We start from the raw sequence: 144179 nt of genomic DNA on the forward strand, positions 1-144179 counted from the left end.
CAATGGTGGCTTGGGCTAGGGCCATGGAAATGGGGAGAGGAGTTTCAATAGTGGATAGATTTGAGAAGCACTATGGAGGTGAAATGAATAGCAGCTCATGACTAGTAGAAGAAAGGGTTTGAAGGAGAAGTCAGACACAAGGATTATAGACCAGGAACCCTGGTAGATGGAGATAATGTTAATCAAGATTAGGTGGGATGTCAAGAGCCTAGAATTTGGAGTCAGTGCTGGAATGTTCATCACTTAACAGCTGTGAGGTTTGGGACAAGGCTTTTCACCCTGGAAACTCAGTGTACTCACAGTAGAAGCAAAAATAGCTATGACTTACCTCACATATCTATTGTAGGAGTTAATTAAAGTCATGTTTGAAAATATGCTTTATACGCTGGAAGGTACCATATACAAATGTTAATTGTTCTTCCGTTGACTTGAAAACTCACATTTCTTGAATCCAACAAAACTAAATCATGACCTTTTCCCTTAGAACCAGTTACTGACACTGTGTCTCTCATAATGAAAGAAAGTGTTGCTTGTTCAGGACAGGTAGGCAGAAGGGATTATTCAAGTCATAATGACAAGTCAATCACCCACACTCTCCAGCACCCCCGCTTCCTTATGCTGCCAAGCAGGAAATGGCTGTCAGGGGTTATTATGCAGGTGACAGTTAACAGCCATACTTTTAACATTCCATCAAACCTAGTGCTTTGGTCTGCTTTTAGTCACATAGGTAAGGACTCTTTGTTTATTTCCTAAAAAAGCAACAGTTGTAACTTGGTGATTTGAGATTTGTTTATGCCAGCTAATCAGCGGATTTGGAACAAGAAAAATGTCCTCAGGCCCAAGGAGGACACAAACACAAATGTTATTTTCTCTGAACTGTCAATTAACAGTCTACATAAATAATAATAAACATGACCTTTCAGTTGGTCATCAGTGATGTCTTGCCCTCAAACTCCTATCTTGGAAAGGAGCTGCACCTTCATTCTCTTCCTCTAAATTGTGTTTGTGAGGGAAACTACATCTTGTTTTTACAGGTTGACCAGACATCTTACACAGTTTCTCGGTGAATAAGTAATGTTGGCTTCTGCTTCCAACTTTGTTACATCTGCTGACCTTCTACACTGTTCTGAGTTCTCATGGTACTAATTCAGTTGTCAACTCTACACATTTGATTAGACCTCATCTTTTTAAAGTATAGCTTTCAGGTCTCTGTTGGAACATAGGGACCCTTCTGTCTTCATGTATTTCTTGGGCTTATTTCTTATGTTATTTTAATCAGGTTTATTTCTTTCTAGCATCAAAGACATTTTCTAGAGTTTTTATTTTGAGGTGGCATAAATCCATCTCCACTAAAAGTAGCCTTCCAACTGAGAATATATTATATATACTGGGAATAAGCAACCTTAAATTTTTATTTATATAGTAATAGCTTACATTTCTTGATCACTTAGTATGTCTCAGAAATTCCACTAAGTGCTTTGCACGAACTATCCCATTTAATTCTCAAGACAACCCTGTATAGTAGGTACTATTATTACCTTCAAAGATCAGCAAATCGAGGCTCAGAATGATTAGGAAACTTGCCTAAGACCACAACTATAGTTCTAGAACTTTCTATAGTTCTAGAAAGTGGCAGAACTATAATTTGAACCCAAGTCTGTCTGATACCAGAACTTGGTTTCTTAACCATTATTGGATGCTGTTAATATAATACTATTTCATGTATTCTTATTACTGCTGGCCTAAAGCCAAATGGGGATGTAAGAGAAGCTTGTCTTACAGCACTGTTCCACTTCTCTCTTCTAGGACCATTCCTACTTCACCCCTATGTGTCCCATCCTGTGCCTTTATAGTGTCCTCGTGATCTAAATCTGTCCTTTGGGAATATGAACCTTTGCCTCTACTATCTTCCCATCAAAATATACCAGTCAGGTGTCTTCCTTAAGACGCCTCTTTTAATTAAGTGTTAGTGGAAGGGATCTGATAAATTAATTCATACCTGGGTGCTAATGACTGAGAACAATTTATCACTTCTCTCAGAGATATTTGCATGTTAACAATGGATTCTTACCTTAACCCAGAGTAAATAAGAGGAAACCTGAAAATTTCAGGTCAGGGTCTTCTCAGTGCTACCATATAGGTAGTTTGTATGTCATGGGTACATAGGTTGAGTCTGATGCTCATCCCAGCTTCACACCTCTGTGAATGAGGAAGCTAATATGATATGTACAGTATTTTGGTATTCATTTAAGCGAGAATGCAGAAATTAATAAGTGGAATTGTTACAGGATTTATGTGAAGCTACATTAATAATTGTTACCTGAGTCATCAGTAGAGATGAAACTAGCATTTAGACAGGAAGTGTATAATTAGGAAACTACTGTTGGAATGAGATATTTATGGAGCATTCTTTAAGGGTCCTCAAAGTACTATTTGGGAAAATCATACTGTCTCTTCGTCTAGATGGTTATTACTAAAATTTCTTTGTATAACTGCATATACAAAAATCTATATAACCCTGAGGAGTTACCATTATATTTGAGTTTTCAAGTAACAGGGATGGAGTCATGCTGTAGAGTTATCCATATTCTGTTACCCATGTTCCATTGGGACCTGCAATTGTGAAATAGCTGGCTGAGGTTAGGGTTACAGACTATGTCCATGAAACTGAATGAGACTAACTTAAACAAATGGGAATTGAACCACCAACTTTGACCTCAGTAATTGCATGCTCTAAACAACTGAGATTTGCCAGCATCCGAATAAGATTTAACAAATTCATTCTCTGGAACTGAAACTTTGACTTTTCTTTAAGAGTACCTAATCTACTCACTTAGCCAAATAGATCCAGTACATATTTAATTTTTAATATATCCACTGCATACTGTGGACCATTCACTAAATATAAAAGTTATACTCTCTCCTCAAATATAGAGATAAAACGATACTAAAGTCATAGGATTAATTTTCAAAAATTATGTAGTAGTTGTGAAAACACTCTAAAGCACAATACATGGTAGATCAATATTATTGTCCTAATTGGAAGAGTCTATCTTCTAGAAACCCAGAATCATATGTATATAATAACAATCAGATACACATATGGGAATGAAAATGTTAAGAAGAGGAGTAACAGGATCAGACCTATGTTTTAGAAAGATTACTTTGGCGGAAGTGTGGAGAATGGATTGGCAGGGGATGAGGGGCATGGGAGAGTAGGACCAGGGGAGAAAGAGACACTGGCCACAGGGAGACCAGTTATTAGGATACTATCGCAAATAGCTCAGGCAGGAGATGATGGATTCAAGAGACATTATGGAGAATAGAATTAATAAGTTTTGGCAGGCTTCCCTGGTGGCGCAGTGGTTGAGAGTCTGCCTGCCGATGCAGGGGGCAGGTTCGTGCCCCGGTCCGGGAGGATCCCACATGCCGTGGAGCAGCTGGGCCCGTGAGCCATGGCCACTGAGCCTGCGCGTCCGGAGCCTGTGCTCCGCAACCGGAGAGGCCGCAACAGTAAGAGGCCCGCGTAATGCAATGGATAGAGAAGATGTGGCACATATATACAATGGAATATTACTCAGCCATAAAAAGAAACGAAATTGAGCTATTTGTAATGAGGTGGATGGACCTAGAGTCTGTCATACAGAGTGAAGTCTGTCATACAGAAAGAGAGAGACAAATACCGTATGCTAACACATATATACGGAATTTAAGAAAAAAAATGTCATGAAGAACCTAGGGGTAAAACAGGAATAAAGACACAGACCTACTAGAGAATGGACTTGAGGATATGGGGAGGGGGAAGGGTAAGCTGTGACAAAGTGAGAGAGAGGCATGGACATATATACACTAACAAACGAAAGGTAGATAGCTAGTGGGAAGTAGCCGCATAGCACAGGGAGATCAGCTCGGTGCTTTGTGACCGCCTGGAGGGGTGGGATAGGGAGGGTGGGAGGGAGGGAGACGCAAGAGGGAAGAGATATGGGAACGTATGTATATATATAACTGATTCATTTTGTTGTAAAGCAGAAACTAACACACCACTGTAAAGCAATTATACTCCAATAAAGATGTTAAAAAAAAAAGACATCCCATGCTCATGAATTGGGAGACTTAATATTGTTAGGATGCCAATACTACCCAAAATGATCTACAGATTCAGTGCAATCCCTATCAAAATCTCAATGGTGTTCTTTGCACAAACAGAAAAATCTATCCTCAAATTCATATGGAATCTCAAGGAATCCCAAACAGCAAAAACAATCTTGAAAGAGAACTAAGTTGGAGGACTCATTCTTCCTGATTTCAAAACTTACTACAAAGCTACAGTAATCAAAACAATGTGATATTGGCATAAGGACAGACATACAGACCAATGGGACAGAATACAGAGTCTAGAAACAAACCCTTGCATATATGGTTAAATGATTTTCAACAGCGGTACAAAGAAAAAAGAAAAGTTTTGGCGATCAATCAATGGGTGGGCTGTTGGGGGGAGGTGAGTATGAAGAAAGGGAAAAAATAGTAATTCTTCACAACTAAGAATTCAGAACTACTAAACAGTACATACTATAAACCATCATTTTTCTTCCTTATGTACATAATAGAGAAACTCAGTTAACTCTTCTGTACCTAGTGATTGGGCAATCAAATTCTTTCCATTTGTTTTCTGTTCCTTCTGAGAGCAGTATCAAGGCGTCACAAATCTCTCAAATCTGAGTTCTGTTCCCAGGATGTGGTGTATGGGGCAGGGGTACCTCTCATGGGGACCTGGATAAAAGTCCCAGGGAATGGGTTGGTCCCCATGCGGCACTCATACATCGATGCCAACAGAAGTCTAGTCAAGTGGGGAATCTGATTACTGGCCAAAGAGGACTGCAAAAAGGTTCAAGTTGGAGAAGTACACCAAGTGCCAGGTCCTAGGGTGAGGTAAGGCGGTAAGAGGAAAAATGAGTCACGAGATCAGACATTAGAGCAGACTGAGGAAGAGGTAGGAATGAGTGTGAGATAAGCTGGGGTGAATGGCTCAGGACAGAAGCCATGAATTCTGAAAGAATGAGCAAGGCCTGTTTTCATGTAATATGGGTAGGTTGGTACAGGCAAATACCTGATAGCTGAAGGCACTGAACAGGCCCAGACACCGTATATGGAATCCCTAGTCCAAAGTATCTCTGTGTCAAGAGCTGAAGAAACTTACATTCTTAGAATTATAGCAGAGGTTCCTATTCGTGTTTCATTTTCCTAAGATTTGCAGTAGAAATATATATATTCTCAATATGTAAGAGCACAAGTTCTTTCACCTTCTGGAAATACATGGGACACATTTCTAATCCAGAAGTCTAAATCCAAGGCTATCTATCTTTCTCATTCTATTAGGTTACTATTTTCAAAGACAAATCCTCTAATTTATAAATACAGACTGCTTCATTAACTGTCTTTAACAGGTAGCAGAGGCTTTGTTACTGACAGCTGCCAGGTGGTGACTTGGAACACAGCCTTTGGTTTTCAAATTTGCCGTAACATGATACAGAGCACATAGCACGTACTTTACTTCAAGAGACATGTCTAATTTTGTTAAACTTTTTGCTCTGGCTGCCATAATCTGTGCGTGCTGCTCTAGGCTCTCCAAGTTCACATTAGCCTTGTGGTTGACAAAGAATAAAACAAGGGAGTAGGAAAAGTGCATAAAGAAAATACAGTGAATCTTTCTCCCATTACCCCCAATACAGTTGTAGTTACAAAAGGGATAAAAAGCTTAGGCAAGAAAAAGCTTGTGAAGGAAATCCAAGCTGGGAAGGGCTCAGTCATCACAGCTGTCTCTGATTCTTTCTCATCTGAGTTTTGACCTTTATTCTGCTGTAAGACTTCTCCCCATCCTCTAACTGGGGCAGTCATTGCCACTACCATTCCTGGTTTCCAGCAGTCCTCTAATTGCCTAAGCTCCCCTGGACCAGTTATGGGCAATTCCCTTTGTTCTACCAGAACCAGGTTGGCATTTTTCAGGTGAATTTTTATTAAGATAGAAAGAGGAGACAAAAGCAAGGAGACTCTGATGCCTAGAACTGGACAGGATTCTTTATTCTGTGACAATGATTCTCAAAGTGGGCTCCCAAGATCAGGGAACTCATTATAAATGCAGATTCTCAGGCCCCATCCTCAACTTCTGAATCAGACACTCTGGGAGTAAGGCCCAGCCATCTGTCATTTAATGAGCCCTGTAATTCTAGTACAGGTTCAAGTTTGGGAACCACTGTTCTAAGGAAACTGCAACCTAGTCCTAGGTAGCCTTGACCAGTCTCCTTTTTCTTTCCTTGTGCCAACCATGTTTGGTTCTGTTTACTGACGGCCTGCTTACTAGTGGCTAACTCTACCTTTGGGCCAGTGGACTTCATGTTCTGGGCTAGCACACTCACCAAGTATTACTACCACTAATGATTCCAGAAGCTTCCAGATGTTTTGCATGTTTCTCATGTGCCTTGCACTGTACTAAGTACATTACACTCAGCGTTTCACCTTATCCTCACAACAGGTCCATAAGGGAAGCATTATTATCTGCATCTTCCAAATGAGGAAATGTAGACTCAGAGAAGGTGACCTGCCCAAGGGATGCCAGGTAAAATGAGGCAGGGCCAGGATTCATACCTAGGTGTCTGTGACTCCAAAGTCCATACATACACCCTTGATTCCATACTGCCTCCGCACAGCTACGTGGCTCCTGCACTAGGCATCACCAACTTCATCATCGCATATCAACTCACTGTCTTGGCTAGCTGACTTCTCTCCTCCCGCACTAGCCCTTTCACATATTATTCCAGGACAGGCTACTTAACCTCACTGAGCTTCAGTTCCCTTGTCTGTAAGATGGAGAAATAATCCTTACCTCACAGGGTGGCTTTGAGGACCAAACAGGTCAATGTGTGTCAGAGTGTTGTCAATTGTAATAGAAAGGAAGGGTATTATTAGCTCCATTCTACATATGAGGAAACGTAAGGTCACTGTGGTTACCTGATTTAGACAAAAACTGTTGGCTTTCCACCAGATATTTGAGGGTGTCAGGAGGCCTCTGCTCCCAAAATATCTCTGCTTGCAACTAGAAGTAAAGAGAGAGCTGCATTTAATAAGTATTCTCTATGAAGCTGAAAATGTTCTCAAGCTAGGGTAACAAAATGGGCAGAACACAGATTCATTTTGACCAAGAGAGGTGAGAGTGGCCTAGCACTGGGGCACTGCCTGGGGAAGTACTGGCTTAGCCGCTAGCTGTCGAAGTGAGCTTTGGGCAGCCAGAGCACACAGGGTCAGGGTGAGGGGAGTGAGGAGAGCACAGAGCCTCTGCTATGAGAAGTAGAATAGCTCAAGGGGTTGGTCAGCTTCGCCATTTTGCTTATGGCCCAATTATCCATGTTACCATTTAGATCCACATTTAGTCCTATCTCTCTTTTAAACAATTTTTTAAAGAAATTTTTAATTTTTATTATTTTTGTTGTTGGCTGCACTGCATGGCTTGCAGGATCTCAGTTTCCCAACCAGGGGTTGAACCTGGGCGACAACAGTGAAAGCCTGGAATCCTAACCATTAGGCAACCAGGGAACTCCCCAAACAATTTTTAATTGTATAATATACTTCAGAACAATGCTATCTTTTCATTTGTCCCTTTCACCTTCCTCTGTTTCTCAGCTTTCCAATATTTTTTCATTTTTCTTTTCATACTTCCTTCCCACAGATAAGGTTAGTTCTCTGTGAACTACACATTCACTCCTAGACTTTCTTCTCTGTTTCTTTTTCATGGTATGCCCGGCACACACACAGTGTTTCAAAAAGGTAGAGGTCACCAAGCCAAGGGAGAACGTTGGTGTAGTCTGTGGAGTCTAGCAGTGTTATACCAACAAGACCGAAGAAGCCCTCAGCAACACTGGATGGGTCTGTGCTTGAGTTTCATGAGGACTGATGTGACAGAGAAGGTACTATGTAAGTTTTCATGGGAGGGTTTTTACAGAGGGATATTCTTTTCAGCTATTTTTTTTGTTTTTCCTTGTATGCAATGTATTTTCTCTGAAATGTAATATCTTTAAGATATATGGGCATGAAATAACCCAAAATAAACACTGACTAGAGGGTGGATATTAAAGCAAAAACCCTCTACCTGCTCCTGTGTGGCAATTCACTCTTCTGCACGTAATTTTTTGAAAAAGATCCATTTCTACAGGGCAAAGCTTTGCTTAAAATAGGATTATGTGTAGTTTAAGTTATCAATGAAAACATTCAAGTACAGTATAAATTACAACCATCTTGAAATACCCACAGGGAATTCATGTACCATTCCCCTACTTACATCATAATTAAAAGGAAAAGCCACACTTGGCCAAATTTCTGGCCCATCCAGCCCAGAATTTGTACAGGGGGATTCAGACACACGTTGGCAGTAGGAGAGAGGGTGTGGCTGTCCTCATTTATGACAACCTCAAAGGTTAAGGACATTTCACAAGATTCTCTTCATAAGCTATTTTGGTTTTATCTTCTATAAATATAGTCTAAATCCTTCTTGGAATCTCTTTTCAGCTCAACTTGTACTGTTGCTTTAGGTGGTGAGTTCCCTAGGTTTTACTGCCCACTGTGTAAAGTCTCACTTCCTTTTGCTTGTCTTGGATTTGACTCTTTTGAGGTTTAAGGTCTGTGCTGAGCTCTAGCCAGTGAATAGCTTTGATCACTATTTACTCTGTACATATCCTTCATGATGCTTTTATAATGAGGATAATGGTGGGACCTATGTTATAGGGTTAATAGGTATTGAATGATTCAGTAAACGTCAAGTGCTAAGACCTGTGCCAGGCACATAGTGAGTACTAAATAAGCACTATTAGTGAACTTTGGCCGTTGCCTCTATCTTCATCCTTTTGGGTTAAAAAATCCTAACACTGAGTCTGTCTCAGTACAGCTCCTTCTCACTCCTTCATTCTTGCTGCCCATCTCTATACCACCTTGAGGTACATTTTGCCTTTCTTAAATTAAAACCCCCAGAATTAAATATTCTGCTCCAGATGTGGCTGTAGAAGGTTTAAATTTTTTTTTCAAAAATAGGATAATGTCTTATTCTGTTTCTAGTCTGTTTTCTATTGACGCACAGCATTTTGTTGACCTTTCCAGCCAAAATGGCACAGTCAGCTGAAATTGTTCTAGAAATATCTACAACTCCTGGGTCTCTTTCCAGAGCCACAAGTAACAACAGATCTTATTATTCGTATTGTATAGTTAGGAATTTTTTTCTGTAAATGCTTTACCTTGCTGAAGTAATCTATTGTTTCTTTTTCTTACTCCCCCAATTTTGAGACATCTTCCTGCAATTTATCCTATGTTGGCTTACCACTTCACTACTGAGAAGAGCTTAGCGCCAGCTACAAACACAGAAATACCACTGTGTACACCTTATTTTACACGACTTATAACATTTAAATAAGCCTGGGACCATGGGAATCTTAATGCTGACGCTTCTCCATCCAGAGAAGCACCCACTTTTTCCTATTCTCCATTTCATTCTGTAAGTTAGCTCACCTTCCATGGCAAAATGTTTCCCCAAGTCCCATAGGGACTCATTTAACAGCAACAAAAATGTCAACAGTATGGAAGCCTGTCAAAAGATTTTTAAAAAGTCTGTGTAGATCCTATCCCCTGGTTTCTCCTTGTCCATAACGTTATTTACTCTCTTGAGTGCTAATAGATTAATCAGACATGATTTTCTCTCATAGAAACCCTGCTGCCTTTCTTCTGAAAGGTGATGTTTAACTGTGACTCTAGATTTATTATTTGTCTATAAAACAGTGGCTTGGAGATTTCCAGATTGTGCTTTTTAAGAAATTTTTTAAATATAATCATTAAATGTCAGTGCTGGAAAGAACCTTAGAGATGGACCAATTGTCTTCATTTTACAATGAGGACACTGAGGCCCGAAAAGGCTTCTGCCAAACTCGTTTTTCATTTATTAATCTTTTAACAATTTGAATAAAAATCTTATTCTGGATTGTGTTAAAATGTTTGGGCAAATGTTCTCTCTGATGTCTCAAATGGAATGTATTTTTCTTACCATGGAATACACAATAGATATAATTTATAGAAACAAAATGTTTTCCAGAACTCTAATATTTTTTAAAGAAGCTTGTTATATTTAACTTTGTCATTTCCTTTAGCTCACAAGTTTGCTTTTGATTTCCTTATTCCTATTAAGAATTCTACCCCCAAAACATACCTTCTTTCTTGTTATGGTTAAAATCACTTTGGAAAGCTTATATTGTGTTTACTATGTGCCAGGCACTGTTCTAAGCACATCACATAGATCCTCATTTAAAGTTCAAAGGTAGAAAATATGAATCCACAAGGTTTGAAGACACGGAGATGGACACATTGGGGCTGGAGGAGGTATTGACTGGATGAGGGCATCAAGAAGACTTCTGGGGTGTGGGTAGCGTTCTGTTTCTTGATCTGGGTGACAGATACATGAGTGTGTTAATTTTGTGGAATTTCATTGAGCTGTTCAGCACATGATCTGTGCAACTTTCTGTATGTATGGCATACTTCAATAAATGTTTAAAGGAAAAATAGCACATATTTAAGGTCTTAAGTAAACTCGATTAGATAGGTATTTTTATTACCCACATTTGACAGATGAGGAGACTGAGGTACAGAAAACTAAACACCTTGCTGAAGATCACAGAGCTAGTACGTAAACAAGACTGGGATTTGAACCTCAGTAGTCTGGCTCCACAGTCCATGTTCTTACTTAGTACACTGTATAGCACCTTCCCGAATTGATTTTTTTTCAATATTATAATGACTTTGTATTTGACCATAACTGCATCTGATTTTATTATAGTAACTTTTGTATTTTCCCTCATCACACATCACCACCTTGTGCTTCAACACACATGCGTGTACACATGTATACACAGGAAAATGCTTTAATGACATCATTTCCCTGCTCTTGCCATTTCTTTTTGTGCCTCTCTGTGTCCCTCAGAGATGTCCATGGTGACTTTCCCCATGAAACTGAAGTATATAAACCCCACTCTGAAACTCTAAGAACATTCTCAATGTAGGGGGGAAAAAGAGCACCTCCAAAATCCTCACAATGGATTTCTAAGAGCAGAAATCACACTGCAGTCTTCTGTTCTAAACTAAACATTTTAGGGATTCAAACAAATCACAAAAAGAAGAAAAACATTTTACGCACTCTGGATTCCACCTGACTCTACCCCTGCTTGCTATGTAACCTCTGGGCAAGTCAAAATGCTTTCATAAATAAGCAGAAGATTTTCAAAGATTCATGAGGGTTGCTGACAGTAGTGGAGGCTCAGGGGAAGAGGCAGAGGTACAGGGGAAAGGAACTACCACTATCTGTAAAGTGTCAATTCTGTATCAGATACCACATTAGAGCGGTGTATGTTCATTATCTCATTTAAGCCTCATCATCACCACTTGAAAGAGGCATTAATAATCCCCGTTTCCTAGATGAGGAAAATGAGGCTCAGACATCAAGTTTGCACAGCCAATAAGGTCTGTCTGGCTCCAAAGCCCAGGTTTTTTCCATTAAATTGCATTACCCTGCAAAAAGTTGATGCCCCTTTATCTATTCTAGAGTAAAAATATCAAAAGAAGAGAGAAGAAAATGGTGTGAGTAAATATATCACATATTTTTCTTTTAAAAAGCTCTTACTCTTTATAAACAACACGAAGCTGCTTTCTGAAGGAAGAGTAAGGTGTTTGGAATAACAGTACTGATCAGTTAATTCCACACATCACACTGAATCACACTTTTTCTTTAGTCTCTCTCCTTGGAGAGCACTGAAGAAAAAATTAGTTCAAAAATGTTATAGGTCTTATTAGTTTTAGAACAAAAAGTCTCACTATAAATACTGTGCCCAAATAATAGTAACAATTAGAGTAAATTGAAATAAATTCAAACTTATAAATCTATGATCCTGCCCGTGAGGTATTCATGAGTCATGATATTTTTCAATATTCCTCATATAGATAATAAAGCACTCTACCCTGCATTCCTTATAACCAGTAAAAGCATAGTGGTTAAGAGCATGAATTCTGATGTCACACTCCCTGGGTTCAAATTCTGGCTCCACTCCTTAATAACTATATGACCTTGGCTGGTAGGGTTGTCAAATTTAGCAAATAAAAAAGCAGGACAGCCAGTTGAATTCGAATTTCAGAAAATAATACTTTTTAAGTACATGTCTCATGTAGAATTATTCGTCGCTTATTAAAATTAAAATTTAACTGGGCATCCTGTACTTTATCTGCCAGCCCTACCTTGGATGAGTTACTTAATCTCTCTGTGCCTCAGTTTCATCAACTGTAAAATGGGAACGACATTATGATAGTAGTACCTAGCTCATGGAGTCATGCTGAGGATTACGTGGGTGTATATATAATTTGCAACCATGCCTGACACTATATAAATAATAGTAAGCACTATATAAATAATAGCTTTAATTCCTCAATTTACATTAATATGACTTTGGCTTGAGCTTCTTGCTTTAAAAAGGACAATGAAAGAACTACTTTATACCTAATTTACTATGTGCAGAGCCAAAGTAGAAGAGTGATATTGAAGTGTATTGTTATGCATTCTCACATTGATTACCTTACTTTTTTTTTTTTTCTAGTAGGAAACATATTCAACAACCCAGCATTTTACAACCCGGACACAGTTTCTTTTGTCATTGTTCATACAAGTGACCTTTCCATACAGCAATAACCTTTTTATGCTTTGAGAGTCTGGCAAAAAAAGAAGAAAATAATCTCTTTATAGTATATGTTTCATGAACTAAATCCATCCTTCACAACTTAGTAAGCACTCATTTCTCTATATTTGCATAGCAGGAATCTGTATATTGTCAGATGCAAAAGTTACTTTAAAATTTAAGAGCTGGTATATTTCAGTTTCTTGTAACACCTGAGAAAAACCCAAACACATAATAAAATGCATTGTACAAAACATTTAAAATATACTCTGTTTGTGTCTGCTTTCATGATCTCAGATTGTAAATGTCTACCACTATTTTCACAATTTATATGAAAAGCATGATTTATCTATGTGAATTTCAAGTTGGCATTTAGCCACTTGAATGCCTACCTTCACATATGGTAAACTACAGGGATGTGTGAAGTTTCATAAAAGGTCAATAGCACAGAAAGAATGGAAGAACCAGAATGGCATGAATGATTCTGAAAAATTGAAGCAGTATTAACTAAGGTTGCTGTGCACTTTCACAGCAGGCAAACATCATGACTTTGCCAGTAATCTGTGCTTTAGATTGCAATAAATTGTTCCTGTTTTTCTTTCTATTGTAGAAGACACTGACTTGGCCTCATGAAACCAGGCATGCATGTCATCTCCCACCTCATTTTCTTTTGAGTGTAGGAGGGGAAATATAATACAAACCGTTCTGGCACACAATAATCTATTTTACAGTTGCATGCAAGAAAACCATCCCAGAAAACCTGGCAACATAGCATTCAGATCTCTTCACATCATTTCTGTCCTTTGCTCCATTCCTTTCTTTACTGTCATTATCATGCATTCAAAAGGCAATCTACGCATGCAGGGACACAGCAGAAATATTTAGTAATATCATCTTATAGACATGAGATTAACAATCATTACTCTGAAGAAAATAGTATACTTTTTGAGATAGATATAATGTCAGTAGGCACAGGCAGCATTTAACCAGACCAAAACATAGAAAAATTATTCAAGAAGTGATTTCCTAAATAGGAGGTGAATGGGTCCAACTTGATTTCTATTTTTTATGCCCTCTATTGACACCTCGCCATGAGGTTACAAAGCATTTCTCTTTGCAATTCTCAGATGTGTATTTGCAATCTGACCTCTTGTTACTTTCAACTGCCTTCTAGACATCTCCACTTAAATGTCATACAGGCACCTCAAACTCAGTGTATCCAAACTAAACTCCTTATCTTTCCCCAAAACCTGGTCCTCCTTCTGTATGCCCTGGCTCAGTTCCAGGCATCAACGCTTACCCAGTTCTCTAAGCTAGATGTCTCTGGCATTTTAAACCTCTCCCTCTGGTCCTGTCCACATCCAATCAACTGAATGCTGTTTATTTCACCTCCAAATTATTTCTGGAATCTATCCCTTCCTCTTCATTCTCACAGCCATTAATTAATTAATTAATTAATTTATTTTAAAAATTTAATTGTATCAATGTTTAATTAAGTTATTGATTTGTACATCATAATAATATAATACAGAATATGATAAAACTGTTGTTGATCACATGTGCTTCTCTTTTTCTCCCCATAATTCTTATTTTTATTTTTGAATTTCAGAGTTGTTTAAATTACAAAAGATGACTCTTTTATTAACAACTTTGTCCTTAGCCAGAATTCCTTTCATACAATTTTTTTTAACATCTTTATTGGAGTATAATTGCTTTACGATGGTGTGTTAGTTTCTGCTGTATAACAAAGTGAATCAGCTATACGTACACATATATCCCCATATCCCCTCCCTCTTGCGTCTCCCTCCCACCCACACTCCCTATCCCACCCCTCTAGGTGGACACAAAGCACCGAGCTGATCTCCCTGTGCTATGCAGCTGCTTCCCACTAGCTATCTATTTTACGTTTGGTAGTGTATATATGTCCATGCTACTCTCTCACTTTGTCCCAGCTTACCCATCCCCCTCCCCGTGTCCTCAAGTCCATTTGCTACATCTGCATGTTTATTCCTGTCCTGCCCCAGGCTCATCAGAATCTTTTTTTGTTTGTTTGTTTTCAGACTCCATATACATGTGTCAACATATGGTATTTGTTTTTCTCTTTCTGACTTACTTCACTCTGCATGACAGACTCTAGGTCCATCCACTTCACTACAAGTAACTCAATTTCGTTTCTTTTCATGGCTGAGTAATATTCCATTGTATATATGTGCCACATCTTCTTTATCCATTCATCTGTTGATGGACACTTAGGCTGCTTCCATGTCCTGGCTATTGTAAATAGTGCTGCAATGAACATTCTGGTACATGGCTTTTTTTTTTTTTGCGGTACGCGGGCCTCTCACTGTTGTGGCCTCTCCCGTTGTGGAGCATAGGCTCCGGATGTGCAGGTTCAGCAGCCATGGCTCACGGGCCTGGCCGCTCCGCGGCATGTGGGATCCTCCCAGATCGGGGCATGAACCCGTGTCCCCTGCATTGGCAGGCGGACTCTCAACCACTGTGCCACCAGGGAAGCCCCATGGCTCTTTTTGAATTATGGTTTTCTCAGGGTATATGCCCAGTAGTGGGATTGCTGGGTCATATGATAGTTCTATTTTTAGTTTTTTAAGGAACCTGCATACTTTTCTCCATAGTGGCTGTATCAATTTACACTCCCACCAACAGTGCAAGAGGGTTCCCTTTTCTCCACACCCGCTCCAGCATTTACTGTTTGTAGATTTTTTGATGATGGCCATTCTGACTGGTGTGAGGTGATACCTAATTGTAGTTTTGATTTGAATTTCTCTAATGATTAGTGATGTTGAGCATCCTTTCACGTGTTTGTTGGCAATCTGTATATCTTCTTTGTAGAAATGTCTATTTAGATCTTCTGCCCATGTTTGGATTGGGTTGTTTGTTTCTTTGATATTGAGCTGTAAGAGCTGCTTGTATATTTTGGAGATTAATCCTTTGTCAGTTGCTTCGTTTGCAACTATTTTCTCCCATTCTGAGGGTTGTCTTTTGATCTTGTTTATGGTTTCCTTTGCTGTGCAAAAGCTTTTAAGTTTCATTAGGTCCCATTTGCTTATTTTTGTTTTTATTTCCATTTCTCTAGGAGGTGGGTCAAAAAGGATTTTTCTGTGATTTATGTCATAGAGTGTTCTGCCTATGTTTTCCTCTAAGGGTTTGATAGTTTCTGGCCTTACATTTATGTCTTTAATCCATTTTGAGTGTATTTTTGTGTATGGTGTTAGGAAGTGTTCCAATTTAATTCTTTTACATGTAGCTGTCCAGTTTTCCCAGCACCACTTACTGAAGAGACTGTCTTTTCTCCATTGTATACCCTTGCCTCCTTTGTCATAGATTAGTTGACCATAAGTGCATGGGTTTATCTCTGGCCTTTCTATCCTGTTCCATTGATCTATATTTCTGTTTTTGTGCCAGTACCACACTGTCTTGATTACTGTAGCTTTGTAGTATAGTCTGAAGTCTGGGAGCCTTATTCCTCCAGCTCCGTTTTTCTTTCTCAAGATTGCTTTGGCTATTCGTGGTCTTTTGTGTTTCCATACAAATTGTGAAATTTTTTGTTCTAGTTCTGTGAAAAATGTCATTTGTAATTTGACTGGGATTGCATTGAATCTGTAGATTGCTTTGGGTAGTATAGTCATTTTCACAATGTTGATTCTTCCAATCCAAGAATATGGTATATCTCTCCATCTGTTTGTATCATCTTTAATTTCTTTCAGTGTCTTATAGTTTTCTCCATACAGGTCTTTTGTCTCCTTAGGTAGGTTTATTCCTAGGTATTTTATTCTACAGCCATTAATTTAGTTCAATTCTTCTCTTGTACTTTTACAATGGCCTCCTAATAGCATCTTAATAGGTCCCTCTGCTTCCAGTCTCTCCCATATCCAATCTGTCTTTTATGTACTAAATAGAGAGTTTTTTAAAAAAATACAAATCTGGAGCAAATTCCTCTCTTCCTTAAAACCACTCAGTACTCCTGGGAGCCTATGGGATCAAGTCCAAAGTCTTTAGCATGGCAGACAAGCCTCACAGTCTGTCCCCCATTCCTCCTTCCAACTTCATTGCTGGGAATGCCTCATGTAACAGGCCTCTGCCTGTTAGACCAAACTACCAGCTCGTCCTCAAAGAAAGCTTGTCATTCCTCTAAGTTAGTGGTTCATAACCAAGAGGACGCATCATAATCACCTGGGGAGTGTTTTTTTTTTTTTAAATAAAATACAAATGCCCTTTCTTCATCTGAAACCTTCAAAATCAGAATCTGTCCAAATGGAGCACAGGATCTGTATTTTAACCAGGTCATCAGGTGATGGGAATACACATGCCTCGCTTAGGCATTTGCTCATGCTGTTCCTTCTATGTGGAATCCCCTTTCTTCTCCACTCCCTTTTCCCAATTCTCTACCCATTTTTCAAGGCGTAGCTCAAATATCACCTTCTTTGTGAAGCCTTCCAGGATCTACGCAGGTAAAATGAACTGCTCTCTGGTGCCAGTTGCTGTAACAGTTTTAAAAATTCTATTGCTACTATCATTATACATCACTTTGAGTGCTCCTTGTTTTTTATTTATTTTTTTAAATTTTATACAATTTTTAAAGGTTACTGAGTGATTCTTGTTTTTGTATTGTATTTTTTGCAAGAAAGCAAACTCCTTGCATTTCTTTGTATTCCCAGCACTTAAGCACAGTTCCTGGTACTGTGCTCGAGAAATATGTGAGAAAGCAAAGAAGGGAAGAGAAACTAAAGGAAAAAGGGTAAGGTGGTGTGGCCTAGCCTGGCTCTGGGGCCCAAGTAAAAGTATAAGAAAACGTTCTGCCTTCGATTTCTCAGCAAAAATCCCCTGTTGCAGTCTATAGTTGGACCCTTCTAGTGGGCCTCACGGTGGAACATACTGAATTTTAACTAATCTTAAAATATCTATTTGGCACAGAAAAAAAAATGAGTAGAGAGGGAGCTCTGCTTGTCTACAATGTTGAGTTTCTGCCCCAGAAACTTCTGGTAGTCCCTGATAACAGTCCTGCAAGGGCTGCCTGCTATTCTCCAGTTCTGTTCATGTTCTCTTGAGTACAGATGTAACAAAACTATGGGAGCTTTTACCACAGGGTGACAGAACCTCAGCAAGCAAGTTGAAGGGTAATTTTACACAACTGCCTTTCTTAGAGGTCCTGGCAACAACTTCCTTTTCCTCAGTGTGAGCTGATGGCATAGTCACTTCCTATTCGGTCTCAACTGCCAGTTTGTTTTTCCTGTTTTTAACTGCCACCTTAGACTAGAACTGTTTCTTGAGAAACGTACAAATTAAAGAACAAGTGGTCAATTCAATACATGTAAAAAAGTTAATTCTGAGGGGAAAAGTATCACCCAAATTGGTTGTCTAGCATCATTTCATGGTAACACATGAATGGTTCTCCTGTGACTAAAAACTGCACTCTGGAGAATACAAAGAAGTTACCTGACTTCATTACAAGGAGCCTAGTCTCCCAAAGAATCTCTCCTAAGAAACTCCCCAGTCTCCTCATGTACCCCTATGGCAACACAAACCTCAATTATAGGACGAATGGTACAGCAAGCAGTGGTCTGTCATCATTGAGGAGACTGTGAGTGAGTGCCGGCAGGCTTCTGAGGGCCTTCACCTTGGGTCTAAGCCATCTAAAGATCAACAGTGCAATTGTGTGAGAGTTAAGGCAGGCAGCAAAACTAGAACCAGGAAGTTATTTCTTATCGTGCTATCTTTCGACTCCTACCTCTACATGTGAATGAAATTGTTCGGGCCACATCTGCCTCTCAGTACTGTAACCAATTGGTGAAGGCAAGAAGTAATGAGCTCAATTCTTTTCATACTTAAATGCAAATATTGCAAAGTGAGTAAGCGTACATGTAAAGAAATGTTCTAAGCAGGAAACCGCTTAAGCAGCATTTGCTTCCACCCACCTCCTCCGTTGCTCTACTCCCCTCAGTAGTGTCAGGAAGTAAAGCTAGCAAGAAAATTCAGCTGTGCTGAGTCTTAAATGCTAGGTTTTTTGTTATAAATAATACTATGGCAGAGTACTGTGCGAGCCCCCAAAGGTGCAAGGTTATTTAGCAGAATTAAGCAATTACACAGGTTTAATGCTCCTTGACCAAGAATTGATTCAATATGTTTTTCTTTGGGATGCTTTGCTGGAACAACAGCGAGGTTACAACATCTGCAAGAACTATTATTTCGTGCTTTCCAATTTGATACCCACAGAGAGTAAAGTAAAGAGGAGAGTTACGGTATCACGTATGCTTTTGTAAAAAAAAGAAAAAGAAAAGAAAAGAACCTTTGAATGTTATATTTCCAAATATCAATAGAGTCTAGTAGCTTAAATCAAAATATTCCTATCACTGGATGGTGAGGTTCTAGAATTACCCAGATAATTTCCTTTAGTTTCAAATATTCAGATAATTGAAAGAAATTCAGATAATTATATCAACTTCTCTTACACTTCAGACATATATGCACTTTATACATTTTAATGTAGTGATGAGTCTCAAAATGTGACAGTCTAAAATGTGAAACCCTACCTTTAAATTTTATAAAGTGGAGTAAGAGGTCAAATTTATCTTGATGAGGTAACATATTTGAAGGCTCCTAGGTAATGCCCGGTACATTAGAACATGCTCCATGATTACATTTTTTAACACAAATCATTAAATTTTGCTTAAGGTTATTTTCTGTTCAATAGTATTTTTCATTAAGTAGTATTCACTCTTTGGGGGAAGATAATCTATGGTCTACACAAAGGTGGCATAAAAATACTGCTTTGTTTCCGGTACCCCCTTGATGTGGCCCAATATCTTGTGGGATTGTTTGTTTCTTTGTTTTAGCCCCAGCCACCACATTGAACTAAAATCTTCAGGGAACAAGGATTCTTAAGTCTGTTACCTTGTTATGGGACTTCCCTGGCGGTCCAGTGGTTAAGACTTCGCCTTCCAATGAAGGGGGTGCAGGTTCGATCCCTGGTTGGGGAGCTAAGATCCCACATGCCTCGCGGCCAAAAAACCAAAACATAAAACAGAAGCAATATTGTAACAAATTCAGTAAAGACTTTAAAAATGGTCCACATCCATTGGTTCTGTTTTATGTTTTGGTTTTTTGGCCGCGAGATATGTGGGAGATCAGCTTGGTGCTTTGTGTCCACCTAGAGGGGTGGGATAGGGAGGGTGGGAGGGAGATGCAAGAGGGAGGGGATATATGTATATGTATAGCTGATTCACTTTGTTATAAAGCAGAAACTAACACACCACTGTAAAGCAATTATACTCCAATAAAGACGTTTAAAAAAAATGGTCCACATCAAAAAAAACTTAAAAAAAAAAAGTCTGTCACTTGGTTAGTAAACCCTAATGCAAAGAGTATAGAGCATGGTGTTTCAAACCTTGGCACCATGGACATTTTGGGCAGGCTAATCCTTTGTTGTGAGGGCAGCCCTGTGCATTGGAGTATGGTTAGCAGCATCTCTGGCCCCTACCCACTACCACTAGCACCCTTCCCCCCAATTCATGACAACCAACAACGTCTCCAGGAAGCAAATTTGCTCCTGTTTGAGAACCATGGCCCTAATGCATTACCTCACTATTGCCTAAATTAAAGTTTGGCCATTTCCGTCTACCTACACTTTAGCTATGAACCCAGTCCATTCAGTAAATATTTATAAATGTGGGAAAAGTTAAATATTTAATATTGAGGGTATGACAAATGTCAGGAAACCGAAGCCACAGATTGTAAATTTAAATGAGTAACTCTTATTGGGTTCAAGGGTACAGTCTAACTTGGAATTCACTGACTTTGCTTAATCTGCATATAATTTTGCTTTATTTATGTGGTTATTAAGTATTCATACCCACTCAGGTCATATCAATCAAGCAGGTACCAAATCCGATCTGATACACTATGTCACACTCTATGCGGCTACTCAGAACATAAGATGTGGTGTCTCCCCTCAAGCTGTGGGAACACATTGTAATATGTTATTAGATTCGAGGCTGACATTTTGGAGTAAAAATATTCAAGTGCCGTTTTGGGGGGGAATAACAAAAGCATATTTGAATTTCTTGTCATTTTGTTTAAATTAAGAAACAGACACGTGAAAAAGCATAAGCAAACTACAAGGAACTCCATATAAAAGCTCAAGTGATCTCTATCAATAATAACAACAACAGTTTATTTAATAGCAGGAAACCTAAAGAAAGATCAGAAAGTTCACTAAGATCTCAAAAGCAGTGTTTTTAAGGAAATTTCTCAATAGTTCAGGTCTCAAAATTTACCATTCAGTCTTCCACAGGCTTACATAACTCTGGCCCAGAATCATGTCAAGAAAAGTCACTTCTTAGATATGCTTACCTTATTTATTAAAATTACACAACTTGCTCTTAGGTAGTTGTGAAATTAAAGTAATGGAAAATAATTTAGGAGACACAAAAAAGAAAGATGTAACATATAGTAAAGTGAACAATTTAAAGATTCAGCAAGAGCAGTGCCTAGGAGTTAAACCAGGCCATCAATAAAACACTATACCAACTAGCACTATGCCAACCTCAGTGAAGAGTTCAAAGGAAATCCATCCATCCATTCATTCAACAAATATCTATTGAGGGCTTCCTATGTGCCATACACTGTTCTAGGCTCTGAGGATACAGCAATGAACAAAACCGACAAAAATCTTGCCCTCAGAAAGCTGACATTCTATCTGAATAATTCTTACGTAAGAGAAGCAAATGAAATGCATGAAATAAGAAGAAAGAACTGGGCTTCCCTGGTGGCGCAGTGGTTGAGAGTCCGCCTGCCAATGCGGGGGACACGGGTTCATGCCCCGGTCCGGGAAGATCCCACATGCCGCGGAGCGGCTGGGCCCGTGAGCCATGGCCGCTGAGCCTGTGCATCCGGAGCCTGTGCTCCGCAACGGGAGAGGCCACAACAGTGAGAGGCCCACATACCGCAAAAAAAAAAAAAAAAAAAAAAAAAAAAAAGAAAGAACTACAATGTGAGTGCTGCTTCCACCAACATGCAATAGGAGGAGCTTGAAGGAGGGCTTCGATCAATGAGGAAGAGTCAGTGGGGGTGGGACTTGAGATGAGCCTTAAATGATGGAGCTTGATTCAGACCCTTGCTACTCAAAGTGTGGTCTAAGAATCAGCACTATATGCACCACCTGGGAAATTGAGAGCAATGCAGAATCTTGGGCCACTCCAAACTTGCTAAGTCAAAATCTGCAGTTTAAAAATATCCCAGGGAATTTCTATGGACATTAAAGTTTAGATGGCACTGCAGGTTTCTGGTCAAGCTGGCATTAAGTGTGAACTGGGCTGGTGGGAAATAGAGACTGGATTGTGGCCTATCATCAGTTTAGAAGTGGTGAGGGCCTGGACTTGAGGATGATATCCTTTGCCATCTGAATGGATAAAGAAAATGTGGTGTATATACATGAAATGGAATGTTATTTGGCAATAAAAAAGGAAATCCTACCATTTGTGACAACATGGTTGGACCTTGAGGGCATTATGCTAAGTGAAATAAGGCAGACAGAGAAAGACAAATACTGTATGATCTCACTTATATGAGGAATCTAAATAAATACCAAACTTATAGAAACAGAGAGTAGATTGGTGGTTGCCAGGGGAGGGTGATGGGGGAAGTAGGTGAAGGTGGTCAAAGGGTTCAAACTTCCAGTTAGAAGATTACTAAGCTCTGGGGATGTAATGTATGGCATGGTGACTTATAGTTAACAATACTATTTTGTATACTACTTGACAGTTGCTAAGACAACAGATCTTAAAAGTTAGAAGGACCTGGGTTTGAATTCCCAGCCCTACCACTTCTTAATTATGTGATATTTGGCTCAAATTATTTAACCTCACTGAGCCTTTTTCTGCATTTCTGCAAAATGGAAGAAAAGCAATGTGACCTCAGGGGACCCTTGTAAAGATTTAATAAGGTAACATATACATAGCACTTAGTGGTCCCTGGCACAAAGAAAATGGCACCCATTAACAATAACTATAGTGATAACAATAATTTGCTATCTTTGGAGACAGATTCTAAAGGAACAAGAGAAACATTTATTGTCTGCCGGAGTCCCAACACTGTGTTGGGTACAGACCTACAACAACCTGCAAGTTAGGGAACTCCATCCTCATTTTAAACTGGCACTTGTATTACATATTACAACCCCTTGTGGGTTCTCAAAGGTTCCTTCATAATGAGATGACCATAATTGCTATTATTATTATAGCGGTTGTTATTGTTAGGTTATTCTTAAAAGAGCCTGTCTCCCTGCTGGAGTGAAACTTCAAATGGGGTGGAGGCAGGGAGTTGCTAAAACCACTGCTGTGTATGCTGAGTTCAATAATACGCCCATCTAATGACCCAATCTCATTTCCCATGCCTCTATTTCCTCATTAATTTTTCTGCCGATGTACCATCTGTTTTCCAACTTCCCTCTCTCTTACATGTGCAGAACTTGTGATGAAGAGAAGCCCCAGTCTGGTCGCCCTCACCAAACCCCCCAACTGACAGCCCAAGAGATAGGTAGGGGTAGCCTCAGTTCTAAGTCACCTGAAGCCTGTCTGGGGGCGGGGAATCCGGAAAGAGGAGAGTGGTCACGGACCCGCCCAGTGGCCCGGCCCGAAGCTGGGGAAAGAGCAGGGGTCCACCGACTCGGCGGCTCTCTGCGTCCCCGCCCTCGACCAGATCGGGGAGTCAAGAAGGACTTCCAACACCCGCCAAGTTTCAACTCAAGACTTCTGCGAGGCCGCGTGTGCCCGAGCCCTTGCACGCCTGCCTGCAACGTGGCCGCGTCCGGGACGCCCTCGGACCCCGAGGGTCACCCGAACTCTTCCCTTCTCTCTCCAGGCCGAGCCGTGTTCCAGGCCCCCCTGGCCGCGGGTTCTCCTCTCCGTGGGCCGGGAAAGCCTCCCTCCTCTCGGGCTCCAACCACCCCAGCCGAGCCCCTTCCCTGCGCGGAGCCTTAGCTCTCCTGACACCGCCCGGCTGCAGGGCGGAGGCAGGGCCAGCGGCGGAACCGCCCCCAACCGCCTCCCCGGCCCGGCGAGCAGGCGGGTGGCTGGGGCGCCTCCACCTCCTCTTCCTAAAGCGGCGAGGAGCAGACGAGCGGCATCACTCGAGCCCAGGTCCCGGCCACCGCCACACACGGTGCCCAGCGTTCAGTAGGGGGAGCAGCAGCTGAGGCGGCTGCCACAGCGGCGGGCCGGCGCCAGAAAGGTAGACTGAGTCTCGGGGAGCAGCGCCGCGGACCGCCCACCTCCCGTCCCCGGGCCGCGCGCGCCACCCGCCCCGTAACCCCACTCGTATGTGTCCTTCCAGGCCCCGGTCGAAAAGCCTGGGAGGGCCGCCGACCTACCCCCGGAGGAGGAGCCAGTCGGAGCCCAAGGCGCCACCGCCGCCGAAGCCGCGCGGAGCTGCTTTCGCCTTCATGGCCCACTCACCGGTGGCGGTCCAAGTGCCCGGTATGCAGGTGAGGACGCCCGGGCCTCCCCCGCCGTCCACGTGACTGCCCGGGAGCCGGGGGCGCGCTCCGCGCTGGGCACGGGCGACGAGAGGCGGCCCAGGGCTTCCCCGAAGCCGGGCCGGGCGCTCCGGCCAGGTGACCCGGGAAGAGCGTTCTCAGTGTTTCCCGGCGTGTAAGCTAGGTGGTGCACTGCGCCGGCCGCGCGCGGAGGGACTGGGGGCGCGGCGAGGTGGGGATGCTGGGGGGCGAGGGGGGGTGCACAAAATAGCCCGGAGCGAGACACCTGCGCCGGCTGAGCGTGGTGCGGTTGGGGGTTGGAGGTGGGAGCACTTAACTTGGGAGAGATGGAAGTGTCTCGGAAATCGTGGGGTAAAACGCAAGTGGTGCTCCCCCCTCACACACACACACACACACACACACACACACACACACACACACACACACGACACAAGTTGGGGCGGAGCAAGGCAACGGGGTGTCGGTGGTGGCGGCTTTGAATTGGGCTCTTCCTGTATGCGTAGAGCAAAGAGCGAGGTGACTTCTTTTCCCCTTTTGGTGCTGCTGCTTCAGGGCCAAGTTGTATCTCGCTCCCCCAACCTGGTCCAGCCCATAGGGTGGCGTGAGAAATGCAGGGTCCTAAGTTAGAATAGCGGAGGTGATGACTCCCCCGCCCCGCCCCCTGCCTTTCCCACAGGAGGTCTGTTGCAATGCGGTTAAAGGAAGCTTTTTGTCCTGAACAAGGGACTACTTGCCTGGGACCCAACTTTTTACTCGACATCTTCCCAGCTCTCTCCCATTATATTTTCATTTTATTGAAGAAGAAATAAGCTATGGCCACACACTTTTTATGCTGTTATGTTTTTAAATCGGTGCATTTCAAGCTATCTACTAAATGTTATCCAAGTTTACTGACTTTTAAGCGTTCACATTTTATTTTTTTTCCTTTGCTAGACAGCCTAAACAACCTATTTATGAATAGGTCAGAGACTAGAAACACTTAAGCCTCATTACCTTCTAAAAATGTGAAAGCAAACTTTTTCTACGTTCAGAAAAAATGTTTAGAGTAGTAAACAGCTTATGTTTCTAGTAGAAATCAAAGTGCTATGGATTGGGGCCTCAGTTTACTAATTAATTAATGGAATTCATTTTTTTAAAAAAAGCAGTTGGTTACATTTGATGCATGGTCACACAAAAAAGGGGACTTTTAAAATACTTTCCCCCAAAAGGACCGTTTGTGTCGGACATATATCTGACCTAGGACGCCTGTGTCTCCTAAGCACCAGGCCTTTTAGCTAAATATAGGGCAAGTCTGGGTTGAGTCCCAGGAAGTCGCTGTGTAGTTAATAAAAAAGAAAGGAAGAAAAAGGGAAATGAGAAATATTAGGGCCTTTTTATAGGTTGATCCATTCAAGCTTTACAAAATGCCTCAAACTTCCTTCTTCTCACGCCACCCCCCTCCTTCCCTCCCTCTTTCCCCCAGCCACTGCCCCTCACCCCATTCATTCAGTTCTGCCTTTGATTATATCAAGAGAATTAGTAATTTGCATTACTAACTACAGTTTTGCTCTGTCTGATGTGGAAGAAAGTGCGAAATTTTTCCCACCGTGCTCTCCTTTCCATTCTGTGAAGAGTAGAACGTTACGGATGTGTAGTTTGTCTCTGAGGGTCTCGGTACTTCTCTCTCCATTGTGTGCACGCGCTGCCTGCGTGCGTGCGTCAGCAGATTGAGTGCCTCCCGTTCATCAAGTTTGTGATTCTGGGGAACTCTGTGTGCTGAGGAGAAAATGGTTTCTGGTCTTTATTTCATTTGTCTTGACTTTATTTGATTTATATGGTTTCTGGTCCTTATTTGATTTGTCTTTATTTGATTTATATGGTGTAGGAACTGCTTGCTGTTCAGTATTTATTATGGCTCCCTGCTTTGTTTCATTATCTGAGTTCCCTATCTCTTGAATTTTAAAATCTTAATTAAGGTGGTTTAGAATGTGAATCACATATTTTGAAAGATAAATTCTGCTTTTCACTTTATGTCTGCCCAAAGTTGTGATTACTTTGTCTACCCTGATTTGGGGAGGGCAATCATCTCAATATTAGAAAAGAGGAGAGGAATATTTATTTGTCATTTTCTCTGTCTGAATGAAATGGTAAATTCTTAACTTCTTATTTCCATTTTCTTTGTATATGTGGTTCTTATGCATTTGGTGCAACACAAAAGTTTTCCACTTTTAAAATTGTGGAGTATCCTAAAAATAAATTTGATGGCATGCAGTGCGACTCTTGAGCCTAAACTACTTTGACTATTCTTTTGTTTAAAAATATTGCAGATGAGATGCAGAAATATATCACGAGCTTGTAGAATTCTCCTCGAGTTTTGTGAAAGAGGGGCAACTTTTAGACCTATAGAGTAGTAAGAAAACGTGAGTTAGCCATGTGTTCTTGAAATTCATGTATAGTATTTCCACAAATCTGGGTGAAGTGGTCGACCGGCCTATAACTTTTTAACAGTTTATTTTAGGGAATTATGAAGATTGATGGAAAAAATGATTTTTCCAGAAATAAAAACAAATTTACTTTATCCACAGTGTTTTTCTCCCCCCTGAGGAGAGACGTGAAGTCGAGCTACCTGTTCTATCACTTAAGACTTCCAGCATTCCTGACTTTCAAACAAAGAAATTTCTGTTGCCACTAGTTTAAAATAGAAAAGAAACTTGGAGTGACGAAAGAAAACCCAGGATTTGGTCCAGTTCAAACCCTTCCTTGTGAATTAGTTATTCAGACTCATATTGTTAATATTTCTTAATATTGTGGTAATGAACTTTTTGCCATATTACACCAAATGTGGAGGGTATGAATTTTTTGGGTACTTAATTTGTGCTTACTTCTCTAGTATATAACTAATTTTCCATACCAGGAGCTAAACTCTTGAAAAATATTTAAAGCACAACTTAAAAAAATAAGCCAATAAACCTGTTTCTTTCCACTCAAATATTTACTCTTTAATGATTTAAAACATGTTTTTTCTTTGAAGTTCTCAGTTGTAAATCATACTTAAGTTTAAGATATTTCCCCTTAGAACCTGCATTAGTATTTATGAAGACAAGTGTTCTAAATTGGGTGTTAAATCTTTCATAAAATGTGGGTGGGAGAATAAGGTTAAATGTTGAATTAGAGTACTAAGTATTATTATGTTATGCTTTGTGTTATGCCTTTTGTGAAAGAATTTTTTAAACTTCCTGCTAAAGAATTTAAACATTAGTCTTCATGTATCTTTAAATATGATCAGGGTGGTACAGTTTGTAAATGGTTGTTATTTGAGATGTGATATGGAAATGAAGTTTAAGGATTAATGAACACTTTATTGGAGACTTTTATCTAAGAGTTGGAAAACATTGCCTTGCATTGGTGAACCTAGTTACTGGATTCTGGGAAGGATACAGAAGTATACTACATGATGTCTGCCCTTAAAGATCTTAAAATGTTGTTGGGGAGATAAATCTAGCACATGAAATATCAAATAATGCAAAATCTGTGATACTTACTCTATAATAGAAGTTGCTGACTGGAAGAGTTGAAGGCTTGCCCCCAAAGGATTTTTAGGATCCATATTAGGGAGGGCATTTCCAAGTAGGGAAATACCCTGAGCAAGTGTGTGCACGCACACGATCTTTGAGCGTCGGATAAAATCACTTGACCTATGATGAAGAATTACACTAGAGAAATAATAGGGGGTAAGATTGGAAAACTTGACTGCGTCCAGATTATGGTGGTTCTTGAATGCTAGGGAAGGGTTTTGGCCTTCAGACTAGCCACTAAACATTTCTAAGTAAGGGAGGCTCAACAAACAAAGTTGTATATAGGAAGAGAAATCTTAAGATTGGTTGAATGGATGAGCTGGAGGATTGAGAGACTTGAGGCAGTTTGATCTACTGAGACTATTTCAACAAGGTATTCATATCTGTACAGATGTAATGGACCTTGCATTGACTGATTGCCTTCCCTATGCTTAGTACTATGAGGTAGAAAATATAATTACCAGACTTGTAATTAGCTAGTTACAGGAGGAAGAATCGAAGCCTTTGTGATGTTGAATATGGGCAACTGGGACAATTATGGTACATCCAAAAGAAATCGGAAAGTCAGGGAGAAGAGCCAGATCCAGTAGAACATTAATGATTTCTGTTCTAGGCTTGTGAAGTTCGAGGTAACAGTGGGATGACAAAATAAAAATGTAGAGCTGTATGTCTGTTATCTTGATTGTGGTGATGGTTTCAAAGGTGTATACATATGTCCAAACCCATCAAATCGTATACATTAAATATGTACAATTTTTTTTGTATCTCAACATGCCTCAGTAAAGCTGTTTTTAAAAATGTCCAGCGAATACTTGAAGATATAGATCTGGAGCTCTGGTCATTCATCAGACATTTACTGAGCATTTACTATATGCCAGTTTCTTTACTTGAAACTGAAGGGTGGGAGCCACCAAGGAGGGAAAGGTCATAATGCCAGAGAGCATGTGGAAGTGAGGGCCCTTGTGAGGCAGGAAGCATAGGTGGAGGGTTGGCTTGTAAGAAAAGGAAGGGTGACTTAAGATGCATGGGGGGGGGGGCTTCCCTGGTGGCGCAGTGGTTGAGAGCCCGCCTGCCGATGCAGGGGACATGGGTTCATGCCCCGGTCCGGGAAGATCCCACATGCCGCGGAGCGGCTGGGCCCGTGAGCCATGGCCGCTGAGCCTGCGCATCCAGAGCAACGGGAGAGGCCACAACAGTGAGATGCCCGCGTACCGCAAAAAAAAAAAAAAAAAGCATGGAGGGATGAGAAAATGTGTCAGGATCGGGAAGGAGTTAACTGGGGTGGGGGGACTTCTTAATTTAACTCTCATCATGAAACCTAAATTGGAGAAAGAATTCAGTTTGGTGTCAGAATCTAGTATGTAGGCTTCTTACCTTCCTTCCACCTTCTGAAAGGACTGATCACCTTTGCAATTTGAGGTGGAAAGAGGTAGAGAGCAATGCTTGCACTCATAGATAAAGCCAAACCATTGTCCTCGTTGGTGGGAAGCATATTCAGAGATGTTGAATATGCTAATGATAGTGGCAGAAGAGCAGCTGAAACAGAATAATCAAAGACAACTGTGAGCTGGGAGAGTTGGAGGTAGTTGCAGGGTATGGGGTAAGCAGGCTGGGGGCTGAACGGAGAGTAAACAGGAATTGGGCATGGTAGGACATGTGCCTTGAACACTCATGAGGGTCTAAAAATGGCACATGAGGACAAATGTCCATCATGTACCTCCCTTGCTTGAGTTATAGAAAATGAGAGAATATAATTTAGCTGCTACCTAGGAACCATTGAACATTGTGATACTGTGTTTTTTTATTCTGCCTTTCATTTATTCAGTGACCTTGAGCAAATCATCTATAAAATGGGGAATAATAAAAGCTGCATTTCCTTTGCCTCAGTGAGTGCTATTAGGATGAATTAGCTATCATCTGTGGAGTATATTTTGAACTCCTTCATCAAAGGTGTTATGATGTATGTGGGCAGTTCATCCTACAGAACAATGCTAGGCTAATCACATGAAAACACTGTCATTATCCCCTCTCACTCCTGCTTGACAACCCATGTTTTTCTATTGAAATCCAGTCTCCCCACCCCCCCAAAACACCCACACACATACCACCACCACCAGACCCAAAGTCTCCTGCTCAGCTTTCCAGACTTTCTGTTATCTGGCTCCTCTCTACAGATCTGTACTTAGTTATTTCTACTCCCCAACAAGAAATCCCTTTTGTTCTACCATGCCAGTTGCAATTCAGCAATCACTGACTGGCCAAATGCTACCTGATTTTCAAGGTCTCCATCTTGCTTTCCCCATGAACTTTCTCTGAATGTTCCAGGCTACAGAAATCACTCCCATTTCCAAGCACCTGCTTTATCCCTTGTCAGTAGCAGACAGTCCAGTCCTTGATTTATATACTGCCTTAGATTTTCCCTAATTATATATGTTATACTTGTCTCCCAAACTAGGTTGTAAATTTCTTGAAAGCAGGGACCATATATCTTACTTTTATTTATACCGTTAGGTATGAATTATATGTAAAAGTGTAGGCTAGTGAGTGCAGTACATATAGACTAGACTTTTCTGACTTTTTTCCATTCTGTTTCTGTAAATATATTGTGTAATGCTTGAATTCTTCTAGCTCATGAAGGCTAATTTATGTGTGTACAATGTAGACATTTTATACTTAGTAAAATGATTTTAATATATTACATGTAATAGGTCTAACAAAATATACTTGTAACTAATCAGCTGTCCACACACTGAAGCTCTCATTCTCATCTTGCAAGACCTTTGAGAGAAAAAGGAGCCCTCATTGCTTTCCTAGTAACTAGGGCTGATTTCAGACAAATTTATGGCTTTGGGAGAAATAACCTCTTGTTCCTTCCCTTTGTTCCCCCGTCCCCCAAATATACAAACAAATAAATAAAAGAAACTTCTTTACTTCTCTGTCCCAGCCGTCACATTAGAAAGAATCTGATACATTTCACTGATATTAAGATGTTTTTGATTAATGGCTCACTATGTGACCTCTCCCATGGATGTTCACATGTTACAGGAAGTAATGCCTTTTAAAAAGAAATATAATAGTAGAATTTCAAACTGCTTGGTGATAATTTTTGAATGAATTGTATCTTTTGAAAGAGTCATGGTTTTACTCATTTGTTGCTAGAAAGCAGAGTTAGGAGAACAAAAACTAACACTATTATTAGGTGTGATGCAACAAACTCCTTTTCATTTCTTGTAGTTAAGACCCAAAGAATTTCTACCACAGGTACATATAAAACAATGTCTCTGGAGGAATGCCATGAGGTAACTCATTTTTAAAAGAACAAAAATCAATAAAATATGCACAGCTAAAATTTTCATTCCATCTTATGTACATTTCTCATTTGGTCATCTGCCACTTTAGACCAAGGTGTTATATGGTAGGGACCACAGAAAGCAAACATTTAAATAAGATATTAACTAATTCCTCTCAACAATCCTATGAAATAGGAAGAGTTCTCCAATAGGAAAATGACTTCAAATTTATATTTAAAAACAGAAGAGCATATTGCTGGCCAACTCTACCCATCATCCTCTTTGTTGTCCCTCCCCCAAATCCCATATATTTCAAGCAGATCTTCTGAAATGCACATTCAAAGAAACCAGGAAACCTAGTGCAGAGCAGATCCCATCCTTCTCCTCTATTCCTGCTTGTCTCTCCCCATTACCTCTCACCAGCATTTACCTTACTGGGGATAGAGCTATACTCTCCCTCAGCCTTTTCTGGACTTGTTCCAGCATACTTCTGACAGCAGCCCGCTGGCCTTTCTTTTCCTTCGTTTATCATACGATCATGGATTAGAATGATTCGTGTCCTAAAATATTGGATTAGCCGTTGGTATGACAGCTTTGGATATTCTAGCAAAATATGAACAAAATTGTGGTTCATACTTCCTGGGGACTAGAGTAAACAAAACTATAGACAGCTTAGGTGTAAGAGTTAAAAATATTCTAATTATCTTTTTAAAAATGTCCACTCTCCTCCTTTTTGATCAAGTACCTTCAAGAATGTGCTGCTGAGGAAATCCAAGGCATTGTGTTTTTATCTTTTTCTCGTGAAAAATGTTTACAGATAAAAACTTCTCAACCTTTCTTTAAGATCCTTGTAACAGAGATTGTGTGTTCGTAGTGGTATTTTTTCCCCTCTTCCCCTTTCACCTGTTTTATAAAAAAGTGAGGAAAAGAAATCTGTAAAACCCTATCAATTTAAAATGTAAAGGACTGAAAAAAGTAGGGTTCAAATCAACTATCATTGAATTTTTCAATTTGTTTATTACAGAACAATAGAGTGTCTAGCTGAAGAATAACAGTTGCTTTGAATTATAGAAATAGCTTCCCAGTATCAACTTAATGAAGTTTTTACTGGATTTGAAATCCATACCATACTAGATATGTTAGGGAATTTCTAAGCACACTAGTGAATTACTCTACCAGATTTCAATAGTGCCTAGTAACACAATCCTAGGAGTGAATTTTTGGCAGTGGAGTAAAGACTTCAAGGACATTTAGACGCATCCAGATTTTTCTTTGAAAATGCATTTTTGAGTTGCTCTGTTAGTGCCTTTTCATCCCCCTCCCCCGGCTTTCCATTAAGCGATTGGCTTTGGGACATATCACTTTACAGTATGTTATATTAAGCTAGGATTAAACTGCTTGCTGCAGTATAGTATAAATAACATAGCAGTGGGTGATGGGGAAGGGATGGGCAACATAGATAATCAAGTGGGGCATAAGTTGTTATTAATGCAAGAAAATTTGGGGCAGCTGAGCCAGTAGAAACCATAAAGTCATAATTTCTTCCCAGAGCTAGGTTCATCATTATTGTTGCCCCCTAGAGCTGGGAAAGTTTCTGGCCTCCCTGGTCTCAATTTCCTGCTGCCTGCCTTAACTTTAAGTAGAAGCATAAAAGAAACCAATCAGCAAAGCATGCACACATGCTACTAAGTATAGGGATAGAAAATAGGACTTTGACCTCTTGTGGTTAAGGAGACTACAGTCAGTGTGTCTAGCAGCCTCAGGGAAAGAAGCATATTTCAAATGTATGCTTTTTAAGTGCTACCAACCCCATGGGAAGAACAGTTAGCAAGCTCATTAATTAGGGTCCTGTTTGCTTCTCTAGTTTTATTTCAAATCCTTTGTTTGAACTTTGCTCTGAGCCTTCCTATGTGCCTGTCAGTTAATGGTAATATATTAGACTTTCCCAAGTTGGACGCTGGTGATCCAGGTTTAATGTCTTTACACGCTTAGTCTTCATGAAACAGCTAGGTGTGATTTAAGCTAGAAAATTATTAGCAGCAAAGTTTGGAAGACCCACATTGTGTAGGACATAGTGCTTGATACCTATCTTTGAGATACAAAAAGCACAAAGGAGTCCCTGACCTCAAGAAGTTTATACTGAAACTGAAGAGATTAGACATCTACACATTTAGGCATCTAACAATGCAGAGCAATAGTAATGAATCCCAAATGTGATAGAAACTGACATAGCAGCATTCCAAGGAACATCAGACTAAGGAAGGGAATTATCATTTATAGAATGCCTTTATGCTAGGCACTTGTGCTTTTGTCACTGCACTACCTTGCTTCTAGGCAGGACATCCCTGAACAGACCCTTAAAGGAGAGTGGGAGACAGGCAGGAGAAAAGGCATAAAGGGACACACACAAGGTTCCTTCCATAACAGAGGTGTGAGGTAGGTGCTTGTTGCCATGAACTACGTTAGGACCAAATTATGAAAGGCCTTGAATGCCAGACTGAGACAGTTATTTTTAACTCAGTCTACAGCAAGTTGTTGTTGTTGTTTTTGTTGTTGTTTTTTAATCAAGAAAGTGAACTGCTGAAAGCAATGGCTCGTTGTCTGTTTTTGGAAGATTACATGAGGCTTCCAACCTAACAGGCTGGGTTGGAGAGGGAAAGGCTAGATATAATAAGTGGATGTTGTAATAGCCCAGGCTTTAGCTGTTAAGGGTGTGATCTAGGGCAGTGATGGTCAAGCTTGAGCATGTATCAGAACCACCTGGAGGGTTTGTTAAAACACAGATTGCCAGGCCTCACCTCCAGAGTTTCTTGTTTTCTTTTCCTTTTTTTTTAAACATCTTTATTGTAGTATAATTGCTTCACAATGTTGTGTCAGTTTCTGCTGTATAACAAAGTGAATCAGCTATATGTATACATATATCCCCATATCTCCTCCCTCTTGCGTCTCCCTCCCACCCTCCCTATCCCACCCCCCTAGTTGGTCACAAAGCACCGAGCAGATCTCCCTGTGCTGTGCAGCTGCTTCCCACTAACTGTCTATTCTACATTTGGTAGTGTATATATGTCCATGCCACTCTCTCACTTCGTCCCATCTAACCCTTCCCCCTCCCCATGTCCTCAAGTCCATTCTCTACGTCTGCATCTTTATTCCTGTCCTGCCTCTAGGTTCATCAGAACCTTTTTTTTCTTTTAGATTTCATGTATATGTGTTAGCATACGGTATTTGTTTTTCTCTTTCTGACTTACTTCACTCTGTATGACAGACTCTAGGTCCATCCATCTTACTACAAATAACTCAGTTTTGTTTCTTTTTATGGCTGAGTAATATTCCATTGTATATATGTGCCACATCTTCTTTATCCATTCATCTGTCGATGGACATTTAGGTTGCCTCCAGAGTTTCTGATTCAAGTAGGTCTGCAGTGTCCGTGAATTTGCCTTTCTAATGAGTTCCCAGCTGCTCCGTTGGTCTGGGGACCACTCTGAGCACCATGTAAGGAAGACTTGACAGACCTTGGTGACTAATTGGATATGGGAAGGGCAAAAACATGAGGGGAGAGTAAAGACTCAAAGATATTGTTGAGTTTGGGAGAAAATGGGTTATTTTTAAAACTTGAATTTGAAGCACTGGCCACACAACCAAGCAGAAGCAATTAGTAACAGGTTTGTTCAGCAGTGAAGATGGAGATGGGAGGTCCTACATGGAGAGACATAGTAGATGAAATTGTGAGAAATCAAAATAACATGATTTTCAATCATCCTTCCAAGAAGCTGAACTCAATTTTGTATTAAGTTTTGTAGCTTCCAAAATCTCGCCGTCACCCACTTCTGTGCTCCTTGATCCAGGTACGTTTGACAGCTCAGTAAATGCTCTTCAAATGCAAACACTTTTATTAAGAACATGAAATCTATTTATGCTTATACTTGTGAAAATGCAGTTTGGCTAAAGTGAAATAAAATGCCAATTTCCTAAATGCCAGTAAGTGGCACCATTTACCCCAAAGATAGACATTTTAAAGACTTTTTCCAATTTTGATACATCTCATCAATTCTGTTGTACAGAATCCCTTTCCCTCACTCTGTATTCCCCCCCAACAAAACCCGGATGTAATAACTCTGAGCTACTATTATGTCAAAAATACCCATTCAAAGTTATCATATTCCATATGGAAATGTGTTTACATATGGAAATTCTTGGAGGGGAGAGGAAGTTACTTCTGAATCATTAAGGAAATATCAAACCACTTCCTAAATGGCCTTTCTGACTCCAGCTTCTGCTCTCTAAAATATTCTCTATACCTGTCAGATTAATATATTGCCATTTGCCAACAGGTGCCATGTAGGAAAGCTCAGAGCTCAGTTTAAACAAAGGATTAGAACTGAAAATAAGAGAAGCAAATGGGCCTACTTAATGAGTTTGCCAACACCAAACAATGTGAGCAAACTTGATTCCCCACTTCATTCACCAGTCTTGGACCTAAGTCACTTTTCAATTTCTAAAATGAACACACAGCTAACAAAACCGAAATTATCCTTCAGAATCGAAGATGTGCCACCAGTGAGGATGTTCAAAAACGTGTAGAAATGTACCTCTAAACACATTTTAGGTGATGTTTAATTACCATTAAAATAAGTTCCTTGAGTACCTAGGGGACTTTCTCCCCCTTTAGGCAATACAACTTGTTTGGGTGTAAAATTCTGATATGTTTACCTTATACCTCTCACCTCTTTTGGGGTAGCTATCTCTTTTCCAGGATACTTAGTTACTTTTGTGACCCATTTTTCATTATTTTGGACGGTAAATTAAGTTTTCATTGGGGAAAATTGATGGGGGCTGTGTGTATATGCACATGAAATGTATATTGTACATGAAGTATATTTTGTGTTTGAAAACACTTTTGATCTATTCAAGAAAATGAGGCTCAACATTGGCCAGTAGAGTTTTTAGTCAGCTGTACCAAATTTAGACATAACTATTTTAAAAAGTAGAAAAGTGCATTGTCAAAATAAAAATGGGTAAAAGATAGGATGGTCACTAAGTTCAAGAAGCAGAAAATGATGATTTGGTAATGTCATTTAAGAAGGTCTGACCCCAATAAAGATGTTAAAAAAAAAAAAGAAGGTCTGCATATAAAAGGAATTCAGTAAAATTGATGTAAAAATTATGTACTCAGTAAAAATTATGGTATCCATGGATTTGCTAAGTATTTTTATTATATAGAGTTCTTTACCACCTTTAGAAAGATTTATAAAAATCTTTAAATATGTATTTATAAAAGGTAAATACATATGCATATATGTACCTATGACTAAATACATAACAGTGTTATGAGGATTTTACACGTTGCAGTTTTATCATCACTAGTTCCTTTTTCTGTCTTTAATATTTAAACTATTACTATCCTTAAAGAAATTGGACTCACAGCAGTCTATTCCATACAGGAAACAGGTCATGGAAAACAACTTTTAATGAAATTCAGTACCAGTGTTAAGCTGTTTTAGTGAATTAGAATTGGATTGAACATTACGTAGGATTATATTTATCAAGATTCTCAATTCTCTGCTTAATTTCTCCCGTAGAATAGTCTTACAGAGAATCATTGCATCAAAGGAACTGCTTTTGATAGATATAAATCTGTTTACCTATTAGTAAAATCAGAGGCATGTGAGTAGTATACAAATGACTTCTGGTTAACAGAAACTTGTGATCATTGTCTAAGCTCTTATTTTGAAGCTAAAATTGTTATAGGTACTTTACACTAGATTCTAAGGTGATAGGGAATGGAGGGGGTTAGGGCATTGGATTCTGTTTTAGTGGCAAACAAAATCTCATACAGGAGAGCTGCTTTTTTTTTTAACTATTTATCTCTTCATGAAAAATGGTGACTGTCACTGAAAGATCTTTTTTTTACTCTGTCACAGGCTTCCCAAAGGGTACATAAAATGAAAACGTGGGATTTAACTAGTTAAATAGTGAATCAGGTTTTAACATAGGTGACACCTCCATCGTCATCTTTTCGGACTGTGATTTCTGGTAATAGCAAGTGAAAAAAAACTATCACCGCTGTTGCTATGGCTCTTCTATGTGCTGAGGTTCAGGCATCGTTTTGGAGGCTGCAGTGTAAACCGTGCTTTGGGAAGGTAGAATTTCATAATACCAGAGGATTTCTGCTGCTCATGAGCAGACAGAAAATGTAGGTGAGGGAAAAGGTGTTGGACACTGGAAGAAGAGAAAGACAGTATTTCCTAGGAAGGGAAAAAGTAGTCTTTTGCTTTAAAGATTGAGAATTCTCTCTATATTTTTTAGAATGGGAAATTTCTCTACTTTCTGCAGAGAGGAGAAAAAGCTAACAGAAAAGGAAATTGGGGAGGTAATAGTAATTCATTTCTTTCTTGTTGCTTATGACTTTTGTGATAAAAGTTACATTTACGTAATCGACTTGTTATGGCAAGAAAATGTAAAGAGTCTTTTGTGGTTGGGAGAAAGCTTGTGAAAGATCAGGGGGAAGAGCTGACATCATAGGGATGGTGATTTCAGCTGCTTTTCTGTTTACGATGTGCAATTTTGGTGGCGTGTATACTGCACCAATAAATTGTTTCTAGACACTTGGAGTCATTTTGGGTGGCCTTTTTTTCCCTCTGTAGGCAAAATGAATACTTTTCATTAACAAGGAAAAGTGCCAGATTATCACTGGATTATATCTGACTAATTTGGACTGTTATTTGGGGATGGGGAAGGGGAGGCTAAAGAGAAGAAATCTTTCTTCCAAATGACTGGAATTAATATGATTGTTACTTTTCCAGTAGGTTCTGGCCTTAAAATTCTCCCTCAGGGAATGATTAAAACAGTTTTTTGGAGCATTTCAAGGCTGTGTAGCATCTCAGATTTACTTTTAAATAAGTTTGCTTAATCACTTTTTAGCACCACTTGATTTATGTCTTGGCTGGGAGAAGAATTCTAGAGAAGTTTGTAGTCCAATTACTTTTTTCTAAGAAGACTTATACTATATTATTCTGTTGTTGGCTTTTAACTTTCCAATAGTTTAAAAGGTATAAATGTCTTCATACTTGGAAAAAACCAACAACAACATTGTATTTTGCCCAGGGATTGCAGCCCCCTCCCCACTTTCCAGGATAGAGACAGCTTTCTCCCATTGTCCATCCACGTGCCTGGGTTTTTGGGGAGAGTCAATCTGTATAACCCAAAGCAATTTAATTTGATTACTCTTGTGTGTTATTCTTTAATGGCAGTGTGTCGTGCAGTCATAGTGTAAGTATGATCCTGATTGAAAGATAAAGCACGGTTTTAGATGATTTTTTAAAAACCCTTTTAACTCAAAAGATGATCCATATATTGTAAAAGAATATTCTTATTTAATATGGCCAAGTGATTCCAAAGTTTGAGAATTTAATTCTTTTTTCCTAGTAGGACACTAAATTGTCTTCTCCTAATTGCTAGAATGAAGAATGTAGTGTATTCTCTTCCTTTATACTGTGAAATAATGCCTGCACACATCTCCTCAAATGTAAAACTGTGAGCTTTGGGGATTCTGCTCAGGAGTCTGGACCTAGGCTATTATTTATAAAAGATAAGAGATCATGTATTCATTCCAAGCAAATTTTGAATTGGATGTAATTAATTTTCTCCTGAGGCAATTAATGTGTAATTACTTTTCTACTATGTGTAATTAATTTTCTACTAAGAGGTAGTAAGGCTGTAATGTTTGGCTTATGTTTTGTACAAAAGGAAGTTTCCTTGAAATTTTGCATTTTCCCCTCTCCCTTGTAAATATTTTTGAATGCCTGTATTTTTTAAAAATAATAATGATCACCTTCTTCCAGTAGTGTTTTTGGAGCTTTGTTAATCTAATGCAGCCTTTCTCAATTGCAATTGTCATTCTGCACCACAAAACAGAGACAATGGTATGAGTTAATGTTTTCTCAATTCTCCCAAGAAGGACACAACTAAAACCATTCTAGATGCACTAGAGAGGAGTTTATTTATTACACACAGTAGATTCCTTAGAGCAGCAGTTGGCAAACTATAGCCAAGGGCCAAATCCTGCCTGCAGTCTGTGTGTAACCTGAAAGCTAAAAAGAAATTTTTTTTTTACATTTTAAAGAGTTGTTAAAAAAGAATATATGACAGAGACCAGAGACTGTACCTGGCCCACAAAGCCTTTAAGACATTGACTGCGTGGCCCTTTACAGAAAAAGTTTGCCAAGCCCTGTCTTAGGGCATGGAACCTCATTGAGAATTGCTGATCTAAAAAAAGGAAGCATTATATAGTATTTTCTCTGGGATTAGGTATACAGTAAGATAATAGGAAAGTTTCTCTTTTTGAGGTAACTGACTTGTATATTGGTCCCATTATTGTAATGCTTAATTCAAGGAAAGACTCCAGATCATAGTTAATAGGGAAATACATTTTTATTTGTTTTCTAGACAAAAATTTTAACGGTTGAGTGATATAGAAAGTTCTGTTGGTAACAGAAAATGAACGATAAATTATGTGTATGTATATACAAATATATTTTAATATTTTTCTTAGTTTCTATAGCAAAAAAATAAAAGTGACTGAATTTTATAGGACTATGAGGAAGGGCATTGATTGCTTTTATCACGATTTTAAATTAAGGAGCTATATCTATTAGAGAAGGAAAGTGAATAGAGAGAATTAGGCGTCAGATATAATCACATTTGTTTCCTCCTTGTACTGAATAAGTGTCTTCACCCTACAATTAGCATCTCAGGTACCTTGTCAGCAGTAAGGAGAATAGTACTTAATCAAAACTGCATTAAAATGATTAGATCATAGCATATGAAGTAATTAGGCTCTACCAAATGCCACTTAACTACTTGATTTAGTGGGAGAGGTGCCATCAGCCATAAAACATATATTGGTCAATCACAAAATTATCAAGGGAGAAAAAGACCAGCAGGAATTATCTGTAATTTGCTGCTGATTTCCTTTATCTCCATATTCAGTTAATCATGAAGTTCTAGCAGTGTTTTTTTCTTGGGAAATGTCAGACATCATCCCTTCTTTTATCATGCCATTCTGGCCTCTGTCACTAAATACACTTGGAAAGCTGTGCTGACAACTTTCCAAGGCAATGTGCAGAAATAATGAAACTACCTGAAACACAGACTTTATTTTTTCACTCATCTGCTAAAAGCTTTCAGTGGCTCCCTACTAACCTGTCAGAAATTCCTAGGATGGATGAGTCAAGTGAGGCTTCTGAGATGGTCAGGAAAGGCATCACTGGATGGCTGAGCTGGCTTTAAGACTGGGTGGGAAGAAGGGAAAGAAAGGAAGGGAATGAAATTAGGCAAGACAAGAAAAGACAAATGGACTTCTAAGGTTGTGTTTTTCAAAATCTTCTGTGGGTCCTTTTGGGGAGGGCCATAAAGATTTGTTTGGTGAATGGTACTTTATCTCTGGTTAGGGCTGTAAAATGATAGGGTACCAGTCAGCTCAAGTTGTAGATCACCGATCTTTTTGGGTAGCGTACTGTTCAAAGCATTCTAATTACTTTGAATTGCTCATCAAGATTATTTTCGCTATGGCAGTTCGAAAACTAATTAAGGAACTTTGCCATTTGTCTGCATCCTGAGGTTACTTGTTTGTCATTGCCCCCCCACCCCATCCCCAGCTAGAAATCACTCATTATAAAATCAAAACCGCCAAGTATTTTATAAAGATCACTTCCAGTTCTAAAACCCTATGGTCCTTTAAAGTTTCTAAACAGATTGTATAGCATATTTTTTGGAGGACAAAATCAGATTTTGTACATGTATTCAAATTTGGTACTGGATGTTGATTATCCTTATTGGAGAATTACAGTTTCGTTAAGTTGATTGCAAAGTGAACAGGACCATCTATTCCAACTACTAAAATATATTACCTTAGCCATGGTTTTATGGAGAATATGTAAACAGCCTTATGTTTATAATGGTATTTCTTAAAAATTAAAAAATTCAACTCATATTAGTAGGTATCTCATAATTTCAGTAGCATTTTCCTCTTTATTTGAAAATTTATTTTTCTAATATTGTGCTTTGGTGACATGAATAGATTTCAGCAATGTCAGCACAGATCAATGGGGATTAAAAACTGATGAATCTGTACCTTTAGGGATAGGGATTAGAACATTCACAAATGTTATTGACGGTGGGGTGTAGGGTAGGATGGAGATGGGTTTGAGAAACTTTAGTTCAGGAAAAGCTGATGAACTCTAGGCAGAGATTAATTTATAATAAAAAGAAGAAGAGTTCTCTAAGCTGAAATTCTGTGGGAAACTGGAAATATGGCAATATTTAGGACTTTTTTTTTTCAAATGAACTGGTACTCCCTGTGCAAAGGAAAGGGAATAGTGATGATAAAATCCTTATCAGTGAGGATGTTGAAATCCAGACCCTGTTTTGTTAATGTAACAAATTTGTTGATGTGAGCTAATTTCTCATATATGTTGAGTGTATCATGGTGCGGGGCACAGAACTACTTTATGCTCCCTTGTAGTAGTTCTTCTTAGCTTAGGTTTTCAGGTACAACAGTTACACATACACATCCCACTTTACTTCGTTTCTGAGTGCATTCCTATTTATTAATGCACTGCTCCAATTCTTTTAAAGAAGTAGATAGGTCGTAAAAAATAATAAACATTATTCTTTTAGCCATGCACCCATACACACACATAAACACACATTGTGATGATATTTTTCACTTTGGGGAAATGAAAAGTGGGAAATGGATTGTTGAGAAATTAGGGAACATTCTTTCAGAGCATTCTATAATCTCCTCTCTGCTCCATTCTTAGGGTTGGCCAAGATTAAAATTTTTGCTATTGACACATCATGCCATCGGTATCATTTTCTTGGGATCAAAGAATGTTAAAGCCAGCAGGACCCAAGAGATAAATTTCCTTAGTCCTAAGATTCCATTGGGTAACTCCTTGCAAATACTATTTGATTAAATTCGTTCAAAGTATAGATTTGATTAAAGAGGGAAATGTTGGAAGGAAATTATACTGCAACCACTTTCTCATGAAGAATGAAAAGGTAAGTCTATGTAAAATTCCACTTTTTCAGTGTTAATTTTCTAAAAGAACTCATGGTGTTAATAATTTAGTGCTGTGCTTACAAATTTCAAACCTATTGATTTTAATTGGAGTTCCACATCGAGAAGGAAGATAGACAGTGAGCAAATCAATTTTGTTTTAATTCAATGCATTTTAATAAGTGTGTTGAAGATTCATTATAACATTATCCGTGATAGTTTGATATTTGCTATAAGGGGCCTCTGCCTTAGATTCTATCCAAAGGTGTTTATTTCTGAAAGTGCTAGAATGACATCCTTTAATTTTGCCTCTAGTATGGATAGCATAAAATGAGGCTCTCAGTGTCCATCATGTTAAAGTGCCCTGTGTGGGTTTGATTAAATAATGGCCCGTTTTATCATTTATATATTAGCAGAATCTTTGTCTTCCTCTCATTGTATAGCCTTGTCTTCCTTTCCAAATGAGTATTTTATAGTTAGAGCTTGTTATCAATCCCAAGCCATATTTATACAGTATCCTGTCTAGTCAGTAATAATCCCTTTAACTTTAACCTTAATGTTTATGGTTAAACCCGATCCTTGATTGAATTGTGCATTTCTATATGTGTTCAGCCCAACTAAATTAAAAGAAATGTTCGGCAGAGTGATACATAGACTGTAGCTCTTTGAGGTCTCTAATCTTTGCATTAATGTATGACATCATGCGAGACTCTCTAGGACATACAGTAGTCATGTGGCTCTGTTTAATAGTGATTACAGATGTGCTTCCAGAATCAGATTTCCATATGCCACTGAGGTGCATCCTTGTGTGTATGGTTCCTACCAACTCTCCTTAGAGTATAGCTCCATATTATTTCAAGAATTGCTGTTTTGCATAAAATAGGTAGCTAGTGGGAAGCAGCCGCATAGCACAGGGAGATCAGCTCGGTGCTTTGTGACCACCTGGAGGGGTGGGATAGGGAGGGTGGGAGGGAGGGAGATGCAAAAGGGAGGAGATGTGGGAACATATGTATATGTATAACTGATTCACTTTGTTATAAAGCAGAAACTGACACCCCATTGTAAAGCAATTATACTCCAATAAAGATGTAAAAAAAAAAAAAAGAATTGCTGTTTTGCAACCCAAAGAGCTCCCCAGTAGAAAGGAAAAAACTCAAAGTTGTCACTTTGGAAAGTTTTTATTATGTCAATCACATGTGAGAGTAGGGATTGACTTAGAATCTCATATCTATTTTAACATCCTTCAGTTTATTGAATGTAATCTTCCTTGTACTGAAAGTCAATTCAAATTGCAAATGGAAGGATAACCTCATGCCAAAGATTTCATCTTAGGAGGGCCCCCAGGTAAGCACCCTAAAAACATTCAAGAGCCACAGTATACGAAGTACTGTACTGGGTGCTGTGAGGGTACCTGGTGCTTAGTGAGATAGAGCCCCAACCTCAATGAGCTTACTCATTAGAAAATAGCAATAGAAAAGTCATGGCAATGAAAGAGAATGCGAAAATAATGAAATGCGTGCTGTAATGGAGGCTCAAGCAAAGGGCTGTGGGAGGGCAGAGGGTGAAACAATGGAATTTGTTTGGGTGATCAGGTTCCCCTGGGGAGTTCGGAAGGTGGTTTTTTGTTTGTTTGTTTTAATTAGAGATGTGGATTTCCAGAGGAGATGTAGGGTGTTGTTGACTGCGAAAATGGCATGGCCTAAAGGCTCAAACATAAGAAAGTAGAATTGTGCCCCAATGGAACATTGCATTTGTTTGTACGTCTAAGCTACTACTTACTGAAGCATTGGGTTTGAGATATGGTAAGATATCCCTGAAATTTTCCCTTTGGTCCTTTAGTTTTGTTGGATGTTCTAGTTCTGTATATGGGCAAATATAACTGCATTCGTTTCTGCATGCCACTTTACTTTCTGAATGAATTTACAATTAAAAGAAGAGGAAGACGAATATAACCTTAGGTCCTGTATGAGCTGAACTCCTGGCTCCCCTTGTCTTCCTTGGAGCAGTCGCTCATGTATAATGGGCCATGGCCAGTGTGAGGGGCCAGAGGTCAGTCTGGATTGTAGTTCACTCTGCTACTCTTTATGCATCCATCCTTGGCTTCTGAGCCTGCTTCATTATAGTATCAGAGAGTTGGAACTTGAATGCAGCCTACTCTAATTCTGAATTTCTTACTGGAACAATGGGATAGTATATACTTTTCATTTGAGCCATTGTATACCACTGTAGAGTTGGCCATGTGGCCAATGCCAGTTCATCCCTTACCTTAATGATTGCTTCAAAAGTAGAGTTGGCAACTGCTAGTGATAGAAGGAGGGGAACAAAGGGATTTGGCTTCTAATGCTTCACAGTGTCAGAACAGTAAGGGACTTAACAGTTCCCTGAGCCCACCTCTCTCCCTCATTATACAGATGGTGAAGCCGACATTTAATCGCTGATTTCGTGTAATTTCTGGGATAAGCAAAATTATGCCAATTTTGCCTGACCTTTCTGCTGTTTACCTCTGTAATACTTATAAGAAACCAGATCTCCTTTTTTCCTTTGGAATGGCTGTGAGGTCAGAGAGAAATGAGCTAAATGATGCAATGGAATCTGCGTCCAGCATTTATTTTGATGATAGCCTTGACTTTTGGTTATTGAAAGAAGAATGTGATTGTTTGCAGGATGTTTCCTTCCCTTTACCTATGGATATAATTAAAGGTTTAAGGGAACTTCAGCTCCCAGAGAGTTAGTCAAAAAGACAAAATTAGTTATTTCCTTTAATTTAAGAGGTCTTAGATGCAAAGGTGATTTACCTGGCTGAACAAAATAATCTGACATTTCTACTCTCAATTAAAATAATAGGAATTTAAAGATCTGGGAAATGGAGCTAATAAAAGTGCTGCCTGTTATGACTTTGTTTCTTGCTTGAGGATTTCTAAGATGGAGGAAGCTATAATTAAATTTCTTCTCAGTCTTTCTGTAGTTCAGCTTTGTTGAGAAAAATGTGGCATGTGGTAAAGTGACAGTAGAATCAAAGAAATGTTTCATTCTTCTTTACCGGATTGTACATTGGACTGTCCTGCAAACTTATGTAAAGAATTGCATTCTTCACATCCCAGAATGTGTCCTGCTTACTTCATTGTTCTTTTCCTCTGATCTGAGGTTGGGTAAAAAGAAGAATGCAACTTAAGGGGCAGAGGAAGCTCTTCTCTTATCCTCTCTTGAGTAGGAGGAATTAAGATGAAGGAATATTATCAATTTTTCTTTTGTTCTTAAAGATGAAGTAGACTCAGAATTATTAATCAGGTGAAACTCTTCAAACAGCTATGTCAAAATCTTTTGTAATAATTTCAACAGAGTTATCCTTTACTAAAATATTTGCATTCTAAGTATTTTTGCTAATGAGGTGCATTTACAAACAGGAATAATAGGGCTTCCCTGGTGGCGCAGTGGTTAAGAATCAGCCTGCCAATGCAGGGAACATGGGTTTGAGCCCCGGTCTGGGAAGATCCCACATGCTGCGGAGCAACTAAGCCCGTGCGCCACAACTACTGAGCCTGTGCTCTGGAGCCCGTGAGCCACAATGACCGAAGCCCGCATGCCTAGAGCCCATGCTCTGCAACCAGAGAAGCCACTGCAATGAGAAACCCACGCACCACAACAAAGAGTAGCCCCCCTCGCCTCAACTAGAGAGAAAGCCTGTGCACAGCAACGAAGACCCAACACAGGCAAAAATAAATAAATTAAAAAACCCAAAAAAACAGGAATAATAAAGGGAAGATGAAAAAGTACTTATAAATTTAATTTTATTTTTGCCTTATGAACACATTTTTCTTGTTGCTGTGCACAGTATTGCTGAAAGTTTAAATTGTTGACTTTATGCTTTGCTATTACGACCAGGGCTGCCTTGTTGCTGCCTCATCCATCTTTAAACTGCCTTTTAAGTGGGTGAGTAAAGACAAGGACTCAACTGTGAGTTTAGAAAATGCTGTCTGAAGACCACAAGGAAGCCCAGGGCTGTTTTAACTATATCTCTGACTACATTTCGTTTATGTCATTATGTACATAAAATCAAATAATTTGACTTCTACTTTATGTTGCAAAAGCAAGTTATAATTACCTTTGAGAGATGTGGGTATTCAATAAGAATAGGTTAACTAGGAACATTTTCTTTATACAAGTATTTTGAGCTCTCACAGACATGGAAATACAAACTCAAACGACTGACCACCTCAAGAGATTTGATTTTAAGCTCAATTCTTCTGTTTAATTTGAAACACATACAGACATAATTAATTTTGATCTTAGTTCTTATTCTGTTATATGCAAAATGTAGTGAAGCTAAATATTTTACTTCATAAATATAAATCACAGAGGTCTCTTAAGATTTCCATAAAATTTCATCAGATACTTGTAATATGAACCTGAGGTAAGGTAGAGAAATACTCTGCTAACATCACATTCTTCAAAAATTTAGAAAAATTTATGAGGAGTTTGCTTTATCCTTCTCATTATTAAAGTAATCTGAGTATTCACATGGTCATTTGAACAATTCTATGCCTATATAAAACCTAGCACAAAAGTATTGTCTTTATTCTTGGATAATTTCATCAGTTTGAGGGTCTTTTTTCTGAACAGAACTGAAAACCTTAGTGTTAATGGTTACTGAAGTCTACAATAAATCACTGATAAAGCTGGAATTGGAGCTGTTGGCTTCCGGACATTGGGTCCTATGAGAATCGTGGTATAGAATACCGTTGCTACCTTGCCTCCCACACTTTAGAGGCTACCCCAATCCAGTCTAGTTATTGACATGGAAAAATGGTCCAAGTATAGTAACCTTGTCAGAAAGTCAAGATTACATACTGTACGGCTCTAATATGAACTGTTTGGTAATTGTGCATATATACAGGGATCAGTCAATTGCATAGTCGTTCAAAAATTATAAGAAATCGTATTCAAAGAATAGGAAAGTCCTATTTTAAATTTTTTCAAATTCTTCTAAGTTTAAATTTTTTTCAAATTCTTTTTTTTTCAATTTCTTTAAATGTAGGGATATTAGTATGTAGACATTGGATAGTTGTGTGATCTGTTCATGATGGAAAATAATTTTGGTTTTATAGCAAAAGGGTATAGTTTAGGTTACAAGCTGTAGTGAAAGAAACTTAGACTTAAGAGTCAGGAGACGGGCTCAAGTTTGAGCTTTGCCACTAGTTAATTGCCTTATATCACTGAACAATTTGTAACCTCTCTAGACTACAGTTTTTCTCCCTGTAAAAATACATTTTGGATCAATCTAAATTCCTTTTATCCTGCTAAATTCATTCCTTGCTAAATTCCTGTTCATCTCAGAGATTCTATAATTATTTTAATTCCAGGATTTCTGTTTCCATTTTTAATCTCTCCCTACATCTACCATCATTTTGACATAAATGGCCTTAAATTTCGCAGCTTCTGTTTGGTGGTATTAACGTAGGACACAGCAGGCAAACAATAAATGCTTGTTGCTGACGGTGGTGATAAAGAGTTGCATTAAATGACAATTTCCTTCCAGCTCTAAACGCCTATGACTGTTATGGTTCTATCCAGAGAGAAGTCAATTGTGCTTAGATCATATATAGCACTTTAAAAAGACAGATAGTGTCCTGTGGTATTGAACGCAAGTAGTGCTAAGGGGTAGATGGCTGTTGATTTTTAATCTTTCCCTTTTTTCTTCTGGCAATATCTTGATTAGGAAGCACGCAACAGACTTTTGAGGCAGTGTTCATAGGGCAATTGAAAAATCTTAACATACCATAATAAAACGAATTGAATTTGAGGCTTATGGAACCACTAGAGAAAGACTTATATTTCTATGCATTCCATATTGTTAAATGACATGTAATAGTACAGACGTGGAAGTAATCTAGAAAAATATTTCCTCTTTAACTTAGGAGAACTAATCTGAGCAACTTAAAGAGATAGCTAACTGGGTGTATCTCTAGTTTTTAGTACATTGTTAAGCTAATGTTTTTAGTTACTCTCTGTGATTGTCAGGGCATCCTGAGTTCGTTGCAGATCCCTTCTGGTTGTTACCACTTGAGAGGCTGGAATGAGTAAGAGATATTCCTTTCTAAGCCTTGATAGCATTAGCACATTCTTTGCTCATAATTTCCTGTGTGCCCCTCCTCATTAGTGAGTCACTGATAGGCCAATACACAGATGATTCTTTGTAAAGTGCAAAATGTATTTTATAGTCAAGAGCACTCATAGTATGGATTTTACTAAGGTTGGGAGGCAAGTGCAAAACCTAGTTTGAGGTCAGCCTTGCTGACTTTGGTTCTCGGTTTCTGAAGGTTCTTTCACCTGAACTCAACTTCTTGGTAAAAACCTCTGAGAAATCTATCTTCTTTTTCCTGAATCTATTATGTTTTCACTTTCAGTTCCAGACTAGAGGGCTTACATAGCTACCTCAGATTCAAAGAAACTAGATTCTTTATCTTTGGTTCTTTCCTACCTTTGGCTTTCCAGGTCTTCATACTGCTAGAACCCCAAGACTAATTCTAATTTGGCCTACAATTTTCTTGTTTCTTCTAATCACCTATTCTTAATGTCCCCTGATGGGGTTCAGGACACACTAACCCCAAAATACGCACTTTGGCATGTTGAATATTTTAAGTTGAAGGAGTTTGAGAAAGACCTCCCCCACACTGCTGCCTTGAAGCAGGTCAGAAAACTCTCATTTGAGAGGTGCTCTCCCTATGCCCAGAGGAAAGGAGCATCCTTATCTCCAAAGACAAGGTGGCGCCAAAAAGAATCGAACAAACAGGCGTTGCTAAGTTTCCCACAGTTTGCTGCATTTAGCTCATACCCTTTGCCCAATCACTCTTTCCGCGACGTTCCACTCTTCATCAAACTTAGCATAAAAACACACAGGTTTAACCATTTCTTTCAGTCTTCATTTCCATATGGAGGTTCCAGTATCATGTAAAACTTTTATTAAATTATATTCTTTTCTTCTGTTCATCTGTCTTAGTTTAAGTTTCAAAGCTAGGCAGAGACCCTAAGAGGGCTGAGGAAAAATTTTTTTGCCCCTACACCCCCCTCCACTGTTTGTACCCATTTTCTAGAAGCTAACTAGGCCTAAACTTTTACTCTTTGTCAATATTGACTGTAAACTCAAAATGGCCATCAAATACATCATAACTTATTATATACCCTATTATTACATAGACTGTATTGGGTAAAAATTATTCAAGAATACATACATAAGGAGTATGGGATATGTTGCATGAGTTTGGGTAAATGTTACATTTACAGTCTTATTCGAGGTGTCCTTAGAACGAGTATAGCAGGACTTAATTTTTAAAATATAGGTATGTATATGTAAATACCAAAGTCCTCTTGGTTTTATTTTAATCTCCAAGATGTCCACTTTTAGTGTGCAGAGTTAGAAGAGAGCCACATGCTTGCCTGGGAAAAATAGGGATAATGAGTTCCCTATAATGAAGGATTCAAATTTCAGATCTATCTGCTCAGTGGTTCCTAAATGCTGATTTTAAGACTGGTGCCAAAATGACTAGATAAAAAATAGTTTGGAGTACTTTTTTAAACAAATACTGATTCATGGGCCCTAGTCTCAGAGATTCTGAATCAGTAGTTTTGGAATGAGGCCTATGTATCTGCATTTTAAAAGATGTACTGGTGATTCTAATGTGTAGCCAGGACTGGAGAGTACTTAGAAAGCCTTTAAGAGAGTTCTTCCAGCCCTCTAATTCTGTGATTTAAGTATACAAGAAGCCTTCTTCCATCTGCCCCTGACTTTCCTTTTCTTTTCCTTTTTTAAAATTATAGTTGATTTATAATATTATAATAGTTTCAGGTGTACAACATAGTGATTCAGTATTTTTATAGACTATACTTCATTTAAAGTTATTACAAAATAATGGCTATAATTCCCTGAACTATACAATATATCCTTGTTGCTTATACATAGTAGTTTGTAGCTCTTAATCCCCTACCCTTATCTTGCCCCTCCCTAGCCCCTCTCACCACTGGTAACCACTAGTTTATTCTCTATATCTGTGAGTCTATTTCTGTTTTGTTATATATATTTATTTGTTTTGTATTTTAGATTTCACATATAAGTGATAACATACACTGTTCATCTTTCTCTGACTTATTTCACTAAGTCCATCCATTTCCAGGTCTATCCATGTTGTTGCAAATGGCAAAACTTCATTCTTTTTGATGGCTGAGTAATATTCCATTGGATACATATACCACATCTTCTTTATCCATTCATCTATTGATGGACACTTGGGTTGTTTCCATATTTTGGCTATTTTAAAGAATGCTTCTCTGAACGTTGGGGTACATATATCTTTTTCAATTAATGTTTTTGTTATCTTCAGATATATACCCAGGAGTGGGATTGCTGGATCATATGGTAGTTCTATTTTTAGTTTTTTGAAGAACCTCCAAACTGTTTGCCATAGTGGTTGCACCAATTTACATTCCCACCAACAGTGTACAAGGGTTCCATTTTCTAAACATCCTCACCAACATTTGTTATTTGTGGTCTTTTTGATGATAGCCATATTGACAGGTGTGAGGTAATATCTCATTGTGGCTTTGATTCGCATTTCCCAGATGATTAGTGGTGTTGAGCATCTTTTCATATGCCTGTTGGCCATCTGTATGTCTTCTTTGGAAAAAATGTATATTCAGGTCCTTTCCCCATTTTAAAATCAGGTTGTTTGTTTTTTTGATATTGAGTTGACGAGCTATTTATATATTTTGGATATTAACCCCTTATCAGTTATATCATTTACAAATATTTTCTCCCACTCAGTAGATTGCCTGTTCTTTTTATCAGTGGTTTCCTTTGCTGTGCTAAAGCTTTTAAATTTAATTACGTCCCATTTGTTTATTTTTGCTTTTATTGCCTTTGCCTGATGAGACAGATCTAAAAAAAATACTATGACTTATGTCAAAGAGTGATCTGCTATGTTTGTTTTCTTCTGGGAGTTTTATAGTTTCCAGTCTTACATTTAAGTATTTAATCCCTTTCGAGTTTATTTTTGTATGTGGTGTGAGAAAAATTTTCTAATTTCATTCTTTTACATGTAGCTGTCCAATTTTCCAGCACCACTTATTGAAGAGACTATCTTTTCCTCATTGTATATTTTTGTCTCCTTTGTCAAATTGACCATAAATGTGTGGGTTTATTTCTGGGCCCTCTATTCTGTTCCATTGACTTGTGTGTCTGTTTTCATTCCAGTACCATACTGTTTTGATTACTGTAGACTTGTAGTACAGTCTGAAGTCAGGGAGCATGATACTCCACCTTTGCTCTTTTTTTTTTTTTTTTTTTTTTGTGGTACGTGGGCCTCTCACTGTTGTGGCCTCTCCCATTGCGGAGTACAGGCTCCGGACACACAGGCTCAGTGGCCATGGCTCATGGGCCCAACCGCTCCGCGGGATGTGGGATCCTCCCGGGCCGGGGCACGAACCCATGTCCCCTGCATTGGCAGGCAGACTCTCAACCACTGCACCACCAGGGAAGCCCACCTTTGCTCTTTTTTTATCAAGATTGTTTTGGCTACTCAGGGTCTTTTGTGGTTCCATATAAATTTTAGGATTTGTTCTAGTTCTATAAAAAAAAAGTCATGGATATTTTGATAGGGACTGCATTAAATCTATAGATGGCTTTGGGTAATATAGACATTTTAACAATAGCAATTCTTCCAGTGCATGACACAGGATATCTTTCCATTTCTTTGTATCATCTTCAGTTTCCTTTATCAATGTTTTATAGTTTTCAGAGTATAGGAGTTTCACCTCCTAGGTTAAATTTATTACTAGGTGTTTTATTCTTTTTGATACAGTTTTAAGTGATATCACTTCTTTAATTTCTTTTTTTGATAGTTCATTAGTAGTGTATAGAAAGCAACAGATTTCTGTATATAATTTTGTATCCTGTAACTTAACTATGTTATTTATTTATTTTTTTGGTGGAGACTTTAGGGTTTTCTACATAAAGTCTCATGTCATCTGCAAATATTGTAGTAACAGTTTTTACTTCTTTCCTTCCAATTTAGATGCCTTTTATTTCTTTTTCTTATCTGATTGCTGTGGCTAGGACTTCCAATACTATGTTAGAAGTGGTGAGAGGGACTTCCCTGGTGGTCCAGTGGTAAAGAATCTGCCTTCCAATGCAGGGGATGTGGGTTCAATCCCTGGCTGGGGAACTAAGATCCCAAATGCCACGGGGCAATTAAGCCTGTGTGCCACAACTTCTGAGCTGGTGCACCTCAATGAGAGAGCCCGTGTGCCTGCACACTACAGAGTCCATGTGCTCTGGAGCCTACACACCACAATTACAGAGCCCACACACCACAAATAGAGAGAGAAAACCCGCATGCCACAACTGGAGAGAAGCCTGCGTGCTACAACGAAGACCCCACACAGCCAAAAAAAAAAAAAAAAAAGAAGTGAATAAAATAAATGTTTTTAAAAAAACATATGGCCATGTGACGTTAAAAAAATAAGTGGTGAGAGTGGGCATCCTAGTCTTGTTCCTGATTTTGGAGGAAAGATGTTCAGATTTTTACCATTGAGTATGATTTTACCTGTGGGTATGTCATAAATTACCTTTATTATGTTGATGTGTGTTCCCTCTGTACCAACTTTGATGAGAGTATTTATCATGAATGGATGTTGAACTTTGTCAAAAGCTTTTTCTGCATCTATTGAGATGATCATTTGATCTTTATCCTTACTATTGTTAGTGTGGTATATTACAGTGATTGATTTGCAAATATTGAACCAATCTTGCATCCCTGGAATAAATCCCGCTTGATCATGGTGTATTATCATTTTAAGTGTTGTATTTGGTTTGCTAATATTTTGTTGAGGATTTTTGAATCTGTATTCATCAACGATATTGTCCTAAACTTTTCTTATAGTGTTTTTGTATGGTTTTGGTATCACAGTAGTGGTGACCTTGCAGAATGAATTTGGGAGTGTTCCATCCTCTTCAGTTTTTTGGAATAGTTTAAGAAGGATAGGTATTAGCTCTTCCTTATATGTTTAGTAGAATTACCCTGTGAAGGCATCCAATCCTGAATTTTTGTTTGCTGGGAGTTTTTCTTATTACAAATTCAGTTGCACTAGTAGTGATCAGTCTGTAAATTCTCTGTTTCTTCTTAATTCAGCCTTTGCAGGTTGCATGTTTCTAGAAATTTGTACATTTCTTCTAGATATCCAATTTATCAGCATATAACTGTTGGTAGTACTCTCTTATGATTTGTTGTACCTCTGTGGTATCACTTGTAATTTCTTCTCTTTCATTTTGTATTTTGTTTTATTGCGGTCCTCTTTTCCTCTTAGTAGAGGTTTATCACTTTCGTTTATCTTGTCAAAACAGCAAGTCTTAGTTTCATCTATTTTTTCTATTGTTACTTAGGCTCTATTTTATTTATTTTTTCTATGATCTTTATTATTTACTTTTTTCTGCTGGCATTCAGCTTTGTTTGTTCTATTTCTATTCCTTTAGATTGTAGGTTAGGCTGTAGGAGATTTTTTTTTTCTTGAGGAAGGCTTTTGTCACTATAAACTTGCCTCTTAGAACTGCATTTGCTGCTTCCAATAGATTTTTTTAAACATCTTTATTGGAGTATAATTGCTTTACAATGGTGTGTTAGTTTCTGCTTTATAACAAAGTGAATTAGCTATACATACACATATATCCCCATTTCTCCTCCCTCTTGCATCTCCCTCCCACCCTCCCTATCCCACCCCTCTAGGTGGTCACAAAGCACTGAGCTGACCTCCCTGTGCTATGTGGCTGCTTGCCACTATCTGTCTATTTTACATTTGGTAGTGTATATATGTCCATGCCACTCTCTCACTTTGTCCCAGCTTACCCTTCCCCCTCCCCGTGTCCTCAAGTCCATTCTCTAGGTCTGCGTCTTTATTCCTGTCCTGCCCCTAGGATCTTCAGAACCTTTTTTTTTTTTTAGATTCCATATATATGTGTTAGCATACAGAATTTGTTTTTCTCTTTCTCAGCTACTTCACTCTGTACGACACACTCTAGGTCCATCCACCTCACTACAAATAACTAAATTTCATTTCTTTTTATGTCTGAGTAATAATCCATTGTATATATGTGCCACATCTTCTTTATCCATTCATCTGTCAGTGGACACTTAGGTTGCTTCCATGACCTGGTTATTGTAAATAGAGCTGCAATGAACATTTTGGTACATGACTCTTTTTGAATTATGGTTTTCTCAGGGTGTATGTCTAGTAGTGGGATTGCTGGGCGTATGGTAGTTCTATTTGTAGTTCTTGAAGGAACCTCCATACTGTTCTCCTTAGTGGCTGTATCAATTTACACTCCCACCAAAAGCGCAAGAGGACTCCCTTTTCTCCACACCCTCTCCAGCATTTATTGTTTGTAGATTTTTGGATGATGGCCATTCTGACTTGTGTGAGATGATATCTCATTGTAGTTTTGATTTGCATTTCTCTAATGATTAATGATGTTGAGCATTCTTTCATGTGTTTGTTGGCAATCTGTATATATTCTTTGGAGAAATGTCTATTTAGGTCTTCTGCCCATTTTTGGATTGGGTTGTTTGTTTTTTTGATATTGAGCTGCATGAGTTGCTTGTATGTTTTGGAGATTAATCCTTTGTCAGTTGCTTCTTTGCAAATATTTTCTCCCATTCTGAAGTTTGTCTTTTCGTCTTGTTTGTGGTTTCCTTTGCTGTGCAAAAGCTTTGAAGTTTCATTAGGTCCCACTTGTTTATTTTTCTTTTTATTTTCATTTCTCTAGGAGGTGAGTAAAAAAGATCTTGCTGTGATTTATGTCATAGAGTGTTCTGCCTATGTTTTCCTCTAAGAGTTTGCTGATGTCGGGCCTTACATTTAGGTCTTTAGTTTATTTTTGTGTATCGTGTTAGGAAGTGTTCTAATTTCATTCGTTTACATGTAGCTGTCCAGTTCTCCGAGCACCACTTATTGAAGAGGCTGTCTTTTCTCCATTGTATATTCTTGCCTCCTTTATCAAAGATAAGGTGACCATATGGGTGTGCATTTATCTCTGGGCTTTCTATCCTGTTCCATTGATCTATAATTCTGTTTTTGTGGCAGTACCATACTGTCTTGATTACTGTAGCTTTGTAGTATAGTCTGAAGTCAGGGAACCTGATTCCTCCAGTTCCGTTTTTCTTTCTCAAGATTGCTTTGGCTATTCAGGGTCTTTTGTGTTTCCATACAAATTGTGAAATTTTTTGTTCTTGTTCTGTGAAAAATGCCAGTGGTAGTTTGATAGAGATTGCACTGAATCTGTAGATTGCTTTGGGTAGTAGAGTCATTTTCACAATGTTGATTCTTCCAATCCAAGGATATGGTATATCTCTCCATCTGTTTGTATCATCTTTAATTTCTTTCATCAGTGTCTTATAGTTTTCTGCATACAGGTCCTTTGTCTCCTTAGGTAGGTTTATTCCTAGGTATTTTATTCTTTTTGTTGTCATGATATATGGGAGTGTTTCCTTAATTTCTCTTTCAGATTTTTCATCATTAGTGTATAGGAATGCAAGAGATTTCTGTGCATTAATTTTCTATCCTGCTACTTAACCAAATTCATTGACTAGCTCTAGTAGTTTTCTTGTAGCATGTTTAGCATTCTCTATGTATAGTATCATGTCATCTGCAAACAGTGACAGCTTTACTTCTTCTTTTCCGATTTAGGTTCCTTTTATTTCTTTTCCTTCTCTGATTGCTGTGGCTAAATCTTCAAAAACTATGTTGAGTAAAAGTGGTGAGAGTGGGCAACCTTGTCTTATTCCTGATCTTAGTGGAAATGGTTTCAGCTTTTCACCATTGAGGATGATGTTTGCTGTGGGTTTGTCATGTATGGCCTTTATTATGTTGAAGAAAGTTTCCTCTATGCCTACTTTCTGGAGGGTTTTTTTAATCATAAATGGGTGTTGAATTTTGTCAAAATTGAGGTGATCATATTGTTTTTCTCCTTCAAGTTGTTAATATGGTGCATCACGTTGATTGATTTGCGTATATTGAAGAATCCTTGCATTCCTGGGATAAACCCCACTTGATCATAGTGTATGATCCTTTTAATGTGCTGTTGGATTCTGCTTGCTAGTATTTTGTTGAGGATGTTTGTATCTATGTTCATCAGTGATATTGGCCTATAGTTTTCTTTCTTTGTGACATATTTGTCTGGTTTGGTATCACGGTGATGGTGGCCTCGTTGAATGAGTTTGGGAATGTTCCTCCCTCTGCTATATTGTGGAAGAGTTTGAGAAGGATGGGTGTTAGCTCTTCTCTAAATGTTTGATAGAATTCGTCTGTCAAGCCATCTGGCCCTGGGCTTCTGTTTGTTGGAAAATTTTTAATCACAGTCTCAATTTCAGTGCTGTGACTGGTCTGTTTATATTTTCTCTTTCTTCCTCGTTCAGTCTCAGAAGGTTGTGATTTTCTAAGAATTTGTCCATTTCTTCCAGGTTGTCCAATTTATAGGCATATAGTAGCTTGTAGTAATCTCTCATGATCCTTTGTATTTCTGCAGTGTTAGTTGTTACTTCTCCGTTTTCATTTCTAATTCTGTTGATTGGAGTCTTCTCCCTTTTTTCCTTGATGAGTCTGGCTAATGGTTTATCAATTTTGTTCATCTCCTCAAAGAACCAGCTTTTAGTTTTATTGATCTTTGCTATCATTTCCTTCATTTCTTTCTGATCTGCTCTTTATGATTTGTTTCCTTCTGCTACCTTTGGGTTTTTTTGGTTCTCCTTTTCCTAATTCCTTTAGGTAAGGTTAGGTTGTTTATTTGAGATGTTTCTTGCTTCTTGAGGTAGGATTGTATTGCTATAAACTTCTCTCTTAGAACTGCTTTTGCTGCATCCCATAGGTTTTGGGTCATCGTGTTTCCATGGTCATTTGTTTCTATGTATTTTTTGATTTCCTCTGATTTCTTCAGTGATATCTTGTTTACTTGGTAGTTTATTATTTTTTCTCCTTGTGTGTGTATTTTTTCAGAATTTTTCCTTTGATTGACCATAGCATTGTGGTCAGAAAAGATACTTGATACGATTTCAATTTTCCTCAAATTACCAAGGCTTGATTTGTTACCCAAGATATGATCTATCCTGGAGAATGTTCCATGAGCACTTGAGAAGAAAGTGTATTCTGTTGCTTTTGGATAGAATTCCTATAAATATCAATTAAGTCCATGTTGTTTAGTGTATCATTTAAAGCTTGTGTTTCCTTATTTATTTTCATTTTGGATGATCTGTCCATTGGTGAAAGTGAGGTGTTAAAAGTCCCCTACTATGAGTGTGTTACTGTCGACTTCCCCTTTTATGGCTGTTAGCATTTGCCTTATGTATTGAGGTGCTCCTGTGTTGGGTGCATAAATATTTACAATTGTTAAATCTTCTTCTTGGATTGGTCCCTTGATCATTATGTAGTGTCCTTCTTTGTCTCTTGTAGTAGTCTTTATTTTAAAGTCTATTTTGTCTGATATGAGAATTGCTACTCCAGCTTTCTTTTTATTTCCACTTGCATGGAATATCTTTTTCCATCCCCTCACTTTCAGTCTGTATGTGTCCCTAGGTCTGAAGTGGGTCTCTTGTAGACAGCATATATACGGGTCTTGTTTTTGTATCCATTCAGCCAGTCTATGTCTTCTGGTTGGAGCATTTAATCCATTTACATTTCAGGTAATTATTGATGTGTATGTTCTTATTACCATTTTCTTAATTGTTTTGGGTTTCTTATTGTAGATCTTTTCCTTCTCTTGTGTTTCTTACCTAGAGAAAGTCCTTTAGTATTTGTTGTACAGCTGGTTTGGTGGTGCTGAATTCTCTTAGCGTTTGCTTGTCTGTAAAGCTTTAAATTTCTCTGTCGAATCTGAATGAGATCCTTGCTAGTTAGAGTAATCTTGGTTGTAGGTTTTTCCCTTTTATCACTTTATATATGTCCTACCAGTACCTTCTGGCTTGCAGAGTTTCTGCTGAAAGATCAGCTGTTAAGCTTTTGGGTATTCCCTTGTACGTTATTCATTGTTTTTCCCTTGCTGCTTTCAATATTTTTTCTTTGTATTTAATTTTTGATAGTTTGATTAATATGTGTCTTGGTGTGTTTCTCCTTGGATTTTTCCTGTATGGGACTCTCTGCACTTCCTGGACTTGATTAAGTATTTCCTTTCCCATATTAGGGAAGTTTTCAACTCTAATCTCTTCAAATATTTTCTCAGTCCCTTTCTTTCTCTCTTTTTCTTCCGGGACCCCTATAATTCGAATGTTGGTATGTTTAATGTTGTCCCAGAGGTCTCTGAGACTGTCCTCAATTCTTTTCATTTGTTTTTCTTTATTCTGCTCTGCAGTAGTTATTTCCACTATTTTATCTTCCAGGTCACTTAGCCGTTCTTCTCCCTCAGTTATTCTGCTGTTGATTCCTTCTAGAGAATTTTTAATTTCATCTATTGTGTTGTTCATCATTGTTTGTTTGCTCTTTCGTTCTTCCAGGTCCTTGTTAAACGTTTCTTTTATTTTTTCCATTCTATTTCCAAGCTTTTGTATCATTTTTAGTATCATCACTCTGAATTCCTTTTCAGGTAGGCTGCCTATTTCCTCTTCATTTGTTTGGTCTGGTGGGTTTTTACCTTGCTCCTTCATCTGTTGTGTGTTTCTCTGTCTTCTCATTTTGCTTAACTTATTGTGTTTGGGGTCTCCTTTCTGCAGGCTGCAGGTTCGTACTTTCCATTCTTTTTGGTGTCTGACCCCAGTGTCTAATGTTGGTTCAGTGGCTTGTGTAGGCTTTGTGGTGGAGGGGACTAGTGCCTGTGTTCTGGTGGATGAGGTTGGATCTTGTCTTTCTGGTGGGCCGGACAGCGTCCAGTGGTGTGTTTTGGGGTTTCTGTGACCTTATTATTACTTAGGCAGCCTCTCTGCTAATGGGTGGGGTTGTGTTCCTGTCTTGCTAGTTGTTTTGCCTAGGGTGTCCAGTACTGTACCTTGCTGGTTGTTGAGTGGACCTGGGTCTTAGCATTGAGATGGAGATCTCTGGGAGAACTTTCACTGTTTGATATTACGTGGAGCTGTGACGTCTCTGGTGGTCCAATGTCCTGAAGTTGGCTCTCCCACCTCAGAGGGACAGGCCTGACACCCAGCCAGAGCACCAAGACCCTGTTAGCCGCATGGCTCAGAAGAAAAGGGAGAAAAAAAGAAAGAGAAAAAGAAAAACAAAATAAAGTTTCTTAAAAAATATAATTTTTAAAAATAAAAAATAGTAAAAAGTAATTAGAAAAAGAAAAAAACAACCAAACAAACATAAAAAACAGAGAGACATAACCCTAGAACAAATGGTAAAAGCAAAGCTATACAGAGAAAATCACACAAGGAAACATACTCATAGTCACAGAAAGAGAAAAAGGAAAAAACGTATGTATATATCATTGCTCCCAACGTCCACTGCCTCAAATTTGGGTTGATTCTTTGTCTATTCAGGTATTCCACAGATGCAGGGTACATCAAGTTGAATGTGTAGATTTAATCTGCTGCTCCTGAGGCTGCTGGGAGAGATTTCCCTTTCTCTTCTTTGTTCGCACAGCTCCTGGGGTTCCGCTTTGGATTGGCCCCGCCTCTGCATGTAGGTCGCCTGAGGGCATCTGTTCCCTGCCCACACAGAATGGGGTTAAAGTAGCAGTTGATTAGGGCACTCTGGCTCACTCAGCCTGGGGGGAAGATGGGGTACGGAATGTGGGGCGAGCCTGCAGCGGCAGAGGCCAGCATGATGTTGCAACAACCTGAGGCGTGCCGTGTATTCCCCGGGGAAGTTGTCCCTGGATCACAGGACCCTGACAGTGGCGGGCTGCACAGGCTCCCAGGAGGGGAGGAGTGGATAGTGACCTATGCTTGCACACAGGCTTTTTGGTGGCTGCAGCAGCAGCCTTAGCATTTCATGCCCATCTCTGGGGTCTGCGCTGATAGCTGCAGCTTGTGCCCCTCTCTGGAGCCTGTTGAGGCGGTGCTCTCAATCCCCTCTCCTCACGCACCCCAAAACAATGGTCTGTTGCCTCTTAGGCAGGTCCAGACTTTTCCCCCAACTTCCTCCCAGCTAGATGTGGTGCACTAGCCCCCTTCAGGCTGTGTTCATGCAGCCAACCCCAGTCCTCTCCCTGGGATCTGACCTCTGAAGAAGCTGGAGCCTCAGGTCCCAACCCCCACCCATCTTGGTGGTTGAGCAGACAAGCCTCTCAGGCTGGTGAGTGCTGGTTGGCACTGATACTCTGTGCAGGAATCTCTCCACTTTGCCCTTTGCACCCCTGTTCCTGCATTCTCCTCCTTGTCTTTGAGACTTCCACCCCGCCACCCCCCATCTCCGCCAGTAAGGGGCTTCCTGGTGTGTGGAAACTTTTCCTCCTTCACAGCTGCCTCCCAGAGGTGCAGGTCCTGTCTCTATTCTTTTGTCTCTGTTTTTTCTTTTTTCTTTTGCCCTACCCAGGTACGTGGGGAGTTTCTTGCCTTTTGGGAAGTCTGAGGTCTTCTGCCAGCGTTCAGTAGGTGTTTTGTAGGAGTTGTTCCACATGTAGTTGTATTTCTGTTGTATTTGTGGGGAGGAAAGTGATCTCCACGTCTTACTCTTCTGCCATCTTGAATGTCTCCCCTGCTTCCCATAGATTTTTGAAAGTTGTGTTTCCACTTTCATTTGTCTTGAGGTATTTTATGATTTCCACTTTGATTTCTTCTTTGACCCATTGGTCTTTTAGTAGCATATTGTTTAGTCTCCACTTGTTTGTGTTTTCCCCATTTTTCTTTTGTAATTGATTCCTAGCTTCATACCATTGTGGTTGGAAAAAATGCTTAATCTAATTTCTAGTCTCTTAAATTTGTTGAGAAACTTGTTTTGTGGCCTAGCATGTGATCTATCCTGGAGAACGTTTCATGTGCACTTGAAAAGGATGTGTATTTTGCTCTTTTGGGATGGAATGTCATGTAAGTCGATATCTATTAAGTCCAACTTGTCTATTGTGTCATTTAAGACCATTGTTACCTTGTTGATTTTTTGTCTTGGTTGTCTGTCCATTGATGTAAGATGGGTATTAAAAGTTCCCTACTATCATTGTATTATTGTCAATTTCTCCCTTTAAGTCTGTTAATATTTGCCTTACATATTTACGTTCTCCTGTATTGGGTACATACATGTTAATGAATTTAATATCCTCCTCTTGTATTGATCCATTTATCATTATATAATGCCTTTTTGTGTCTTTTGTTGTAGCCTTTGTTTTAAAGTCTTTTTGTCTGATATGAGTATTGCTACCCCTACTTTCTTGTCATTTCCATTTGGATGAAATATCTTTGTCTATCCTCTCACTTTCAGTCTATGTGTCTTTAGCTCTGAAGTGAGTGTCTTGTACAGCATATATATGGGTCTTGTTATTTTATCCAATCAACCACCCTATGTCTTTTGTTTTGTTTTGTTTTACTTCTATTGGAGTATAGTTGATTTACAGTGTTGTGTTAGTTTCTGCTGTACAGCAAAGTGGATCAGTTATACATAAACATAGATCCACTATTTTTTAGATTCTTTCCCCATATAGGTCTTTAGAGAGTATTGAGAAGAGTTCCCTGTGCTATACAGTAGGTACCCTATGTCTCTTGATTGGAGCATTTAGTCCATTGACATTTAAGGTAAGTATTGATAGGTATCTATTTATTGCCATTTTATTACTTGTTTTCTGGTTGTTTTTGTACTTCTTTGTTCATTTCTTCTTCTTTTTCTTCCCTTGTGGTTTGTAGATTTTCTTAAATCTACAACAGGTACGTGTGTGTTCCTTTCTTCCCTTTCTTCCCTTGTGTGTGTTCCTTCCTTCCCTTTCTTCCCTTGTGTGTGTTCCTTTCTTCCCTTGTGGTTTGTAGATTTTCTTAAATCTACAACAGGTATGTGTGTGTTCCTTTCTTTTTCGTTTTTTTTAAATCTATGGTTGGCTTTTGATTTGTGCTTACCATCAGTTTCCTATATGTTGGCCTATAACTATATCTACTTGTTTTAAACTGGTAGTCATTTAAGTTCAACCACATTTTAAAGATCTACATTTTTTACTCCTCTCCCCCACATTGTGTGTTTTTGATGACATATGTTACATCTTTGTGTTTGTCTCTTACCTTTGTATCATTGTACTTGATTTTACAATTTTTGTCTTTTTTTTAAATTAATAAACTTCTTTTTAGAGCAATTGTAGGTTCACAGCAAAATTGAACAGAAAGTACAGAGCGTTCTCCTATACCCCCATGCCCACATGTGCACAGTATCTCCCCCCGTTATCAACATCCTGCCCCAAAGGGGTACATTTGTTAATTGATGAATCTACAGTGATATATCATTAGTACCCAAAGTCCAGTTTCCATTAGGGTTCACCTTTGGTATTGTACATTCTATGGGTTTTGACAAATGTATGACTTGTATCTACCATTGTAGTATCATGTGGAATAGTTCAGCTGCCCTAAAAGTCCTCTGTGCTCCAGCTATTCATCCCTCCCTCCCACCTAACTTCTGGCAAACACTGATCATGTTACTGTCTTCACAGCTTGTCTTTTTGCAGAATGTCATATAGTTGGAATCATATAGTATGTAGCTTTTTCAGATTGGCTTCTTTCACTTAGTAATGTGCATTTAAGGTTCCTCTATGTCTTTTCATGGCTTGATAGTTCATTTCTTTTTTGTTGTTGTTGTTAGTTTCTGCTTTATACATATACATATGTTCCCATATCTCTTCCCTCTTGCATCTCCCTCCCTCCCACCCTCCCTATCCCACCCCTCTAGGTGTTCACAAACCATACTAGTTTACTTAAGTGATTGGTCTACATCCTTTACTATATGTTTTCCTTTACTAGTGGGATTTTTCCTTTCCTATAAACTCTTACTTCTTGTAGCCTTTTCTTTTCCATTTAAAGAAAACCCTTTAACACTTCATCTAAGGTCAGTTTACTATTGATGAACTCTTTTAGTTTTTGGTTGTCTGATTAGTTCTTTATCTCTCCTTCAATTCTGAATGATAGCCTTGCTTGGTAGTGTATCCTAGGTTGTAGGTTTTTCCCTTTCAGCACTTTAAATATATCATGCTACTCCCTTATGGCCTGCAAAATTTCTGCAGAAAAATCAGCTGATAGCCTTTTGGGGGTTCCGTTGTATGTGACTCTTTATTTTTCTCTTGCTGACTTTAGAATTCTCTCTTTATCTTTAACATTAACCATTTTAAGTCTGATATTTCTTGGTCTGGTTCTCCTGGGGTTCATCTTGTTTAGGACTCTCTGTGTTTCCTGTACTTGGAAATCTATTTCCTTCTTCAGCTTCGGGAATTTTTCATCCATAATTTCATCAAGTACATTTCTACCCCTTTCTCTCTCTCTCTTCTCCTTCTGGGACCCCTACAGTGCAAATGTTAGTATGTTTGATGTTGTCTCATAAGCCCCTTAAACTATCCTCATTTTCAAAAATGCGTTTTTATTTTTGCTCTTCTGATTGCATGATTTACATTCTTTTATCTTCCAGATCACTTAGGCATTCTTCTGTATCACCTAATCTTCTATTACTTCCCTCTAGTGTATTTTTCATTTCGGTTATTGTATTCTTCAGTTCTGACTGGTTTGTTTTTATACTTTCTAGTTACTTTCTAAAATTCTCACTGTGTTCATCTATTCTTTCCCCAAGTTCAGCTAGTATTCTTATTACTAAAGCTTTGAACTCTTTATCTGGTAAATTAATTATCTCTCTTTCATTAGGATTTTTTTCAGGTTTTTTTTCTTGTTCTTTCATTTGAAACATATTCTTCTGTCTTCTCATTTTGTTTAACTTTCTCTGTCTCTATGAAGTTAGGTGATAGAGTTACCTATCTGACGCTTCTGTGGGAGCATCCCTATACAGTCTACATGTGCCCAGTGGCTATGGTAGGAGAGCCAGATCTGACGTGAGCAAGAGTCACATCTTCCCCCAGGGTGTGCTGGCAGCTATCAGCTTGGTAGCAGGTGGTGCTGGAGATGGAAGGGCTAGAGCCAGAGCCAGGGCTTCTTCTATGCTCAGCGGCCATCACCGCCTCACTGGGGGCAGAGTTGGTGCCCAAGGTACTGGAGCAGAAGCCCTGAAGGTCAGGTCCGAGCTGGTTCCTTTCCCTCTAAGTGTGTGCACCACCCCCCTGGCAATGGCACCTCTGCCACAGTGGAGAGCAGCACTGGAGCAACAGGTACTAGAGGGGGCCTGTGGGACAGGCCAGGGTAAGTGCTGGGACAGTCCCAGCAAGTTAGTCCGAGCCCCAGGCAATTTTCAATCTGCTGCTTCCTCGTGTGCATGCTGGTAATGGCTGCCTTCCCCTTGTTCAGAGGCAGGGTTGGGTCCGAGGCAGCTCCGTTCTCTCTAAGTGTGAACACTCTCCTTGGCAGCAGCAGCCTTTGTGGCAGTGGAGAGCTGCACCAGAGCAAGAGAGGCTGTAGTGGGCACCCGGTGCAGGCTGGGGAGCAGGCTGTGGCAGTTGCGGGAAACCAGCCAGAGCTCCAGGTAGTTTTCAGTCTGTTTCCTCCGCCTTGTTCCCTGGGAGTAAGCAAGTGTGTGCATGCTCTTCATGAGTGGAGTGTCAGTTTCTTACAGCCCTCTGGTAAGTCCCACTGGTTTTCAAACCAGCTAAGGGGACTCGTCTTCCCAGAGTCAGGCCCAACATGTGGCTTGAACCCATCACTACCCACAGAGGATCCTTGAGGCTGTGATATCCCCTGCCTCTTGTGTGTCCCCTCCTTGGGCACTTGTCCCAACCAGATCGCTTTTCCTCCCTTCCTGCCCAACTCTGTGCAACTCTTTCTTTATAGCCTTGGTTGTAGAAGAGCCTTTATGTCAGGCTCCAGGTTGTTTTCAGCAGGAGTTGCTTCATATGTAAGATATATTTTGATGTGTTTGTGGAAGGAGGTGAGCTCAGCATCCTCCTACTCTGCCATCTTGATCTCCCTCCCATCTGCCCCTGACTTTCCACAGGAGACAAGATGATCATCCTACATTTTTCCCCTTTGGACTTCCTCAGAGTATTTCCATACTAAAATGTTGTTGTTATCTTTGCTGTTTTAGTGGCGATGGTACTGTCTAAGACTTAAATTTGTAACAATCTACCTATAGCTGAAGAGTCCAAATCCAAGCTAAGGAAGGACAGGTGATGAAGGTCAAGGAATAATGAGAATGTCCTGAGATGGATCTCTTGAGGTTTTCATTTTCACAGATGCATTTTTGTGCAACATGTATAAGTCATCTACCATTAGTTGTAAATCAATGTGACATTAATTTAGCCATTCATCCTTTTTGCTGCTGCAGAACTTAGAGCTCCTTCCTGGGCTATGGCTTTAAGAAGGCAATGCAAACACAGATATAGAAGTAAACTAATTTTGCAATAGAGATAGAAAGATTTAGAAATTTTAATATTCTTAAGAGACTATTTGATTTGTGTTGAGAGGGAGCTGACTTGATTTTCTTAGAGGCTCTAAAGAAGAGTGAATATGAATGATTGGGCAAGCCAGCATCTTTATAAAGGTGATTTTTAAATTGCATTGCTTGGAGTGTTTACCATTTATTTACTTGACTTTTGCCCTTGCGTGAAAAACCTAAAGGAAATATGTCTTACTTTGGTTTAAGAAGCTGGCGACGTGGTGAATGGGGAGTTAGAACTTAGGTATTATCTACCCCAGATTCAGGAAGTCAGGGAGATGAGGTTATACGAATGAAAACTTGTTTTCAAGGTTCCCTCCACTCTGAAAATTGGGGTTTTGCATGAGAAGTTTTAGTCCCAAAATAAAAGATTGGGAAGTGCAAATGTTGTGTAAATGAGAGATCTTTCTCTTTTTCCAACTTGGTATTCCTTGATTGAAAATCTTAAATTATATTTATTGATGAGTTAGGATTCACTTCAGAGCATGTTTAAAATTCAAAATGTGACTTGATTTTTAAATCTTTGATTTACATACTTTCAGGAACCCATTTATTATAGAAATCAAGAACAGCTGTGTTCTCCCTAAGGTTGATTGTTTCAGTCAAATCCTTTTAAAACGCGAATTAAGAAGATTAGGATTTAATCTTTGTTTCTTCCAACAACAACAAAAAATCTCATCATAGAGTTAATATACCTCCTAGTCCAGAATGTGTTATCGGAAAGTACATATTCAGTACTGTCTACTTTTTAATCAATGGTATATTTATAACTTTTAGATTATTTTGTAGTTACGTCAGAAAAACTGAAAGATTTGCTCTTTTTATTTTTCCAAATTCATTGAATTTAGGAAGTTACAGGGTGGTGAACCTATCACTGAGCTATTTGGTGAGTATTTTTGCCGCAAGGTACTAGAAAGACAAGAACCATCACCAAAAGTAGGAAGAGGTAACTTGTGGGTTAGCTATTATACAATGTCTTGGTAAGAAATTAAGCACCAAGTAAATCAATAACGATGGTACGCAAGTTTTGGAGAAGGTATTATAACAAAATGTTAGCATTAAAGAAACATTTGCAACCTACGAAGCCTAAACTATTTTTAAAAGCTCATATGGGCAGCTGAAGATGTATTTGTCCCATGTGAATACTAGAGGTGGGTGGGGATAAAACAAGTAGCTTGCCATATCAAAGAGACTATGGCATACATGGAAAGTGTCTTTTAGAAATAGGAAAAAATCCAATCAAGGAGAATGGGGAAGCTTATACATTTAGCAGGTCATGTGCGAACTGTCATTTAGGCTGGTTGAAAAAAGAAAAATTGGCGAAATTCTTTAAAATCAGTCATAAGTTTTTAAGTTACTCAAAAGCAGGCAGTTTACTGGGTCTATTTGGTGATGATGGTGCAACAAACTTGACAGAAAAATAATAAACTTTAATGATCTATTTGTCTAATAAAAGAAGATATAAGGGAACATGCTATCTCAATAATTTGTCCCCTGAAATTGATGACCAGGTTCAACTGTAATAAATGAACAGATAATCTAGGTCCAATTAACAAATTAAATATAGACAGTTCATCAGAACTATATAGCATTCTTCTATATTTTGAAGGAACTCAAAGTAAGGTTTTAGGTCTGGACTAATAAAGCACTTAAGTATAAGTTAGATTGACATGTATACACTGCTATATTTAAAATAAAACACCTTCCCATGAAAAAATAAAAATAAATAAAAAATAATAAATTAATAACATGCCATTTCTGTGAGGTTTGGAAATCTTTTTTTCTACTTGATCAGTAGTATATATTCAGCAATATGAGTTTAAGTAAGGTTAAAGGTTATCTTGTGGGAGTAAAATTTGAATTCAGAATTGTACACTGTTAGATAAAGGATATTTCTGAATCAGGAAAGGGCAGTGAATTTATAAATCTAAGTTATGCCTATACATCTGTTAACCTAAAACCTTATGCTTGATTCAGATTTTGTTGTAGCAAAATATTGATTTATTCTGGATTCCTACTGTGAGATGTGTTGTGAAAGTTCAACATATTACCATTTCCTTATGAGTACTTGCAATCATGATAAAAGCATAGAATCTTATTTCAGCCATTGATGAGAACATTACATACAGATAGGATCCCAAGTAAAGAAGAAAAAAAGGACTTGTAGATTCTTGGGTCTTTTGTGCTCTGTGTTGTTTATATGGTGGTTTAGAAGTATAGGTGCAGTGATTAGGATGTCCAAGTTGGAGAGAGAGATTTAAAAGGTAACATTTTTCTGGTGGAATGTAAGAATTTTAACAACTCACCTACCTATAGCTTAGATTAGGTATTCTCTCATTATCACTACCATTGCATTAATGTGCAAATTGTGTATATTCAGCTGCTTTATTCTAAAAAGAGTCTGGCCCTTTGGTGTGCACCAGAGACAACATTTGCTATAGGAGATTGTGATCCTTAGCAGGATCAGCTAAGCCCACTTAGTGTGGGTGATCCAATAGAATATGGACTAGTTGGCCATTTGGGATACAGTTGTTCTAACAAAGCACATGCGGAGAGTCAAGGGAGTTTGTATGCTTTTTTTTTTTAAATGTGGTATTGTCTTATGTGATTTATTTTCCTTCATTTAAAAACTTGATGCAAAATGTTTGTGCTCTTTCCTTTCTTTCTCTCCCCGCCCCCCCCTTAGAATAATATAGCCGATCCAGAAGAACTGTTCACAAAATTAGAACGCATTGGAAAAGGCTCCTTTGGAGAAGTGTTCAAAGGTATTGATAACCGTACCCAGCAAGTGGTTGCTATTAAAATCATAGACCTTGAGGAAGCCGAAGATGAAATTGAAGACATTCAGCAAGAAATAACTGTTTTGAGTCAGTGTGACAGCTCATATGTAACAAAATACTATGGATCATATTTAAAGGTAATGTGTACGCTGGATTATTTAAGTCATAAGGTATTTTCATTATAAGTATTTCTTTTTTTTTAACTCTGTTTTTCGAAAGGCAATGTCTTAAATTAGGATTTGACAGCCTTTGGCCTCCAGACAGAACGCAGCTCCATTTGTAGTGCCAAAATAGGCTGGTTTTAGATTTAGCAGCTGTATCCTGAATGCATCCCAGTACTCAGCTGCAACATTTTTCCACACCTGAACTTTTGGGTTGATAGAGGAACAGAAAGGCAGCTGAGCCTTGAGACGTATCCTTTGCCTGGAAAGAGCTTTCTCCCTGAGCTTTTAACACATTATTCTCAATGGTCCAGTCTGTCTCAACCTCAGAATGGATGGCATATGTAAGCATGTCACTATTCCATTGAGTTATGGTGGTTATTTACACATCTCTCTCTCCCTCTAGGTTGTAAGCTTCTTGACAGCAAGGAGTTTAGTTCAACCCGTCTTGGTTTTCACATCACTTAGCACAGAGCATGGCACATCTTAAGTACATGATAAATATTTGTTGAAATGGAATTAAATAGATTAATATCTGTTCCCCCCCACCAAAAAAAAAGTTGGATTTTTAGTTTCTAGGATTATGGAATTAGCAGACACCTGAAGTTCCAGCAGATGGAGTTATTACTGCATCACAGAAAACTCTTTGGTGACTAAAACCCGAGTTCTTGGGTTCCATATTTATAGAGTCAGGATTTGTGTCTATTGAAATATAAAACAATACATAATTAGAAAAATCTAGCTTAGAGTTTAAATTATCTTAAAATTTAAAAAATGTATCCCCATATTGATATTTTTTAAAGGAGGGCAGTATTAGTTAGATCTTTGATTTTCAGAGCTTACAAGGGGGAAGGTTTTTTTGTTTGTTTGTTTGTTTGTCCATCTATCTCTAGGCCAAAAGGATGCATTTATAACCCATCAGGCTGTTGGCCTGCACAAAAATTGATGCTGTCTTTTTATGTTCTGCTGATCAAATATACCCTAGGATAAACTATCTATATTAGTTAATACTGATATAGAAATTCATCGATTTCCCTGGCTTTTTACAGAGCCTAACCTTTTTTTTTTTTTTTTTTTTGGCTGCGCTGCACGACTTGCGGGATTGAACCCAGGCCCCCTGCAGGAGAAGCGCAGAGTCCTAACCACTGAACTGCCAGGGAATTCCCCACAGAGCCTAATTTATTCTAATAGTACGTGAATTAGGTGACTGTGGCATTAATGCATAGTAGAATGAATCATTAAATAGCCAAACAGTCACTATGTGTCACACACTGTACTAGGTTATGGAGATGTAAAAGTGAACAACTGCCATTAAAGAGCTCACAGTCTCATATTGCACTAAAATAGTGTAGATTTTGTGATTGAATGTGTACAAGGTACAGATGAGGCATAAATAAGAAAATGGTCACCTCTACCCTTTTTTTCCATGATGGTATGAAGGAAAGGCTTCCAAGAGGAGGTGATACTGCTGATAGCTCCTATACAATATACTTTTAAGTGTTAGCCATTACTCTATTTTACTGTATACCTAATTACTTGATTCTTTGTGGTTCACTTTGCTTTTATATTCTTTCCTAAAAAGCTTATTTAGTGGGTCAGATTCCTTTTTAGGAATCCTATGGGGGTGGTCATTCAATCTCAGTGGTTTTAAGTCTCCCTTCTAATTTCCATAGCAGGCGGGGTTGTAGGCAGCCCAGGGAATTTGTTGTTGTTGGTGGTGATGTGTGTGTGTGTTTTGCTTATTCTGGTTTACTCTTTCTGGATTCAATCCTTGTAATTCCAGACCCACTCTAGAGCAAATCTGAACACTTGCTATTTTTAGGCACCTGATTCAGATAAGCTAGTTTTGGTGACTGACTTATATTAAAGAAGCCCTATTTAAAATGCGCTATTGTATATTATATTGAAAATGGGTACTGACATGGTATTGAGTTTTATTGTTTGCTTACAACCTTTCTTTATTCGTATTCAGTACTCACATGGAAAATGAATTATAACTCTGTTTTTATTATTTATTCCTAAGATTTCACATTTAAAAAAATTTTCCTCATAGTGTACATGTACTGGTCACCCAAAAAATACTTAATCTTTTAATAAATCCAACTGATAGTTTGTTTTCTCCAAATCTTGATTGTTGAATGTTCTCAGGCCAGTTAGTGATACAAAACTGTTATCCAAGATGTCTTCTTACAGAATTAAACTGCATTATTTTTATCTCGTTTACCCGTCATTAATTAAAATACATGATGAGAAAGCCTACTTTGAAGAACATGTTACTTCATGATAAAATTGTAGAAATTCACAGATGGCTGCTATTGATTACATTTGTATCTAGATTATCTGTACACACACGTATTATCTCTATATGGATATACATATATATGCACAGAGAAAAAGAAATATGATTTTATAACTCTTTAATACCATTTATTTAAATTACTTTCTTAAATTGACCACTTGTTTATTTTCCATTTATATTAAACCATAGTGTGACTTCACAGGCTTAAATTTTTTTAAACTAAAATCACATCAAATATAACAGGGTTCTGTTTAGTTCAGTCAGTGAAATCAAGGCTACATCCTCTAAGTACCATCGGAGAACTGCATCATCAATCGACTTATGTTCTTGTTGTGGCCCATCCTTCCGTTTCAGATGACATGGGAGATTTTGTGAGTCAAGTTAATTGAGTAAAGTAGGATACAGGTTCTTCTCAGGTTGTCCTAACACAGGACATAACCAAGACCCTCACTGTCAGCTGGAGGAAAATTTATTGCACTTGAGAGAAAATTATATGCTCTCTGCAACTGTATGTAGTTGTAGCACTTTCCTTGAGACATGCAGAAATGTACTAGGTATTCATTTTGACTGAGCTCACTGTATAACTTCGTTTTTAAAAACAAGAGTAAAAACCAGACAGACACATCAGTATGACCACAATATTTTCCTTTAATTTTACTTCACTGCAGATTTTCTTGACAGACAAAGTTAGTCTTTATGACGAGTGCTAAAATAAGCAAACCCTTCCCTTCTGATCTCATAACATTGGAAGAATCTTTTATAATCTTTAAATATTTTTCTAGTTCGATGTAAATCTTAAAATGAAGCTCACTCAGGCATTGAATAGAACTTGAATCATGCCTTTATTTGCTGCTGAAAATTGCTTTTAGATTTCTGTTTATGTTAAGGAAATATGCCCCCCTCCACATACCACAACGACTGATATTTATTTAAAAAAAAAGAATTGAATGATTGAAGTAAAATATTCCAGAATAGAGTCTGTACAGTTTTGTTTCCTTCTCATTATTTTTCCTGAGACTTTTGTGTGTGCTTATTTCCGAAGTATGGCGAATGTTTCTGGAATATTTCTGGAATATTCTTTAATTTTTAAAAATCATAGTTTTCTTATAAAACTTGAAGGAAATTGGAGAGGGAAATATTTCCTCCTTGTACAGTGGTTTTTTCTCTCAAAATAAGAATAGCTTTAAACTTCCTATAATACACCTCTAAGAAGCCCCATATTAGATTCAATTCAGCAGATATTTATTTTTCCGTCACCTACTCTGTGCACTCCTCTCATTCTGCATATTTGCCCTGGTCGGTCTCATCTACTTTATTCTGACAATTTCTAAATTCATGTCTCTGGTTTCAGCCTCTCTCCTTAGCCCCAGATAGGTATATCTAACTTGTCTCATATCTCCCACTTATCTGTGGGTAGGTACCTCAAGTGCAATAACCCAAAACGTGGGGAATAGCATTTAAAGTGGGTCTTGAGTATGATTTTGATAGGGTTTGGGATGTGAGGGTGGGGTATAGACAAGGCATTCTAGACTGGAAGAAAACGATTCCAAGGTGGTAAAGTATCTGGCAAGATGATCTCTACTATTCCTTGCAGTTATATAAGATTTCACATTCTGTTTCTTTTCTTATTGTGGTATAATATATATCACGAAAGTTACCATTTTAACCATTTTAAATGTACAGTTCTGTGGCATTTCATGCACTCATGTGATTTTGCAACCATCACTAGCATTCATCTCCAGAACTTTTTCATCTTCCTCAACTGAAACTCTGTACCCATTAAACTATATAACTCCCCATTCTCTCCTCACCGTAGTCCTTGGTAACCACCATTCTACTTTCTGTCTCTATGAGTTTCCCTACCGTAGACTCTTCATATAAGTGGAATCATACATTTGCCCTTTGGTGACTGGCTTATTTTACTTACACATGCTGGTTTATGTGGTCGGTGTTATGATTGGCTATCTGCTTCATAGACCAACCTACTTAATTCAACATGTACTTGATCTATGTTCAATAATTATCTCATAAATATATAAAATGGGTATTTTAAATGTTTTTTTAAACGTTTTTTCTATGAGCAAATGAATTCCAAGTTCCACAGTAGCATTTCTCCCCCCTATAGCCAAGTGTCTGCTTTAGTGGCAAATTCAAAGGCCCCATGGGGTGATGGAGTTGATACTCCAGACACCAGTGATTTGTTAAAACTAGGCTCCAACTTCTCCCCAGTAAACAGTATAACTCTGAAGTACTTAACTCTTTTTTAAAATTTTTATTGGAGTATAGTTGATTTATAATGTTATGTTAGTTTCAGGTGTACAGCAAAATGAATCAGTTATACATATACATATATCCACTCTTCTTAAGATTCTTTTCCCATATAGGCCATTACAGAGTATTGAGTAGAGTTTCCTGTGCTATACAGTAGGTCCTTATTAGTAATCTATTTTATATATAGTAGTGTGTGTATGTCAATCCCAATCTCCCAATTTATCCCTCCTCCCCCCTTACCCCCTGGTAACCATAACTTTGTTTTCTACATCTGTAACTATTTCTTGAAGTACTTACTCTTTAGGCGTTCTGAATTTTGGAACAGAGAGCCATTTCTTAACCCCTAACTGACCACCCATGTTGATGCAGGGCTTTATTTTATTTATTTATTTATTTTTGGCTGTGTTGGGTCTTTGTTACTGCGTGTGGGCTTTCTCTAGTTGCGGCGAGCGGGGGCTACTCTTCGTTGCGGTGCGCGGGCTTCTCATTGTGGTGGCTTCTCTTGTTGCGGAGCACGGGCTCTAGGCGCATAGGCTTCAGTAGTTGTGGCGCGTGGGCTTAGTTGCCCCGAGGCATGTGGGATCTTCCCAGACCAGGGCTCAAACCCGTGTCCCCTGCATTGGCAGGCGGATTATTAACCCCTGCACCACCAGGGAAGTCCCTGCTGCAGGACTTTAAACTTAACTCCTCCAACCCATTGTTAAAACATTTGGATCATTTTATAATTGGGGAAGTGACATTTTTCCTTCAGGGACTTCCTATACTTAAATGTGCCAGATATATGGTTATGGTTGAGAGGTTTAGAGTCATTTGGCTCTTTTGGATTTGTAAACCAGTATGTAGATATCAACTTAGTCTTTTAAATTATTTAAGAACAAACCAAACATACATATTTGCATTCTCCAACACAAACATCTTTTACCAGAAATCAAAGATAGAAATTGTAGTCCCCCAAAAGAATACAAACACAGGGTCTAGGTTTTTTGGTTGGGTTGGGTTTGTGATTGGTGTTTTCATTAAGACCTGCTGTGGACAAGGAACAAGTAAGAGCCTGTGTGGGTTAAGCTTCCTTGAGTAGGGAGGAGCCCCACTGGCTCGCCATTCCTGCCTGTGCCCACTCGGGCCTCGCTTCAATTCCCCTGCCTGCCTCGCAGTCTTCTGAATGTTTGGACCTATGACCATCCTCCAGCGAGGTTTGTCTGCAGAAGTGACAATCAGAAGGAAGCAGCCAGAAAAGCTATGAGGCAGCTCTGGTTCCCTGCCTGTTTCAGAAGAGTCCTGGTTCCACTGAATAGCTCGCTTGCAAAGAGGAAGCCTTCTTTTCAGATCAGGAATTTGCTTAGTCATAAGTTTACTGACTTTTTAAGCTTTCTATGAATACATTTTGGTAGGTTTCTGTTTTGAATCGGTACCAAAAAAAAGACACACATTGTTTCTAACTTGGAAAACAGGCGCTTTCATTCATGTAGAACTGCAAAACAGATAAACATGTTTTATAAGATCTTTTTATTTTTCTTTGAATGTCAGGTGAATGGGAAGCATTCTGAATTCATGAGGTAGAATATAGTACTTAGGAAAAAAACGTGGCAAAAGATAAACTTCTCAGGCTGTACGGCATTGTGAGAAACACTTTTTTCTTCTGTAGAAAAAAATAGGAAGACTCATCAGGTTCACAGTTCTCATGTTCTGAGTCCTAATTTCTATACATGGAAACAAGTTACATGAACCACTCCTGGAACTCTTCTCCTCTCCCACTGTTATGGGGATTTATTTCCTCTCCTGCCTACTGTATACACCACTCTCTCTTCTCAGTTCAAGCTGGCCTGCTGTGACAGGAGAGAGTTGATATCAAGATGGGCGGGGGACATTGTTCCTTTCTTTCTCTTATACATTCTACATAATGTCAGCATCTTAATTTAACTGAGCCTTCCCTCCCCGGACCCTTACCCTACACCACAACCCATTCCCCCCCACTACAGTGTCCCCTAAACACTCATCATCATGTTATTGGAGTCCATTCTCTGCCATAATAAAGCTCCAGTCTCATGGAGACACTTGGAAATTTTGAATGGAACTCCTGAGTACTTCCCAGGGATTTTGGAGTTTGAGGACTACTGGCAACAGCTTGAGAATCTTCATTCCACAGCTGGGACTGTAAAGGTGAGAGATGTGTTCCTGGCATCCCAAATTGAAGCACGACACTGAATATATTTTCCCCTAGAAACATTGTTATGGTATAAATGGTAGTGTCTCTGGTATCCTTTCTGCTATACTATGGATACCTTTGTATTAAATTGTCTTTTTGGAGGACACTGCTCCAGGAACCTAGGCATTATTTTTATGGGAAAATGCTTGCTTTCCAAATTCCAAACATCTTACTTAAAAATGGACTTTTGGAACACAATCCATTCACAACTTGGCTATTGGCCAGTTTAGCAAAACCAACCATTCCGCTTTCAGTCAATTCTGTGGTCCTACAGTAATTCAGAGAATACCACTCATGAAATGGTATGGAGAGAGAGATGTCTTCCGTATTTCAAAGTATAGCTGAAAGAAAAATGATTTAATGATTTATTCCAAATTTTATCTGATGTAGCTGAATGGTGTGTGTGTGTGTGTGTGTGTGTGTGTGTGTGTGTGTGTGTGTACGCCTGTTTTGTAATTCAAACACACGTGTTCCCCCTATGAGCTCCATTTCCTCTTGTACAACTTACAGTGAAGTTAATTCTACATGAATTAATCATAATGCTTTTTAAGCTACACACTCCCTTTCTCTTATCCATTTACCTCTGGGGAGAGGGGGGTCAATGTTCTTTCTAGGTTCCATATGTGTACGAAAAATCCCCGTTAATCCTGGTTGGTAAAAGTTGTAAAGTACATTAAAACAAAAGCCAAAAACTAAAATAAGGCACAATACCCGGTGTCCTCGAACTCTAAAATCACATGGGAAGTACCCAGAAGCCCCATTCAAAATTTCTACAAGTCTCTATTTACCTCCTCATTCTTTTTTTTTCTCCTCATTCTTTAGTGTAACTATCTTTTCCTTTCAGTATCATTATTCAAAATAATTTAAAGCAATGGTTTTTTCTGGGTTTTATAAAAGTTGCTAACAGTTAAACAATAAGGAACAATAATGTGTTATTTATTTAGCTATATCATATGGTAAATCGGTTTCAGGGAGGGCCAAGACTCAGAACTTGACTTTCATTTGTAATAGTCTATGGAAAAATATATTCTGAGTTCCAAACAACTAATTTTAAACCTGTATTTTAGAACCAGTACATTAGTATGTCAGATTTAACATTTATGCTAGTATGTTACTTGGCTCAGGTTTATAATTATTAAACTATTTCATGGCTTTTACAGGGATCAAAATTATGGATAATAATGGAATACCTGGGTGGCGGTTCAGCACTGGATCTTGTAAGTATTTTTAAATAATTACACACATATATCCATACTTGCACTTTTTTCTTTTAATTGGAGTAAGCAATGGTTTTTGGACAAGCTAAGCAGTTGTTTAGTTAATACATTCACTCTGTCTTCAGGACTACTACTCTTATATAGATTCAGCTATATTGCAGGCTTCTGCACGTTGCTGGCATTCTTAAAGTATATAAGAAATGCAAACAGCTTAATAAAATAAAATTCCCCCCAAATTAGGAATGAGCGTGTGACAGTTGCCGTCAGTTTAGAGTTTTACTTTACATGCTTATCCCTGAGAAGACTCAGTGTTCTTAGATTTTTAAAAAAGATATCATTCAGATAACTGTCTCTAAAATTGGCTCTTGGGTTCTGACCAAGAAGGCCTACAGACCCAGCTCTCTGCAGAGTTCTCTCTGCCCCTCTATAGGTCATTTGGAAATGTGATGGCATCTTTGTCACAATGACTTGGAAGTGCCACAGCCATTTTAGTGGGCAGGGACCAGGCTGCTACAATCCTGCAGTATGCGGGAGAAGTTCTAACCAATGAAGATATGTTCGTGCATGAAATGTTTTTGAGAAACACTGGTTGTTTTCCCCAAGTGGTGTGATTCTGTCAGTGTTGTTCCCCGCCTTTTAAATCTTTATTAATATGACATTGTATTTAAAATGCAATATGAATGACTAGAGACAAGTTTGTGCAGTAGAATAACCACTGGGCTGGCCTGTGGGAGTTTGAGGTTCTAGCGCTGGCTCTATTTGTAACTAAATCTGTGACTGTGAACCAGACACATAAATTCCTTGGACTTGGATGTCCTATAAAACAAAGAATTTGCACTAAGCTCCTCTTCCATGTTTAATATAATATGACTTTTATATAATATGCTTCTGCCTTTGAAATTATAGAGTCTGCTGTTTCTAAAAGTAATTTTAATTCTTATATTTTAAAGTGGAGATGAGTTTTTCTGACTGAAAGTAATCAAATATTTTTTAAAGGCTTTCATCCTGACTGCCAATGACTCCAAGGTTTCAGATAATCCTGTGAACAGAAATGACCATAAGCGATTTTCTTCCCTTTAAACAGAACCATACTTAAACCATTCTAAAGAAATGGTAATTAAACTTGATGGAGAGCCTCATCTTCTAGGAATTCATCGCAGTTTAATCAGTTGCTGAGTTAGGTCATCCTTCCTTGTGTCTAATGTAATTCTTATATCCTAAAGCTAGAGTTCATTTTTTTCTTTCTCTCTCCTCTCTAGTGAGAGAACATAACTGGTGTTTCTTTGGATAATAATCCTTCATGCCTATGGAGTCAGGTCTCATTCTCCTCTTGCTGTTAAATGATCTCAGCTCTATTTCTCTTGTCACGTGGTTTGATTACACAATAATTTTTTCATTAGCTCCACAAGAAGCCTCACAGTTGCTCCACGAGCCTCCTTCCACTTCTTAAATATTAAGAACCCTTTCCAAATTTATCACAGTTAACTGCCCCCAAAAGTGCTTACCATGTCACTTCCCTGTTTTGTAGGCATTGGCAAAGCTAGTGCACTGCTTTCATCGGATTTCTGATAGCAATGTGAAGCACTGGACACTGGCCCAGCCCTAACTAATACAATCTGTATCCCCAGTAGTAGTTTGGTCAGTTTTATGAAATCTCTGAATGAAATGATTGTGAGATCATAATCTCATTCTGCCATTCTGATCTCCACCTAAATACAACAAATACCTGTTAGCATAAATTCAATGAACTTAAAATGTTCTTAAAATCAAGAGACCTAGATCCTAGTCCTGGTTCTGCCATTGACTAGCTGGCTAATACTGGGCAAGCCATTTAACCTGTGCCTCAAATATTCAATGAAGAAATTAGATGAGTAATCTCTCTAACTCTGTTTTTCTAGCCCTAACGCTTAATGATATTGTGATTTAATTATAAACCTCATTTGACTGGACTTTGTAGGCAGAGCAAGTGATGAGAAAATGTGCTACTTCTTCTTCATATATAGTCCTGTACGAATGAATGCTATCATTTGGGGGAATCTAAGAAAGGATCAGGCTTAGAGGAGGGCACTGCTACCAGGGACAAGAGAAATCAGGAGGGATGCTGGGTAGAGTGTTCATCCCTTAAACTGGTGCCTGACTAATGGAACATGATTATGACCAGTATTGATGTCAACATTATATAGTGTATACCTCAAGATTCCCTCCCATTCTAACAAAAATAATTAGTTGTATGTGAACAGACTTTGAGCATACTGTACGTGATTTTATTGAATTGATTATACCTTACTTCTTTCCAAATAGAATTGCAGTGACTTACAACAAAAACACATATAATAAGGTTAAGAGGATAAAACATGAGCACCAAGGGAAAAAGTTGGAAACAATATGCTAACTGTAAGAGAAAGCATAACAAAACATGATGCATTAGGGACTGGCTGGAAGTCAAAAGAGTATGGGGAACACCCCCAAGCCCACAAGTAGATAGTCTCTGAAAGGGAAAATGTCCCTCTCTTGAATATCCTCAGTTGACAACAGAGGCAAATCACACAAGGCCAGTACACTGCCCTGAGGGCAGAAGTGTTAGCTATTAGAGACGTGATATGGTCTTCAGTCTTTGGAGAGAAGCTCAGTTGTGCGCTCCAGGGACAGTCGACCAAGATCTTGCGTCATCTCTCCCAAGGTTGCATTGGAAATTTTTTAAAAAGCAATCTGTGTTCCATCTACTTTACCTTCCTTCTCTTTCCAACTCCCTTATTTCTCCTTTTCTGATCATTATCATCATGGCTAAGGAAACATTTTAACCACAAGGTTTGGGACAGTTTTCTGTCTGATAGTGAACAAGAAAAACGCAGCTCGACCACCACCCCATTCCCATTTCCCTGCCACCCAGGCGCCCCTACCATCCCCCTCCGGTACCCAGTTAAGTGAGATTTTACTTTTACTGAATTTTAAACTGGACCTAAGTATACCAGATAAGCGACGGACCACTTTTCTGTTTGTTTTTACTTAAATATATTTTTAAAATTCTGTATTATCCAGGGCACTTTTAGAAATCCTTCAGAATGATAGCTAGTATCTTTTATATGGACCTTGCCCAATTTCCTAAGTGACTGAGGGTATACCTCCTCTGGCCCTGTCAACATTTTATAATCAGTGATACTAAGTACTAATCTTAAGTAGTATGACATTTATCTTTAACTTATTTGGTAGTACCTCAGAATTTCATTGCCAGCAATCAATAAAATAATATGCCATTTTCACCTTTTAGATGACTTTAATCACTGCTGTTTAAAAAGAAACTTTTGGGGTGGAAGTTGATATATTTGAAAGTAAACAGATAATGTTACCTAGGAAAGGCACCTATTGAACTATGAACATCCCTGGAGTATACTATATATCCAGAGCATAGTTAATATTAAATGGTGAGACTGAAGTGTGGTTTCTATTTTAAGCTGTTAAATTTCAACATGAAAGTGCCCTTTATTCAGAATAAATATGGCATTCATGAAAGATGAAATACAGAAGGTGCCAAAGAGCTGTGAATCCCTCCCAGTGTGAGGCATAGTGGGCAGTATTTGATTTTCACCACCTCTTCCCTCCTTCCAGCAAACAGAACTCTACCTCAGCTCTGACTTTAGATTCCCACCCTTTCCTGTAATAATATTGTACAGTCCACTGTTTGTGCTTTATGAGGTACCAGAATTTTAAAATAACCGTTTATTTTAAGGAGAGATTTTCAGATATTCCATTACAAATTCTCCTGAAACCTAATCATTGCTTTCCTTGTATTGCAGTTAAAACTACTGGCTTTAGTACAGGGAAATGTGTTACATTTATTGGAAAAAACGTATCCCTCCATGATTTGATATTTTTTTACAATGAAAGTCTGAATAGTTTAATTATTATATTCCTAGCTAAAATTTAAATCTGAGTCTCAAAAAAGGCTCTATGCTTTACAATGTTTTTGAAATACACAAATGCTAAGAACTGTGCTACAGCTGACCTATATGATCAAATTTGGTTGCTGCAAAAATCTTATGGACCGTCTGATCTAAAAATCAGTTCGGTGTAAATATTTAATAAGTTTTAAACAGCAAATGCCAAAATTTAAGTAGCTGATCTCTTTTTTCCTATCTGAGAAAAAGAAAGCTAGTTCTGTCATTATTTAAGCATGTTTCTTAGATCTTTGATGTAAATATTTAAGAACCTTAGGATTTGGAGCTAGTATATAGGTTGTACTATCTTTCAAGATTAAACTTAATCATTAAAAAACCCTTTCTGCCCTTTGACTTGACTTTCCTCACCTTTTAAAATTTTCTCATTTGTTTAAATATTGGTTTAATAAACAGAACTGCTTCATATATCTAAGCGATTCTCTTATTTCAAAGAGAATGTCAAGTTCGAACTTCATTGTTCCAAACTTTTACATGTATATGTATGTATGTGTTTTTCCCCCTAAGCTGAGAGCTGGTCCATTTGATGAGTTCCAGATCGCTACCATGCTAAAGGAAATTTTGAAAGGTCTGGACTACCTGCATTCAGAAAAGAAAATTCACCGAGACATAAAAGGTATACAGAAGTCTAATGTGAACCTGAGAAAAACAGATGCATTCTGAGGAAGCTGAGGGTTTTTTCATCTCTTTTTCCCTCCTAGCTGCCAATGTCTTGCTCTCAGAACAAGGAGATGTGAAACTTGCTGACTTTGGAGTTGCTGGCCAACTGACAGATACACAAATTAAAAGAAATACCTTTGTGGGAACACCATTTTGGATGGCTCCTGAAGTTATCCAGCAGTCAGCTTATGACTCAAAAGTAAAGTGTTACCTGTACAAACTATTTTGTTTTTAATATTAAGTTTTATATAGCGTACTATCCTATTTAATAAACTGCCTTAATACTCCTTCCTTTTAAAGTATTCCTAAAGCTAGAGTCACGTCAGTTGTTGCTGGTAAATCATACGTTCCCTTGTTGCTGGTAATATTTGGACCTTCTTCCCTTCAGTGGCCTTTCATCCTACTTGGAATACAATCCAAAGTTCTTACTATCACATATGTGTCTCTCTACAGTCTGGCCCTTGTCTACCTCTGGCTCATCTCTTATCACTCTCCTCTATTTTCTTTTTTTTTTTTGATCTCTCTTCACTTCCACTTTTTTTTAAATTAATTTGTATTGGCCCTCTATTTTCTATCTGCTTCAGCCACAGTGGCCTCATTGCTGGTCCATAAACACAGCAAGTCCCCTCTAGCCTCAGGACCTTTGCACTTGCCTCTCCCTCTATCTGGAATAGCCTTTCTCCCAATTAGGTCTCTGCTTAAACATTACCTACACAGAATGGTCTTCCCTGGCCATCCTGTGTAAATTTGCAGCCCTTTTACCTTATTCATTATTCCCTTATCCTGATTTACTATTTTCTTCACAGAACTTAGCACCATCTGACATCCTATTATTTATTTATTTATCTGTCTCTTCTACTAGAACATAAGCCCCTTGAGAGCAGGGATTTTGTCTGGTTTGGTCACCACCTGAGTCCTCAGTGCCTAGAATACAGTACCTGGCACAAAGTAGAATATTCGATCATTTTTTTAAATAAATGAATTATATTAATAAAAAATTATTAACATCACATTTCTTGAGACACTTTCATATTGTATGACCGTTAGACTCCACAGGTTATTTTGTGGCATTATGTTGGAATGGAATTTCAAGGTAATTGTTCTTTCCTCCTTACCTTAGGCTGACATTTGGTCACTGGGAATTACTGCTATTGAACTAGCCAAGGGAGAGCCACCTAACTCCGATATGCATCCTATGAGAGTTCTGTTTCTTATTCCAAAAAACAATCCTCCAACTCTTGTCGGAGACTTTACTAAATCCTTTAAGGAGTTTATTGATGCTTGCCTGAACAAAGATCCATCATTTGTGAGTATATATGCTATGACTACTATTTTCTATGATCAGATCTACATAGAGCCAGTGTGGTTTGTTCAACAGTGAGGAATACAGTGCCTGTGAAAACTGTCTAAGATTCTTCCCTCTATGTTCCCTCTATGTTGCTAATTTTGTTTAGTTGTTGACAAGATCCGCAGTTCCTTCTCTCCTTCCCCTGCATCTTTTTCTCTTTTTTCTATGGTCCCTAGCTTCTTCTTTATTCTGTTGATCATTTCCTATTTCAGTGGGAAATAAAGTTCATTTTCTAGGGTGTCATTATGAAAGTATATGTATAACTATTCACAATGATTTTTATTCAACTGTGTTTTCATTTTTCATGAAAAGTTGTTTGCGTTTCACTATTTTTAATTTAAATGTTCAGAAATTCCAACATGAAGTTGTATACGTTTCCTGAAGTCTAATGAGCTCCATTCATTTACTTGGCAAAGTTGATTACAGTTGTTCTACTGTTTTTAAAATAAAGCTGCCCGATGACTTCGAGAAACTAGAAATATACAAGAACTGAATTTGATGTGACAATTTTTAAGTTGCTAATGGCTATTCTCATAGTAATAAAATACTAGGGGGAAAAGTATCCCCCACAGCACCTGGTGTTTGTATTTAGATGCGATATGAATTAATGTGTGATGAAGAAGGGGGTCATATGATATGTGCAGATAATTAAAGTTACAGCCTTGCTAGTTTTCACTCTTTTTTCCAATTTACAGTAAATATAATAAAAGTATTTTAAAGCACTATTTTGAAACATTTTAAAATTTTTACTTAATTATCAAAGTCCTGCCATGTGTTTCTCTGCTTTTAAGAAAGCCCTGCTGCCTGTTGCTAGTAGGTAGGCCACTTTTTGCCCATTGGGCTTTAGCAAATTGGTACCAAAGTAGTGAATTTAATTTGGTTGCCTTGAGCCACTTCAAAAGTAGAATTAGCTATTGTCCTGTGGCATTTTAGTTATCCTCATATCTGCAGACATACTTTTACACCTTTCCGCTTAATAGCTGAAGTGATTTCTTATCACTCCTTGCAATCAAAAGAGCCTAGAAATATTCATGCATCCTTTCTTTTTTGTTCCTTAGCGTCCTACAGCTAAAGAACTTCTGAAACATAAATTCATTGTAAAAAATTCAAAGAAGACTTCTTATCTGACTGAACTGATAGATCGATTTAAGAGATGGAAGGCGGAAGGACACAGTGATGACGAATCTGATTCTGAGGGCTCTGATTCGTATGTACCAATTATTTAATTTTTATGTAGATAACCCATTTTAATATTGCATATATTTTAACGGTGATCCAATATGCTTTCTCTAGCATAAAATATAAACCTTATTCTAAAGTCTGACTTTAGAAACTGTGAAAATCTTTTAAAATCACCGTCTGTGAAGTACAATGAATTTGGAAACACGTTTTTTTTCTTAGAAGTGAATTGCTTTAGTTTTAAATGGTCTCGGTCTAACCCCTAGTGGATACTTGAGTATATTACAAAATTTTGGAACAAAATTCGATTTAAGGTGTTTTACTAGTTTGCCCAAAGTGATGAGGAGCAATGTCTTCTCTTACTTTGATGGCAACCTGCAAAATCCCTCTGGAGAACTAACGTTTCCCAGCTCTTGGCCATGTACCAAACCGTGATCAGACCGGGACATTGAAATATTCATTTATATCTCATTTGTACACCCTAAAAAGTTGCATTGTTTTTTAACTGCAGCATTTATACTAACATTTTAACCTCTAAGTCCGTAATTTAATTTACTCCTTCGCTAGCTGAATTGACACAAAGGCAACACCAAATTTCTTTAGATATACTACTTGCATTTATGAGAAATTGCCCAACTTTTAAAAGGTCTGAAAAATACCAGGATAGTTGTTTTTACTCTGTTCTAATGGTTGTTGGCCTTAGCTGCCCAATGAGAGTCACCCATGGAGCCTTTCAAAAATGTAAATCAACTATACTCCAATATAAAATAAAAATTAAAAAAAGATCACAAGCCACACTACAGGAGATCCTGATCTAGTCAGTGGGAAGGGGTTGGGGCAGGGCTTTATATATAGTAAGAGACCTTCACATGTGATGCTGGTACACACTTAGAGTTGAGAACCATTGCTACTCTTCAGTAAAAAGCAGCGTCGAGGGCTTCCCTGGTGGCGCAGTGGTTGAGAGTCCGCCTGCCAATGCAGGGGACACGGGTTCGTGCCCCGGTCTGGGAGGATCCCGCATGCCGCGGAGCGACTGGGCCCGTGGGCCATGGCCTCTGAGCCTGCGCGTCCCGAGCCTGTGCTCCACAATGGGAGAGGCCACAGCAGTGAGAGGCCCGCGTACAGCAACAAAAAAAAAAAAAAAAAAAAAAGCAGCGTCGATTTGAAACTGAGATCAAATGATTTTTTATACATCGGGACAATTCTCCGTTCGGAGTCTGGCTGCATTGATTAGGTATTTTCACCAAGCTGTAGCATTTAGGAACTTATAGAAGTATCTTTGGCAATCTCTTTAGGGAATCCACCAGCAGGGAAAATAATACTCATCCTGAATGGAGCTTTACCACCGTGCGAAAGAAGCCTGATCCAAAGAAACTACAGAATGGGGCAGTATGTATATGGAGATGATCACTTCCTCTTGGTAGACTTTTTCGAACTATATAGTGAGAGTATGATGGCCAAAAATTGTTAGAATTTAATACCCCTAAACGCTCATCTACCTCACTGTGTCCATAGTAGGTTTCATTTGCCATTCGTTTTGAGCTAATTAAGAAAAGGTCATAGAAGTCATTTAAGTGGCCATTGGTATGTTTTAAAATGCATTTTACCTAGAGATATCTAAACCCAGTGGAATCATGTATATCAGTTGTAATCCTCTAAGTTAGAGAACTTCTGGATGATGGATGGGAATTAGTGATGGGAAGAAAGCATGGAAACTTGCCCTGTATTGGGTCTTTTGGGAGGAGGATTCCAATGAATGCACATGAATGATTATTTTAATGTCATGTGTATAATCTATAATATTTGTTCAAAGGAGCAAGATCTTGTACAAACCCTGAGCTGTTTGTCTATGATAATCACACCTGCATTTGCTGAAGTAAGTACAGATTCATTAGCTTTGGATATCTATTTTAAGAAGTATAATAATTTTAAATGTTATAGCTATTGATCTTTCTCAGCTTAAACAGCAGGATGAGAATAATGCTAGCAGGAATCAGGCAATCGAAGAACTGGAGAAAAGTATTGCTGTGGCTGAAGCTGCCTGCCCTGGCATCACAGACAAAATGGTGAAGAAATTAATTGAAAAATTTCAAAAGTAAGCTTGAAATGTCATTTTAAAAAAACTATTTTGACATTTTCTGTTGCATGTTCATTTATGATGCGATAATATAATTACCTACTTGATTGAGTCATTCTGTTTATTCCTAACAAAGTCAATTCTTAATAGTCATATGCTTGAAAACTGTTTGTTTGTTGCCCATCTTAAACATTAGCTTTTGGAATTATTATCTTCGGGCATTACAAGGTAGTTTTCCACTGAACGAAATGGCCTGGCTTTTTTTTTTTTTTTCCTCTCCCTGTTAGTAGGAGTACAGACAAAAGGTCAGGGGACATATTCTTATTTGGACCCTTGTAAATACCATTGAGGAATGCTTTCATTCTTGCCACTACTCTTATTACACTGCTGTTCACATTGTTTCAGTGCTAAAGTTCATTAAGTTTAACCCCCATAAGAAAAGTTAAGGATTTTAGGTAGAGAAACTCAAATGAAGACTCTAAAATGTTCTTATGTTTGATTTCAGTTTCTATACTGCCTCTTGAACTGTTGCTTTAACTTTGTTCACATTCAATAAAGTTCTTACATTTAATTTTTAAATTCCCTTTAAAAACAAGACTTTTGTATGCATATACAAACACAACTCCTTAGCTCAAGCAAGTTATAAAAAGCACTACTAATCTTAGCCTTAATCCCATTATATTGCTTCTCAGTGCATCTTTATATTCCTTTGTATTTGTGATGCCGCTGGGATCAAGTTGGAACAAACCATACAGCCTGTAAAACACATAATCTCCTAGATCTTTCTGGCTGATAAAGCCTATTTATACTCATCAGCTAAAGCCCCTCTTAAAATCCCTTAGTTTTTAGTGGAAACCTCCCCTCTTTTCCAATTTGCAAACAAATCATTGGAAGTTGTAAAATCAGACCCAGAAGGGATTTTTGAACTGCTTTACATTTTAACGTTTACATGATGAGACGCAATACAATTTTTGTTTGCTGAATCAATTCTTTCATTGCAGAGTTCATACAGATGTAAAATAGACACATGCATAGTTATATATCAATTTAAGTTTTTCTTAATTTTATAGGTGTTCAGCAGATGAATCCCCCTAAGAAACTCCTTGTTAGTGGCTTCTATTTCATATGGACCCAGAGAAACCCACCAAAGCTACTTCAAGCTTAACAATGCTTAACTCATGAGCTCCACGTGCCTTTTGGATCTTTGCGACATTGAAGATTTGGAAGAAGCTATTCAACTATTTTGTGATGGTGTTTATCATTTTATATTTTAAAGAGATTATTTTGTAAGGAATAACTTTTAATACTATAGTTTCACCTGTATTCTAGTAAATGTTGAGATGCAGTTTTGCTTTTAGGTATCATTATTACTTAAGTTACTAGGATGAATACCTTTCATGTTTTGATCTTTAGTTAACTGTACAGTTATGAAACATACAGGTCTTTCAAAGTCATCCTAAATATTCAACTTTTGTAATCATCAAGCCTCAAAAAGCTTTTTTTTAAACACAAGCATATTCTAAAAATGACTACTGGTGGGGAGGCGGAAACAAGTCACACGTTCTTAAAGCAGAAGGTTTTTTTTTAATTTATTTTTGGCTGTGTCGGATCTTCGTTTCTGTGTGAGGGCTTTCTCTAGTTGTGGCAAGCGGGGGCACTCTTCATCGCGGTGCGCGGGCCTCTCACTATCGCGGCCTCTCTTGTTGCGGAGCACAGGCTCCAGACGCGCAGGTTCAGTAGTTGTGGCTCACAGGCCTAGTTGCTCCAAGGCATGTGGGATCTTCCCAGACCAGGGCTCGAACCCGTGCCCCCTGCATTAGCAGGCAGATTCTCAACCACTGCGCCACCAGGGAAGCCCAAAGCAGAAGTTTTTAATAAGCTCTTAGAAATGAAACCTGGAAAACTATTGACTCTTCTCCCAAGTGGGTATGATATTCCAGGCAGCTCAATGATGATTACATCTGAGAGCCCTGCGTTTGAAACATTTAGAGGCAACATGTAGCAACAGAGGTACATCTTGGTGTGCAGTATTTACTTTCTCTTATAGAAGACACAATTGACCCTTATTTAACATGGTTGGAAAGTTAAAGCAGTACTAATTAGCCAAGGATGGATTTTTGGTAATACCGGAAGAATTAGTTTTTAATTCATTTTTAAAATCAACTCAAATCGCATATTATATGCTTGGATTTGGGGAGCTTAAAAGAAGCTGATTATCATGTGATTATAAATACCTGATCAACAGGTATGAATATAATTTACACCAGCATATTTTTGTCATGGTCATAAAATGTCCTATAAACTATTTATACATTTTTTTTCCTCATAACTATCCAATACATAAACATCATTTGTTCATTTTTGAAAGGGTATTTAAATAAGCATTTTCTAGTTCATATGAAAATAACCATAGTACAGGATGATTTCTGTCTGTACAAAGGTAAGTTAGACTGTACAGTTAATTTTCAGTTATATTTATGGTACTGTTACATGGGTAATACCTTTTTCTTTTAAGCCCAGTATATATATTATGCCTGCCTAAGCTCTGAAGTGGGGCTATATTTCAGTAGTTGTAGAATCATTGATATTAATTAGTTTTGATAGTTAATGTTTTATTGTTTGGGTCTGAACAGTTTGGTTTTTGCACAAAAGTCATTTTAATAAACCTGAATAATTGCCAAATATTAGAAGAAAGATTTTCTTCAAGTGAAGAATACAGTTTTTAGTCAAAGTGGCCATTACCTCTTCCTTTTTTGTAATAATACAGACACTTGAATAAGTTGTTTTTGTGTCACATGCCAAGAAAATTTTTTCATTGGTGCCTATACTGTAATAATTACTTTTAACACATTGTATTTTGAAGTAATAGTTCAGTTAAATTTTTCACCTGCTATGTAACTGAAACTCAATTACAGTTTATAATTTGTAGAGGTCTGGTGGTAATTTTGCAGCTCATATCATGTATCAAATGAATATTTTTGTAAAAATAAAAGCAACAAATTTTTAAATTGATTATTTGAAACTGTACAGCACAGCTGCACCATAGATAGAAAATTGTATTGCTTATTCATTATAGTTATTAGTCCTGTAAACTGTTTCTGGGTAAGCAAACTTCAGTGTTTTACGGGGGGGGTTAAAAATAAATATTTAAATTTCCTGGTCCCCAGTGTTAGTTTTCTTGAGGTGGGGGTATGGTGTGGTATTTTAATTGTTTCAAATCATTTCTCCTGTCCCCTTTCATTTATTGTTGGAACTTTTACACCAGTGTTTCCATTGGAAACTAGAAGGTATTCTTCACATTTTATTAAACATTGATTATAGCTCCAGTGAATATGTCCTGATTTCTGCCTCCTGTCCTGACAAAATTATTAATAGAGTCCTCTTTCACTCAAAAATGTCCTTCCTAGGTTACACAATAAACTTTATGGTCACCCTAGTTATAGTTTTATTAGGAAATTTTATACAGATTTGAACGCTGTATTTCTCTGGGGGAAACAAATTTCACAAAGATTTCTAGAAACTGAGATGAGAAATAGCATATAATCCTAAAAGAATTTGAGTTTTTCCTAGAGAAAAGGTCAAAGATGAACTTAATATAGCTTTGAGTATCTATAGGATTAATATATAGGTGATTGGGTTTCAATATATTCTTATTATTAAATAGCTATTCTAGACTTGTGAGTTACCGGATTCGATTCCAGGAGCAGGAAGGAAAGTGCTAGCATGTTGGAAAGAGGTAGAGTGAGGTATATTCAAAGGGATTTTTGTGGTGTAAGGACTAGGAGAGTAAGAAAACTATTCCATCCATCTTTTCTCCATTCAGTCATATATAAAAATAGCTTGCTTACATAATTGCATCATTTCTTTGAAGTCACTACCTAACATTATCTTGTAAATATGTTTTACTTACCATTAAAATCAATAAAGAAAATAAAGTTCTCAAATAGAATGCTATACCTTCCAAGGGAAATAATAGAAAAATTTTGAATCGGCCAAGAGTAGAATTTTGAAAAAAAAAAAAAATAGAATTTTAGTTCATTAACTCAGCCTGGAGTACTATCCTTTTCTTTTCAGCTACCCCAATTCTACCACTTCTCCATCCCTGACTATACATTTTTACCTGCTTCCCTCCTTTTCCTTGTTCTCTAAATGTCCCTTCCCTTAATTATAGGCTAGAGCCAATTACTTCTGAAACTGACTGAAACAAAATGAAGTTCATACTTACAACTTAATTTTCAAATAAATGGGTTTCCATCACTCTTTATTAAAATGCTATTCATCTCATTTCCTTGCCTACATGCACACAACAAGATATGGCAAAAAAAATGCTTACAGGAGAGATTACATAAACAGGCCAACATGTTAACTTTTATCTTTCACTACATATTATAGCTAGTTAAGAATAGAGAGTAAGTCAAACATCATATTATCCCCATCAGGCAGATGTCTGGCTTTAGAAATTGATCAACTCCTGAATTCCTGAGGTTTAGAATTCTGCCAAGTCCTAGATTAATTATAAACTTGTGTTCTGTTGAGAGGATCTATGTTCCTTCTTGTTCCTGAAATATAGGAGAGCCATGCTCCCCCTAACATATGTTATAAAAATTGAAGTCTTTGGGGCTTCCCTGGTGGTGCAATGGTTGAGAGTCCGCCTGCCATTGCAGGGGATGCGGGTTCGTGCCCCGGTCCGGGAAGATCCCATATGCCGTGGAGCAGCTGGGCCCGTGAGCCGTGGCCGCTGAGCCTGTGCTCTGCAATGGGAGAGGCCACAATAGTGAGAGGCCCACGTACCGCAAAAAAAAAAAAAAAAAAAAATTGAAGTCTTTAACATAAAACAGGGCCATTTTTACTGGGTCCCACATGAATAATGAGGACTGAAACCTTTAGTTGTAGTATTGTTTAAGAACAACATGACCAACACACTCACAGTCTACTAAACCGCTAAATGATATCAGAACCCAATTCTATAGGTCAATCCATACTGTCACTGTTCTTCAGTGTTGAAGAGCCTGACCTTCGTTTATAATGTCTCTTTGGGGAAATGTATAATGGAGATGACAAATACCCACCTCACTCTGCTATGGGGCTGGTGAGGAAAGGGCATGTTCCAGAATGATTCAGAGGGAATAGAAGAGTGAGGCTTGAGGAATGGGGCAGAGCTGGATCTTTCATAAGCTAAGTGCCTAATCTTAGAAAAGTCCCTTAATACCAATGCATAGTAACAAAGAAAGTGGTTTTTGCAGAAGGTTCCTTATGTTTCACCTAAGTTAGTAACATGGAATTGGCCTGGAAATGTTCATAGGGTTCACGTTTTAAGCTAAAAAGTAATTACGTGGTTTTCACAAAGTCGTATCTTCAGCACTTGATGTATTGAAAGAGACATCTTCATCTTCTTCATCTAGCTGTAGGCTACCAGAAGACAAGCGGATTCTGGCCGTGGGTGAACTTATTCCTTTGTCATACAAAGAGTAGTAGTCTGGTTTAAGAATCTCTGATTCAGAATCACTGGATTCACTAGCTACATACCCTTCTGTTGCTCCCTGATCCACTAAAACTGTTGGAAACTCCTGCCCTGCAAACACATATGTAAACAGGTCAGCTTTACGACTCAGAGCAGGACAAGGCCCTAAAGGTCTAAATTCTGATCCAAAAGGAAAACGGATAGTTTTCATGTCTGATTGGCTCTGGGACCGTTTAGGGGTTGGCTCTTGAATGTTATATGCAAATGCATCTTCTAAATTTGGATCTTCCTCTTCTAGATCTACATTGAGGTTGCCCCTGCCAGTAGTTTGGGCCATAGCTTCATGGAGTTCTTGAAAGTCTTGCTGAAAGCTCTTCATTCTGAGGTTCCTTGGGCTTCTTTTGGCTGGCTTCATTGCGGTAGGCTGTAGACAGCTGTCTGGCCTTTCCCTTTCCTCTGCCATGATTGGAGACTGGGCACCTGGGGTGGTCTGTCCACATAAAAGAAGACTTGGGGAAGCATAATAACCTGCTGACCAGTACAAGGAATATAGGGCACATCTGTGTAAGTTAGCTGCCTTGCTGGACTCACTTTGCTTATAAGGGCAGAAGATGTGCTCGTGTGATTGTCAGCAAACTTACAGCTTGTTTGGAAGGAGCTTAGAGGACTCCTTTCCTCAAAGTAGTCAGGATCGGGGTCGGTGGTAAAGACAGGGTCTGCATAAATAAAAGGGAACGAGGAACTGCTCTGGGACTGATGTAATGATGTGGGCTCTGCCTCTGGTTTGGAATGCTCCAGCTCGGCTGCAAAGGTCACCTCCACTGCAGAGTTTCTCCTCCTGCTGTCCAGCACAGGCTCAGAGGCGTGCACTCCATTCACATTTCGGTAGTACCCACTGCCATAGGCTAGTCTCAAATCTTCCACCTTGAGAGAAAGAACATGTTGGTGAAAGAAGGAAAAAACCATTTGGTTGGGGTGGGGGCAGGGATCTAAATCAGCCTTGAATTTTCAAAGGTAGTTTTTCACAAAGGCCTTTCAACCCATGTTCTATGCCAGGGTTGATAAATAGATACATAAAAGGTAATAACTTGTACCACATCCCAATTTATGTGCTGAAAAATACACGACACTTTCCTTTCTCAACACCATCACACTCCCAGCCTCTGCATTCTCTATCTACTTGAGCCAGCATCGTACTTCAAGCAGTATGGTTAAGTAGCTGTATTCATGAGCTAGGAGTTCTGCCTTTTGGTCCTGGCTCTGCCTTTATTTGCTGTGTGACCTTAGGCAAGTCTCCTAACCTCCCTGTTCCAGCCTCCTCCCTATTTTCTGTAAAATGGTGGGGAGGAGGGCTGTAAATGGCATGAGATGGTCAATCAATAGATGGTACCTTCCAGCATTATACCTCTGTGATGCCTTTCAGATAAAAATTGCCTCTGACTTGAATGAAGACAGAGTTTATGAGACCTCTAATTAATTTTTTTCAAGAGAGAGCAATGGTTCATACTATAAAACTCAAATGAAGCCATCATCTCACAGTTCCAGGAGAATAGTACTTTGTTCTTAACAAAATTACATAGCAAAAGTACTTTAAAACCTTGACCCAAGGGACTTCCCTGGTGGTGCAGGGGTTAAAAATCCGCCTGCCAATGCAGGAGACACAGGTTCAAGCCCTGGTCCGGGGAGATCCCACATGCTGCGGAGCAGCTAAGCCGGTGTGCCACAACTACTGAGCCTGCGTGACACAACTACTGAAGCCTGCACTCCTAGAGCCTGTGCTCTGCAACAAGAGGAGCCACCGCAATGAGAAGCCCACGCACCACAACGAAGAGTAGCCCCCGCTCGCCACAACTAGAGAAAGCCCACGCGCAGCAACGAAGACCCAACGCAGCCATAAATAAATTTATTGATTTATTTTTAAAGTTACTTTTTTAAATTTTATTTTTGTGGTACACGGGCCTCTCACTGCTGTGGCCTCTCCCGTTGCGGAGCATAGGCTCCGGACGCGCAGGCTCAGCGGCCATGGCTCACGGGCCCAGCTGCTCTGCGGCATGTGGGATCTTCCCGGCCCGCGGCGTGAACCCATGTCCCCTGCATCGGCAGGCGGACTCTCAACTACTGCGCTACCAGGGAAGCCCTAAATTTATTTATTAAAAAAAAAAAACTTAAAAAAAAAAACTTAACCCAAGACCTTATAGCTTCTTCTAAGCCTTAAGATTTTCATAGGTAAAAAAGTAGCTTTTAGTTTTAAAAATACAAAGCCATAGAAATTCGTTTGGATCTGCATTTTGCAAGATGTTAGAAATACAGGTTGCAATTTAAAGACGTGCCAGATCTTTCCAGTCTATAAGGCACACACACCAGTTTACCCAATGTTCTTCTATTGGCTGGAGACTGAGTTGACAGACCTCCCCAGGAGGCTAACGCAACTTGACCAGAGTAACCTTTTTACATACTGGGAGATTCTGGCAGAATTAATTCCTGGAAGCATTTGAAATGTGCATGTATTACATTTATATAAAGAAGAAGGAATTTTCAAAAACCTTACTTGTTTTGACACATCATAGAGGAGGTCTGGTGAGGACCTGCACTGTCGTTCATGGTACTGAGATGGGTAATGTTTCCTGAAATCCCCAAACAGAGAAGGAATTGAAATAGTCTTCATGTGAGTACAGGATCCCTATAAATCTCTAAATTCAACTTAAAAATCAATGTGACAAGTGGGAAGCAGCCACATAACACAGGGAGAGCAGCTCGGTGCTTTGTGACGACCTAGAGGGGTGGGATAGGGAGGGTGAGAGGGAGGGAGACGCAGGAGGGAAGTGATATGGGAACATATGTATATGTATAACTGATTCACTTTGTTATTAAGCAGAAACTAACACACCATTGTAAAGCAATTATACTCCAATAAAGATGTTAAAAAAGAAAAAATCAACGTGACAAAGAGAAACAAAACCATGTACCTTTCAAATGGCAAGCTCTTCAACCTCCCCTTTTTCCCATATTCCAAAAGTTGCCTTTGGGTTCTTCCGCTATTATAAAATCAAGATAAACAATTTTATGAATGCTCTTTGTAACCCAGTAGGCTAACTAAAACTCAAAAGTGTCATTTATTGTTGAAATCGAAAGATTCTGGATGAATGACATATGTCGTGAATCTCTGACCATCACATTAATAATACACCCATTTACCCGAGGATCTGGCAGAGCAACCTCAACTATTCAGAACCCAGAAACTTTTAAATGCTTCTGAACAGCGCTATATAGCAGTTACAAATTCTGGCCTTGAAAACTAATATACTTTCCTTTAAAGGCCTTTCCCCTTCCTCCAAATTTACACATAGTTTCTAATGAGGCTATTTGTCTGGTCTCGCAATCCATGACAGGAGAAAAACAGCTAACTAAACAGTAGAAGAAGGTTGCTCCAGTCAGACATACACTAGCAAAGAAAGCCAGCTGATTGCTGGGAGAAACACAAGAGCCAAAAAAGAAATCACTAACATAATAAAATCCAAAAAGTCTGGGCCATTTATCACTGTGGTGCAGGGTCTGACATGCCTCCCCCGCCCTGAGGCTGCCACTGCACTACAGCTGCCAGCAGAGGATAAATAAGTGATGTTTATAATAGGTCATTAAGAAAAGGGACAAATATCCTCAGTATCATCTGTTTAAAAAGGCAGGGATTTGTAGAATACATTTTGGAAAGAGTCCATAAAAATATGTACGTTGTAAAAATCTCACTTTTTACTGGGGCAGGCTTCTACTACTTGAAAAAATCCTTCACAGGAAGCACTGGATTCGAATTTTTTATCTTAGCTAAGAGTTTGAAAGTGTCTTCCAAAGAACTCCTAGGCTGGTGGGATCAAGTAAAAACAAGTTCTTATTTTGACCTCGCTTCCTTTCCTCCAAGGTGTTAACGTGTAGTAAGGAGCCTCCACTACAATATTGTTCAACCTCTCAAATCCCTTAGCCCCTGCAGTGCTTTCTCACCCTATCTTTTCCCTAACCACCACCAAAAGGATGCTGTTGAGCTGTCCTTCCTATGGCTAGCATGTAAGTTGCACGTAAGGAAAACAGTAGGTTCATTGACTACGTTTTCTCAAACGGCATATGCCCCCTTATCCTTGCAGAAATTCTGATCTAACCTCTTAAGTGGGGTGTACACCTGCCCCTACCTCCCTGTTAGGAAATATTGACTTAATGAGTCACACAGAGAATGAGCAGTAAAGGGTATCATCCTTTATGTGATTGAAATGGATTCTTTATTGCTTCTAGAATTCAAGCTCCTCCTACTGCCTTCCATGCTATTGAAAAGAAGTTGTGTGTTTAGTTTGCCTGTGTGCAATATTTAATTACCTGTAGCGGAAACTGGAACCCTTGCTGCAGAGTAGGGTTTTAGGCTTTGATTTGGGCTCTTCAGAAAGTCTGAAGAAAGCATGGTACTCCACACAAGTCTTCCAGAAAGCCTTGCAGGCATCTCGGCTGGCCATGGTGAACTCCAAGGTATCCTTGCACAACACCTGTATAAACCAATTTCCATCAAGCAAAACATCCTTCAAGAATATCAAAGACCTTCAAATCCCAACGCCTTCTAAACTATTGGTCCAGGGGCCCATCCAGCTTCTGATTTTCCACTTGGCTCCCTTTGGCTTTACACCTACTGAAACCAAATGATTGGCAAACTTCCAAGGAACAGACAGGGCCACTGCTCAAAAACAGAACCTTCTCTAAGAAGCAAATCTTGCTCTGCACACCCTCCTCACCTCACACGCTTTTTTACCCCCTCTTCTCTGCCAGGAACATATTTATGAAGTTGTAAATTAGGTTAAAATGAACATCAAAGGACATCCTTTCAAAGTGACAAGAAGTTATAAATGACCAACAGGAAAAGGGGAGGGAGGAGGAGATCTTTCCTACAAATGGTAGGCTTTATAGGATGATTGTATATACATGAGTCTTTTTAACACACCAGCTAGAAACATTCTCCCTCTTTATGCTGCCTTGTTCTATGATGCTCTGTGTTGCTCATTTAGCGTATTCTAATCGGCTGTAGGGGAGCTTAGTCTTCCAGACCTAAAGTGCAAGGTTGCCCCATCTCCTGACTCACTATATACCCCCATTTGCCCATGCACATGTGCAGTCCACTTTGCTGCTCCCCTTCTCTCATTCCTCTCCAGGTCCCTGTATGCAGCCCTGGGATTCGTCACAAGCTTCGCACTGGATTCAATCTTCTGAACTGCTCAAATGAACACTTTTATCTAAGGCTAAGGTTCAGAGAATGAAGCCCAAACTACTGAATTATCTGTAGGTCAAAAATGTAGTTGATACATATTTTTAATTTCCTTTATAGTCATAAAAAATTCTTTCTAGCCCCTTTGTCCCACCCTGTACAATGCAGCCTTGCCCAATAGTTGCTTCTTTTGCTTAATATATACCCACTCCCCACATCCTGCTTTGGGAAAGAGTAGGTATTCAATTATTTGGCATGTAGTAGGTGTTCAATTATTTTTGCTTAAGGAAAGAAGATGAAAATGCTTTATAAAAGGAAGCAAATAACGTTGAATTAATATGTCCACAGTCTTAGATCTGGGCTCTTTCATTTGACTTACCAAATCCCTGAAAAATGGTTTCTAAGGAGACTTGTCTTTCATCCCAGCCACCCCATTTTCCTATTACTTTATTCATTTTGAACTGCCAATAGGATTTCTTAGTGTTTTGCCTTTAGTAAAAATATGACTAAAGCTCTGGTTTATTTATGTAGAGGCAAAAGAGGGAGAATATTATTGGTCAGGGCCAGGCAGATTTCATCACTCACAATCAAACCATTTGCAGAAACAACCAAGAAATCTCAAGTGAGTAGAAAGTAAAAGAAGTTATTCAAAAGCTACTTACCAAGATGTTGGCATGAAGTTTGATGAGAAAATGTTTTCTCTTAAAACTCAACTTGCGGATTTTAGCCCAGTTGAAAGTATTTATCTTTGTATTTCCCTATGATGAAACACATGCAAATTTCAGGATGAATTTCAGCACAAGGTGGTTTGTAAGACAATGCAAACCTGTTGGAAAATGCACTTCATGAACAGGACTATCCTTGATCTATCTCTTGCACAGACTGATCCAGTTGTACTAGATAGAAGCTATGGCCAAAGAAGGCATTCCAGGTGGGACACAAGCCTGCTCTGAAATGCAAGTAAGAAGGGGCATGCCTGGGAAAAGTTTCTAACCAGGATAGGGGATCACAGTAGAAAAAGATTGCAGGTATCCGGGTATACCCCACTTTTCGAAAGTTCACTTTATGCCACTTCGCTTTTACTTCGCTTTGACGAAAGACCCACATTATTACAAGTTTTTGCTAACTGAAAGAAATCCAAAGAGGATTTTTGATTTTACTCCAAAAAAGGAGAAAATAAAAATCAGCATTTGTTTTGCAGTGAGCTGTTATAGAGCCAGCACACACCCTGAGCAGTGAGAGCGGCACCTCTTAAGCTCCTTCCCCAGGAACTACACTCTGCTCGGCAGCTCAGCATCAAGCCACCATAGCTTTGAACTGTACATCGGTACTTTATCTCGATTTATTTTGTGCACCCATTAGCAAAATGTGTCCTCAGGTAATGCTTCTTCACTTTACACTCTTTCAGCTAGGAAAGGTTTCATAGGACTGCTCTACTTTCAAATAGCAGGGGAAACCTGAACTGCAATAGCTCCTCTAATCTCACCCCCTTCCCATGTTTCCAAATTCAACTGCTTTAAAAAAAAAATCCCATTTATTCTGCCACCTCATTTACTCAAACCCCTTCAATAGCTCTGCACCACCTACATCAACTCTAAACTCTTTTGGCTTGATTTTTTTGCCCCAACTATATTGACTATAACTTTGATCTCACTGCTCCCAGAAAACACCTTTCCATCCTACTCTGTACCTTCCCTCCCATAGGTCTCCTCATTCTCCTTACCCAGAATGACTAGTACCTCCTCTAGGATATTCCATATCATTGCCATAGCCTACACCCATTTCTAACTCCTCTGAACTCCTTTAGCTCTCCTGGACTACTCAAACAGTTTAACTCTCTTGTTTGTTTGTTTGTTCACATAGTCCAAAAATCAAAGGGGGCACAAAAATAAATATATTGAGAAGTCTCACGCCCACCACTGTCACTCCTACCTCTGTCCCCATCTAACCACTGTCTACAGGTAACCACATTATTTTGTTGGGTATACTACTTCTGCAACTAAAGTAAATGTGATAGATTAGCTTTTGATTACTCATTGTCTGATATTGATCGCTATTTCAAAATAAATTGTGACTATCGTAATGACAGGAGCCATATGTCATGCTTAATGTTAGTTTCTTGATTATGTCATCCTTTATCCTTCTCAGGGCCTTTGCCTGTGTGCCCTTTCCCTGGAACACCCTCCTTCATCAGCCAATCATATCCCATTGGTCTGGATAATTTCCTCAGGTCTTGCTTAAATGTTAAGTCCCTTTCACATGTGTTACCTTAGCATCCTGTGCTTCCTCTAGCACAAAGCACATCACATTTGTTTATAATTACTTGTTTAATTGTCTGTCTTCCTCCTACTGGAATTTAAGTTCCTATTAGAATTTAAGTCAGGGTCATGCCTGTTTACCCCTGCAGCTCTAGTACCTGGCACAGAGTGGATGTAAAATAAGTATACTGATAGGAGGATGAATGGATTGCTGCCCAACTATAAATATACTCAAACTCATTGAATTGTACCATTAAAACAGATGACTTTTATGTTGTGCAAATTATAGCTCAATAAAGCTGTTTTTTGTTAAAGAAAGAATAGTACAATGAAGAACAGATAGAGGGTACTCAATACATAAATACTCTTTGACTGGATTTCAGGTAGGACAAAATAGACCATCTATATTGTTCCCAACTGTCCACAGAAGTATTCACAATGAAAGAGATCACAACTAACATGACGGTCTTGCTCTCATACCCTTCCCATTTTCTCTCATGCAATAGGAAATAGCAAGAATCAGGGTTAGCAAGAATAGATACATGAAAGCAATCTTGAGAAAGAAAAATGGAGCTGGAGGAAGCAGGCTCCTGGACTTCAGACTATACTACAAAGGTACAGTAATCAAGACAGTATGGTACTGGCACAAAAACAGAAATATAGATCAATGGAACAGGATAGAAAGCCTAGAGATAAACCCACACACTTATGGTCACCTTATCTTTGATAAAGGAGGCAAGAATATGCAATGGAGAAAAGACAGTCTCTTCAATAAGTGGTGCTTGGAAAACTGGACAGGTACATGTAAAAGAATGAAATTAGAACACTCTCTAACACCATACACAAAAATAAACTCAAAATGGATTAAAGACCTAAATGTAAGGCCAGACACTATCAAACTCTTAGAGGAAAACATAGGCAGAACACTCTATGACATAAATCACAGCAAGATCATTTTTGACCCACCTCCTAGAGAAATGGAAATAAAAACAAACAAATGGGACCTAATAAAACTTCAAAGCTTTTGCATAGCAAAGGAAAACATAAACAAGATGAAAAGACAACCCTCAGAATGGGAGAAAATATTTGCAAACGAAGCAACTGACAAAGGATTAATCTCCAAAATTTACAAGCAGCTCATGCAGCTCAATATCAAGAGAACAAACAACCCAATCCAAAAATGGGCAGAAGACCTAAATAGACATTTCTCCAAAGAAGATATACAGGCTGCCAACAAACACATGAAAGAATGTTCAACATCATTAATCATTAGAGAAATGCAAATTAAAACTACAATGAGATATCATCTCACACCAGTCAGAATGGCCATCATCAAAACATCTCCAAACAATAAATGCTGGAGAGGGTGTGGAGAAAAGGGAACCCTCTTACACTGTTGGTGGGAGTGTAAACTGATACAGCCATTATGGAGAACAGTATGGAAATTCCTTAAAAAACTAAAAATAGAACTACCATATGACCCAGCAATCCCACTACTGGCATATACCCTGAGAAAACCATAATTCAAATAGAGCCATATACCAAAATGTTCATTGCAGCACTATTTACAATAGCCAGGACATGGAAGCAACCTAAGTGTCCATCGATAGATGAATGGATAAAGAAGATGTGGCACATATATACAATGGAATATTACTCAGCCATTAAAAGAAACAAAATTGAGTTATTTGTAGTGAAGCAGATGGATCTAGAGTCTGTCATACAGAGTGAAGTAAGTCAGAAAGAGAAAAACAAATACTGTATGCTAACACATATATATGGAATCTAAAAAAAAAAGAAAAATGTTCTGAAGAACCTAGGGGCAGGACAGGAATAAAGATGCAGACATAGAGAATGGACTTGAGGACACGGGGAAGGGGAAGGGGAAGGTGGGGTGAAGTGAGAGAGTGACATGGACTTATATATACTACCAAATGTAAAATAGATAGCTGGTGGGAAGCAGCCACATAGCACAGGGAGATCATGTCGGTGCTTTGTGACCACCTAGAGGGGTGGGATAGGGAGGGTGGGAGGGAAACGCAAGAGGGAGGAGATGTGGAGATATATGTATATGTATAGCTGATTCACTTTGTTATAAAACAGAAACTAACACACCATCATAAAGCAATTATACTCCAATAAAGATGTTCTAAAAGATTAATAAAAAAAGAATAGATACATGTATATGTATAACTGAATCACTTTGCTGTATACCTGAAACTAACACAACATTGTTGATGAACTATACTCCAATATAAAATTTTAAAAAGTTATTACAAGATAATGGATATATTTCCCTGAGCTGTATAATATATCTTTGTTGCTTATCTAAAAAAAAATAAAAATAAAAAAGAATCAGGGTTTGAGTGGACTGGGTAAAAATTCCCTCCTGGGTGAACAGGTGTGCCTGTGATCCATTGGGTCTTTTGTCCATCAGTGTGGCTCTCATGCTGTAAAGTTTATAACCACATAAATTAGAAGGTTAAGATTCTTGTTGCCAAGTCTGTACCTGATCTGCTTTGTGACTTATTTCAGTGCTCTAATTCAGTCCTGGGGGTCAGTGGGTCTGAAGCCACCCCTTTCTTTGTCACAGGTGATTCATTCCAAAACCTGTCTAGGTATCTGCCTATCATTCTGAAGCTTCTTAAACCTTAACTTGGATCTAAATTCATTGGATGCTCACAGATAGAAGGAGTCCAAAAAGACTGAAAAGCTGTTGAAAAATATGTTCTGGCCACATTCCAAGGAGTGAGGATTAATGGTGATGGAGAGAGCCCTCTCTGGAAAACAGAGTCCTGGGAAAAGGATGAGTCAGTAAACATCAACCATTGCTTTCAGGGTTGGGCACTAATTCTCTACTAGCTGGCACTGGGCACCTCCAACAAAACTGCTAACTGAATGAGAACAACCCTTCAGGTTGTTTCTGGTGGATTTGGACAGGCTGAATGCACTTTATGTCACAGCCTAAGCTTTTAGGATGCCAAAAATCTGTATTCTTATTTAGGGTCTAAAAGTTCCAAAGAGCCTCTTGACTTCATCTCTTCACCATGCTGGCCTGATCTAATGTGTGAGCTCCTGAGAATCAAAACAGTCAGCTCCAGACTGCAAATGGAAGCAAAGGACATCAAGGGAAGGAGACTTACCCTAAACTCTTCCAAGCACTGCCTCCTTTCCTTGCTGGTGGTAAGACTGAGGGGTGGGGTCACCTTGAGAATGGACATTCAAGTTTGAGCCAAGATAACACCCAAAACTGAAGACTTTAAAGGAAAAGAGCTGTTACCCGTAACACCAGTACGCCCATGTGAGCAACAGCCAGTTGGATCTGCATCCCTTCACCATCACTGGCAGGGTGCGGCCTGATGCCGTACATATCCAGCTTCCTCGCTATGTCCAGTAGCAGAATGTCAGCTTCAGCTGGGCTCCTGCCACTGCAAAGGGAAAGAATTTATGAGCCTAATAAATGCAGCAAGAATGACGCCTAAAAAAAAAGAATGACACCTCTACCCCGGGAGCTCGAAGAGGAACTCAGTGTTTTCTTGAGCCTGAAGTTTCTCTGACTTAAAGGCTTGCTTTTAAGAGTCTGTCCTCAGCTTCAGTCTTCCCTGCCAGCAGAACAGGCGGAAGCAGATGCCAGGGAAAGTACTTACATGTGCTTCTGATGGAAGTGCACGATCTTGCTCTCTAAATCGTCTTGGTTCGGTAAGTACCGGGTTTGTGCCAAATATTTCCTATCTGTTTCTTCATGAAAGTCTCCCAGTTCTGCTGCATGACAGTAAAGTGACATTTTTTACATTACCATTGATGAGTTAAGCAGTGAAGCACCCAGCAGACCCTCTGACCTCCCCCAAACAGCCCTTTCTTTGCAGCCAGTGCAACCCTAGACCTCCTGAATATATGTATATTTGTTTCAGGATATGGGTGGTGGGGGAGGACCTAACTGGTTCTTCTTCAAATAAGAAGCAGTGGGTTGCTATGAAGTCACAGACACAGTGTAGGTCTTAAAGGCTCCAGGATCATAGATGAATATTTTCTTATTTTCTTCTCCCACATTCTGTTTATGATCTCTTCTACTTCTGATCAGTCCCTGTTATGAGTTGAACTGTGACCTCCCTCTCAAATTCATATATTGAAGTCCTAACCCCCAGTACCTCAGAATGTGACTGGGTTTAGAGACAAGGCCTATAAAGGAGTGATTATTTTAAAAATGAGGCAGTAGAGTGGGCCCTAATCCAATCTGATTGGTATCCTTATAAGAAGAGGAAATTTGGACACCAGGCACCAGGAATGCAGGTACACAGAGGAAAGACTGGGTGAGGACTCATCAGGAAGGCAGCTATCTGCAAGCCAATGAGAGAGACCTCAGAAGAAACCAAACCTGCTGACACTTCAATCTTGGATGTCTAGCCTCCAGAAGTGTGAGAAAATAAATTTCTGTCCTTTAAGTCACCTAGTCTGTTGTATTGTGTTATGGTAGCCCTAGCAAACTAATTCAGCCCCCTAACCTCCCTCTGCCTTGATCAGGCATTATTAAGAAAGGAGAATACAAATGCCAACTCCAATGCAAGCCAGTCACAGCCATTCATCACTCTGTACATTGGGAATCTAGTAAAACCCTGCTATATGGAATCCCCAGTCGGTGAATAATTCTGGAAATTATTCTCACTTTTCCAAATCACTGGAAGTTTATCCCTGCTCACAATCTATTCTAGATATATCCAATTTATTGTTATAAACATCTATTATAGCACTGTGCCTACAAAGGCAATTGAGGTATATAGGATTATCTGCCCCTACAGTAAATGGCTTGAAACTGTTTTGATTTTTGAATTCTTGTGTGTTCTTTATAATTATTATGCCTTTTCCCTCTCTGTCAGATTAATAGGAATCACTTCCTGGTCATTGACTTCCCCTGAAGAAGTCTCTACTTGGTTCCAAATTGTGACTTCTAATCTACCATAAAATGGGCACCCAAAACAATTTTTACAATTAAAATTCACATTTTAACATGAAAAAAGGGGAATGCAGATATCCAAACCTGTTAGCATTTAATGAATTATAAGAGTAAATAGACTCTCCATGGAATCATGTGGTGCTCTCCTACTGAGTAAAATTCATGGACATGGGGGCATCAGTTTTGAGTACTAGAAAGTTATTTTCTCTTTTGGCTTGGTTTTCTATTGTGTTTTAGACAGATGGCATGCTCATTTTTAGATAGGTGAAGTGTATTTATATATTTCAAAACCACATTAGAATGAAAATCTTTATATAACAAGCTTTTTTAAAAAGACCAAATCAATGGCTCTTTTATCTATTTATTTTTTTCCCAAATTGATAAATGTACAAATCTCATTAAAACTTAATCAGTGGCTTCCCTGGTGGCGCAGTGGTTGAGAGTCTGCCTGCCGATGCAGGGGACGCGGGTTCGTGCCCCGGTCCGGGAAGATCCCACATGCCGCGGGGCGGCTGGGCCCGTGGGCCATGGCCGCTGAGCCTGTGCGTCCGGAGCCTGTGCTCCGCAGCGGGAGAGGCCACAGCAGTGAGAGGCCCGCGTAACGCAAAAACAAACAAACAAACAAACAAACAAAACTTAATCAGGCCCACCCATATGGTTTCACTAGTTAATGCTATCAAATATTCAGATAAGATACAAATACCAATTTTTCACAAACTCTTCCAGAAAATAGAGTAAGGAACACTTACCAACTCGTTCATGAGGCCAGTATTACTCTGATACCAAAATCAGACACAGACATCACAAGGAAACTACAGATTAATATCTCTCATGAATACAGAGGCAAAAATCCTCAACAAAATACTAGTAAACTGAATCCAGCAACATATAAAAAAGAATTATACATCATGACCAAGTGGGATTTATCCCAGGAGTGCAAGATCAGTTCAACATGTGAAGGTTAATTAATGTAATATGCTATGTTAATAGAATAAAGGACAAAAAATACATTATCATATCAATAGATGCAGAAAAAACATTGGGCAAAATCCAACACCAATTCATGGTAAAAACATTCAGCAAACAAAAAATTGAAGGGAACTTCTTCAACCTGATAAAGTTGGAAAACCTACAGCTAACATCATAATAATACTAAATGGTGGGAAACTGAGTGCTTTCCCCTAAGACCAGGGACAAGACAGGGATGTCTGCTCTTGCCACTTCTATCCAACATTCTACTGGTGATTCTAGTCAGTCAGTCTATATATATATATATATATATATATATATATGAATCACTTGCTGTACACCTGAAACTAACACAACATTGTAAATCAACTATACTTCAATTTTAAAAAAAGAGCATACACACACACAAAGAAAATGAAAAGTCAAGCCACAGATTGGAAGAAAATTTCACAAATTATATATCTCATAAAGGATTTTTAATAAGAATATATAAAACTCTCTTAAAATTCGATAAGACAACCCATTTTAAAATTGGCAAAAATTTGAATGCGTATTTTACCAAAGAAAACATAGGAATGGTTAATAAACAGATGAGAAGGTGCTCAACATCATTAGTCATTAGGAAAATGCTAATTATAATTGCAATGAGATTCATTGCACTAGAATGACCATAATCACAAAGATAGACAATACCAAATTTTAGTGAAGATGTGGAGAAATTGGAAACCTCATACATTTCTGGTTTTATTGTAACAATTTGGTGAACAGTTTGTCAGTTTCTTAAAATGTTAAACACAAATTTACCTTAAGACAAAACAATTACATTCCTGGAAATCTACAAAAGAGAGATGAAAACATGTGTCCACACAAAGACTTGTACATGAATATTCATAACATTATTCATAATAGCTAAACTGGAAACAATCCAAATGTCCCTGGCCAAGTAAATAGATAAATAAAATGTGGTATACCCATAAAATGGAATACTACTCAGCAATAGAAAGGAACAAACTGCTGTGATTCATGTTACAACTTGCATGAATTTCAAAAACATTGTGTTGAATGAAAAAAGCCAGATACAAAAGACCACATATTTTATCATTCCTATTATATGAAATGTCCAGAAAAGGCAAATCTATAGAAACAAATTAAATTAGTGGTTGAGTGACTGCCAATGGGCATGAGAGAGCTCTTTTGGCATGATGGAAATGTTTGAAAACTGGGTTGTGGTAATGGTTGCACAACTCTGTAAATTTACTAAAAACCATTGAGTTACAGACTTAAAATGAGTGAATTTTATGGTATGCACATTATACCACAATAGAGCTGTTTTAAAAAATAAATTAAACACACACACACACACACACACACACACACACACACACACACCAATCTTTCTCTTTATTAAGCACAAGTATTAAGCACAAGACCTTACGTTGACCCTAAGGAAAACATAGGAACATAGGAACATAGGAACATTCTCTCCATGCAGGACTATAACAATCTAGGAAGAGACCTATGACATACAAATGAGTAAATATCATTAGTGATAGAAGGCAGCATGTGGTGTGAGCACCTTCACTGTTACCACGCTGGTCCAAACTACCATCATCTCTCTCTCTCCTGCTGTCGTCTGTTATCTTGTCTCCCCACTTCCACCATCCCTCATAAAGTCTATTTTCTCTCATTTTTAAAAATTGAATAAATTTGACATATAACATTGCAGCAATTTAAGGTGTACAGTATGTTACTTTGATACATTTATAGATTGCAATATGGTTGCCATTGTAGCAATATTTATCACATTACATAATTATAGTACAATATTATTGTCTATATTTATTATACTGTACATTAGATCACTATGGCTTATTTACTACTCGCTACAAATTTCTGTTTTCACCACAGCAGCCAACATGATGTAGTTAAAACCTAGTTCAGATCATTTCACTCCTCTGTTTCAAATGCTACATTGGCTTCCCATCACATTTAGAGTAATGTCCTAGGTCTTTAATATGCTTTTAAGGCCCTCCATGATTACTGTCTCCCTCTCTCCCTCAGTTCCAGCCATCCACAAAGCCTGCTTAATGTTTCTTGAATACTCCCAGCATGCTCCTACCTCAGGCCCTTTGCACTGGATGTTCTCTGCCTGGAACTCCCTTCCACCAGATTTCTGCATAGCTTGGTCTTTTACCTCCTTCAAGTTTTGTTTAACTATCACCTTCACAGTGAAGCCTACCCTGACCACCTTATTTAAAAATTCAGTACCCAGCCCCCGAATTTCCCTCTCTCCCTTCCATACTTTATTTTCTCCAGTGCACTTATCACCTTCAAACTTACATTATATATTTCCTTATTTTGGTCTGATTGTCCTCCACTGCCAAAATGTGAGCTCCACGAGAGCAAGGATCTTTTTATTTCACTGCTATGTTCCCAGTACCTGGCATGTAGTAGGTACTTAATAAAATTTGCTGAGTGAATGACAAGAGTTACTGTACTAAGGGCATTCATAAAAGGGAGGCTTCATTTGGAATGTACAAACTGTATTTGGGAGGAAGAGTCTGGCTAGAGCCAGAGGGGTGTGTAAGAGAGATTTCAGCAGATGAGGTCAGAATGTGGAGGTTCTTGAATGCCTAGAACATACATATTAGATGAATAAATAAATGAGCAAACGAATGAGCATCCTGGCTGTGTTCTGCACACTGTCTTAGCAACCAGTGAAATAATCTGACCTGGATGGATTGTAATCTGACCTGACTCCTTGAAACTTTCGCTTTTTTTCTGTGGAAAGAGCTTCTATTGACAAACAAAATATCCTCTAGAAAAGCTGAAGTGTTCTGTGCTATGCCTGAAATGGCCACTAGGGAATGCTCAAATCCATAATGTTGAACTATTAAGAATGAAATTGGGCTCCCCCATCAGAGGCTGTCTGGGGAGCCCCAATCCTCTGACTGCTGCCTTAAACAGGCAGCTAACGGAGAAGGATAAGTCTTCCAATATTGTTTTCTCCACCTGCCTTACCCCATCTCCCGACCCCACCCCAAGAACAATACTGGACATATAGTTAGTGTCCTTGGCATTCAAGGCCCTTCAAAATGATGCTTAGTTTTTTGCCACCTCTCCTAAACAGACCCTATGCTCGAGTTGTACTTGAGCTGCATCCTCTGTATATACTTTTTCTTGTACCATCACCTTTTTTTCTTTTCTGTTTTCTCTGCTTATCATTACATATCCAATTCCTATGCATCACTTTAAGGCCCAGCGCAAAAGCCATCTCATCCATAAGCCTTCCCTGATAACTACTGGTCTCACTGCCTTCCTGAGATCCTGGGCTCTCATCCTGTCTCGCTTATGAGTCACTTGGTAAACACTGATTCATATACTGTCTCTATCCAAGCCCTTCATTCTGGAGTTCCCAGTGAAATCAGAAATCTACCATTTCTGGACTGTCAGGAAGGCAATGGATAGAGGTCAAAAATGAACTTTTGAAACAAAAAAATGAAGTTATGATCCTTCAGGAACAGTAAGGAACAGCCTATTCTTGGACGGCCTCTCTAGAAGAGAGAGAAAGTCCAGCCAGCCCTAGAAGAAGAGATAATATTTCCAGCTGCCTTAATCCTGCCCTCGGGGATACAGGAGCAGCCTGACCTGCCCAGCTTCACCCCCTCCCAGGAAAGGCCCCACGGTTCCCCGGGCCTCTTTTCCCTGCCTACATTACTCAGCCTAGTCCAAGGACTTGGCTGCTAGGATATGGGGAACTCTAATAGACGCCTGGGGCCTTTTTCCCTTTTAGTCTCTCTCCACCTGCTGTACTCTGTGCTTTGTTCTCTGGAATCATGATAAAGAGCAACATGGGAATCACATTAAACGTGACAATGTGCTGCAGAAAGCACGTACCAGAAATGGATCCTGGGGCAAGCAGAGGGAGTGGGGGCCTGCCTAGCAAAGTCCATGCCCAGATTAGTCCAGACCAGCTCCTGGAGAGCAAGCCTGGGGCAGTGGGAGGCCAAGGTTAGACCGAGATAGAAGAAAATCAGCATTTACTTTTAATCTACATAACTGCTCTGTGAGAAGGCATTCTTGTCACTCTTTTAAAGACTAGGGAACTCAGGCAAAGACAGATGAGGGGACTTCACCCAAGGCTACAACAGTTAGAACGTACAAACAGGATTTGAATCCAAATCTCAATGACTACAGTAACCAGCCTCTTTCTACTGGACCCTGCCATTTCTATATATCTCATCCAGGCTTTCTCTCCTCTACGGAGAAGCGCTAACATGATGATAGGGATGTTGAGGGTGCTCAGCCTCTTTGCTTGGTTCTCTAGCTGGCTGATAGGCCCCGAAGCCGACATTTGCTACTTACATTGTAAGATGTGAGATATCATCAACGCTGTACAGTTGTCACTGCATGGAAGCCTTCCCAGAGCCAAATCCTTCTTTATTTGAAGAGTAAAAAGATACCTGCAAAGAAGTGGGGGGAAATCTCTTGAGGAAGAAACAGGAACAAGAAAGAAGCATTTCCCTTCTCCCAGATCAAGATGTTTCAAGAAAGACACGGTGCCCCCAGTCAGGGAGATGCCTTTTGGGGGTGGTGAGTAATGCATAGGCTTTGCTTCGGCCCCTAACCAGCACTAGACCACAACTCAGCTGATCCAGCATTTCAGCAGGCCTCACAGCCATTAGGAATCACCCCGGCCAAATCCTCCCGCCAACTTGAGGGAGTTGGCCAACCATCCTCTGGTGATTTCTGCCACGTAGCAAAGCCACATACCCAGCCAGAGAGAAAGGGAGATTCAGCAAGAATAAGCCTACTCAGGAGGCCAGTACTGCTCTGTTTACAAAATGCTATCAAATACTCACTATCGTAACAACTTAGAAGGCTGGCATCATCACCACATGTTCCAATTACGGAAAGACAGAGGTTAGGCGATTTGGGCAGAGTCATATCACCCCAAGACAGTGAAACTGTGGCAAGACCTCAGGTCTGCCTCTCAATTCTAGGCTGCCTCCTATCCAAAAGACTGTGTTTCAGAAATCAAGAACTTGAGGCCGTGATTCTGCCCCTTCACCTGGACCACCATCTCCGTATCACCAGAGCCCAGCCTAGCCCTTTGCACAGAGCAGGTATGGGATTACTGTGTATTGAATGGAATGAAGCCAGACTACCCTTTTTCCTACCGATAATCAGGGACCCATAAAGTACACATTGGTATCCAGAACTTTGCAAAACAGATGGCATTTGTCCCACACTTTTAAGCCCTTATCAAAGGCAATCAACTTTTGAAAAGATGTGTATAATTAAGATTCTACTGCCGACTATGTTCCTTCTTGGTTCAAAATTGGTTCCAAAGTTTTATTTTATATATTAAAACATTTACTATCTACTGTGGGCATTTCCCTAAATAAGATGTAATTTTCTGAATAAAGTTCTATCTAGATTTTTTTTAAACCAATTAAGACTTGACAGCAATGTGGTGAACCAGAATTAATTGCACGTGATAGATGAAAATGCAGACTGGGAAAAAACAGGTAAATTAGTAGGTGATTATTTAATTTACAAAGCCATTCATTATAATCCTTCAAATTGTGATCTCTCTTAATGGATTAGAAATGATTCATTAGAAAAGTTATATTTGCACACCACTCTGAGAAACTCACGTAGTGGCCCCAATCAAGGCATCCTTGTAAAGTCAACTACAGTTAAGTATTCTCAAATGGACCAATGGGGAAAAAATAAAGGAAGTCTAACCATTGCCATTACCTGCTTTCAAATATAGATGTAAATGGGAATAATCAGCCTCAATTGCTAAAGGGGACGTGAATTTCATTTTACTCCTAGCAAGAAAGAAAGTAACCTTCTTGTCATTTGACACATTCCTTGCTGTTAAGAAGGCAGCTGCCTGCTGCAAATACCAAATCCTTCCTCTGAACAGCTGATGAATCATTTATCATCACATTGATTTTCTCATTCTTTTTTTTTTTCCCAGAGAAAGTTTATCTCCATCAAAATTGGTTACAATTTGAGACTGGACTGAAATGAGTTAGCAAAGGCAAACTGATAGAGATACCAAGACATCAAGTTATCTGGGAAAAGGGCCTACAACTCACAAATTTGGAGAGGATTGGGAGAGAGAGACTGACTTTTTTTTTTTTTTTTTTTTGCGGTATGTGGGCCTCTCACTGTTGTGGCCTCTCCCATTGCGGAGAACAGGCTCCGGACGCGCAGGCTCAGCGGCCATGGCTCACGGGCCCAGCCGCTCCGCGGCATGTGGGGTCTTCCCCGACCGGGGAACGAACCTGTGTCCCCTGCATCGGCAGGCGGGATCTCAACCACTGCGCCACCAGGGAAGCCCGAGACTGACTTTTTTAAAGTGACTTCTACAAAGACCCCTCAGAAAAGAACCCCCCCCACTTTACAAAAAGGGTGAAGAAAAATTGGCCATGAACCATGATGGGGAATATTTCAGGTAGAATAATTGCCAACACGCTGTGACCTTGATCAAGTCACTCTAGTTCCCAGGACCAGTTTCTGCATCTGTAAACCAAAAGGTCTGGACTAGATTATCTCTTACATCCCTTCTATGTGTAGAAGTCTGGAGTCTAAAGTCTAGAAAGCAGAGTAAGGTTTGGGGAGTGTTATGTTGACAAAGTATTTTTGAAGAAGTAGGTTTACATGGTCATTTTAAAGGGCATTTTTATAAATATAAAAATACTTTAAAATGTTTTATACTTTTTACTTTTTTGTAAGTATACAAATATTTTACTTATATAAAGTATTAATAATTATTATTGTAATTATTAATAATTATAATAAATATCAATAATTTATAATTATGCAAAATAATTTATTAAATTATTTTTTACTTTTCTACTTTCAAAAAGGTTTTATAAGTGTATGTCATCATCACTTTCTACCTATGGGATATACACACACAAACGTGCACACACACATGTGCACACAACCGTTTTCAGTATGCAGGGAACTTAGCTGTCAAGCTGCCCTCCGAGTAGAACACAGATGCAATGAAGGCAAACACTCTAACTGTTGTAGTAGTTAATGGCTTAACCCCAAGTGGGCACCCAGGCTGGTTACCACTTTAAGAACACCACCCTTCCTTCTCCCTGAAGTCCCTATCCTTTGGAAGTTTAACCCTGGGGACCAGCCAGGTCGTCCTTCTCACCAACTTCTTATGATCTCCCAGAGTGACTGAGACCCAAGCCTTCCAAAGAAGGCTAGAAGCCCATTCCCTGATAAATGGAGAATAATGATTAAGTAACATCACGCAAGTACTATACCTTGTAAGCTCTTCTCGCAGATGTCCAGGGTCCACTGGGAAAAATTTCACCATAAATTTGAAAACAACCTCCTTAGGATCTTAAAACACAATATCTCCATAAGTTTTATTTAAATGTCCATCACAACAGTTACAGGGCTTCTCTCTCTCTCTCTCTCTCTCTCTCTCTCTCTCTCTCTCTCTCACACACACACACACACACACACACACACACACACACACACACTCCCCTCTCCTCTTCCCTCCTCTCCCCAGCACTCCCTCTCACAGACTTTTCATTTAAATTTCAATTTTTCACATTTGTGAGCTGTTGCTATTTTTGAATTGTGCCTCTATGTGGATAACAGTTGGGAAAGTTCTCCTGCCCCTCTTCCTCCCTTCTCTTTCTTTGAGTTTCTTTTTGTAAAGATGTGCCTCGTTTGGGGCCTACTGTGTCCTCTCTTAAGAAGTGTTCCATTTAGAAAAATATACCACTTGCTACTTGGGATTCTGCATTCCTGGCTGAGAGAAGGGTCCAGCTATAGAGGCAGGTGAATATCAGTTGGCTCAAGGATTCATAAAGGGAACTAGAAGTAGTAGGGACTGAGGCCTCTGTGTATCTTAAAATCTACATGAAGAAAACATATCTACTTGCCTTCACTCCTACTTGCATTTGAAAATAAGAAGCTTTCTGTATCAAAAGCAAATACACACATGCAGCATTAACACCATTGATTCAGTAAATATATGTTGAGTGCCTATTGTATGCTAAGCATTGTACTAGAGGCTCCTGGAAATGAAAATACAGTTAAGCACTCAAAGGTTGGTAGAAGAGGCAGACACCTAGACAGACAATCACAGAACCACAAAGTGTTATAAGCCCCGAGTACTGGGTAAGCACAAGAGGGAGAAAAGAGTTTGGAGGAGGTCAAGGAAGGCTTCCTGGAAGAGCTGACATCTGAGTAGGGCTGCCAGATTTAGCAGATAAAAATATAGAACTCCCAGTTAAATTTGAATTTCAGATATACAATGATTACTTGGGACATACTTACACAAAGAAATTAGTCTTTGTTGATCTGAAATTCTAATATAGTTGGGCAACTTCTATTTTATCTGAGAAGCCTACACCTGAAGTTAGTTTTGTTCAAATTAGGAGAGGTAGGAGTATGAAGTGGTCAGAGGCAGAGGTAAAGGCTGAAAAGGCAGGCAGAGTCCGGTGCTTTGAGGATCATGTTAAAGAGTTTGGACTTTATTCTAAGGACAATAGGGAGTCATGGAAGCATTTTTAAGCAGGAGACTGATGTGGTCAGGTTTGTATTTGCAATAGTTCCCTTTGGGAGTAGTGTACATGATGGATTGGGGGGAGTCAGTTGGGAAGCTGTTGGGATGATGTGACAGATTATCAATACGTAGTGGGAAAAGACAGCACTGTGGGAGACACCAACACGTAGAGAGCAGGAGGGGGAAGTGACACGAAACAGCCTTTCCCAAAGTGTGGACTGAAATCCACCTGCAGCGGAAGCAGCTATGGAATTTGTTAAAAATGCAGGTTGCTGGCCCCAAACTCGGGGATGAGGCCCAGCAATATGCATTTTAACAAGAACTGCCCCCTCCTCCCGGCCCGTGATCCTAATACACACTGAAAGTTAAGAACCACCACACTAGATTGTGACATACAGGGTTCGGGGGAATATTTCATGCATAGTAGGCACTCAGATACGACCTGAAATGGATGGACAATGTCTGTGATGGGATAAAACTGAAACACCTCCTGGAAGAAGGTGAATGGCATTGCAGCTTGACATCAAGGATGCTCGAAGATTTACAGGTCTAGCGTCAGAGATGTATTCCTAGAGCCAATCCACAGAGTGCTGTCATTACCAGGGTTCTCGAAATTTACTCAAAGATCCAGCAGCCTGATTTTCCTCATCTCAGGCAAAGTTAAAATGATTTTTTTTAATTGCTAAATTTACTGGATGGATGAAGGATTAAAATAATACATCAAAGCCCTTTTCTCCGCTTATATTAAGGCGAGGAACAGTGTGGTATTGTTGAAATATTTTCAAGTTGTAACTGGGAATTCTATTCCTTAAGTGATTTTCCATACTTACTTTTTACTTGCTTTGTAATGGACTTCAGAAGTTCCAACCAGACCTGTAATAACATTAATGAAAGAATTGGTAGAACATGGCACTGAGTATAGCTTTTTGTTTTTTGGGTTTTTTTTGATAGCAGATTAAAGTCAACATGAAACAAACAAATATCAAGACCCTTTAGACTTCTAAAGATAGTAAGAAACAGCAACGTCAAAGAAATGCTGTGCTTCCACCACACTCAATCTGTCCCCTTCTATTTTCCCAATGACAGTGCACATTGATGATCTATAAACTCTTGCTGTTGACATTTGAGTCACTGCTCCCTGCCTCAGGAGAATGACAGAGGTGTCATATACAAGGCTCATTAGTTGCCACAAAGACTAATGAAGGCATATGGCTCCACATTTGAATCCTACAGCCCCCAAATGCCAGCTTAATAGTCATAATGAGCCTTTCTGGGAAGGAGCCAGATAACAGATCCACCAAGGCAGAACACAGCGGGCAGAACATCGGGAATGTCAGGATGTGAGAGAGGGGCAAGGAGCATTCCCGAATACTACTGGTGAGGTTAGGAGTCTTCAGTTTGGAGGTTGAGGTCCAGCCTCTGGAAAGTCAGAATAAAGCACAGAGACCTCTTCACACAGTGGCAAAAGAGGAGCAGAGGGTGGAAGAGTTTGTGCTTGGCAAACTGAGGTGACTTTTAATAGACAAGGAGGGGAAATAGTTGTTAAATCCACTCATTTTGCAAGGGTTTAAATGGTTTTTCCTTTTGCAGTTGGGGGTTTGAGCCCTGCATATCTAGCTGCAAGCTGCATTTAGAAGCAATTCTAGACACAAAGAACCTATAATGAAACCAACTTACATTGTTTCCAGAATGGCTACAGAATTCTAATCCAAAATATTCCTTTTCAGCAAGATTTAGATGGCTGCAACTCAGGTTAAACAGCGCCTTCCCGGATGACTTTTGCTAAACAAAACAAAGAGACCATAGCACAGTTTGCGATCCTAAGCTGATATTGTTGCTGTAGTGTGGAGTAAAGGGTAGAAGCAACTAGACTCTCTTCAGTTTCCTTTAAGCACTGTTTTCAGGCCCTGTATCCTCCCAAATGTTGTTGAGTTTTCCACACAAATACATGCATCTATCTGTAGATTGTTTTAGCGGTACCTCTTAAAAAGCCTCAGATTAATGACAAACCCTCTTGGAAAAAGACAGCCTTGCACTTAACTACGTATGGCTAGATCTGCAAATCTACCCTTTCAGTGGAATTCTTTCATCAATTCATCCCACAGGCAATTTGAAAGATTTTCCCCAAATTGACAGATAGTTTAATCAAGATGCAAATCTGACCTGCTTAAAATCCTTCAGTGGCTCCCTTCAGGACAAAGTCTCTACTCCTTAGCAGGAAGGCTGGGCCCTTTCCCTCATGTGGCCCTGACTGCCCCTCCAGCCTCATCACTTTCCCTTCCCCCTTCCTTTCTAATAATCGCAGCCTGCTCATGTTTCCCCACACGTCAAGTAAATTCATGTCTCCATGCCTCTGCTCATGTCATTCCTTCTACACAGAACGCCCTTCCCACCTTTCTTTGCTTTGGCTTCCTCCTACTCAGCTCAGATGCCACTCCCCGGGAGACCTTTGGAGCCAAGGGCAACCTCCGTGCTCCCAAACACTCTTGCTTACCTCAAACATGGCACTTCTCACACGGGATGTCTATGTTCCCCGTTAGACTGAATTCCTTCATAGCAGGGGCCTTGCTTTAATTGTCTTGTTACTCACCAGGTCTAACTCAGAGCCTGCCACATACTAGGGGTCTTGAATGTTGGTTGATCCAACATGAAATTGACCAACTTCCTCCTCCGAGCTCCACGAGGAGATTTCATTCTACAGCTTTTCCCATCATAACTGCATCTAGCATACTCCTTTCACATAAGGCCACACATATTTTTTTTTCTTCATAAAGCCCGCATACACTGGGAGCACAAAACAGTCCCTTTTTCAGGCTTCTCTGAGAATAGGAGCTGTGAAGAGCTCTCTGTGAAAATCTCTATGAGCTGAGTGGGGCTGGAGCTGATCTTCAGCCAGCATTGCTGAGGCCGAGGGTTGCAGTTGCAGGGAGGACGGTGATGGGAAAATTGGGCCCTAGCTGATAGGCACAAAGACACGCTGCTGAAAACCCCTAGTTAAAGCCAAGTCACACGGTGCCTCTGGTGCTGCAAAGGAAGCTGGGTGCAGGGAAATGTAGTTGGAAATCACCGACGCATAGAATTAATGCCAACCTTGAGAGGTCAGAGAGTCCAGCCACCCTCCTCCCACACCCCACCCTCTCCCTCAAGGCAGTCCCACACGGAACAGAACCCACATCTGGTATTTAATAGCTTCCAGGAAGGCGACCTCCCCCATCCCCTTCCCCCAACGACCCCAAATGCTCCCCTCTCCCTTGGACTTCTCTCCACTTGGTTTCGTAGTCCAAAGCTCCATCAACTGAGATCCATGAGGGTTAACCAGGGTCCTATTTTTAAATGCAAATAGGATGCAGAGGGTGAAAGCTACTGCATCCTTAGCGCCTGGAGAGAGGGCTGAGGGAAAGGGGGTTTGATTTTATGTGGGAGGTCACATTGGAGCTGTGATCCAGGAAAAAGGGGTCAGCCCATGGTGGGGTTCGGGGGCTTGAAGGGCATTAGGGGGCAGTGGGGGAGGGGGTGTCTGGGAGGGAGGAGGGAGGGGGCGCTTCTGCCTATGTGGCAACCTTGCCTAGGGCAAGTCCTGACACAGACCATTCCAGACAGATGAAATCGCTGCTATTTTCAAAGTCCTCCAGACAAGGAGCTGTTATGGGATTTTTATTATGAATTAAAAAATTTTCTAAAGAGAGAGAGAGATGACAGCAATACTTTTTCCAACACCAAAGAAACGTTTCAGTCATGAGGACCAAATTCCGTCATAGACTCCAGTTTCTTTGCAAACAATTTAAGAAACTCAAGATTTTCCTTTCTCCTCCTCATTTTTTCTTTCTTTTTTTTTTACCATTGGGGTGCTTAATCATCGCCATTAATGCTGCCACATTCCATGTGTTTGTATATTTAAATGTTTCTGCAGTCACAAAGAATATATAGCCATCCCTGTAAGGTTTCCAATCCAGGCTGCCTTTTTGCTCCTTTCTGTAAGATCCCATACCATGTTTATAAGAATAATCCCCTGATTCGTCCACCCCTGTACATCTTGCCAACTGGCTCTAAAAGCCTTTGGCATTTGTGCATTAGGAGGTCAGGAGCTCATGCGGCTCAAGCTCTCTACCCACATCTCCGGGAGAGGCATTTCCCTTCAACCCTCCGTAGTGTACGTTGAAATTGGCCAGCCTAGTGGAATGTATTGCACAATAGGTAAGGTCTTGGTTCTGTCTTAACATGCAGCCTTTAATTTTTTTCAACCAATTCTTCAACTTGTATGTTATGATTATTTTTCTCATAATATCTCTATATACAACTTTCCTATTTTCTCTTTTCTGGACTTCTGATTCTCTTTTCCATTGCTTGTTCTTGTTTAAGCTGACACTTTTCAACATTCTAATCAAGCTCCTTAGTGGATCTAAATTATTTATCACCGGGCCTCCCACTCAAGGAATTGGAACTCCAATCCTGAACCCTGTCTTATATTCATCTCCCTTGGATTACAGTAGAGCAGTGTTTGCCTTTAAAAAAATCACACACACACATATAATTTAAAACTTTTCAGAACTTGTGTTTATAATCTTCAGCTTACAAGCTCGGTCTTAACCATTGGACACTGATTTCTTGGGGCTCCAAACTCATCTTCTCACGGAAACAATAAATATTCAAGGTGACCGTTTCCAAAAAACAGCCCATCAAATCTTCTATGCACATAGGGCTGTCATATAACAGTTTATTAAAACAAGCCTGTATTGTAATCCTGCTCTACCCACTTACTAACTGGATGAATTGGGGCAAATGTTTTAGCTCACAGATTGATCTCCCTTTTCCAGGTACCTGAAGACAGAAATCATGTGTCTGAGTACCTGGCATTATATACAGTGATTGGAAAAGAGTGGACATTCCATAAATGTTTACTGAATAAATAGATGAATGGATCCGAACTTTTAACTTGATTCATGTGCATTAGCAGGACAGTCCTCTCAAGAGGAAGAACAAATTAGTTACTATGTGACCTAGGGCAAATTACTGAACCGTTCTGAGCCTTGGTTTACTCATCTGTAAAATGGAGATAATAATAGTATTATGTTACAGAGTCGTTGTGTGGATTAATCAAGATAATTCACATCAAGGCCTTAGTACTATGCCTGGCACATCACAAGACATAAGTAATACACACATATATTTATAGATATATAGAGAGAAGAGTCTGGAAGAATACATACCAACCTGTTAACAACATTATTCCTGGAGAGGGGTTTAGATTAAAGGGAACCTTACCTTTTTAGTTTGTACATATCTGGATTCTTTTTTTAAATGAACAGGGACAGTAGAAACTTTCTTAATAAACTTTAATTCAACAACGCACAGAGAATGCTTTCCATTCCCCCTTTAAAACATTGACAGATGCCTAAGTCATGATGAAAGCTCATGGCTAGTAAGCTAATATGACTTTGCACTTCTACATCCATTGACTGAGTCTCAGGCTTGATAATAATTATTTTCTTGAACATATTTTGACAATTCTACTTATTATTGTAATTATACAATTTAATTATATTGTATGTATATCACAAGAATCATGATCACTAATAGCAAGAGTAGTTTCTATGAAAACCAAATTGAAAAAAAATCAATAAGGGGGGAATCCCCCAAAATGTGCTGTCAAATTAGTTTTGGGTAGGACAGCAGTAAAATATTGGGGGATAAAATCTGGAAGGATTCTGTACTCAAATTTTTCCACATTAAATGAACAAATACTGGAAATCATAGATGATGCCTTATGCGTATAAGTCAGAGAAGAAAAATGGAAACACCGATCAGAAGTCCTTACTCAAAATGCCCTTGACCCTGCATCAAAAGCTTGGCATATGAATATAAATGTATACGTTTTATGTTGAAGTAAGAAGTTTAAGGTGTTTGTGTGTAAATGTATGTATTTATTATGATTTTCTGCTTTGGCAAATTTGATCAATTAACTGATCAACAATCACCTTTGATCACATTAGATAACAGAGATTCTAATGCATCCACATAATGACTGTGTACTTCAAAAGAATGTAGGCTACAGAATTAAGGTTTCAGAAAAGGATAAGCTGGAACAACAGCGTATTATTAACAGTAGCATGATAGGCCATTTTAATTTTATAATGTGTATTGTGTTTCTCTGGAAAATATAACAAATATAAGGAAAATTAAAGAGTCTTATAGATGCTTCTCCTGTTTCCAGTGCTGATTCCCACATTCAAAATATTTCTCATGCTCCCCTCAGGAAACTGTTTTTGAAGTCACAGATAATAATCACCCATTCTTCTGATTTTATGGTTATGCCTCATTTTTGAATCCCAAAATATGACTATATAAACTCCAGTGACGACAACAAAATAGCAGAGAGAGAGAGAGAGAGAGAGAGAGAGACCTGTCTCTTCCTGTTTTATAAAGCCATCTGTCCTATCAGGTTAGGGCCCCACCCTTATGACCTCATTCAACCTTAATTACTTCCTAAAAGTCCTATCTCCAAATACAGTCAGATTAATCACATGGGGAGTGGGGTTAGAGGTTCAACATATGAATCTGGGTTGGGGGGATACAATTCAGTCCATAGCAATGACCCAACTTGATAGCCCACTTTAGTTATCATACTTGCTCTTTATGACTTTTGACTCTTTCCAAACACGAAATCCACTCTCAAATAATGAAGATTTGTGAGTCATTTTGGAAGCAATGTGCCCAGTTACAGAAGACCAAAAAGGAGTTCCAAAATGTGCTGAGTACCTGCAATACACAGGAGAAGGCAGCACATCACGGTGGCTAAGAATGTGGGCTCTGAAGCCAGACACAGCTGGCTCTAGTTCTGACCTGTCTACCTGCTAGAGGGGTAATCTTGGGCAGACTATTTAATCTCTCTGAACCTTTGCTTCTTCAGTTGCAAAATAAGACTGTCAAACACAGAAGGGTCACATATTATATGATTCTATTTATATGAAATGTCCAGAACAGGCAAATCTATAGAGACAGAAAACAGATTGGTGGTGGTCAGAGACTGGGGGGAGAGGGGAATAGGGGGTGACTATTAACTAGTATGGGGCTTCTTTTGGGGAGGATGCATATATTCTGGAATTAGATAGTTGTGATGGTTGTACAACAATGAATATACTAAAAACCACTGAATTGTACACTTTAAAAGGATGAATCTTCTGGCATGTGAATGGCATCTCCATTTTAAAGAAGGGTCATAGCGAGCATCTAATGAGACTATTCTTGTCAAGTACTTTACACAGTATCTGGTCCAAAGGAAGAGCTCAAGAAATGTTGACTGTTTATAGGGCGACTATATAATTTATCATCCAAATTGGGACGGTTTTGAGAGTTGACAGGGCACTAGTAATTGTTATATTGTCACAATAGGTGTAAACCAGGACTGTCCTGGACAAACTCTGATGTATGGTCACCTAGTTATTTGTATTTGGACCACTCCAGGGGGTCTGTTTTGACAACGGCAGCATTTATTTGAATATTCAAAATCTGGAATATTAAGAATCAGAGACATGACTATTAGTTTCCCCTCATAGAAACCGGTGTCTGATGATCATTCCTCCAGTAGCAAGTGAATGAGGTACCCTTCAGTCATGTTAACCCTGGTTCCTTATTTTTATAGGTAAGGCTCAACCGTAACAACCACACAAAAAAACAGGGACAGAGAACTGCTTCACCAGTCTTAACCTTCTCCCTAATAAACATTTTAAAAGTCAATCCCTCTCCTTTAACATGTTTTTTCTCCATTCTTTATTCTCTTTTTTCAGTTCTCTTTGTTTTCCTGTTGTAATTTCCCCCTGTGCAAACTCCAGGCTTACTTTTGATGCGTTTGCCCTTTTCCTCCTGTATATGCCTTTACTCTTTTGTGACACTTTCTACAACCCCTTCAATTCAACACACAATACTGAGTGCCTGTTCTGTGCCAGGTACTTTCCTGAACTGCAGGGATACCGAGGTGAACAAGACCCAGGCATTACCACCAAGGAATACATAGGCTGGCAGGAAAGGCAGGCACGTCAACAGGTGATCGCAGTGGTTGGGACTAAGTGTGCTTTTAAGCTTGTATGCAGGGGTTAATGTGATATCACACCCAAAGGGCACCTAACCCAGAAATGTGGGTGAGGGTATAGTACATGGATTCTTTTTTTAAAAATTAATTAATTAAATAATTTTTTGGAGGGCTACATTTGGTCTTCATTGCCACTCAGGGGTTACTCTGATGCGGTGCACGGGCTTCTCATTGCTGTGGCTTCCCTTGTTGCAGAGCACAGGCTCCAGGTGTGTGGGCTTCAGTAGTTGTGGCTTGCGGGCTCTAGAGTGCAGGCTCAGTAGTTGTGGTGCACGGGATTAGTTGCTCCGTGGCATGTGGGATCTTCCCGGACCAGGGCTCGAACCCGTGTCCCCTGCATTGGCAGGCGAATTCTTAACCACTGAACCACCAGGGAAGTCCCTGCATAATGGATTCTTAACAGTGGGGACACCTAATCCAAGATAGGATGCAAGAGTTGGAATTAGCCAGGTGAAGAGGAGGAAAAGAGAAGGGTGTCCGAGGCAGAGATTAGAAAACAGGGTGTGAACAACTCGATTGTAAGCAGTGTGGTGTTCCTAAAGGAGCGAGGGAGATACAGGGACACTGAGCAGGAGCCTCACCAAGATGGGCAGAAATCTTGTAGAAAGTGTAGACCAAGATGCAGAAATCTTGTTCTGCATCTTGGTCTACACTCCCTCACCTCCATCCAGCTCTCTGTTTGTAAGCAGCAATAGGCACACACTTCATTTACAGAGTTTGGACCTTTCTGAAGGAAGGTAAGTCTTCCTCCATTCCTGTTGTCTGCAGGCTACATCCAGAAACCTCAGAACCCTTTAAGTGTTAAACCCTGGGACTGCTCCTTTTAAAGGGCTGTTTCACTTTTCATTAAAAGTGCAAATATCCTGGGGCTTCCCTGGTAGCAGAGTGGTTAAGACTCCGCCTGCCAATGCAGGAGACAAGGGTTCCATCCCTAGTCCGGGAAGATCCCACATGCTGCGGAGCAACTAAGCCCATGTGCCACAACTACCGAACCCACGTGCCAGAACTGCTGAATCCTGTGTGCCTAGAGCCCGCGCACTGCAACGAAGAGCAGCCCCTGCTCACTGCAACTAGAGAAAGCCCACGCAGCAACGAAGACCCAACGCAGCCAAAAATAAATAAATTAAAAAAATATTTTAATGCAAATATCCTGACATTGCAACAAACAACAGCAAAAATCCGACACATATCTTATTCATCTACCAATATAGTCAGATGCAACCAGTTTTCTAAAAACGAAGTTGGACATACTTTCAAAATTTACACTGTGTAAACGACCCGGGGAACTAGGAAACAGAGCTCCTTTGGGGCAGGGCAGAAGAAATTACTGGCCAAGCTATAACCCTCCTGGGGGTTCAACTCCTGGTAAAAAGAGAACTGCTGAGAGTGGTGAGAGGCTAATTACCAGGTAGCTGCAGTTCATTCTAAAATGGAGCCCTCTCTGCAGGCAGTCTAGTCTTTCAGCATCTGGTAGAGAGCAAGGTGCAGTTAGACACATCAAAGAACAAAGAATAAGTAGGATGTCGAGGGAGGCCCTTTCCCCAGAGCCCAGAGGACTCAGCAATAAACCCCGGAGGGAAGAACAGTTTAAATGGGTACTTAAGACTTCCTGGTGGTGGTAAGCAGAGAGAACAAGCCTTGTAGTTGCTTGTGCACGTGTGAAATTCACACCAAATTACAACTGGTTTTTATTTTATTTCTGAAAACATAAAGCAGTTCAAAGTACTGCCTGTGTGATTGATGGAAGGCTTAAAGTTGCTTAAGATTAACAGCTCAGAAAGATTTCCGGCCCACGTGGCTGTCCTAGGGGAGTCCTGAAGGATCAACCTGAGCAGCTGACTGACCACCCGCCCCTTTTTTTCTATTGAAGTAGAGTTGATTTACAATGTTGTGTTAATTTCTGCTGTACAGCAAAGTGATTCAGTTATACCTATATACCACCCTCTTTACCTGCAGCCATGTTGATACTGATTAAACTAAGTTCAGAAGGGAACTCGGGAGTCAGAGAGCTCGTCTAGGCCCTGATAGATGATACTTCCTAGCAGACACCATTTTCAAGCTCTAAGGGAATGATGTATTACTGCCTGAGGCCTTAGGTTGGTTTGGCAATGATCTGGACATGTTCCATCTGATTCATACGCTTTGCTGGAATGTGTCTAAGAGACTCTCCTTGCTCAGAATTGCTCTTCATACTAAGGAAAGAAAAAAGAAAAAAACAGAACAAAACACGATTACCACCCTAATAGCAATCTTGCCCCCACTCCTGGGACATTGAAATTACCATGCCTACATTGGAAAAGCTGTTCAAAAGTGACAGTGTAATAATGGCATTCTCAAGCCAGTGCTCCCAAGTCCTGTCGAAATTACTAGCTACTCGGGTAATTAAAACAATTATAATTGTTTGTTTCCACTTAATGCTTTAGCACTAAATCCACGTGCTGTGTGTGATGCACAACCAGCTTCCAAATGGTAGTCGGCCTTTTCTTTTAAACTTCAGGTTGATAAAACATTCTGTGCATATCTATCAATCTGAGACATTCAGGACACAACAGAGATCATTCAATGTCATATAATCCGGGCCCTTCATTTTATAAGTGGGGAGATTTAGATCCAGACAAGGGAAGAGACTTGCCCAAGATCTTCCAGCAGGTTAATAGCAGATCTGGGATTGGAACCCAGGTCTTCTGGCCTCCAGTAATGGGCTCATTTTATTACACCGGACTGTCCTTAAATATAAAGGGAAAACTAATATCTAGGTGTATGAAGGACAACAAAAAGAGATAAACACCTAAACTTGTTTCTTTGATTCACTCTTTCCTTTCATGTTCACTGTTTTATTTCTTTACCATCTTTTCTCAACTTTCGACTGTACTGTTAACTCACCTTTCTCTTCTTCTGCTTATTATTCCAATGTTTCTCCTTCTTTAGCCTCCCTATCCTTGATTGTTCTACATTCCTGACTCTTCTTTCTAGAATCAGTTTTACTCCGTTTATAAAGTGTTCACTATGTTGCCCAGCAAGGCTGTGAGCAGGTTGGAGGCCACTCTGTTCTGACAGGTTGTGAATTTCACAGAAACTCTATAAAGAAGCCATTAAACAATAATTCCTTTTAAAATGTCTACTTAATAAGAGGCCATGAAACCCAATGTATCAGGGTTACTATGGAGAATCTGTGCTGGCTGAACAGAAAATCTTTTAAAAAAATATTTCAGAAACTATTCCAAGTTAAATGGAATCAAGAGACACATGTGGAGTTTAGGGTTCCATAAGAAAGTAGTATTTCAATGTATAAAATATACACGAGAATGTTAAATTCTGGATGATGGGATTATACTTGCATTTTATTTTCTTCTTTGTGCTTACCAGAATATTCTAATGAATTTATGTTCTGTCATATATAGAAGCTGGATTTGAAAGTTGAAAAAAAAATCAGAAAGAGAAAGACAAATACCATGTGATATCACTTATATGTGGAATCTAAAATATGACACAAATGAACCTATCTATGAAACAGAAACTGAATCAAGGACATAGAGAACAGAATGGTGGTTGCCAAGGAGGAGGGGGTTGGGGGAGGGATGGAGTGGGAGTTTGGGGTTAGTAGACGCAAACTATTATATATAGAATGGATAAACAACAAGGTCCTACTGTATAGCACGGAGAAGTATATTCAATATCCTATGATAAACCATAATGGAAAAGAATATATAAAAAAAGAATGTATATATATGTATTACTGAATCACTTTGCTGTACAGCAGTAATTAACACAACATTGTAAATCAACTACACTTCAGTTTAAAACAAAAGAATCTTAGCATCAAATTTTGAAAAAAAAAGAAAATTGAAAAATAAATGAACCTCTAAAGGACTTCTGAGTAGCAAAATGAGTGGTCATCTGAGCCATCACTCAGGCTAATCTGTCTGTCATGAAGTGTCTCATTCCCCCACCCTTTCAACACCCCTACGTTAGCCAGGTGTGCATGCTTGTCAACACCTGTGGACTAGGTTAAGGGACCAGCTCTGCCCCCCAGCAAGAAGCCTATAAGGGCTTCCTGCCTGAGTCTCAACTTGGCTTCTTGCCAAGCTCCACTCTTGCAGAAGTCACTCAGGACCTGTGATTTCATTCCTCTTTCCCTATGCAGACATCTGCCTGAGTTCTTGACCCTTGTTCACTTAGTCTGTTTACTTGGGTTCCTGCTGTTTGGTTCTGGATTGGACCTACAATGCCCATGGGCTAGGCTCCGCTCAGCTCTGCTCTCCCCTTGAGTAGTCTCCACCTCTGTTGTGCACACCATAGGTATTTCATGAAGATTGTGGTTTAGCAATATAACTTAACTCCTGGGCCTGCTTGCAGCCTTTTATCCCTTTCCTCCCAGCTACCCTGGCATACAGTCATGGAAGTCCTGAGTGCTAACTCCCTCCTGTGGGCCTTGGGGCGACTTAGGCTCTACAACCCAAAGCCTAAGAGTAGCATACTCCTCTCAGTCTGGCTTAGTCTGGGCTGATACCAGGTTTGCAGAACACTGCCGTCCTCCCTCCACAAGGCTACTTCAATACGGTGGATCTATGGTTAGGGTGTGTAACTCAAAACAGTTGTCTGGGATTCTCTAGCTGTACTCAGGGACAAGCACAACCAAGCCCAGAAAAATGTTAATTCATATATTTTATTAAATACTGCACATCTAAAATTCTAATGTACAAGAAAGAAAGGCATGGTATTCTTTCATCGAAATGAGAGAATTCAATCTTTCATTCCTTCAGCAGATAGTTATTGAGCATCTACTATGTTTCTGGTTAACTATACTACAGACCATACGACAGACTGTCACTGATGTCACTGAATTAAGAGAACCTACTGTGTCCTTTTGGGTGCATAACCCCCCTCCACGTTGAGCCCCAAAGAAGGACCTAGCTTTTTTGGCTTCATGCAATTCTCAGATGCCCTATACCTTATCGTTCTAACCCTGTCCATGTCTCTGAACCGTTTCCATTGTTCAGCTGTCCCCTGAAAGCTCCCCAACAGCTCTTGCAGGTCCTCCTTACATCGGGTCAGTTTTTCCCTGAAACAGCCAACCTTGTTGTGTCTGCATCACCACTCCCAACACACACAAGAGCTAACTGCTTAAGATGTGAAATGCCGAGATAACTCCAACACAGTGACTCTTGAAAAACAAACATTAAAGAGATTATAGTGGTCGAGTGCATGGGCTCTTAACCCAGAGTGCCCCATTCAAATCCTGTTTCTACCACTTACTACTCCGTGGCTTTGGGCAACCTACTTCACCTCTCTGCCCAGTTTGCTCATCTGTCAAACAGGGATACTCCATTGAGGGTTTCAGTGAGTTAATATATGTAAAATTTACATTAGTACCTAGTAAATGATAAACATTCTTTTGATATATATTAGCTAGTATCATTACTATTTAGGCTGGAAAGGAAGTGAGTAGTAATTGTGGGCTAGTGGGCAATGGGGTTGATATTTGCGGGGCAGGTGCCACTTTGAGTGGAGCCTCTATTTTGACTGCTTATGCAGCAGCCATTTTTTTTGTTTCTTTTGTATTTTTAACAACTTTATTGGAGTATAATTGCTTTACAATAGAGTGTTAGTTTCTGCTTTGTAACAAAGTGAATCAGCTTTACATATACATATATCCCCATATCTCCTCCCTCTTGGGTCTCCCTCCCTCCCACCCTCCCTATCCCACCCCTCTAGGTAGTCACAAAGCACTGAGCTGATCTCCCTGTGCTATGCAGCTGCTTCCCACTAGCTATCCATTTTACATATGGTAGTATAGATAAATCCATGACACTCTCTCATTCCGTCCCAGCCTACCCTTCCCCCTCCCCGTGTCCTCAAGTCCATTCTCTACATCTGTGTCTTTATTCCTGTTCTGACCCTAGGTTCTTCAGAACTCTTTTTTTTTTTTTTTTAGATTCCGTGTCTATGTGTTAGCATACAGCATTTGTTTTTCTCTTCCTGACTTACTTCAATCTGTATGACAGACGCTAGGTCCATCCACTTCACTGCACATAACTCAATTTTGTTTATTTTTATGGCGGAGTAATATTCCATTGTATGTATGTGCCACATCTTCTTTATCCATTCATCTGTCGATGGACACTTAGGTTGCTTCCATGTCCTGGCTATTGTAAATAGTGCTGCAATGAACATGTGGTACATGGCTCTATTTGAATTATGGTTTTCTCAGGGTATATGTCTAGTAGTGGGATTGCTGGGCATATGGTAGTTCTATTTGTAGCTTTTTAAGGAACCTCCATACTGTTCTCCATAGTGGCTGTATCAATTTACACTCCCACCAACAGTGCAAGAGGACTCCCTTTTCTCCACACCTTCTCCAGCATTTACTGTTTGTAGATTTTTTTCATTATGGCCATTCTGGCTGGTGTGAGGTGATGCCTCGTTGTACTTTTGATTTGTATTTCTCTAATGATTAGTGATGTTGAGCGTTCATTCATGTGTTTGTTAGCAATCTGTATATCTTCTTTGGAGAAATGTCTATTTAGGTCTTCTGCCCAGTTTTGGATTGGGTTGTTTGTTTGTTTTTTTTGGTATTGAGCTGCATTAGCGGCTTGTAAATTTTGGAGATTAATCCTTTGTCAGTTCCTTCATTTGCAAATATTTTCTCCCATTCTGAGGGCTGTCTTTTAGTCTTGTTTATGGTTTCCGTTGCTGTGCAAAAGCTTTTAAGTTTCATTAGGTAACATTTGTTTATTTTTGTTCTTATTTCCATTTCTCTAGGAGGTGGGTCAAAAAGGATCTTGCTGTCATTTATGTCATAGAGTGTTCTGCCTAGTTTTTCCTCTAAGAGTTTTAGAGTGTCTGGCCTTACATTTAGGTCTTTAATCCATTTCAAGTTTATTTTTATATATGATGTTAGACAGTGTTCTAAATTCATTCTTTTATATGTAGCTGTCCAGTTTTCGCAGCACCACTTATTGAACAGGCTGTCTTTTCTCCATTGTATATTCTTGCCTCCTTTATCAAAAATAAGGTGACCATATGTGCATGGGTTTACCTCTGGGCTTTCTATCCTGCTGCATTGATCTATATGCCTGTTTTTGTACCAGTACCATACTGTCTTGATTACTGTAGCTTTGTAATATAGTCTGAAGTCAGGGAACTTGATTGCTCTAGCTCCGTTTTTCTTTCTCAAGATTGCCTTTGCTATTTGGGATCTTTTGTGTTTCCATACAAATTGTGAATTTTTTTGTTCTATTTCTGTGAAAAATGCCATTGATAGTTTGATATGGATTGCATTGAATCTGTAGATTGCTTTGGGTAGTATCGTCATCTTCACAATGTTGGTTCTTCCAATCCAAGTACATGGTATACCTCTCCGTCTGTTTGTATCACCTTTAATTTCTTTCATCAGTGTCTTATAGTTTTCTGCATACAGGTTGTTCGTCTCCTTAGGTAGGTTTATTCCTAGGTATTTTATTCTTTTTTTTGCAATGGTAAATGGCAGTGTTTCCTTAATTTCTCTTTCAGATTTTTCTGCATTAGTGTATAGGAATGCAAGAGATTTCTGTGCATTAATTTTGTATCCTGCTACTTTACCAAATTCATTGATTAGTTCTAGTATTTTTCTGGTACAGTCTTTAGGATTCTCTATGTATAGTGTCATGTCATCTGCAAACAGTGACAGCTCTACTTCTTTTTCTCCAATTTGTATTCCTTTTATTTCTTTTTCTTCTCTGATTGCTGTGGCTAAAAGTTCCAAAACTATGTTGAATAATAGTGCTGAGAGTTGACAGACTTGTCTTCTTCCTGATCTTAGTGAAAATGGTCTCAATTTTTCACCATTGAGAATGATGTTGGCTGTGGGCTTGACATATATGGCCTTTATTATGTTTAGGTAAGTTCCCTGTATGCCTACTTTCTGGAGGGTTTTTACCGTAAATGGGTGTTGAATTTTGTCAAAAGCTTTTTCTGCATCTATTGAGATGATCATATGGTTTTTATCTTTCCGTTTGTTAATATGGTGTATCACATTGATAGATTTGCTTATTTTGAAGAACCCTTGCATTCCTGGGATAAGCCTCAATTGATCATGGTGTATGATCCTTTTAATGTGCTGTTGGATTCTGTTTGCTAGTATTTTGTTGAGGAGTTTTGCATCTATGTTCATCAGTGATATTGGCCTGTAGTTTTCTTTCTTTGTGACATCTTTGTCTGGTTTTGGTATCAGGTTGATGGTGGCCTCATAGACTGAGTTTGGGAGTGTTCCTCCCTGTGCTATATTTTGGAAGGTTTTGAGAAGGATAGGTGTTAGCTCTTCTCTAAATGTTTGATAGAATTCGCCTGTGAAGCCATCTGATCCTGGGCTTTTGTTTGTTGGAAGATTTTTAAACACAGTCTCAATTTCAGTGCTTGTGATTGGTCTGTTCATATATTCTATTTCTTCCTGGTTCAGTCTCGGAAGGTTGTGCCTTTCTAAGAATTTGTCCATTTCTTCCAAGTTGTCCATTTTATTGGCATATAGTTACTTGTAATCTCTCATTATCCTTTGTATTTCTGCAGTGTTAGTTGTTACTTCTTTTTCATTTCTCATTCTATTGATTTGAGTCTTCTCCCTTTTCTTTTGGTGAGTCTGGCTAGTGGTTTATCAATTTTGTTTATCTTCTCAAAGAACCAGCTTTTAGTTCTACTGATCTTTGCTATCATTTCCTTCTTTTCTTTTTCATCTATTTCTGATCTGATATTTATGATTTCTTTCCTTCTGCTAACTTTGGAGAGTTGTTTTTCTTCTTTCTCTAATTGCGTTAGGTGTAAAGTTAAGTTGTTTATTTGAGATGTTTCTTGTTTCTTGAGGCAGGATGGTATTGCTGTAAACTTCCTTCTTAGAACTGCTTTTGCTGCATCCCATAGGATTTTGGTCATCGTATTTTCATTGTCATTTGTTTCTAGGTAGTTTTTGATTTCTTCTTTCATTTCTTCATGGATCTCTTGGTTATTAAGTAGTGTATTGTTTAGTCTCTATGCGTTTGTATTTTTTACAAATTTTTTCCTGTAATTGATATTTAGTCTCATAGCATTGTGGTCAGAAAAGATACTTGATATGGTTTCAATTTTCTTAAATTTACCAAGGCTTGATTTGTGACCCAAGATATGATCTATCCTGGAGAATGTTCCATGAGCACTTGAGAAGAAAGTGTATTCTGTTGTTTTTGGGTGGAATGTCCTATAAATATCAATTAAGTCCATCTTGTTTAGTGTATCATTTAAAGCTTGTCTTTCATTATTTATTTTCATTTTGTATGATCAGTCCATTGGTGAAGGTAGGGTGTTAAAGTCCCCTACTATGAGTGTGTTACTGTCGACTTCCCCTTTTATGGCTGTTAGCATTTGCCTTATGTATTGAGGTGCTCCTATGTTGGGTGCATAAATATTTACAATTGTTATATCTTCTTCTTGGATTGATCCCTTGATCATTATGTAGTGTCCTTCTTTGTCTCTTGTAATAGTCTTTATTTTAGAGTCTATTTTGTCTGATACGAGAATTGCTACTCCAGCTTTCTTTTGATTTCCATTTGCATGGAATATCTTTTTCCATCCCCTCACTTTCAGTCTGTATGTGTCCCTAGGTCTGAAGTGGGCCTCTTGTAAACAGCATATATATGGGTCTTGTTTTTGTATCCATTCAGCCAGTCTATGTCTTTTGGTGGGAGCATTTAATCCATTTACGTTTAAGGTAATTATCAATATGTATGTTCCTATTACCATTTTCTTAATTGTTTTGGGTTTGTTATTGTAGGTCTTTTTCTTCTCTTGTGTTTCCTGCCTAGAGAAGTTCCTTTAGCATTTGTTGTGAAGCTGGTTTGGTGGTGCTGAATTCTCTTAGCCTGTGCTTATCTGTAAAGCTTTTTATTTCTCTGTTGAATCTGAATGAGATTCTTGCTGGGTAGAGTAATCTTCACTGTAGATTTTTCCCTTTCATCACTTTAAGTATGTCTTGCCACTTCCTTCTTGCTCACAGAGTTTCTGCTGAAACATCTGCTGTTAATCTTATGAGGATTCCCTTATATGTTATTTGTTGTTTTTCCCTTGCTGCATTTTTTTTCTTTGTGTTTAATTTTTGATAGTTTGATTAATATGTGTCTTGGTATGTTTCTCCTTGGATTTATCCTATATGGGACTCTCTGCACTTCTCAGCTTATATAATTAGTACTGGTCATTCGGGCTCAGGTTAGATATCTTCTCCCTCTATGCAGGAGCACAGGCTCTAGGAGCATGAGCTTCAGTAATTGTGGCGTGTGGACTCAGTAGTTGTGGCTCATGGGCTCTAGAGCGCAGGCTCAGTAGTTGCGGTGCATGGGCTTAGTTGCTCCGCGGCCTGTGGGATCTTCCCAGGCCAGGGCTGGAACATGTGTCCCCTGCATTGGCAGGCAGGTTCTTAACCACTGTGCCACCAAGGAAACCTGTCTGACCATCCCTGCAACAAACACACTTCAATCTGTGTTAGGTGCCCCTCTCCTGTTGTGCCATTAAAAAACTCTTTGCCACTGCGTTGTATAGATCATACTGTAGTGTACCTGGTTTTTTACATTCTGATTCTTCCACTAAACTATACTGTCTTTGAGGTCAGGTACTACTTCTTATTTTTCTCTGCATCCTCATTAGCCAACCCAGTGTATGGAAGCAATGAGGGCTCATAAGAAGTTGTTAAGTGAGTGATGAATGAATGAAGCAGGATAGTAATACCTATTTAACATACTTATTAACTAATGATTGTATGAAATAATGTAAGTGGAAATTTCTGGAACATAGGCCAGGAAATTGTATCTCATAGCATTGAAGGCAATTGACAGTAACTTTATGACAGATCTCGTGAAATCATTTGAAATATTCTGAGTATGAAATTCTGGAGAACCTTTGTCTTTGTTTAAGTCTGTTGAAAGGTGAATTTTGTCATCATAGAAGGAATCTCAGAGGACAAAAGACCTCTTGTTTAAGACAGCTAAGCCCAGCGATTAGTGGTGAGGCGCCATGCCTAAGTGCTTTCAGGGCCTGGGGTCAGCTAGCCCAGACAGACCCCCCCTTCCACCCTAGCTCCACACCTTGGACCCAGAAGAGAAGGAGGAAGTGGGTAAGGAGAAAGACAGGGAATAAAGGAAAGGAGGCTGGAGTAAGATTCTGTGGGGGTAATAATTGTAACTTTTGCATAGCAGCTGTGTTTAGAACAGGCAAGCTATACATCAGAGAGTTCCTCAGCCCCCAGAGAAGAGAAGTGCCCCCCCGAACGCCTGTCACTTTGCATGCTTCCTGAGCTCTGCGGCCTTCAGCAGATCTTCCCTGCTGAAGGTGCCTTGCCCTGGCATTTCATTGGCCAATTCCTTCCTACCTCCTGTGGTGTCAATGATCTGTTCAGGGTGGATCTCTCAGCAGTAGAACTGGTCTAACCAAATGTTTTTCCAGTTCTGACAGTCTGGCACACAACTGCTTAGTGGCACCCAGTATCACAAAGGCCAGCATCGCTCTCTGCTGCTGGGATAACATGCTCCAGGTCCTTTTAGGAAATTGCTGGGTCAGTCCTGCCACCTCCTGGGTGGTTCTGCCCCTCAAGCCAAGCCCTTTTGACCCCAAGATATTGGACTCAGCTCAGCCAGTTTGAAGAATTTCTGTCGCTAAGTTGCAAGTGACAACTGCACTGTCTTAAACCACAAGCTAAGGCTAAGCTCTTATTAGTGTAATATATTTGTATTTGTGACTGGTCAAATAAGGATGCAAACACAAAGTAAATGACATTTAATAGAAAGAGAGAAACTCCTGTAGAATCCAGAGGAATCTTGCCCTCGAGCAAGTTTCACTCTGAGAGAAGTTCTGCAGAGAGCTCTTGCTACAGGGTAGGGAGCCTCAGCTGGTCCTCCCCAGCACCCAGGCAGCAGGTGGGGCCCTGCACTGTTCTGAAAGGTGAAGGGGTGGCAAGGCCCCAACTAACTGAAACCCTTCACAGAGATTCCCACGAGTGCAGACTTGAACAAACGTCCAACCGCCACCCACCCAGCTCCAAAGAGAGTTCCCCAATCCCCACCTCCAGCACCTCGAATGTTCTTGGCTTCAGGCTCCCTCTTCCTGTCAGCTGTGGGCTTGGGAAGAGAAGGGGCAGGAGAGGGGTGGAGTGGGAAGGCTTGAGTCCAGGCCTCTCCTCTGAGCTCAAGCATCAGGAGAACAGCCTGACAGCCAGGTGACCGCAGATACGATATGGGAGCCCTAGAGGGGTATGACAGGCAGCACCTAAACCACATTTGGCCCACAGTTCCACCTGGCCCCTGGCCAGACAAAGCACAAGCACTTTCTTTCTTTTTCAGTTCAATTTATTCTCTGAATCAACAAACCTTAGGCTATGAGGGGCAAAGCAAATTCAGGAGTTTAAACAAAGGCATTCATCAGGCAGCTGGGGCCCCCTGCAATGAAAAATAAATCCCTGGCAAAGAAATGGTCAACATTGGCTAGCCTGGGACATTATGACTCCAGGATGATTTTCTCTGATGTGGTTTAGAAGCTCCTTTGCTTGGAGTATTGTACTTTGTACAGGCAGAGGGGTGGGGATGAGCTGATACGGTCAGCCTGTTGGTCAGTCTGTCATCAAACAGTGATTGTGCAACTAGTGTGGGGCAGGAACTAGAGGATACGTTATCATGTCCTGGAAAACCAGGAAGCTTTACAACACATTATAGCAATCCCACTCGAGTCACAAGCCCACCACCAAACCAATGACCAGCCAGGGTTTTTTATTTTTTTCTGAAGTGTGAACTTATTCCATAAATGTATGCTTTATATTTAAGTTATATTTCACAATACAAACATAATGCTTTTAAATGCATAGTTTCAAACAATTTTTTTAAAAAAATTGTTAAAAATTGAAGTATAGTTGATTTACAATATTGTGTTAGTTTCAGGTGTACAGCAAAGTGATTCAGTTATACATATACCTATATATGTATATTCTTTTTCAGATTCTTTTCCATTATAGGTTATTACAAGGTATTGAATATAGTTCCCTGTGCTTTACAGTAGGTCCTCATTGTTTATCTATTTTATATATAGTGGTGTGTATATGTTAATCCCAAACTCCTAATTTATCCCTCCCCCCTCCTTTCTCCTTTGGTAACCATAAGTTTGTTTTCTATGTCTGTGAGTTTGTTTCTGTTCAGCCAGGGTTTTGAAACTAGACAGACTGGGGCTTGAACCCCAGCTCACTCATTAACTTAAATAGCAATGTGACCTTGGGTAAGTCAACCTTTCTGCACCTTGGTTTACATGCCAGTAAAATAAAGATAAAAATAATGTTCTAGGCCTCATCAGCTTGGAATATTGCTGCTTGGATATAAGTATCAGGATGTGCATCCACCACCTAAATTTGGAGCCAAATTCCACAAGACATCAATGTAGCAAATACCTTTATAGCACTTGCTAGCACTGTTCTAAGTGTTTTACATATATTAATTCATTTAACCTTTGTCACAATCTTATAGAATGGGTATTAATACTATTTCCATCTTATAGATGAGAAAGCCCAAGGCACAGACAGGTAATGGAACTACCCTAGATAGGACACTCATTTGATTTGTGTGAACATAACATGAAGTAGTGCATGCAAAATTCACCTAGAACATAGGCTATTGACAAATACTATCCATGATTAGTAGTCAGTAGTATTGTTGTTATCATTATTATTAACTGTGTTAGTGTTACTATGAGTAGCTACCACAGAGTAATTTAAAATGTAGTTAAACACACTGGCTTAGAGGCCAAGATGGCCGAGTAGAAAGACCCTGATCTCACCTCCTCTCATGGGCACACCAAAATTACAACTATTTATAGATTAACTATCGATGAAAAAGACTGGAACCTACCAGAAAAGATCTTCTATAACTAAAGATATAAAGAAGGAACCATGATGAAACAGGTAGGAGGGGTGGAGTCACAGCATAGTCAAGACAAATACCCCTAGGTGGGTGACCCACAAACAAGAGAATAATTACAATTGCAGAGGTTCTCCCCAAGGATCCAAGGGTCTAAGCCCCACATTGGTCTGCCCAGCCTGGGGTTCCTGTGCCAGGAATACAAGCCCCCAGAACATTTGGCTTTGAAGGCCAGCAGGGCTTACTTTCAGGGGACCCAGGGGCTGTGGGAAATAGAGACTCCACTCTTAAAGGGCACAGACAAAATCTCACATGCTCTGGGACCCAGTGCAGAAGCAGTAATGTGAAAGGAGCCTGGGTCAGACCCACCTGCTCATCTTGGAGAGCTGCCCAGAGAGGAAGGAGGCAACTGGAGTTCACCCTGGGGACATAGACACTGGCGGCACCCATTTCTGGGAGGTCCTTCTACCACGTGGAGACTGGTGCAGGCAAATGCCATTTTGGAATCCTCCCTCTGGCTCCTTAGCCTCAGGACCCAGCCCTGCCCACCCCCACCAACCTGTAAACACCAGTACTACTGGGATGCCTCAGGCCAAACATCTAACTGCAGGGAGACACAACTCCACCTACCAGCAAGCAAGCTGAGACCACAGCCACCCCTGGACATGGCCCTATCCACCAGAGGGCCCAGGACTCAGCCTCACACACCATTGCAGAGGCACTAGACCTGGGACCCTCTGGGCCCTGCAGCCAGAGACCCCAGGACCCAGATCTACCCACCACTGAGCAGGCACCAGCCCCAGGATCTTTGGCTCTGCCCAACAGCAAGCCTGTTCTAGCCTTGGGACCAGCCTCACCCACCAGCAGCAGGCAGACTCCAGCCCCAGGACAACCACAGACTGCCAACACAGCCCACCTACCAACAGACCAGCACTAGCCCAAGGACCAGATGAGCCCAGACCCCACCTACCAGCAGGCCAACACCAGCTCTGAGACCCCTGGGTCCTGCAGCCAGACCCCTGGACTCAGCTCTGCCTACCAATGGGCCAGCACTAGCCCCAGGACTTGGCTTCACCCTGTGGTTGTCAAGCACCAGCCCTGGGATCTCCTGGACCCTGACTCCAGTGAGCCAGCACTAGCTTTGGTGCCCCAGGTGTTCCACAGACAGCCACCTTGTGACCCATCCCCACCAACCAGCAGCCAGTAGCCTCTACACAAGGCAAAACCTGGCAACCAACCAGACTTAGGGCCAGCCACACCTACGAAACCACACATTGTAGTCAACCTGCTACAACAGAAGGACCCACGCAGCCACATGGGGGCACCCCTAGAGCATATAGCTGGTGACTAGAGGGGAGTGCACTGCTCGGATGCATAGGACATCTCCTACAAAAGGTCACTTCTCCAAGATCAGGAAACATAACCAACCTATCAGATACATAGAAATAAAGAACAAATTAGGCAAAATGAGGCAACAGAGGAACATATCCCAAATGAAGGAACAAGATAAAACCCCAGAAGAAGAACTAAGTGAAGTGGCGATAGGAAATCTACCCAAGAAAGAGTTCAAGGTAATGATTGTAAAGATGATCAAAGAACTCAGGAGAAAAATGGATGAACATCAAGAAGTGAGGAGTTTTTAATAAAGAGTTAGAAAATGTTAAGAACAACCAAATAGAGATGAATAATATGATAACTGAAAGAAAAAATACACTGGAAGGAATCAATAGTAGACTAGATGATACAGAGGAATGGATCAGTGAGCTGGAAGACAGAGTAGTGGAAGTCACTGAAGCTGAAAAGAAAAAAGAATGAAGAGAAATGAGGACAGTTTAAGAGAATAACATCAAGAATAACATCAAGTGTACTAACATTTGCATTATAGGGATCCCAGAAGGATAAGAGAGAGAGAGAAAGAGGCAGAGAACATATTTGAAGAAATATTAACTGAAAACTTCCCTAACCTTGGAAAGGAAACAGGTGTCCAAGACCAAGAAGCACAGAAAGTCCCAAACATAGTCAATCCAAAGAGGCCCACACCAAGATATAGTGTGTGCAGATGACATGATACTATACATAGAAAATCCTAAAGATGCCACCAAAAAACTACTAGAGCTCATCAATGAATTTGGTAAAGTTGCATTTCTATACATTAAAAATGAAGTATTAGAAAGAGAAATTAAGGAAACAATTCCATTTATGATTGCACCAAAACAACAAACTTACCTAAGGAGGTAAAGGACCTATTCTTAGAAAACTATAAGACACTGATGAAAGAAATTGGAGACCACGCAAACAGATGGAAAGATATACCATGTTCTTGGATTGGAAGAATTAATATTGTTAAAATGACCATACTACTCAAGGCAACCTACAGATACAATGCGACCCCTATTAAAATACCAGTAGCATTTTTCACAGAACTATAACAAATAATTTTAAAATATGTATGGAAACACAAAACCCCCAAATAGCCAAAACAATCTTGAGAAAGAAGAACAGAGCTGGAAGTATCATGCTCCCTGACTTCAGACTACACTACAAAGCTACAGTAATCAAAACAGTATGCAACTGGTACAAAAACAGACATATAGGTCAATGGGACAGAATAGAGAGCCCAGAAATAAACCACACACTTTTGATCAATTAATCTATGACAAAGGAGGCAGGAATATACAATGGAGAAAAGACAGTCTCTTCAATAAGTGGTGCTGGGAAAACTGAACAGCTACATGTAAAAGAATGAAGTTAGAACATTCTCTAAGACCATATACAAAATAAACTCAAAATGGATTAAAGATCTGAATGTAAGATTGGAAACCATAAAACTCCTAGAAGAAAACATAGAACAGTCTTTGACATAAATTGTAGCAATATATTTTTTGGATCTGTCTCCTAAGGCAAAGGAAACAAAATAAAAAATAAACAAGTGGGACCTAATTAAACTTAAAAGCTTTTGCACAGCAAAGGAAACCATGGACAAAATGAAAAGTCAGCCTACTGAATGGGAGAAAATATTTGCAAATGATTTGACCAATAAGGGGTTAATATCCAAAATATATGAGCAGCTCATACAACTCACTATCAATCAAACAACCCAATTAAAAAATGAGCAGAAGACCTGAATAGACATTTTTCCAAAGAAGACATAAAGATGGCCAACAGGCATGTGAAAAGATGCTCAACATTGCTAATCATCAGGGAAATGCTAATCAAAACAACACTGAGATATACTGACAGAGAAAGACAAATATCATATGACATCACTTATATGTGGAATGTAAAGAAATGATGCAAATGAACTTATTTATAAAACGGAAACAGACTTACAGACATAGAAAACAAACATATGGTTACCAAAGGGGATAGCAGGGGTGACGCGGGGGAGAGAGATAAATTAAGAGTTTGGGATTAACATATACACACTACTATATATAAAATAGGTAAACAACAAGGACCTACTTATAGCAGAGGAAACTATAGTCAATATCTTATAATAACCTATAATGGAAAATAATCTGAAAAAGAATATATGTGTGTGTGTATGTGTGTGCGTGTGTGTGTAACTGAATCACTTTGCTGTACACTTGAAACTAACACAATATTGTAAGTCAACTATACTTCAATAAAAAATATTTTAAAAAACAATGATATATCACCTCACACCTGTCAGAATGGCTGTCACCAAAAAGAACACAAATAAACACGGGTGAGGATGTAGAGAAAAGGGAACCCTTGAACACTGTTGGTGGGAATGTAAATTGGTGCAGCCGCTATGAAAAACACTATGGAGTTTTCTCAAAAAACTAAAAATAAAGCTACCACATGATCCAGCAATTCCACTCCTGGGTATACATCCAAAGAAAACAAAAATACTAATTTGAAAAGATACATGCACCCCAGTGTTCATAGGAGCATTATTTACAATAGTCAAGACATGGAAGCAACCTAAGTGTCCATTAACAGATGAATGGATAAAGAAGATGTGATATATATATGGATGGACCTGGAGGGTATTATGCTTAGTGAAATAAGTCAGATGGAGAAAGACAAATACTATATGATATCACTATATGATATCTATATGATATCAAATACTATATGATATCAAATACTATATGATATATGATATGTGGAATCTAAAAAAGAAAACAAACTAGTGAATATAACAAAAGAGGTACAGACTCACAGATATAGAGAACAAACTAGTGGTTTTCAGTGGGGAAAGGGAAAAGGTGAGGGGCAAGATTGGGGTAGGGGATTAAGAGGTATAAACTATGTATAAAATAAATAAGCTACAAGGATATATTGTACAGCACAGGGAATATAGCCAATATTTTATAATAACTACAAATGGAGTATAATCTATAAAAATTGTGAATCACTATGTTGTACACCTGAAACTAATATGATATTATAAATCAACTATGCCTCAATTTAAAAGAAAAGTATACCTCAATTTTTTTTAAAGTATCAAGTTAAAAAATTTTTAAATTAAATGTCGTTAAAGATAAAGGGTTTGGCTGTTTCCATCTGCTTCCTTAAAGGAAGCCCACCATAATTTTAGGTAACTCTAGACAGTTATTATGGACCCTCTCAGGATTAATGACTCCAGGGGGGGAAGAGCAAATCCCCTGGGGCTGCTGACTAAGCAAAGGGCAAGCCGCTCAGAAAAGCAGGATGAATTAACCCCAGGAAGCCCCAGAGGAAGAGCAAATGAGGGGAAACACAGCTCTGTTTTGCTTGGAGGTGGGCTGCAACATCAAGTGTTATCAAAAGAAACTTCAAGTTGAGGGTGAAAGACTGTTCTCTGTTGGTTTGCAAAGTATAGAAATAAAAAGGTCTCTAAGCAAGGGAGAGGGGAATTAACATGCTTTTAGCACATTCTTTGCATCAGGAACCTTACCTCTGGTACTTCATTCATCTTTACAATGATTTCATGAGGTAGGTGCTATGATTATTGCAATTTTAGTGATAAGCGCACAGGCTCAGAGAGGTGAAGTGACTCACATAATGTTCCACACCTTAAAATTGTTAGAGCTGGCAAGATATGGAAAGAACCTAAACAGCCATTAACAGATGAATGGATAAAGAAAATGTGGTATATATAAACAATGGAATATTACCCAGCCATAAAAAGAATGAAATAATGCCATTTGCAGCAACATGGATGGACCTAGAGATTATCATACTAAGCGAAGTAAGTCAGACAAAGACAAGTACCATATGAAATCACCTGTATGTAGAATCTAAAATATGACACAAATGACCATATGTACAAAACAGGAACAGACTCACAGACATAGAAAACAGACTTGTGGTTGCCAAGCGGGAGGGGAGGTTGGGGAGGGGTGGATTAGGAGTTTGTGATTAGCGGATGCAAACTATTATATATAGGATGGATAAACAACAAGGTCCTACTGTATAGTACAGGGAACTATATTCAATATCCTGTGATAAACCATAATGGAAAAGAATATGAAAAAGAATGTATATATGTATAACTGAATCACTTTGCTGTACTGCAGAAATTAACACAACATTGTAAATCAGCTATATTTCAATAAAATAAACTTTAAAAAAATTTTTAGAGCAGAGACTAGAATTCAGGTCTGCCCAAATCCAGATATATTCCTCTTCCCATATTCCCATCAATAAATCCAAAACAAAACTCCTTGCCCACCCTAAACTTGCTCCTTTTATTCTGTTTCTCTGTCTTGGTGAATGGAGTCCACCATCCACACCATTACTTAAGCCAGAAATTTGGATGTTATCTAGGCTCCTCAACTCACCTCCTGTATCCAGGCTGACATCAAATGCTTCTAGAAATTCTACCCCATTAACATCTTTTGTATCCATCCTTTCTGTCTGTCTCCACCATTCTCTATCGGGCTGGAATATTGATGTTTGGGCATATGTGTTAGGATAGAGGCTGGCTATCTAAAATTGGAGCCACTGAACTTGAAACTATTATTCCGATTCTACCTGGCATCTCCAGCACTTAGAACGCATATTTCATTAAATATTGGATGAGCAAATGAATGCATAAATTAATGAGTTAACAGATGCTAATATCCCCGTTTTGAGCTTCTTAAGCTCTTTAGTGATTCTCTATCACCTTCAGGATAAAGCCCAAACTTCATATATATACCACTTGACCCAAATGATATAACTGCTGACCACCTCTGCTCCACCTTGAATTCAAGCTACTCTCCATCTTCCTTTCAACACTCCATTCTTCACTCACACTGACCTTTTTTTTTCCATGAAAGGGCCATGTTCTCTTTTGCACATTGGCCTTCAATCTTTCCCTTGTGTAACCACCATACAACCCCCTTCCCCCAGCTTCCACTTTTCACCTCCTTAGCTCCTACTCAGCAACTTAAATGGTATATTATTTGGAAAGTTTTTCCTAACACCCCAAGTCCAAGTTTTTAGCATTGATAGAACTAAGTCCGAGATAGGTTAAGTGACTTGCCCAAGGCCACACAGCTTGGAAGTAGCAGAGTCAAATTTTCTTCCTGCTTTATCAGACTCCAAATATACATTATATCCTTTATATCACAACTCAGGGAGATAACGGGTTAAGTGACTGGCCCAAGATCACACCCCTAAAATGGTGCAGTTTTTGTAGTCCCAAATCCAGGTACATTTTGCCACACCAGAGCAATTCCATTTCACTGGTGTTGAAAGAGTTTTTCTTTATGAAGGGGAGGGGTATCTATTTTGCTATTGACGAAACTACAAAAGATTCCTCATCATTATAAATTGAAAAACCAGCTCCTGGACAAATATCCCAAGGGTAAATACCACTACCAATAAAAAAATCACTAAGCAGTTCTTGGCTTTCTTATCCAGCTTGAATAGTGCTCAGTCCTGGCAATGCTTCCCCTCTGCCTCATTCCAGAAAATGAGGCCTGGTGGCCTTTATGATGGGCTCCCAAGGGAATGGGGTAAGCTGACTCACTATATTCTCTCACTGGGTAAGCCACTAGGTACCACTGTGCTGGTCAATACAGTCACTTAGCAATCAGGTAAATGTAAGTCTTGAGATGTTTCAAACCTCTTATTTTGACCTTAGCTTCCAAAAACCATCAAAATAAAATGTGCTTTTGGGGGCTTCCCTGGTGGTGCAGTGGTAGAGAGTCCACCTGCCAATGCAGGGGACATGGGTTCGTGCCCCGGTCCGGGAAGATCCCACATGCCGCGGAGTGGCTGGGCCCGTGAGCCATGGCCACTGAGCCTGGGCGTCTGGAGCCTGTGCTCCGCAACGGGAGAGGCCACAACAGTGAGAGGCCCACGTACCGCAAAAAGAAAAAAAAATGTGCTTTTGGGAATTCACAAACAACAGCTGCTCTTCCCCTTCACTATGCTTCTACAAAGATAGAACTGCAGCAGGCAGGAGGCATATCAGACAGAACTGTGTCAAGTATGGTGATGGGATTATTGTTTTGAAAACTCTCCATCTAAACCTCAGAGAAGCAAACAGTTCAGTCTTAAAAGGAGGTCACCCTCCAAGGATGCTCATTATTACTACTGGTATCTGTGGCTATTGGGAGGTTCCTAGTAAAGCTAGAAACCTGACCTTCTCTATTCTGAGTGCTCAGAAGCCTTAGCTTTGGTCTTATCCTCCCTTTTTCTATCCAGAAAAGTCCCAGTCCCCATGTTAAAGAGGCAAAACTAAAACACAAAAATCTTCAATTTTTTTGGCCATGCCACACAGCTTGTGGGATCTTAGTTCCCCAACCAGGGATCAAATCCATGTCCGCTGCAGTGGAAGCATGGAGTCCTAACCACTGGACCACCAGGGAATTTTCAGTTATCTTTAAAATCGTTACCTTATTCCATTTCTCCTCCTGCTTACCCACTCCCATCATCATTCTGGAGAGTCCTACCAAGTGCAACACTAGAGATGCTGTTGATATTTAACAGTGATCAATTTCGTCAAATAAATTGACTTGAAAACTAAGATGAGGTTTTTACCAAACAGATTTTCTTCATTGGATTAAACTTCGGTGGGCATATTCCAGCAATTCTGGAGTCCCATATCTATCCTGCATCCCCAAAGACTCTTGGAAATTCAGAAAGGAAAAGTTTGACTAATATTCTCAGAGAGTTCATATGTAAATATCAGCACCCCGTGTCTCAGATTACAGATATGCAAAGAAGCTTCAAAAAACCAGGACATTTCAGGGGTCAGACGCTCTTCTCAGTAATCTAACTGAAGGCATTAACAAATTAAAGACATGTCAATCGCAAAGGGAGTTTGTCAACCATGCAATGAGAGGAAAAGGAATCACTGAAGCCCAAGTTGGCAGCTCCCAGCCAGCACTGCCCAGGCGAGAGTGTTCCCTTGCTCAAGAACTTTACTTACCCATATGGTAGAGTCGACTGTGCCCGGAACAGGGCCTGGAACATACTAGGATCTCAATAATAATTTGTTAATGAAATGACTAAATGAATGAATAAGTGACTTAAAAGGTGTCAATGACAGGGCCTTTGTGGAGACAGATGCATTATCAGGCTATTCAGTACTAGGATCATAGATCTAATTCCTTTCAATCTGACTCTTCTGCCCTTTGGCATATTATGTAACTGATGAGAGAACCCTAGTGTTCCCAGTCCCACTGTAAATGGTAACACTGGCCTCCTGATTTTAAAATACCAGTTTCTGACTTCAGATTTGTGGAGTGCTGACAAATCAGGCTTCTGAGTCTGTAGTCCTGAGCCAGATCTTGGACACCAGCAAACTCACTAAGATAATGCTACTGGGGGTGGAATAAAGGGTTCTGGATGTCAATTAGCCTAATCCAGGTGACATTATTCTATCTGATCATCATATTTCTACTACTGTACCTTCTGTAAAAACAACACTAACGCCCAAGATGCCATTATTTCCTCCCAAGCAACCAATTATTTTCTTAAATCTTATCTTGAAGAACAATTGTCCCTGGGACTGATACATGCCTCTTGAGACTTCTACTAATTGGTTCATAACAGTCATTA

At 39.3% G+C, this 144179-nt stretch overlaps 2 protein-coding genes across 3 annotated transcripts; one reads left to right on the top strand and one right to left on the bottom strand.

Moving 5' to 3' along the window:
* The first annotated feature begins 23837 nt into the window (after window positions 1-23837).
* Window positions 23838-88930, top strand: STK26 (serine/threonine kinase 26). Of its 2 annotated transcripts, none has more exons than XM_033416203.2 (12): window positions 23838-23987; window positions 24090-24240; window positions 68305-68535; window positions 76496-76552; window positions 81013-81121; window positions 81207-81364; window positions 82286-82471; window positions 83572-83720; window positions 84988-85081; window positions 85506-85568; window positions 85634-85787; window positions 86840-88930. In XM_033416203.2, exons 2-11 carry the CDS (start codon window positions 24199-24201, stop codon window positions 85760-85762), a joined length of 1218 nt encoding a protein of 405 aa, XP_033272094.1. In that variant the 5' UTR covers window positions 23838-23987; window positions 24090-24198; the 3' UTR covers window positions 85763-85787; window positions 86840-88930. The 2 variants fall into 2 exon arrangements, with proteins under 2 accessions (XP_033272094.1, XP_012394424.1); XM_012538970.3 differs by having other exon boundaries at window positions 23839-23987; window positions 85651-85787.
* A 2151-nt stretch (window positions 88931-91081) lies between these two features.
* FRMD7 (FERM domain containing 7) lies at window positions 91082-114019 on the bottom strand. The gene is given in 10 exon segments (XM_033416201.2): window positions 91082-91704; window positions 91707-92154; window positions 93779-93854; window positions 94197-94265; window positions 95590-95753; window positions 97126-97221; window positions 102002-102149; window positions 102369-102483; window positions 109007-109104; window positions 111940-114019. Coding segments are annotated over 10 exon segments (1890 nt in total). The 5' UTR covers window positions 111993-114019.
* Between the last annotated feature and the right edge of the window lie 30160 nt (window positions 114020-144179).

This window comes from Orcinus orca, chromosome X (genome assembly GCF_937001465.1).
Source record: "Orcinus orca chromosome X, mOrcOrc1.1, whole genome shotgun sequence".
Lineage (NCBI taxonomy): Eukaryota > Metazoa > Chordata > Mammalia > Artiodactyla > Delphinidae > Orcinus > Orcinus orca.

Bases quoted from the DNA above. Each gene is read 5' to 3' on its own strand.
- STK26 (XM_012538970.3), top strand. From the start codon at position 24,199: ATGGCCCACTCACCGGTGGCGGTCCAAGTGCCCGGTATGCAG. The intron at 81,365-82,285 runs GTAAAGTGTTAC...TCCTTACCTTAG, and splicing joins AGTCAGCTTATGACTCAAAA to GCTGACATTTGGTCACTGGG. The intron at 82,472-83,571 runs GTGAGTATATAT...TTTGTTCCTTAG, and splicing joins TGAACAAAGATCCATCATTT to CGTCCTACAGCTAAAGAACT.